This window comes from Odontesthes bonariensis, chromosome 10 (genome assembly GCF_027942865.1).
Source record: "Odontesthes bonariensis isolate fOdoBon6 chromosome 10, fOdoBon6.hap1, whole genome shotgun sequence".
NCBI lineage: Eukaryota > Metazoa > Chordata > Actinopteri > Atheriniformes > Atherinopsidae > Odontesthes > Odontesthes bonariensis.
In genome coordinates, this window is record NC_134515.1 from 19777044 (window position 1) to 19921222 (window position 144179).

The window sequence follows — 144179 nt, forward strand, 5'->3', positions numbered from 1 at the left end:
ATAGGCTATAACAAGTTTTCACAAACAAATCAATACGTTTGATCAACACAATTAATGAGTGACGTACAAATAATGTCACAATCATTTTGCCTCAGTTTGATAAAACAAAAAAACAGTGAACTCCTCCACGAAATGCAGCAGAATACTGTTTTTACATTAATGCACGAGTCACAGTATTCCAGTTACATGGAATGTGAGTATAGCCTACCAGTCAGAGGGGGCTTCCTTTTTTTTGGCATTGAGAACATTTACTTTTAATGAGGTTACTTTAAGTAACGTGGCTAGAGCTGGAGAAAAAAAAGCTGAATACGTGTCAAGATGTAATAGCAAGATAATACATTTGTGTTTTAGGTCATATCTTATAGAAAAAATGTTTTTCATAAAGCGTTACTTGCATTATTCTTTTCCTCTTGTTGAAGTTCAATAAACGTAATGTATAAGTTCAGGTAATAATTCATGAATCAATCGCTTTAATGATCAGCTGTTTTAGCCCCAAACAGATTGAGACTACAAAAATGATTATCACCATTATTGAATTAACTAATGTCATTAAAATCACCCCCCCCCCCCCCCAAAAAAAAAAAAACAAAACAAAAAAAAAAACAAACAAACAAAAAAACAGACAGACTATCTGCACCAATACAAATAATTGCTGGTTTCCAGCTCATGTATTAATCAGTGAGTGGATTTGTGGTGCCCTCCTCTTTTCTGTCACTAGAGGGGGCTATAGTGTCAGAAATCTGCACGAGCGGCAGCTCCAATAAACGCCCCTGAGCTACCGGGACAAAGTGACGAGTTGAACAAACAAAGGCAACCTAACAAATGACTGAAATGATCTGTCACGCAAATCGAAGGTCAAAGAAGACTTCTCTGAAAACTGTCCACTACTTTTGTTTTCTTCTTTTCCCTGTGGAGCCTTCATTGCAAACTTCGGTGTGCGCACGCGTGCCTTCCACTATTTAAACTTTTGCTGTGGAGAATGTGCTCGCGTTTGAAGCCGAAGCATACATTCCTCTAGGCGGAGAAGGTAGGATTTTGCACTTTACATAAATCATCTCCTGTCGTGATTAATTGGATGTGTCCAAGAATAATCCCAGCTCGAGCTGCGTCAATCCGGGCGTGTGTTTACAGAGTATTACTCACGCACTCATCAGGAGAACACGTTATGGCAGGGCACGAGATAATTACAGGCTGCTGAAACTGTGTTTGGGGACTGAGCAGAACAGAAGTTGCTGCCAACATACGCACCTGCACAGCACTACTTTGCCCAAGGCGAAAGAGACGGTCTTCATCACTCTGCGTCTGTAGCCTATGTCTGTCACCCAGCTCCGAACCACCCACCCACCCACCGCTCCCTCCACCACCACACAGCCAGTTGAATGTGTGCCTTATGTGAATGATGCCAGTTAGGTGTGTGGACGATGAGAGAATTAAATTTATTCCAGTCCAGCCTAAGCCTCACAGACTGCTTTAGATCGTTGTCCAAGGCGGTAAATTTGTCTCAGGAAGGCAAAGGAAATGAGCAAAGAATGCACAACATTTTCCAGTAGTAGATTTTGTGGAATTAGCCTACTGATTAGAAAAATAGACCTGTGTTCAAACTAAGCATATTAAACGTGTACCATATATTTATTTGTCTACAGTCCCCTTTGCCAAAATGCTCAAGCAAAGAAAGAGAAAAAAAGTTTTTTTGTCTTTTCCTAGTTAGTATTTAGTGCCCAGCTTTCTCGCAAGGGCAGTTTTATGTGCGGGGAAGGAGGCATGGAAAAGAAGACCTTTCCTTTTGAGCTCACAGATTTGCAGTAATTACAGAATCACTTCCATATGTGGCTCTCTGGCTGCCTTCTTGCTGCCCCCACCACCCCTCTCTTCTCCAGTGTTCTCTCTTTTTCCCTCTCCCTTCTTTCATTTGCATTCTCCCCCATCGCTCACTTTTTTCCCCCCTGCTTTTAGTTTTTTGGCTCCCCTTCATGCAATCTGAGCATTTTTTTGTGTAAAACCACAGCTTAAACAAAGTTTCTGATAATCAGAACATCCTGGCATTTTTGGCAGATGGCAGTTTAGTGATTCAATTAGGCCACGCTTGCCAGAGGACAAAAAAAAAGTCAGTGTTCTTCTGTGGGGGAAGAAAAAAAATACAGACATGGACGGGAGAGGGGAAATGTTGAAGAACACGGAAATATGAAAAAGAATGGGAGCTCAGTAAAGTATCTGAGAGGCAGGAACAGAGCGTGAAGGAAGGAGAGGTGGAACAGAAAATGAGGCAGGGAGAGGGAGGGCTGGAGTAATGCTTTTTGACAGAGGTGGGTTCAAGATGGGTTCATGGTGACATCATGGCTGATTTTTTTTTTTTGAGGAAAGTATAGACAGGAGAGCCGTTCACCTTTCATTAGACCCACATGTGGGGAATAAGGCAGAGAGGTCTCATTCGCTGGCACACACATTGGTAGTCGTGTCGACAACCTCTGAGTGCACCCTGAAATGTGCACAAAAAGCGTGCACACATATACTTTTTATTTTTTCTTTCCCCCCGTAGTTTCATCTGCAATAAAAAGCAAAACTTTTGGCTCGCCGTTTCTTTGTTCCCAACTTTGCGTTCATTTGTTTTTGTTAGAGTGGTGTATATGCCCTTTGGTCCCTAACACGTTCATTTCTCCGTTTGCCATGAGTAACTCATTTTCCTGTGAGTAGTATTCCTCTGTGTATGTTTTTACTTGAAGGGCAGTTGGACTCTAAATGAGCTCGCTCTGCCAGGTGGAATGAATGCGCTCCTTCATTTCACAGGATGTGTGTATAAGTCTCTAACCAGGAAAAAGTGTATGTTTGTGCGTGTGTGTCCATCAATTTGTTTCTGCTTGTGTGTATTTTTGTGCGCGTGTGTGCAAATAGTGTGAGTGTTCACCCTGCGCTTGCTGCCTGTCTCGGAGCGCCACCAAACTTCACATGACATCAATCTGAATGTGGGGAAAAAGTGATCTCATTACGGGCATCTTGTTGCTGATTGAAACCTGCCACCGCAGGCAGCAGTGCTCTGCACCCCATCTCACCCCCCCATTTCACACCTCTTTCTCTCACATTCTCTGTTCCATTGGCCCCCTCACCTCAGAACCCCTCTTCCCTCCCCCTCCCGCCATCTCCCTGTAACCCCTCTGACCTCACTTCCTCTCTCTCCATCAACCCCCCCTTCCTCTTTCCTTTTCTGCCTTTTCTCCTCTTCTTCTGCCAGTGTGCCCCAGGCCTCTACTCCGCTGCCCTGTGAATGTTAATATGACAAATCTAAAGTAGAAACACACGACTAAGTAAGATGTTGCCATGAATATTTCATATCTAAGCACACCCGGAGAAGCTGCAGACCACTGTGCTGAACAATGACTGTGTTTGCAGGTGACTTCCTTACGAGGAATTGCCTCTCTGTGTTTTACTTTTTGTGCACCCTGTGTTAGGATTGATGTCAGAGCAGCGCGTTATGATGTCACCGGCTGAAGTTAATGATACGAGAATGGCGGGGGCCATAGGCCATGTTTCCAGTGGTGCCCGGAGAGAGAGATAGCACTCTGATCTGTCTTCATTATCCCTCCACTCTGCAGCCTCCCAGACACAATGATCATAAATCTCTGCCTGGAGCACACTTCACTGACACTGAAACACAAACACTAGTAACCTCTGACCTTCTCACTGCTACTGCCTACGCACACTCAACCGTGCACACAGTCTCAAGCACACACACACATATTACAGCTACTGAGGTGCGTGCTGCAAGATGAGCACAGCTCAAAACACACCCCCCGCTCAGGCTCACTGTCATAATTTAATAAGGACCACAGCATGTGTGCTGTGTGGACTGTGCACTGACACACTTCATGCACTTGGCTACACATTCTGACACAAATGCATGGTCTCAGTCAGCCTGATGGCCTTACACTGACTTGAAATCTACACCTTGCTGTTCCCATCACTGTTACAGAGAGATAGTTTTTGAACCACGGCTGTATTTACCTACTTGTTTCCTATTACACAACTGCCGATTTAGTACTGCTATGTAAACAGTCAAGGGATTTCTCTTAGCCTTAGTGGCCTCGTAAGCAACACATAAATCAAATGTAAACGAGATAAGCATCAGCTGAAGGGCTTTTTGCAGCATGTTTCAGATCTGCGCTTCCTGACTATAAGGTTTCAGCAGAAAGGCAACAGCGCCTCTCACTACTTATCCATTCATTCACTCTGAGATACTGGCATATCCACGTCAAAAATATTTGAAGGTGGGCTACTGTAGACCATGTGTGGCTTTTACAGATTGGAGGGACAGGAATAAGGCAGAACGGTTTTCCTATTAAAATCGCTTGACTTTATCCTGATGACATATTGGGGTCAGTGTAAGTGAGGATTGTTGTTGTCTCGTTCGTCTCCGTGACGGAGTTGCGTTGTACTGCCGTTACGCGCCAGTACATCCATCTTCGGGGTTGGTTTTCTTTGACTTTTCCCTCTTATAAGCGACTTGCCAGCCAAGGCTGAAGAGCATCCCCTACCCTGGTTTGTTTCTCTGAGGTTTTACTTTCCCGGGGCTCCTAACGTGCATACTTTTAGACGGTGGGAGGAAGCCAGAGTACCCGGAGAGAACCCACGCATACACAGGGAGAACATGCAAACTCCACACAGAAAGGCCCCAGCCGGGACTTGAACCTGGAACCTTCTTGCTGTGAGGCGACGGTACTAACCACCACAGCACCGTGCAGCCCTAAGTGAGGATAAGATCTATATCTGTGTCAGGCCAGTTGCTGAGTTTTACAAACAAAATATGCAGCTGGCTTCACATGGACAAGTAGAAAGGAGGATAAACAGAAAAACTCCACATGCTGAAAAATGATGCTGCGTGTTCTAAGATTCCATGCTGCATTTTCTTAGTTTATACTAGGTGTTGCTTTTATTAGTGGGCAAAGAAGCGTGCATATGTTTACACTGACTGTATGCACTTCTGTGTGTATCTTCTGTAGATGAAGAGGGAAAAGTGCCTGCTGAGGTGCCAGTTGAGGTGTGCCTACTCCTCCCTGTTTTGAGGTTTGAGGTGCTCCTCATAAGCAAAACAACTCGAGAAACATTGCATTGAGAAAAACAGGGCACACACCCAGAACCACAAACACATAAACACACATCTGAAACATGTGATCTCATACAGAGAAGAGGGGCACGTTTCAGGGGCACACCCAGATCTGTCTCTGTTGCCGCTGCTGCTGCACGGCTCTACCATCTCACACGGGACTTCCCTGCAGCTGATGTGCCAACCCACTGGTTTCACTTCAGTAGGTGAAGTGATTTAGTCGTAGATATGAGATAAGATAATGTTGAGTTTGAAGTATTCCTTAGTGCACAGTGTTTGGCGGGATGTTGATGGATGTTGTGGATCCCAAAAAAATGTTAGTTTAAATGCCAAAATTCTCATTTCATTTCCTCTAAGTGCACAATGTTTTATCGCATATCGCGTTTCTTGTGTGTAATATTTGGGTAATGGTTCTCAAAAGGTCTCTGTTTCATTATTAAGGACTCTCAGACATTGTAGGGAATCTGACCAAGTGCCCGACTTGGATATGAGTTACAGAAAAAGAGCACCCACAGTGTGTGCCTTTAGTCAGCAGACAGGCAAATAAATCCATGAAATAGATCACACCAAGGATTCATGACAAAAGGTAAAACAAACAATAGTGGTTCTTGGAAAAAATGAACCAATTGGCTTCCAATTAAAACCGTGTGTTTGCTTAATCATAGCAATGCAAAGCGGATGATGTGCGTTGTTCAGTATACTAAAGCTTCCTCTCCTAATAAACCTGGCTTACGTCACTCATTGATGAAACACGAATGATCTAAGATCACGACATGGCTTTAAATTTCAGCATGCGCAGTTTGTGAGGAAACTGACTTATTGGCCAAGAAGTGGAAAGAGGAAAAAGATAATTCACCCAAGAGACAAAGAAGGCAGAGAGAATTAAAAACAGAAACTTAAGCTTGCTGGGCCTTTTTCTTCCCTCCAGGCATTGTGTGGCTTGTGAAAAAATGTGCTGTATATTTGAAGTGTTGGGGTCACGTGACAAAGGAAGGCTTTATGAATCACAGTATAATTATTTCTTAGTGAGAGAGTGAGTGAGTGTGTGTGCCTGTATTTGGGGAGTGAAAGAGTGATTTTAAGAGGTAGCGACTCAGGGAGGAGGAGGAGGAGGAGGGTGCAGGAGGGGGAGTGAAGGAGAGAGTTAGAAGCTCACTGCTCCTCTGTCTTTGCTGTTGGTGGGACTCCGTTGAACGTGCACACATCTTTTCTTCCTTTCATTGGCTCGCGCCACTCATCGGACCATTTTGTCAAGGACTTCATCCGTCTATCTGCATCCTCAGCGCGAGAGCTTGTGAGTAACTTGCACTGAAGTTTGGAATCAGTAACTTAAGTCGGTGTTTGTTTTCCTTTTTTCTCATTCACTCCCTGTTAACAGAGCGAGACTGTTTCTTGTTTTAAGCAATGGGTTGGCAGTTTTAATTGAAGACAGAAACTGAGTGTGCGAGACACTTGGGAGGCTTTGAGACAATCAATCATGCTCCAGAATCTGAGCAGATTTTCATGCGTAAACACTAAAATGTCCCAACACACGTGTTTGTTTGCATGCTTTGTCTCAGTTTGTTTGCTTCTTCGTGCTTTATAAATGCGAGCGTGACACTGAGTTTATGTGAAAATGAACTCGACCATGTGTGTTTGCCTGCATGTGCCTGTGTGCGCATATGTGCTTATTAGTGAGTGTTTTAAGTGTTACCCTGTGCCTGTGGAGCTCTTTATTATTAGCATATGTGTGTGTCTTAGTGTGTACACGCTTGCATGTGTTTGATGTGTATTCACCAGAGGAGTCACCAGTCCTTGACCTGTTTTTTTTTAATTTTTTTTATAACTAACATATGAACATTTGGTGAAGAGAGGCATTGTTTTCCATATTTTAAACGGCACCGGCTGATTCCTGTGGAGTGAGGTGTGTCTGCAACTCTGGTCTTAGTTTACTTGGAAGTTTATTCATTGTGCTCCCACAGCTAGCAGGATGTCAGAGAAGATTATTTAATGATGTTGGCATATGCTCTAGGTTAACAGGTTCTGCTTGTTACAGCTATGTGTAACATGGTGCATTTAGTACTGTGTGATTTGGACATCAGATAAAGATTATGCACCTGGTCTCAGAGAGTAGCTTTCCTCCACTGTATTTTGATTTATTGCACCTGAAGTGACTGGTCGGTTGGCAAACTGCTTCAGCTCTGCACCTGCTGTCCACAACTTATTTCCCCTGGTGGGCCTGACGTAAGTGTGAGGGACAGTGTGATTGAAGTGAGCAAACCAAGTGTGCGATGGTTGTTCCAAGGCTAGTGATATCTGTTTCTCTCTCCACTGGGATCTGGTCTGACACAGTTTCGACGTCTGGAGTGGAAAAAGCAGAGCTCATCTCTGAGGCAGAGAGATGTCACTTAAATGTAATGTGAATGTAAATGTCCCTCTTGTCCTTCTCCACTTAAGCACCTGTGGATCTTATGTAAGGACAGGCCATCCATACAACGCAGCTTTACCTTCACAGTGCTTCACACCAAATTGCTTGTCTTCAGTGACATCAACATTTGAGCTCTCTGTTAATATATAGCTGAACAGTGTGCTTGTGATTATGAGTTCTGTTGGCCTCGAGCTAAATTTGTCTTTAAAACCATCCTCTCATTTTGGTTTTGACTATGTACACACGAGGCACCAGACTGCCTCAAATTTCCACCACTCATATCCTTTATCGTCTACATGTGGAGATTAGCATTATAACAATCCCAATGTGTGTTGCATGTCCATGGAAATACACCTTGAATGTGGCAACAACTTGAGTACTGTGTAGAATAACAAAATAAATCATTATTATCTGATTTTTCACAACCATTCTTCATGTAAAACCCATCAAAGTGTGGAAATGTCAGATCTGTGTGTGTTTTATTTTTGAGAACCTTCTGAAACAACAGTTGGCTCACGAAAGCCTCTGCGTTGCAAAATCCGCCAACAGTCCTTCTTTGTGTCATGACTTTGAGCGGTAAATCAGGGAGTTGTTGATACCTGTCTCTTTCTGGAATTTCTATCGCAATTAAGGCCAAGTGCAGGGGAGGGGTTAGCCAGGTGATTTTAGAGGAATCGAGGGGCTCTGTGTTACCACACTATAATTAACAAGGAAACTATTTGCAGACTATTTCCTGTGTCTATTTTTGCAGGTGTGCCACTCTGATTGTGAGAATTTACATTTCAGCCAGCTTCCCAGCCCTCATTAAATGAACTTCTGGCGCAAAGTTAAACTCGTGTGGAAGTGTCGTGCATGCTGTACTTGCATGTGTGTGTGTTTGGGCCTGCCAGTGTTGCTTTGACTCCTGCGGCTAAAGGCGGCGGCGGTGGTGGTGGTGGAACCCAGCTATTATGCTTTGCTTTATACAGAGAGACGATTGTTTTCTCTCTGGGTTACGGGAGGGAAACACCTCCATAGTTGCCTATGTGGATCCCTCAGTAATTATCACATGAGACTTATTTGTAAAACCAGCTTTATCTTTCACAGCGTTACATCTTTGAACTTCCTCTTTGCTTACTTCCAGTCATTTGTCAAAGTTTCTTACAATCGTTTGTTTGCCCTTTTTCTTTTGTATTGCCTTAAAAAACAACAACAACAAAAACAAAAAAAAACAACTACAGAAGGCCTCACTATGTTGAGTACTCAAAACAGCTCTATCACATTATGGAAACAGCAAGCTGTCAGGATGACTTCATTATGTCTCAAAGTGTTTTACGTCTTACCGTGAGCTCTCACTCTTTCCGTAGCTCTCTGCTCCACTGCAAGTCAACACAACTTATTTTGTGACGTTAACTTTAAATAAAGAAGATTTAGGGGCTCATATTTAATGATTTATAGATAGAAAGAAAAGGGATTGCATAACCACACCTCCCAGTGGCACTCCTAAAAAATTAAAATAACAAAACTTCTTGACGAAACTGATTTCCAAACAGAGGTGCCTCTTTGCATTGTTTCTATAAGCAAATATGTGTTTGTAGGATGCCAAAAGCAGGCTGATGTCAAACAAGTTTCAGGTGATGGAATGCAGGTCTGTTGGGAAACACCAGACGGTCTGTCACTCTGCGTCTCTTCTGGAGCCATTAGCCTGCCACTTGTTGAAAGACTGGAAGCTGTCAGCTTCGCATCAGATAATAGTGTTAAGGATATTGTTTTCACTGCCAAAATACTGCTGACGCCAGGAGCGAGATCAGATAATTCTCTCATGATCATGTTTCAATATGAACAATTAAGTTTGTATGTACAGCTCTGGGTCCATAAATCTTTGTGATGGCTCGTTGCGGACAGATTAAGCGGTGATGATGCTCTCGATAATCCAAGCAGTTGAAAAAGCCAGTCTGTCAACTCAGTTAGGAGGACCCATGGACTGTGAAATCATTGTTTTACTGCTGCAGTGGCACGACACCCCTCTTTGCTTCAAGTCGTCTCCTTTACAAACTCACTGGGCATAAATCACCTGACAATGTTGACAAGTGGAACGCAGAAATTGGAAAAAGATGCACAATTTTCTGTAAAAAAAAAAAAGGCAAAAAAAAAAAATCAGTAGAGGTGAGCAAGTCAGAGGTGGAAAAGAAGTAAGATGACAGTTTCCTTGCCAGCATACATGGCAGAATTCATCTGTTTTGAGGCTGTGAATTTACAACTCAGTCCCTCTCGTAAGGCCTTTGAGTTGCTGTTCTGCACTGGCTGCCTGAAGTGGGTTTTTTTTACCATTTGGAAATGTGTATTTTGTGGCCGTCTGGGGAAACTTGATAAAAACCTGTGAACTCACTCAGTGTCAGAAAAGTGAACGAAAAAGTATTATCAACAAGGGCTCCTTCGGAGAGAACTTTGAACATTCACTGAAATCTAAAATTAAAATTGGATTGTTTTGCGTTCCCCTTGACGGGAATAAGAATCGTCCACCAGTAAACAATGCGGGAAAGCGATGGCACCTAGAATCCTGCTTATAAATGTCAAGTAATCACTGGTGGTTTCTTGTGCTGACAAAGAAAGAAAAAAAAAAGAAACAACTGCCTTTCTTGGTTGTGTGGTGCAGAGCTTCCTGAGATGCCGTGATTTATTTGTTATGTTTGACTGCAGATCTTATTGCCCGAGGGGCCTCACTCTGTCACAACGGTTAAGGCACAATTGTTGTTTTGCTCTCTGAGGATTTGATATCCTTTGTTTGACAGATATTCAGTCTCTGGGAACTGTTCTCCTTCTCTGTCTGTCTCTCTTGCATGATTTTTCGCTCTGCTCTATCTTTCTGTTGAAATCCAAACTCCTCAGCAAACAAGAGAATCTCATTCTCTTTGAGCATGTCTCGTCTTGTAGCCCTGTCTCCAAATTGCCGGCTTGATTGAGTTAATTTCACATGCTACACAGTGTCATGTCCTGATAAAAATCAATGGATTATCTCAAGAGCAACCATTGAGTCAAGTTAAGCTTGATGAACTACTCTGAGGTCTGACACTGCACTATTTACAGAAACAAGCAAAGTAAATTTAAACTGCTACAGTGCACCTCTTAAGCAATGATGGAAAGTCCCCACAGCCGTGAACCCACCCATCATTGGCTCTGGTGCTCCTTGCCTGCCTGGCTGCCTGCTGCCTCCTGTGTGCCCCCCAGGCTCAGGGGAAGTGGGGAGGCCCTCCATGCCCGTTTGGCCCTGGCTAACAGGGTATGAGGTCACTCCAAATTCCCCTTATAGCCCCAGACGGGCTGGAGAAAAGAGGCTACCACAGGACCCAACATAAAACATAAATGGCTCTGTAAAAATCTGCTGGGCTGATGTGACTCATTAAAAAACGCTGGCGCCAACTCTTTTTATTAATTCATTATTGTGTTTGGGGAGCGTAAAGTTATTGGGTTCTTTTTAAAAAAGCTTGTCTCTGTATTATTACACTTTTCAGTGTTAGTTTTATTCCTCATTTCATAACCTTTATTTGAATGTACAGTGGCACCGCGGTTTACTGGGTGGTACTTAACTCGGGCCGGATGTCTTAAAACTCATTTTAACACAAAGTTTCAGATTGATATACTTTTATTTCCTGCTGTGAGAATAGTCATATGCGTACTGCTGTATTCTCTGCTAATTTTTTCTCCATCTCTTCTTCTCTCTCAGCCCTTGCAGACATACTGCGCTGCCTTTATGGGAGCTGGTTTGAGTTCATGAAAGAGATATCCAAATGGGCCAAATGCTAGCCAAGCGCATATATATTCTCACACATGTGAGTTGTTGGCAGTTTTGTTTTTCCAGTCTATACCTCTGCTCCCATTAGGCGCACTTTGAAATCTTTAGTGATGCTTTTGTGCGTGAGCCACACAGTGGAACTGCTGCACAGGGTCATGGTACAAGTTGTATAAGCAGCAGAAGGGGTATGGGTGAGGGAGGCGGGGAAGAGGATTGAGTATAAGGACATGATTATAGAGAGGAGATCAAGAGTACAGGGGGAAAAAAAGTCCAAGAAATGTTTGGTGAGAAGTAGATTGGAAAAGGGGAGATATAAGGCAAGAAAAGCGGGGAAAAGGAGGGAGAGAAGAAGAAAGATGGCAGGCTGTGTTGGCAGAATGGGGGTGGGTGCCTATCGGCGGCTGCTCCTTCCTGAAACGTGGCCACCCGAGCCTGCCTGGGCCCTGGATGCACATGTGGAACAGTTTACTGTAATGGAACTCTAAATTAGTGGTGGTTTGAAGCTGCCTGCAGCAGTAGGGTGTAATTAACTGGCTCTGTTGAAAGAGAAAGAGCCAGAAAGAGAGTTAGGGAGGGAGCCAGAGCCCTGGAAAAAAGGCACGGGGTGAGAAGTGTGTGTGTGTGTGTGTGTGTGTGTGTGTATGTGTGTGTGCTTGAGGGTGCTCTCAGACATGTGACGTATGGAGTTATTGAGTGCTTGATTACATGTGTATGTGTCACAGAGTGTGCCGTGCATATGTGTGCATCTTGGAAAGCTCTCCTTCTTTTTCCTGGGCACGGCGCCACCCCTTAGTGCCCCCAAGTGCCCAGACCCTGTCACTGTTCCTCTGTGCCCCCCCCCCCCCCCCTCAGTTCTGCAGTTCACCGGTTCAGCCTTAGATCTTTTTCTCCGCTCATTTCTTTGTTTATACCAAATTCATTACCAGGATTTTTTTCCCTGTCTTTTCTCCCAGATTCACAAGCCACAGCAGTTCCAAATTCCTTGGCTCTGCTCTTTTTCAAAGCCACATTTAAAAAACAAGCTGATCACACCACCCTCTCATGAAATCACTCTTAGGAAGCGAAAGTCAAAAAGAAAATATTTTTTCTATTTATTTTTTCCCCCCTTCTTGTATTGAGAGTCAACGGTGGGGCATAACTGTAGGATTGTCCACTCTTGAGCCTGACTTGTCTGTGCCTACTGTGAGCAGTCAAAGTGATGAGAAGGCTGCAGGAGGTTAAAGCCAAAATGACTCTGTGGGATGGAAGCCTGACCTCAAGAGAAGATAGTTGGAAATGACAGCATCAGTTAGCAATCAGTGGATCTCATTCTCCCTCCCCACCGACCCCTTCCTCCCTCCCTTCTTCATGCTCCGGACCCCGTGTCTGGGCCTCTGGTCCTGGGGGAAAGAGGCAAAGAGGCAGGCTGCTGTGCTAGGCTGGCAACAGAAACAGAGGAGGTCTTTATAGTAGGGTTCTGGTGATTTAAATCATATGGCATAGCCTGGAATCACTGCAGAAGTCTGGAAGCTCTTCAAAACTGCAGGAACAAGAGCTCTCTCTCACTTTCTCCCTCTTTCTTTTTTATCCTCCCTCCCTCCCGTTCTTCCCTGTTATAACTTTTTCCAAACTTCTTTTTTATTTTATTTTCCCCTCACCCAGTCCCACTTTTTCTGGCCTTTCCTCTCACAGCTCACTCGCTATTTTCCTTGCATGTCTTTATTGGTTATGGTTCCTGTCCTCCCATCCTTCCCAATTCCCTCTTCCCTTCCCATTCTGTCATACCTGTAGGTATGAAGTGTACACATCCTTATATGATGGATAGACTATTCTCTGTCCCAGAGTGTAGATTGACTCAGGGTTGAAGTCAGGCGAAATCTAGTGAGGATTTCAACACAACTCACAGATTTTATCCTCACGTTCATGCCGAAACATTTCCTCTTGTGTTTTATGTTGGTAAATTTTCAAGTATGAAAAGACAAATGTTTATGTCTTCTCTTCCCTAGAAAACTGCCTGGATACCTCCTCTAAAGTGGACTCCATCTTCCCTTCGGCTCACTGCTTGTACGGAGGACTCAAATTTAAACTCTGTCCAGGATTTCCAGGTGTTGCAATAGCCCGCTGCGGACCCCTGGGTGCTCCGTTGCCATGGCTACCAACAGGGAACAGCAGGTGGGTCACATGACTGGCTTCCCACCTGCTGTCTACCCCTTTCCCTTCAACTCCATGAGAAGCCACTCCCCCTTCGACCTGCTGGCCAACAGCAGCCTGTTTGGGAGATTTGGGGCTGACCTGCCCAAAGAGATGGCCGCTCTCTGTAAGTCATTTTCATTACTGTGTGCGTTTGCCTCGTCTTCAATATATCATGTATCATTTCCATCTCAGCTCTCAACTGTACCTCCATTTTACTCATGTCCCATTAAACCGTTTGGACATGTACTGGAAGAAGAATTATACGACTGTTAAAATTACACTTCATTATGTATAATTTTGAGGAAATGGAAAACTTTAGGGTCCGTTTGTGATATAGGAGGAGTGGTAGAAAAAAATCCTCCAATGAAACCATGGGGCAAAAAGTCTGCTTTCATCAAAACAATGATTACTCTGCTCCTGTGGTTTCCTTATATACTTGATGCTTGTAGATGATGTGGTTGTGACCACAAACTCTGGCTCCAGCTACACTGGTGTGTGTTTGTGTGTAAGTGAGGGTGTGTGTGCATCGACCTCTCACAGAGCTTTTGTGAAGCAGACAACCCACAAGTCTGCAAAAGGAGACAAAACAACATTCTTTCATTGTGAGGTGATGAGATCTGAGCATCAACAAGTATTTTAAAATGAGCCATATTGCAGTTTTATAATCAGACTGTGCATGCTGTACACCTATTTGTCAGAGGAAAGGTGAGCTGGATGCAGAAAAAAACATAGGCTCTAATGTCAGTCTTCTAGTTTTATACTTAACCACAGGGGGCACTGTTGTATACTGGTGCTAAAATGTAATGATGTATGGCGCACAGAGCACAAAGAGGAGATTGTTGGCAATCCAGAGTGTTTTTGTGTCATGCAACAACTAGCCAGATTAGACACACGCTGCCGACATACATTGCTCATTGTTGGAAACACCTGCTTGTCACAAATCAACAACAGGATTCTAGGTTAGGGTGTCCGTAACCAGTGCAGTAAGGGTAGCTGATTAGGTTGTCAGTGTAAAAGAGAGAGAGTCTGAAGGAGAGAGAAAAGAATGAACACTTTTGTTGAGGTAAAGGTAAGCATAGTTATTTGAAATCTGATCTGAGTGCAATATTAAGGGGTGGCAGGTGGTGGTGGGTGGTAGGTGGTGGAGGGGTAATAATGGGTGTGGGTGGCAACAGCTGAGTGCGGAGCCGTTGAACCCCCCTTGCCTGTGTGTGCAGTCCCCCTCTCTCCCCCACCACAGCATGCCTGAGCACCTCTCCAGCTTTTCAGCCGTCAATCACTACCTCACCCGCCCCCCACCTCGTCCTTCTCACTGCCGCTGCCCACCTAATCCTCAAGGTATTTTCACAGAACCAGAGTGCGCGAGAGAAAGAGCACCTAGGGGTAATGTTCCTGTGTGGTGGAATCCAAGAACACACCCTTCAAGAAAAACACACAGGCAAACATGCCATCAGAGACACTCTTCCCACAAACCCTCTCTTGCTCACACACACACAGAGCACTTCTTTCATCTAAAAACTAGAAACATACCCCCTGACGCAGACCGAAATCCCACCGCACTGACAGATGGATTCTTTTTGGTTTTTACGCTGGCATGAGTTAAAACAAAAACAAGTATCAAAGCACAAACAGACGCAGGCAACCACATGCATTGGGGCTTCATACATGACTGCTTGTACTGACACATCCACACTGGCACTGGCATCATTCACAAGGGTTAAGGAGTGCAGTTATTTAGTTTAAGCTCTCTGTCAGAGCTGAAGCAAGACTGGGGTCAAAGATTAAGTCGGGATCACAGCAACAGTGAGCCTAAGTTCAGCCATGTGTGGAGGTTCGTGGCTTTTTAGTGCATCTTTTAGCTGATGTAAGCTGATATAGTCCAATGTTATTTACTGCTGTGATTAAGATGCACATTATTAAATTTTTTGTTTGATCAGCAGTCCAAAACCTCAAATATTCTGCAATTTATTTCAGGGGAGAAGCCTAAACCTGTTAGTTTTTGGCACTCTTAGTCAGTTAGTAAAATATCTGATGAAATGTTTTATCCATTTTCTTTTCGTTGACGTATGAATTGATAGACTAACCAACTAATTCCAAAGCAGTTAAAACTCTTCTCCACTTTATTTCCCATGAAAAAATACATCTTAGCATTCAGCTTAAACTGTTGCCTCTCAGTGGAAAACTCTCTGTTGTTTTTATTGGCTTTTAAAACATCCTATTGGTGTATCCCCTGACAAGGTATGTTACAAGTCATTTTGCTGACAGCAGTCTCATTCCCCACTCTCTTAAATGTTAGTGGGGAAGACAAAAGGCCTTGGCTTGGACGTTTCCCAGGCTCTGTTTTTCTTTTCCTTTTACTTCTTCTCCAGGAGTTGGCTTAACAGTCCTGCTCATTGTTGTCAGACCTGTCTGTAGGCCAGACTGAGAAAATACCTTCCACATAAAAGGCACTTTGGATATTTATGTGTGAGCAATCAATAGCTCTGCCTTCTTGCCCAGCTTCAGTGCTCTGTGTTTGTATTTTGTTGTTGGTAAGGTAGCCTGGGTGATACCTGCCTCAGTTGGGCGTGCATGCTGCACTGACCTGTCGATGCACCTCCCATGACGGTGCTCTCTTTTGGCACCAGAGTGTCTTCGGAAATACCTGTTTTGCACAGAGGTGGGAAGAGCCAGGAACGGGGTGGGATTGCGTGGGCCGACTGCTTTTTCAATCTTGGTGCATGCATTGAGGAAGTGGTCCCAGAAAAAAAAATTGCCTCATCTTAACCTTCAAGTCATGTGACCATGTGGCTGTGCTACAATGCTCCCATCCTTGCTGCCCATATCTGAATAAATGGCAAAGGCGTCTGCTCATCCGTGAGAGGGTCTGATGACTCTCTATGCCGTTTGTAGCAGTGGCTGTTATCAGTTTATCCCTGTCATTATGGGAGCCCTTCAAACAAACAGTTGGAAGCCCATTAAGGCCACTTACTATGTGATAACATCGTCACTGAGCCCTGAAACACCTCTCTAAGCTTTCACCAATCAGGGCCAGAGCTCTGGCCCCAAAGGCAGCCACAGGGATGTTTTGAAAAGCTAGTAGGTCATTTCCTTCAGCTCACATGGCCTGGCCCAAAATCTCAAGTCCTTCACTGGGCTTGGACTTTCCATTTATACCGTAATCTTTGTGGTTATGCTGAGTAATGAAACAGGAAAATTCACGAGAGGCTCTGCTGCAAATGTTTAAGCTGCATTACAGTGTGTGAAATTAAAAGCATTATTTTAGTGGAATGGAATGAAAAATGTGTTGAAACTTGTGAGCCCGAGTCAGCTCAGCCGTGCCTCTGCTGGAGAAGAGGTGCACAGCTGATCATGTATACTGTGCGTCAGATTTGGGATTAATGCACCACAAACAAATTATTTGACACACTCACCAACATCAGCATACTGGCTCTCTAATATATATACACGCATTTGTGTGTTAACTCTGTGTACTCTGATTCAAACACAGATGTTTGCATAAACATACAACTCACACAAACAGTTTAGTTAGGCCGACAATGAAAAGGATTTAAATGTTCCTGCACACACACACACAAAAAAAATTAAAAATAGCCTCATACATAGTAACATAATTAAAAACACTCATAGCATTCTCAAACCCCCTCACACACACACACACACACACACACACACACACCAAACACTCATAAGGAGGTCATGTTGGCTTAGGGAGCTCAGGGAGTTGCGTAAAGGAACCATTTTGGTGGGAAATGTGGTATGAGAGGGAATGCAAAAGCGAACCTTTAAATGGAGGAGAGGGACAGCAGGGAAGGATGTCGACCAGCAGAGTGAAGACTTCTTCACTGGAGGATAAGCTCTGCACAAATAGCACATTGTGCCGTGTTATTTATTTTCATAAGTGCTGGGTTTCAGTCCACCCTTGATGGAGGTAGGTTGGTACGTTGTTGTTGGTGTAGGTCTGGATTCTTCTGGGTGCCCATGTGTGTGCTTCGGTGGATGCACTGTATAGTTAAGAGAAGGGGGGAAAGGGAATGGAACGGAAGAGAAAGTGATTGATGTGTGGAAATGAAAACGATGATCTTAGCCCTGTTTGCCCCTCACTTCCTTGTCGGCACAAGCTTTCCCAGACACACAAGAAAACTGAACTCCCATTTCCCATGTCACCTCTCTTTTTGAAACTCTGAAAGGCCTTTAGTGACACCTTAGTGTTCACTTTTCTGTTTGCTCTTGAGACAAGAGTTAATCCATCTCTGATCTCTGTCAGTCTCAAGTTAACTAGTCCCAGGAGGGATGAATTGGTTGTTTAGCAATAATAATGATACAAGATCAAAAACACACCAGGCAAATAAACACAAAACACAGTAGAGCAAATTATACATGAAAAAAATAGGTGAAATCCATAGAGAAACTGGAATCTAACTACTGATTTCTAATAGATTTATGAAGGCTGCAACAGCTGGATGAGACTGAAGTGAAAACATTACAGGTGATGTTTTTGAAAAATCTTAGAAAATCTACACGCTCGACATGTAATTATTGCATACTGCATACATCTGAGTGCATGTCGTCTTCAAAACTCTTTGAACTGATTGTTAAAATATGATCATATTTACTGTTTTCTCTGTATTTTATGTATTAAAAAAATGGTTAAAAAAATAATGAAATACTAAAGCTCTGAAATCTTTTCACTTTTTTGCCTGAATGCAAAGTGTGGTCTGGACCAAGCCATCTTAGAACATGCACCTCGATTATACAGTCATGCTGTTGTGAAATGTGCACAATGAGGTTTGGCAGTGTTTTGCTGGAGCGTGCAAGACTTTCCCTCCTCTGAATGGCAGCGTTTGTTGCTCTATATTTACAGTATCATTTAACATTAGTGATGCCTTTAGAGATGTGCAAGTTGCTCATGTGATGTGCAATAATGCAGTCCCCAAACCATCATAGATACTGACCTTTGAACTGGAAAACTGTTCAGTGATCTCCTAAAATAATTTTTCAGACCACTGGAAATTGATCCACAATCCTCGGTACAGCTTAAATGAGCTCGAGCCCAGAGGTGGTACCAGTGTTGTTAGATCTTGTTTTTATATTTCATTTAGGTTTTATTCTTTACGTCATGAAGTTCAACTTTGTTTTGTGGATACAGGGACAAACTGGAAATGGCATTCAGAAGTCTTATTGAGTCCATGCAATGGTTCCACCACAGGTTGGTATTGGTGATTTATTTAGAATTTTTTTCCTTTGCCTGAGGAATTCAAGATAACAGCTATTCAACATTGGGTCTAAGCTATGTCCTAGACACATCTAAAGATTCTCTGAACTGTCTAATAATATTATGTGCTGGGAGCATCCAGCAGCTTTTCTAGTCTTTTGTTTCCCATTTTGACTGTTTTGAAACGTATTGCTCAATCCAATTCAAGATGATAATTTATTTTACAAAAATAATGACATTTCAGCATTTGAAACATTGTCATTATACAATGTTTTTAAATTCAAAAACTTTTTTAATCATTTTTTTGATTTTCTGATTTCTTGAATTAAAAAAATGTTAAATTGAGTATGGAGCTTCTGTTTTAATTTATATTTACATAGAATCCTAATTATTCTTTTTTTTTTAATTGGGGTTAGTATAGATTATGATACTACATAAATAATTGGATGGATGTTTCAGTGCAGTGAAGATGTATGAGGTGTATACTGATTTTACGATTGTAAGATAACACTGATAAATTTTAGATAACTACTTTCCCTTATCATCTTTCTTTTCTCAGTCTCAGGTACTTATTTTTATTTTTTTCACAGTGGTGCAACAGTGACAGTATGAATAGATCTGTTTAACAAAAATCAGCAGCCAAAATAACTTCCAGTTCAGCAGATTTGAAAAATCATGATTTGATAGTGGTATAACTATGTGCTGCAACACTAAATCATTATATTTGACCCTGGTGTTCAACGACATTTGTTGTGCCAGCACATCAGAGAAAGTACTGTTACTGAGCCATCTGCTCGCTGGCATCTCTGCTCCTGTGACCATGATCTACATAGCAAATTAGTAATGCTAGGACTGCGCCACTTGTGTGTGCTCGTGTGTGATGACAGCATGTGTAGCGCTGTTTGGCTGTGTCCATGATCTATCAGTGAGACTGGATTTTCCTCAGGTTTAATAAACAGCTCTGCTTCGCCTGACATCCCTGCTTTCATCTACCTAAGCGACCACGAGCCTCAAGATAACAGCTCTCTGAGGAACTCCCCTCCCTTTTGGAAATCAATTCCTCATATTGCCCTTTCTGTGTTTTTCAACCAGTGCTGGCCATAATTCAAAAGATGGGGGAAGTGGACGAAGAGGTTCACTTTATTTGTCTCCACTTCTTTGCACCCAGTGAACGTTTGAGTGAAACTGATAGTGAGTGGAATATCTGCTCCTCTCATGATATCCATTTAAATCCTGATGGCTTATGCACTCTTGAGTTTCCTTGCTCTCTTCTCTTTCCTCCTCCTTTTTTTCTCCTGAGGCTTCACCTTGGACTTCCTTTCATGATCCTTCTCTGCAAGTGTGAGCCAATTTGCCCCAAGTCCTGGAAACTTTTTGCAACTTTACGTGTATGAAGTGTGTGTGCATGCTTGTGTGTCGGCATGCCTGTGTGTATGAAAAGTCAGCAAAGTTTGCTAGTAAGCAAGAGGCCACAGAGTGTATTACAACTCTGATATGATGACAGATGAAGATAAAGAGGCTACTATTAAAAATGGGAGGGGTATGTTTTCAGGCAGGCCTTTACGAACACGTGCAAGACGGAAAACTCGCTATGGCGAGAAAGAAAGGTTGGGTCTTCGTAACGCGTGGGAGGGCGCACGGACCCAGGGCGTGTTTAGGAGAGCAAGATGGGGGTTTGTATTTTTGGCTGAACAACTATGAGATTTGTGTGGTCGCCCCCCCTCCCCAAAAACACGGGTAGCAGAGTGTCATGACATTGCAGAAGGAGAGAAAGACAGAGAGAAAATGATTTCTCTGAAAGATGGCCAAGGCTGATAGCTGTCTGAAAAGTAGCTCTGTTAGGCGTTTGGTGCGACCAGCATGTGAACATGGCTGCTCCTTGAAAAAAAGGGGGGCGAGAGCTCTCTCTCAGAAGTCATGCCTCACATCCCTCCTCATCTTCCAGAGGTATTGTCCAAGGTTATACTTTGAGAGAGAGTCAGATGACAATAAGATTACATGTCTTGTCAGAGCTAAACTTGTGTAAAACCTGTAGCAGCTGTAGCAGATTTTTTTTTTTTTCCAACGTAAGAAGTTAACACACCCTTTCATATCCAAACATAAATTGATTTGATTTTTAATTCAAACTAAACAGGTAACGTATTTATTTGTAAAATGAAATTAAACAAAATTTTAAAAAAGCAGCCTAAATGAGATGCACAAGTGATTGTGTACTACGTAACTGGAGCTGTGGTGGGAGGGCATCCTGAACTGGTGTTCAGTGTCTCTATCATCACTAGCAATCTGTTTCAGCATGTCCACACACTGCACACATGCCCACATCAGAAATGGAAAAAGCTCCACATTCCTTTCAAAATCACCATGCTGTGTTCAGCGCAAAGACTTCTCTTTATTACCTCACACAGCACTGCGTTGTTGACGGTTTGGTTGGAACCTGAATGACTGTATACAGAGGAAGTGGCAACAATGTGTTGTATACGTCTTATCTGTAATCGGCATCAGGGTGTCAGACAGTAGTAAAGCCTGATTTTCCTGGACATCAGCCCACGTGCAGCTATAAGCAGATTGGGTCCGGCTGACTGAGCGTCCCTGTCTTCTCTTTGGATGAAGAAACTAAACATGATACAAAGTGTCATAAAAAAAATGATAGTTAAGATGTTTTATTTGGGTGTTAAAATCAGTTTTAATTGCTCAAATAAAATGCAATTGGAATCAGCAGCTAACTCAAAATGACCAGTGAGCTGGCAGCCACTGAAAATAAAATATTCCCAAAACCAGAAACAAATACAGAGAACTACAGAACTTTGTCAACTAAAACAAATCACGCAGTCAGGAAAAAATGGCCATAGGGACCTTGATGAAATGGAGAGTATTTGCAGAAACAGAGGGGGAGAAAAAAAAATTAAGGAGAGCGATGGAGAGACTTGTGAGCCAGAGAGTCATGGAGAGAAGGAGGGAGGGCAGGATAAGTTTTGGGGGAAAGTTAGTGGCCCTGTGGGGGTTTCTTCTAGAGTTCAACCTCTCTGGTTGGGGAAGGAAGGGGAGGAAGGAGGGGAGGGAGGGGAAGGCAGGGACCAGCCTGGGTCAGCAGCAGTATGGAGTATGTGTAGATTAGATGTCTAAACTCACTTTGCAAACCCTCCAAAGCCCAGCAAGACTCGCAGCTCCCAGTGCTGGTTGCCAATAAGCAGAGAAACTATGGGGTTAGTGGTCTGAGTTATAGCCTCAAACACAGTTAAAAGAAATGTCAAAACCAGGGGAATCGGATAGGCTCCATAAATCCCCCAAAACTGAAGGGTTTCAAGTGTGAGCACATTATTTAATAAATTGATTGTGCTGCAGCTCACCAGTCCACAGAGCAGTCCTGGCAAGCAGTGCTGATGTTACATAGAACATTTGAGCACCAGGGGATTAGCCAGTTTTTGGTTTCCAGGATGCTGTATGAAACCAGCAGCAAGGAAAAAAAAAAGAACAGGAAGGAGACGAAAGACGAGTGTGAGAAGAATGCATGTGGATCATAAAAATGTGACTCCAGGCAGTGATGATTTAATCTGAAATGCATCCACAGTCCAGGACATTTTTTTGAATTATCATGTAAATGGGTTGAGAGGTAGAAAATGAAAGGTGCCATTTTTAACAACAAACTGTTAGTCATGGCATTTCTGATAGATAACAGTTTGTTATCTAGCCTCACTGCTCTATTGTTGTTCTCATAAAGTTTCTATTTATGACCTGACAGCTGTAGAAGCACATAAAAAAAAACTACTGATGTTGTTTACTGTTTGATGCAACAAAAGAACTATTAAATGTGTGTCTGTTTGTGTGCTAGTGTGAGTTTCAGCACACATTTGTGTTTGACTGCACGTGCGTGTATGTGCCAGCTTAAGAAAATAAACCAGATGTCTCAGCTGGAGGAGTAGCTTTTAGGTCAATAAACAGTGTAATGAAAATCATTCAAAATAGCCCGAAATGTGAAAGCATGGTTTCTTTCATGAGACAGGAAAAAGAGTGAAGTGTTAGACAGAGGAGGGGGATGGAGGGAGGAGGGCACTGTGTGTTTATGGAGAGTGTAGCCGGCAGCACAGATTGACAGGAAATGGTGTCTTTTTTGCCTGCTGGGTTGTACCACTTGTACTGGTTTGACAGGGGGGCAGATAAATGTGCAGAGCTCACTGACTCAAGCCGTTCTATTATCATATATCTCCCATTGTATCAGGCTGTTTGCTTTAGCCCAGCCAGAGTCTATACATCTGCTGAGCAACAGTTAGGACCAGTGACAGGCTCCTTTATCGACCGCAGACCAGCTATTGATTTCCCTTGATTTACTGTCACTGTGTGGGGACTGCTGTTTTTTTTTTTAATTGAATTGTTCTCATCCATACACAAAACAACTAGTGTTTGAAAAAAGGCTAAATGTGGAAGTTTTATGGCGTAAATAGTAATGAAACCTGTTTCACATTCAGGTGTTGAGTGTTTTTTTAATATATCAAATTCAATACGTCACCAACCGCCCCTCATCAGTATCCTTGCAAATCTTTTGCAGATATAAATCAAAAACAAGGTCAAGTGAATCTGTAAGGAGTGTGCCCTGCACATGGTGTGCTTGTATATTAAGGGTGTTTGTTTGTGTAAATGCTCTGCAGGGATTGAGCAAGGCAGCCCTCATTCATCACTGTTGAAGCACTTCCAGAGGGAAAGACAGAAAGTACTGCCCATCCTCTATTCCTTGAAGCAGACAGAGAGGAGGGAGGGATTTACCGTGGCATCTGGTTTCCTAGGTTCAACCACAGCACAGTCTTCTTTCTCTCTCGGTCTCTGGCTCTCTTTCTGACACACACATAAATGCTCGACCAGTGGCTGGACTTTAATATGGTTATGATTAGAGACGGGGGCTCAGAAGAGGGAGGGGACGGGGCTCATATTTACTGCAGAGAACTGGGGGAGGTGCTGAGAGGAGACACACAGGGACCAGATATGAATGGGAAAGGGAAATGTTTGTGATTATTTGTTTGCATTTGGGGCTGAAATGTGAAACATGAAAGGCGCACAGACAAAAAAAAAAAAATCACAAGAAGAATGGGAATAAAGTTTTGTCCTCTAAGCAGATTAGTTCTTCCTCCAGTGTAGGCTCTGGACAGCCCCTTCTCCTCCCTCCATCACGCCTCCCCTCTGGGTTCCTCTCTTTATCCCGCCCTCTCTGGCATTCTCTGTGTCTCTCTCCACCCCCTCTCAGAGCGTCATGCCTAGGCAGTTGGTTCGCTCTGCTGTGTCTGGGGCTCAGCGAGAGCTGTGAGAGGCTCTTATTTAGGTCTGTTACAGCAGACAGGGAGCAGCTCACCCAGGGGTAGGTGAAAAGTAGAGAGGGAGAGCCACGCTCAACTCAGCCAAGCCCAGCAAGGCAGGAACCAGATCTGCATTCCAGTGAGACGGAAAGAGGGAAACTCAGCATCGGCAGGAAAGCACAGCACAGAGAGTGACAGCGAGAGATAAGTCAAGGGAGGGAAGCAAATCCAGATAGCTGTTGCTGCTGTGTGTTGTTGTCACTGCCTCAGCGAGTGACGTGAGCAGTCAAAGCACGGCAGGACAGGCCGGACTGAGTGCTCGTCGTGATTTGAGCTTAGGGTGGGGGGTACCATGTTTGACTGTATGGAGGCTCTGGGAATGGGCCCCCGTCAGCTCTATGATGTCACCAGTCGCGGTGCATGTATGCTGCGGAAGGCAAGCCCCTTCTTCGCAGGGTTGGACCCCTTCGCCTGGACGGGCAGTGCCAGTGTTCAGTGTAAGTGGCATTCTGCTGTATTTCTTCTGTGACACAAACGTGTCTCTCTCTGTGCCTGTCTCTCTCTCTCTCTCTTTCTGTCTTTCTTTCTTTCACACTCACACACACACACACACACACACACACACACACACACACACACACACACACACACACACACACACACTCTTTCTCTTGTTGCTGGGTTGTTTACCCCTCAGGGCTCAGCCAAGGGGGCTGCTGTCAGGGGCCACAGAGCAGCACAGGAAAAGACTGGGACAGACAGTCTCTTCTCCTCCCTTCTTCCCTCACAGCTAGTTGGAGCTGCTTGGCCATCTGAAAGAAACTCTCTGCAATGATATCATATTCATTGTTGATCTCTGTTTTCTTTGTACTTGTGTGATCCTGCCTGTGTCCATGTTTGACTTTTAGTTATGTTTGCACCCATGGAGTCAAGTTTCATTGATAATGAGGTTTGACCTTACCACGTTAAAGAGGAAAATGTTTTGTGACAGACAAGAAGAGAACATAATCAGAATAGATGTAACTATAGTGTGAGTTTTCTACTACCCATTTAGTTACAAACAACCAATGTATGCTGTTCTGATATTACAGATGCTTAAAGTTTTGTGTAACCTGCTCCAGCCCACATAAGTCAGATTTTTTTTGCCTATGGATAATGATGTTCCTCTTGGCCAAACAGCCATGAATTAATAAGTTGATTAATTATTTAGTGAATAAATGAATGAAGAAAAGGGAGCTCATACAAAGTCCTAAGAAAGCAGAGGTACATACTGGACAGCTTTCTCTACTCTCTTCTGCTGTTGTCTTCTGTTTGCCTTCTTTTTTTTGCGCCCTTCTTCCACCTCTGTCTTCAGTAAAGCCTCTGACTCAACAACTGGGGTTCATTTCCATACACTTCAAGGGGGCTGCTACTGCTGAGTGTGTGACTGTGTAAAAGGAGTGGAGATGGTGGGGGGGTTGCAAGGAATGGTATGGTGGGAGAAGTGTGGAGGGAGCCAAGCCAGATATGACAGTGGAAAAACAATCGCAAATGTAAGAGGAGCTGGAGCAATCAGATAAACAACTTAGCTGTTTTCTTGTTTTTAGGAGTTGCTTGAAGATGGTTGGGACTTTTTTTTGTATTGTTCTGTTAGCTCACCCCTGTGCTTTTTGTTCCTTGTTACTGCCTCTTGGGGGGAGTCATCAGTCTTCATTAATCGTGAAGACACCAGCATTTCAGTGGCCGTCATGCACACTGGCTGAGCTTTAATGAAGACAGATGCCCTGTCAGTGGAGGCTGAGGCCAGAGGGGACTCCAGCCAGCCCAGCCTGCTCTGCTTAGCAAGGGGAACCCTGATGATAACAAGATGAGATTTGTTTATTTAATCAATCAGGGCTCTATGGCCTCTCCTTTTAACCCATTCACACACATGCACACTTTTAAAAATCCGGCCCCCAGATTCCACAAGCACATTTTTTCTTGAGTCTTTGTTCCCCAAAATCAAAGATATAAGAAGTGCTGAGAAGCTGCCTCGAGGGTATGAGAGCCGAGTCTAACAGAGCAGAGCAAAGTGGAGGCTGGCTGTGGTGTAGTGTTTCAAACCCTCTGTGCCCAGTAACCTTTGTAAACGAGGCTGTCCTATCCCTGCTCAAGGAGCCATAATGCCTCTCTTTACTGAAGCAGTTGCCCCTCATTGTTCTCATCAATGAAGCTGATGAATTGCTGTTTGAGTCTGATATCTCATTAAGCCAGCTCAGCTGCACAACAGAGGGACCTGTCTGTCTCTTAATGCCACACTCAGAGAAGCAGGCACTCAGCACACCAAATAAACCAGTGCGTTTGTAAAGAGATTCACCTGGCCCTGCCATGATTCTTAACAATGGATTACTAAGGTCAAAGTTCTTACCTAAAAGGAGTTTAGCTGTTTAACAAGTGCACACTTTGCAGTGCATTTCAGGGAAAAAATTGATGTGCATCAGAAGTCTTTCTTCTTTAGTAACCTGGTGAAAATGCAATAAAAACATGTTTGTCCCCCAAATCTTTCAAAAACTGAGAGTATCCTATTGTCTTGGCAGTAATTCTGCCGTGGTGATAAGTATCACTACTGTTGGCTGCTGTCCAGGGACAATTGGCAGACTTAAAAGTGTGTGGTCAGTTTTCCTGTTTTTTGTGCTGTAGTAGAAGACCTCAATTTCAGAGGTTAGTCAGAGGCTACGGCCTGGCCAGTGTCAGATCCACTATATGTGTGGCAGCCTTGTCAATTCACTGAAAAGAAGACCCTTTCAACCAGCTTGGCCTGTGTAATGCTCTTAAGTGCCGTATGCCACGGAGCTGGTACTACATCTGAGCTGCCCCACACATAAGGATAATGGACACTGATTTAGTCATACGTCAATGAGAACTGAATTAGTCAACTGCTGGGGAAGCCATTTGAGAAAGCCGATGCAGACCAATCCCACTCTCTGTCATGTTCATTTGAGTAGAAGAATGAGGCAATTACGTTTAGCAGATCTCTGGGGTCAAAAAAAGGGAAAGTGTGTTTCTTTCCCCAAAATAAAATTCTTCTGTAGCTTGATCCCTTTGAGCGCAGTAAGGATTTCTACTGTGATGTTCAAAAGCATTACACACGATAGCCTGATCAGAAACAGATTGCCTGAATAGTTTGTTGCCATGTTGGTAGTCTCTCACACACACATCTATTGGCACATGAGCCTCTTTGTTTTCCCCTAATGTGCTGTTCAGAGGTGAAATGAGGAGCTAACTGAAATGGGGGTGTAGATCTTGGTAGCAGTGGCAGAGAAATAAGAGCTTCCTGTGACCGTTGGCACATTCTGGCTCAATCATTTTCTCCCTGATAGAAGTCCACTGTTATTTAATTATAATTACAAAAGATTCAATTAAAAGATTAGAATGCCTGAGGGGGCAGGACTAGGAATAGATAGTGGTACCTTGGATAGGAGGAGGTGAGGAAGGAGGGATATACATGTATCTCTCTCTGTGTCTGTCTGTCTCTCTCTCTCTATATATATATAGATATTATACATATCTATATATATATATATATATAAGTGCTTTTGATCGTGAAACTGATAAATGCTATAGGGAAAACCCCTCACTTTTCCCTAAATTAATTATTTGAAGTGAAAAGTCCCAGGAAAATAATGTTCAAAATACTGGAGCAAAGGAAAAGCTTTATGTTTTCAATGTCAAAAAAAGAGCCTGACTTTGAAAGTACAGTGTAAAATTTTCTGCATCTGCAGCTCCAATGTATTATAGTGTTATAAACCAGGCAGCTCAGGCTGCTGTGATATTCTTAATCTCACTTTGCAGTGATAATTAAATTGAAAAAAGTATCAAATTAATTAAATTGATGACATACTGTGTATTAGCCCAAGTTAATTTTGGCCATATAATTATTTTATTATATGCATTATATAATGTTGCAGTACATCATGGAAACATTTTTATAGCTCGTTGCCATTTTCGAGATTCTACTTGTGTGGCAGTGTCACTCCCCCTTGTTCACAGATCTGTCTCACCCCCTTAGTAATAGCCAAGCCCATTAATGGGCAGTGTGGCCTATAAATAAACAGACTCAATCCCAGCAGTTGCCTAAAGTTTTTTTCTACAAGCCCTTTTTTCATGTGTGGTTCTGCTTATGCAAAAATTAAAAAAAGTGGCAACCTGTCTGTGAGCGAACTCCTATATGTCAATGTATGCTGTGTTTACATGTCTGTTCAGTTGGCGTTGGGAACCCAGACTGCTGTGTCAAATCCAGAGACAGACAATGTGCCAGGCTGGATTCCTCAGGCCTGTGCTGGAATCCAGTTCTGCTCTAATAGCAGTTTATAGCCCCTCGGCAGCGTCAGTCACACTACTGTAAATAAAACTCATCAACCACCGTGTGGAGGCTGAATCTGTCACCTTGGACTGGCTGTTTATGCTTTCCTATCCATGTTGGTGATGTGTTTTTTTTTAGCACCGTTTCAAAACAACATCCTTTGAAACAGGTTGAGGAATCCTGTTCAATTTTTTATTTGTGGAGCGCAGTATGGTAGATCTGGCTGTAATTAAGGCTATCAGTCTCTATCAGTGTATGAGATCGGAGCATAAAATGTGAACTTTTGTAAGTTCTTTCACAATTGTTTGCTGGTCACAGACGTGTTGTGGCTGCCCACTCCAACACCCATGTCTGGCTACTGCTATTGTAACTGTTTACTGAGAACAGCTCTTTGGCTGCCAGGCACATTTTCCCTTTAACAAAGGCAATTGGCAAACTATGTGTAAATGTGTGTGGGCTACACTAATGCATGAACCTGAGAGTTTTATTTCACTGGTTAACGTGTAATGTACCCTTACACATTGATGGTTGTTTATAGCATGCACTGAATCATGTGTACACCAGCTTGGAGCCGTGTGTGCGCTGAATATGAAGATGGCAGTTCTCTCACCACCGTGTTATTGACTGACGGCTTGGCTCGAGTGTTGCTAGGGGCTTACTGTTATGAGAAGCTGAGGCCTCAGTCAGCCAGGCCTGGACTGGAAACCCAGACGAGCCCGACTGTCCCTCTGTGTATGTGTGAATGGTCATGTTTACGCAGCGGACAGTGTTTGGCAGGGAGTGGTGAGCGGCTGGTGTAGTACAGCTATTATCTGAGCTCAGAGGTGGAGAGTGATGGACGGGATAGAGAGCGGGAGGAAGAAATGGAGGGAGGCCCGTTGGCGTTGTTTTCCCTTGAACATTAGTCAAATTCTGCCTGTGAGCATATGTGCAACTGCCATGACCATCTCTCTGGTAATGGTGCATTAGTTAATTTGTATATACATGCATTTGTTCATTTGTTTGTGTGTCTGCACTGCAGTGTTCCCATTTCATTATGAGCGTGTCTGTGTGTCTATATTTTGACTGTGTGATCTGTGAGGAGGAACAGGTGTGTGTAAACCGACATGCCTGTAATTGTGCATCTAACTGTCAATTTGGGAGAAGATGAATGTCAGTAGAGAGCTTCACAGATGCCTTTCTGTGCATCTGGGAGTGTTTCTTTACATGTGCACATGAAACCAGGTTACTGTGGGAAACCAGGTTATGGTAGGAAACAGAAGCATGTGCTCACATCTCTGAGAAATTTACATGCTCAGTAATGAGATTTCCTCCAGCCTATTGTCATATTTTCCTTGACATGGGCACAGTTTTTCCTTTTAATATACACATGTTTTCAAATTTGACAGAAAGTCTACTGTACCACTGTGGACACTGATATATTTATTTCAGTTTCTGTGTCTGTCTGTGACAGATTTGGTACTTTAAGTTATGGTCCAGTTTAAGTTATGGCGTTTTTTAATTTTTTTTTATTTCACTGTCATTTCCTCACTGACACAATTAGGGCATCTTTGACAGGCACAGACCTAGTTTTAAAAACCTGGTTATGTGTAAATATAGTTAGAGGATGCAGAAATTTGTTATATATGAATGTTTTTTCTATTAATCCTTCTCTCAGGAAAGCATCTTACTGCAGAGAAAAAAAAACAATTACTAGATTACTAGTGTGACGATTACATGCTCAGTGATTCAGTGGGCCCCTGAAGTAGATTTTTTTTCCACTGAATCTGACACAAGCAGTGCATTATCACTTACACACATGACACACACTCACAAGCAGGCATGCACTGACACAGAAAAAAAATAGCACATGCTTTTTGGTGGCTACAAGAAACCAGATACTATGTCTCCACTATAGCATGACTTGTCACTGATTGAGAGCTTACTGTTACCATCCTGTGATCAGAACTGGATTTATCAACTTCTGCACCACTGTGTGAACAGTCCGAAAACACACAGAGAAAAAAGAACAACCACACAGACAGCCAAACAGGAAAATGCATGGAAGATGAATTATGGGTTTCTTGAGATGTTCTTTATATTATTCAGGGCACACTCGGAAAAGTGATTGACCGGGCAGTCCCTCCTTTTGTCTAACTTTTTCACGTATACTGAATGGTGACACTCAAAATGTCAAAAATTGTTGCCCCATATGTTGATCTCAACTTCCTTCTGCGACATCTGCCAGGAGGAAATGAATCAGTGAGTGGCTTAAAGCAGAGCTTTGACAATCCCCGCCCAGGCCCAGATGCAGAGTTGGGCAACTTGTTGGCAGTTGCTTGCCAAGCAAAAGTGAAAGATTCTGATATGCATCATTGCGGCACTGACTCACTCAAAGCAAAAGTTTCCCAGAGTTACTTTTACATCTGATATGACTGAGTGTTTGTGCCCGATTAAGGGGACTGCCAGCAATTCAAAGATCACTATATACTTATAGATCAGTCAGACACCAGGAAGTCTGCTACTTTTCTGTATATCTTTTTCTCAGGCTTTTTATTTGCTTTTGTCTATGAATGCTGCTTTTAGATTTAATTTCTTGACTGAGCATACTCGTAAATTTTCACAAGTCCCTCAGCCTTAGTATGGAAGATACCAAGAGGAAACTGTGTGGGTAAATGCTTAGGCACGGTCATTTACATATTGGGTGGGAAGTGGGTGGGACTGTGTACAATTACTTGTGGGTGAGCTTGTTTCTTGCAATGGGAGGCTTGCACTTGCATGCCGTGGTCTGTAGTGGTTCCCTGAAGTGCTTTAGTGAATACTACTGTTGTTGTTTACGTTATCCTCCTTTCCCCTCACTTCCTCTGACAGAGCAAAGCTGCGGCCATTGCTGGGCTACTTCTACTTTTGAAGGTTTCTATTGTTGTAGAGAGGAAGCAATAGCAATTGAACGAGCGCTAGTGGCCTTGCCAGAGACAGACAGGTGAGAGCCAGGCTACAGATGGCGAGAGGAAGTCTGGGAGGACGAGAAACAACCTAAGGATCAAAGAGTCAGGGTTTCCCTCGATGACTCCTCTCTTCTCTCCTCACCTCGCCCGTCTGCCTGCTTCCGCTTTCTGTCTGCTTCCTTGCCTGCTATTAGTTGTCCTGTCTTCTTGACATGATCAGTGGCTCAGGCTTGGCTGCATTGCCAGGTTTGGGTTCACTCTCCAGTCACTGGAGGTGAGCTGTGTTCCTCTTTGTCTTCTGGTGGGCAGATGAAGAGTCAGCTGGAGCTCTCCGCAGGGACGAGGGCGCATATTTTTTCCGGAGATCTGCACTTGACTGTCTGCTTTTTCCTGCGCTTGTCATAAAAGGCCACTGCCTCAAGACCTTTTATTGAAATTACATTTCCTTGAATTTCCCTCTCTTTTTAATACCGCCTCCCTCAGGCTTTGTGCAAGGACATTTGAAGGAAACTTTATTCGCTCGGTTCATGGGGGACAAACAGTTTGTCTGTTTGAAGCCAACTTGTGTTTCTTTAGTTGACAAGGTTGTGTGGTGCAGGAAAGGGAGGGGTGGCTGCCAAATGTTGGCTTGGCCAACTCCATCAAGCAAATATCAAAAGGCCCTTTATGAGGTGCTGTAAAGAAGAAAGGGTGTTTTGAGAGCACCACCAGACTGCAGGGGTAATTCCACCTTTTAAAATGTGCCTTGAGGATACGTGCTTATACCACCTGCTGCCTTTCCTGCTCTGCTCTGCTTATACACTGTTTTGTAAGGAACTATAGATGAAGAGAGGTTACGTATGTATGTTGGCAGCACATTGTGTGTCACATTGTGTCATTTTCCAGAAGTCCAGAGTTTTGTCAGTAACACCTCAGACAGCCAGGAACAGATGACACCATTTTTTTTATGTGTGTATTATGGATAATCACATATGTGCTCATGTGTCTCTGGGTTACATGACTTTCTGCTGGCTATAACAAAGGGGTGTAAATTCCTTAAGGAGTGTGTATGTGTGTGTTGTAATGTCTGGCCAACTTGTGTGTTTTCATTTCTCAAACCTGAGTCCTGCTTGCCAACCCTGTTTTTTCACAGGCCTAGTTTTAAAGGTGACCTTTACTGGGTCTCTTTACAAGCTGGTGTGTCTGTCTGTGGGAGCCCAGGTAATGAGCTTTCTGACAGCTGTTGAAAGCCATTGTTACTGCTCATCACCTTTAATGAAAGCATCCCCCCAAATCCATGTAAGCTTACTTAGGCTGCGGCTACACGAAAACGTTTTTCACTGTAAACGATACTTTTTCTTATCGTTTCGCTGTCGCGGCCACACGGAGCCGGCGTTCCCACTACCACAAAACGATAGTTTTTGAGAACGGGTTCCAGAGTGGGAAAGTTTGAAAACGGCCTCGTTTCGTTTCCATTGTTACAGCTAAAACGTTTTTGCGTCAGTCAAACGTTGACGCTGTGAGCCAATTTTAACACTTCTCTATTGTCTCACAGCGTGGCGTGACACAGTGGCGTGTGTACTGCATCGTTTCATCGTTTTCATCCGTTTTCGTCTGGACCTGAGTCTTTACAGCAGCGCGTTGCCGTGTGGTCGCAAGAATTTTCGTACCCGTTTTAAAAAAAAACCTTGTTTCGTTTTCGTGTAGCCGTAGCCTTAGAAATTCCTCCCATCTTCCTCCCTCTTTTTTACTTCTCTATCTCTCTCTTGATTTCTTTCTCAGATGTAGGCACATAGTCTAAAGGCTGAGTTATACTTCTTTTAACTGCCCTTGCGCTTGCGTCTTGCGCGTATGTTAATGGCTCGAGACGTTTATACTTCATTTTGCTTTGTCGGCGGTTGCGTGTGCTGCGTGGCGATTCACCGCCAGGACAGTAGGTGGAGTAGCGGGTTTTTTCAATGACAAGCCTACTACGATGAAAGGAAATTCACCGCCAGGAGCTCTTTGGCAAGTCTCTCTTCCATAGATTCATGCTTCTTCTTCTTCTTGTAAATAGCCGGTATTTTGTCAGATTTTCAACACCTTGGGGGTCTAAACGACTACTTTCTCGCCTGAAAATGTTTCAAATGTTGCTAAAGTTATATATTTACAGAGTTTAGCCTATAGCTTAAGGGAAATCAGCTTTTCAGGCCGGCTGATTTCGGCTCGGGCAGGAGTGAAGTGCACTGTGTTTTCGACCACAGCCAGTGGCTTGCGCTTGCGTCTTGCGTGAAGTTTAGAAAATTGAGGTGACACACGCAAGCACGCAAGGGGGGGCTTGCAACCGCGCAAGGGCTTGCGTTGCGGCTTGCGTCTTGCGTTGCGTCTTGCGTTACCGACTATAAACCAGGCTTTAGTGAGTGCTTGTGAAACTCACAACAGAGACTTTGTAGACCTCCAACCTGAAAGCTTGCAGGTGACTCATCTGTGTGTAACAGAGCCTGAAAGGAGTATGTGACCTGTGGGAAATGAGAGGACATTGAGGAAAGTGTATTACCAAAGGACACAGAGAAGTGACTTCAAAAGTAATGACGGAGATCCTCCGGAAAGACTGGTGCCGAAAATAGGAAGGAAACGAGCCTGTTGTGTGGGGTATTGTGGCAGAAGACTCAGAGTGATGGCAGGAAGACGTGGGCAGACAGACGTAGAGAAAGAGAGTGAAATGCATTGGCACCACTGACATGGGTGTGGTACTTTCTTTTCCTCTTTCACGAAGCCTACTTCTTCATAGAAACCTTTCAGTATACTAATGGTCACTCAATCAGTACCCTGCGGTGCTATGGCCTCGGCCAGAGCGTAGAGGGCCAAGGGCACCCTCATAAGGCCCCACCTAGTGTGCCAGCGATTCTCCCAGCCCACTGTTCACCATCCTCTCCCAATCTGCTGTCCGTCTGCCACTACTGTCTGCCCAGAACTTATCCCTACTGTGCCCCTCTCTCCCACCTCAAAGTCTCACACTTTTATATTGCTCAGTGTGTTCAACAAGAACATGCCGGCTTTTAAACAAATGTAGACATGGATAAAAAGGGCCCACATGCCCATGCTTGCCATATAAAGCAAACAGAAGACTTTGAGACCCACACATTTACACACACACAGAGGGATAGATAATGGAGAATACTATAGCTTACCTGTGCACAGTTCAAAACATTTGATTTGCTTGTGAAATAAAGGTTGCAAAGAAAGGGCACAGAGTTGCACATGCACTTGATGCAAGACGTATTTCCAAACAGCTGTTTTGACGTGTGTATTTTTCAACATATGTGTAAAAACAGCTGAGGGGAAACAATACATTTTTGAAAAAAATATGGAAGTAATGCAAAAAAGTTTTCATACTGGAAATTAATCAGGATATAGAGAAATCCCATGACTTACAAACGCAATAAGGGTTGTCACCAATACTCTTTAGTTCAAATTTGTCATATGATTGCCTCCACTTCTTCTGCAGCCCTTGTTAAAGAGTTTTATTGACTAACAGTAAAGAATGTACCATACATTTGGATGGAAACTTGACTATCGGCACAAAAATGTACACCTACAAATACCTCTGTGCTATTTGCTTACGTTCTGCCCTGTGTGTACACTTCCCTTTGAACAGAAACAGCCCATGCAGTCACTCTCACATGCCAAAACTAGACTTCTTTATGAGTGTCCCACTGAAGATTCAATCACTCAAACAAGTCACGTAGACAAAATTTGCAGGGTTATTGTGAAAGAATATTTGTTGCACTGCCAGAATGTCATATGCTGCTCAGTTAAAAGAAGTCTGTTGCAACACAAAACAGGAGCTACATAGTCATGCCTTTGCTCACATACATTAAAAACACTCCCCTTTTCAGTTGGGTGAGCAACAGGCAAGTGGGTGTAATGAGAAAGGCCCATGTTTTTATGTGTTATTTCTTCCTGCTCTCTCTTTTCTCTTCTATTGTATCTGTTGATCCCAAAGGGATGCTGATTGGCTCACTTGACTTGACCTAGAATTTAATGCAATTGACCTAGTTGAAGTCACCTTCAGCTAAACAGCTATTTCTATCATGTGCAGTTACATTTTATATCTAATGAGGTTGTGGAGAGTGACTTACTCCACATGGTAGTGAAGCAGATTGTTTTCTGTGTGCTAGTGTGCCTATGTGTGTGTAAGCAGAGGAGCAGGTCAGTGCAGCTGGGCCACTTGTGCACAGAGACCATTGGAACAAGGGATTAGGGAGTCAACTGATACTTAGCAGGAAGAGAACAGTGGCTACTGATAACTAAACTCCCTTCTTCTCACTTATCTTCTTCTCCTCCCCCAACAACAGCAGCCACCCACCTATCCCACTCATCTCATCTGTCCGTCATCAGCTCCCAGGCTTCGGCCAGCGGATTGTCATGCAAATAGTGCCCCAGGCCTCTTAGCACTGATAAGGAGGTCTTCTCATTTCACAGGGCTTTGTTTTCTAAACAGTGATGAGCTGAGTTGAAACGAGAGGGGAAAAGGGCTCAGGGTGGTCGCCTGAATGGGTCCTCTGTGGTGCAGGGGATTTGGATGGAGTTGGCTGAATGAAGCTCAGTCTGGGAGGCGGGTTCAGGAGTCGTGTTCTCTGGGATGAACCAGGTTCGATGTGTTGATGGAGCCTGATGTATTTTGTCTATTGCTGCTGTCTTGAGTTTACTCCAGGACGGACTTTCTCTGTCTTTGGCTCACCTTTTTTTTTATCCATTCAGACAGAGTCAGTCAGTGTTCATTACTTGACGCCACATGTGGTTTGTCCCTTTCTGAGGGATTGTCAGCGCTTGGTCTGGAGCCTCATTTGCTGATGTTATTATTGCATAAACAGTGGTTCATAGCACGTTCAGAGGGTTTCTGCTCTCCCACTGACCCTGCTGCTTTGTTACATTCTGGCCAAGGAGATATGAGAACTGCTGCAGAAACACTCAGTGGGCGTAAACTTCAGGTTTAGATTGATTTGCACATTTGGCTTTGGGATTGCTCTAAAAAGTAATGGAAAACATATTTGCCTCCAGCGAAGTGAGGCTTTCAAAGGAGGAATTTGAATGTGAATTCTGAAGTCAAATATAAAAATACATATAAAAAACAGATGTTGCAGCAGTAGGCAATAAATGAAAAATGTCTAACGTATTTCTGTTATTATCATTAATGAGGTTGTAGCAGGGCAATCACAGCAGCTGTTGCAAAAGCGGCGCTGATGGTCAACTTGGTCTTGAACAAGACTTTCACCCCAGGAGTAACTGTGTCTCCACCCCTCACCCTCCTCTTCCCCTTTCTCTGTTTTTTTTATCAAATTCTTCTTTTTATGCCTTTTCTCTTCTTTTTGAAGTCTTCCCCTCTCTTGTAAAAAGCCAAGCTGGTGGTTTTTGCCTCAGTCTTAGATGGGAGAAAAAGGAGGAGGGGGTTGTAGATTATAGTTTAGGCAAACCCTCTGTGCTTACCATTGAAGGTGCTGGGGGGAGGTAGGGGCAGTAAAAGTTAGAATTTCAGAGCCTCCCTCTTTTTTATTTTATGATTGGCTTTTTTTACGGGCTGGGAGCTACAACTGGTGGTGTGAATAGCTGCCCAAGGTGACCCAGTCCTAATAAAGTGACGGCCAGCCGGGCTGGGGCCTCCAGTTCAGCCATGGGACCGCCTTTATAGGCTGCCTTACGAGCTTAGGCCTCTGTTAAAACCTGGTAGGGCTGCATTGAGGAATTTAGGGCCAGGAAACAAGAGAAAAATAGGGTTTGTGTGTCAGGGGGTGGTGGGATGCAAAGTTGGGGGTTGTTAGTGACCAAGGGTGAAAGTGCATGGGGGGAACACATGTGCTGTTGTGAGTTTGTGCAGACTAGCATTTATAATTATGGTCCGGTCCTATGTGTGCAACAGCTTTTGTTTCTCAGGGGAACTTTGGAATCCATACACTACACACATCCAAAAGAGCCTATGCAGGGTCAGCTTTGGAACAAAATGAAGTGTAATGTACCATTGCAAGTTTGTGACATGAAGAGACACTGACGTCACAGCTGTATTCTACTTTGAAAAGTAGAGTTAGAGCCTTACACCGGTTTTACGAGCTTGTGTGGTTGTCATGTGCTCACTCTTTGCGTGCAAGACATCTCCGAGAGCTGTTGTCAGTGTGTGGAATGAGGAGGAGCCAGCTTCTGTCTTTAGTAGCTGATTTTAATACCTATCCTTATCACACAAGCTGTCAGTCAGTGGCACTCTTGCTTACTGCAGTGAAAAACAGTTTTGTCTGTGCTGTCAGGCATTCATTATCCCCTCATTTCACTGTGTTCACATGAGCTAGTGATATCTCCAAATGCGCCTCATAGAATTGCCTCGAAGGGTGGTAAGAGGCAGGAAACTCTTATTAGTTGATCATATGTCATATTTCTTTCTGGGTCCTATCTTATCAATTTTGCTCCTCAGAGAGAAAAGCTAAATGTGATAGTTTATCCAATCCATCTCCAGGCTAAATGTAACTTACTACAACCGTTACTCAGTATCTCTGTATGGAAGAGTGAAAGGAACAGTTGTGAGCTGCCATTCCATCTCTAAATGCAGTTAGACAAACTCAACTATACATATTTACTCCATGAATTGACAAATATATGTGAGTGGTAGCTATAGGGTGATTAGTGACAAATTATGTGCTCATGTTTTCTTTTGTCCTCCCTTTCCACAGCGGTGGAGACCCAGAGCACCAGCTCAGAGGAGATGGTACCCAGTTCTCCGTCACCACCTCCCCCACCTCGTGTCTACAAGCCCTGTTTTGTGTGCCAGGACAAGTCCTCAGGGTACCACTATGGGGTTAGCTCCTGTGAGGGCTGCAAGGTGAGAGAAAGCTGCAAAAGTGTTTTGAGCTTTAGTACATACAGATATAAAACTGCTTCTTTTCTGTCAAGTCAAGAAGGAAAGAGCCTTTTTGTTAATCTGAGCAATGTCACATCCTTTATTTGTTAACTCTGCTACACATTCTCTTTTTCCTGCCTTCTTCCCTTTTGTCTCTTGCTTCCTGGTGGTTCAGGGCTTCTTCCGTCGCAGTATCCAGAAGAACATGGTGTACACCTGCCACCGAGACAAGAACTGCCAGATTAACAAGGTCACACGCAACCGCTGCCAGTACTGCAGGCTGCAGAAATGCTTTGAGGTCGGCATGTCCAAAGAAGGTGAGCCCTCCTGAACTTAAGAGATTGAGAGAACCACTTCACTAAAAGGGGCATTCACTCACAGCGACACTCAGTTTGGACAGATTTGAGGTTTTCAAATTGATCTTTTGATGATCAGTCAGAAACTCTGGGAAACTATGCAGCAGAGAGACAGAAGCAGATGATGAGCCTACCAGGGGTGGTGATCAGGGCGAGGCTGGGCACCGTACCAATCATATGACTAATCGCTTTACAAAATGAATCTGACTTCCTGTTTCACCACAAAACCTCACCCTCTGGCCAGCAAGAGACACTGCTCTCATTCATGAAGACAACTCAGTAGAAAACAAGATTTAGAGTTATGACAAAGATAATTGGAGCAGGATTCACACTATTCGCTGAATCAAAGGCCCAAGTTTGGTGCCGTCTTCTATTTTGCCCTTACACGTGGACAGCTGGGCTTACAATAAGTGGCAATTTCTTGCCCTTCATACAGCCCTTGGGACATGTATGTGGGTGTAATGTTTGTAAGGGATGTGTGTTAAGACCGGGATCACATTGTGCTTCTGCTATTACTGGATATCCTGAGAGGAAGGAAAGTATGGAAGGCGGAGGAGGGAGAGGAGGCAGAGTGGGAGAGAGTGGATTGGCTTGTGTGTATTGTCGAATAGACAGATTGACAAGGAAGTGAGTGGATGATAAGAGGGAGGTAGCCAGTGTCAATGATAATGCTGTTAAAAGCAGCTTCTTTTGCCACTGAGTTATTGTTTGTACAGCAAGCAACATATCTTTGGCAGAGGTATGAGATGCTGAGTATACTGTGCATATCATCACAGAAAGAATGAATCCGAATGAATGAAAGAAAGCTAATCCGTAAAATCAAAATGTAGACAGGATTTTGAGCAACGTAGGATAGAATCTTTTCTAACTTTATTTTATTTCATGTTCATGTAGCTGTGCGTAATGACAGAAACAAGAAGAAGAAGGATGTGAAGGAGGAGGTGATGCTTCCCGAGAGCTATGAGCTAAGTGGAGAACTCGAGGAGTTGGTCAATAAAGTCAGCAAAGCTCACCAAGAAACCTTTCCGTCACTTTGCCAGCTTGGAAAATACACCACCGTAAGTCACAAAGAAAAACTCCAATGTCTGATGTTGACTCAGGACACATGTGGCAACATTCTTTAAGCTATGCTGTCTCTGAAAGCTCCCAAAGTTGCATATAATGACATACATTTACCGTAGCTTTCTCAACATAGAGCTGGCTTAACTAATTCAGTTCTCCATTAAGCCATCTGTGTGGCCTCTGAATGATTGATGCAACATGTAAATGGATTTTTTTTTCATTTGATTGATGAAGAATGTAAATGTGTTGTGAGGCCTGTGACACACTCTCCCTTGATGCAAACAGAGTATCACGCTCAGTCTGGTGCAAAATGCTAAACTGTTGGGGATTTTTGTGTGTGTTCAGAACTCCAGCTCAGACCACCGCGTTCAGCTAGATCTAGGTCTATGGGACAAGTTTAGTGAGCTCTCCACCAAATGCATCATCAAGATTGTGGAATTTGCCAAGCGGCTGCCAGGTTTCACCACCCTCACCATCGCTGACCAAATCACTCTACTGAAGTCAGCCTGCTTGGACATACTGGTGAGGATCTTCCTCTTTGGCTTGTCTGTTGCTCAATTTTGGTGATTAGTGAAAGGAGCAAGAGAGGTTACGCTGACATGAGTGTATGCTGGCATCTTGTGGACAATAGTAGTAGCACAGGGAAGTTTGCCAAGGGAATGCTGAGTGCAAGTACAGTTTAAGACAAACATCTTGAGCAGATGTCTATCTGTTTAGCTCCTACCAATGTTTTTGTGTGGTAGAAAACCTTTCTATATCACATTTCCACAACATTTTTAAGTGTCATAATGTTTTCCACCCTCTTGCCCTAATAGATGTTGAGAATCTGCACACGCTACACCCCAGAACAGGACACTATGACCTTCTCAGATGGCCTGACTCTGAACCGAACTCAGATGCACAACGCTGGATTTGGACCACTCACAGACCTGGTGTTTGCTTTTGCTGGCCAGCTTCTACCGCTGGAGATGGATGACACAGAAACCGGTCTCCTCAGTGCCATCTGCCTCATCTGTGGAGGTACTGCAGTGTACACATGCCTAATGATTCAGTTAGTTGTAAAGAGTTGACTTTTTTTGTGACAGTGTTTTGACAAGATTATAAATCTAAAAATATACATTCATTTATATAATAAGAATTGTATGTCTTCTCTACTTCTCTCGTTAGATCGCATGGATCTAGAGGAGCCTCAGAAAGTGGATAAGCTGCAAGAGCCTCTCCTTGAGGCTCTTAAGATCTATGCTCGTCGCCGCCGCCCCAACAAACCCCACATGTTTCCCCGCATGCTGATGAAGATTACCGACCTCAGAGGCATCAGTACAAAGGGTGATTTTAAAATCTTAATTTTCTTACTGTCAAACTCAAATGAAACATAAAGTGTTCAGTATTATTCAATGTTTGACTTTCACTCTTGAACAAATACAAATATTTCTTCATTAGTGGATGTTCTTTTTAAAGTCTTTTCAGCTAGAGTCTTAGGTTCATAGAGTCTATGCCACATGTCATATTCTGTTGTTACTTTGCTCTTTTGGTAGCTTAACTCCTTTCCCGCAGTGTTGTTAAGATATGCTAACTAAATATCAATCAACTCATACTCTCCATGTCCAGGTGCAGAAAGAGCTATCACTCTGAAGATGGAGATCCCAGGGCCAATGCCTCCTCTGATCAGGGAGATGCTCGAGAACCCAGAGGCCTTTGATGACCAAACAGAGTGCAATGAGAGCCAGCCACCACCGCCACCACCACCGCCGCTGCCGCCACCACCTGCACTGGTTCTCAAGCAGGAGGCGGAGGATGAGGACGACAGCTGGGCCACAGAGAATGGCAGTGAACCATCACCAGAAGAGGAGGATGAAGATGATGATGATGATGTGGGAGATGAAGAGCGAGACAGGGGCTCGGACAGTGATGGGGAGTCCTGGGGGGTTTTGGATAACTTAGATGGGTCAAGGAAAGGCCTTGTTGGGAGGGCGCAGTGAACAGAGCATTTCATGCACAGACATACTCATGCACATACAGGTTCTACACACACACACAAACACAGATATACAGACATACAGGCATACAGCACAACCTCGCTCTCCCACCTTTAAAAATGCTGGCCTTCCCTTGCCCCTCTCTCTGCTCTCCTTACTGCACATCACTGTGTCTTCCTCAACAGAACACAGCAGAGCCTTAAGTGTACAAACACTTCCAACTCAGGCCACATCGTCCATGACTAGTGAACTGCAGAAAGATAAAGTCAAGTGGAGATGGCAGTAAACCATATGAACTCCTGGCATAGCCATGAGGGAAGTTAACGTGACAAAAAGAACATAACCTCTTTGAGAAAGATAAATATTTTTTTTCTTTTCCCACTATTGTTGTTGTTTATATCTAAATAGGGGAACCGCCAAACCAGAAACCAGAACTGAACAGTTGATTCTGATGGATTACAACAAGCACATTACAAAAAGAGTACAGGGCAAAACCAAATTGAATATGCTTATCTTTTGTTTTTGTGCTTATTGCTTTTGAATAATGTTTTCTCTTTTTTTGAGTTTATGAATAACTCCATACATATCTATATACCATTATATTTTGTCTTGTATGTGTTATTCTGGTTTCATATATAAATCCTTTAGACATTTTTTTTCTTTGAGGAGCTTTCCTGAGAAGATATTCTGAGGGAAAGAAGGGTAATTAGAACTGGCTGTGTCTTCCTTATCAGCTACATATGCTTAGGTCTGGCTCCTTTGAGCACTTAGGCTCATTGTGGTGTCAATGATAATCAACCCGGAGGACTGTTATTTTGTTGCAGTGACTTAATCAGTTTCTGTTATCAGGGAATTGGCATTATTCTATTTAGCTGTTATTGCAGCTAACCTGTGCTGTCAATGCAGGAAGTATCTGTGCCAAAGTTAGATAAAGTCATCTACGGAGCATAAGTTTGACCCCTTGCAGGGACTCCAGCTACAATCAGACTATTCTCACAACAGAGTGCCCCCTCTCACATGCACTAAGAAGACACCCTCAAGCTCATGCACAGTGTAAGCTTACAACAAGCACACACTCTCCTTCCACTCTATTGTCAGCGGTAGCAGATGTGCCGACCTGGCCCAGAGTCCTGGGACAGAGATTAAGACTTGACCGTTTGTGTAGCACTTTTACGATCCTCTGTTCAAGTAAGGCACCTCTGATCCTCCAAGTCTTTGAGCATATTCCAGTTCGCATGTCATGACTGATTGCAACATTTACATAATGAATACAATCCAACTTGGAGCACTCCCCGATGATGTCAGTAGATGAATACACACAGTCAACATTGACACAAACATCCACACGTAGCAGCATTGCATGCAACTACACGTTGATTAAAGGCACATGCAAGCCGAAAGCAGGAATTCTTATGGAAGACATTTTGAAATCAGACTCAGGGCTTTTCAGTAAGGACCAAACCCTAGCTGCTCTTTAGGCATGCTAGAAACAGGCAATACTAATGTGTGTATTCTTGACTATGTGTGGATTCTCAAGCCCCGCTGTGTGAACTTAGAAGGCAACAAGTCTGAAAAACAGCATGGATGCCAGTCTCTAGAAGGGGCGACCATGTCCATCATCATCTTTACCATCACTGCCCCACCTGCGGTCACACTGGCATCAATGCAGCAAACAGCCTTCTCATCCCTCAAGCCATGATCTCATCTTGTCTTCTTGCTTATCTTCTCACTTTTTTTTGAGCAAGAGCAGAGGATTGTGTGTACTTGTATCACTTCTTTATTGCCAAAATGTCACAGTGGGCGATCAGCTGGGAAAGCATGGCTGATATACAATTCAGAGGTTTTTCTGTCTCTCTTTGAAGCAATATGAACATTCGCTTTGTAGCAGTGAGACTTGACTTCTTAACATGGGCAGGTCTCTGCTTTTTTTGATGTGTGTGTGGGCGTGTGTTTGCGTGTGTGTTTGGGTGTGTGAATGCTTTAACATGTTTTCAGTCATCGGGTGGATGCCCACAGCATGGTGCTGTCACACAAAAACTTGTGTGATGACCTCATCCTTCCTCTCTCTGCTGGGCTGTCATGATGTAAGTGATGGTATTGCTGGCAGAACATTGAGATTATGTCGTCTTACGTTTTTTTTTTTTTTTTTCCAACATGGCCAACGTGTTGTCGACCCTCTGTTTATGTCAACTCTTGTCATACAAAGAAAAGCCATATAAACAGTAAGAGGCACAATAAACTACTTTTGTGAGAGTACTGGACTTTTTATTGTATCTTCTTCTTGAAGTGATTTTACTCCACTGAAATATTTTGTAGACAGTGTAGGGCAGGGCTACTCAAATCCGGTCCTCGAGGGCCGACGTCCTGCAGGTTTTGGATGTTTCCCTGCTCCATCATACCTGATTCAGATCGATGCTTCATCAGCTGGTTTAACAACCTTTTGAAGAGCTCCATTTCATCTGAATCAACTGTGTTGAAGCAGGGAAACATCTGAAACCTGCAGGACGTCGGCCCTCGAGGACCGGATTTGGGTAGCCCTGGTGTAGGGCTTTTAATTACTCTAACCAGTCGTTACCTGGCTTCAGCAGTAGAGGGAGCTCTTGCACTGTGACTGCAGGGTCTGCTGCCTGCAGCAGTATTCACTGTATGGAGGAGAAGAAGAGCAGGGTCTGTTGGTCATGGAGAGCAATGGCTAATAAATTACAGCCTCCTGCTGAACAAGGACATCAGATAAAGGTCTGCTCCTGAGATTTGTTCGTTCTGCTGTTAGAGGAGAGCAGGTGGTTTAATGAAAAATCTCAGAATTACTCTTTCCTGTGGTGATTATTTGAGAGGTCCACAACTTGTATAGAAAAAAAAGACACGAGAAGAATACAACTTCAAAACCCCCAGATACATGATAATATACTTGTAATATCAGTGAACTGAAACAATTGTAAAAAAAAAAAAAAAAAAAAGATATCCTGTTTAGTTGTCGAGTTGTGATAAGCTTTTCCCCTATGACTCTTTAAAAAAAAAAGTTACGTAGAGAAATAATTAGAAAAAAAAGACTGATTAAATGATAGAGAATCGTTAATTCAAACTTTGCCTGGGAAAATGAAAGTGATCCTTTTAGTCAGAAAATAGCCTTAAATGGATTAAACTTGACTTGGACAATATTTGAGCTAGTAGACGAGAGACTCTTGGATCCAACACATGAAATGCAATGTAATAGATAAAGGAAATATTAGACATGTTAAGGGCTTCACATTTCAATCAGGGTCACAACCTTCAGTTTAAAAAAAGAAAAGAAAAATTGAACACAGTTGTGCAGATGATACTTAAATCAAGTAAATGAATAAGGAGGAAACCCTGAGACGTTCTTTAACATTATTCAGGTTGGCCTTGTACAACATCGCCAAAAATAATGCCAATCAGGGGCCAGCTATACCAAAGTTACTGACATTATCATCTTATCTTGTTCGAACAGGCATCCTCTTAATAAAGGACCACTGATTGTAAACATCTCTTTTTTCAGGGTGTCAGTGTGGGATACGAATTCCTCACCCTGATTTTATTGATAGAGAGCCGAAGAGAATCAGAAGAGGGTGATAAAGAGAGATGAGATTCTATCAATTATACGATTGCTTTAATTAACTATCATTAAAGACAGATCAATAACACCAGACTGGAATTAAAATAAGGCCCATACATTATACACTCTTTTACAAGGAACAATCAAATTGGCTCATATACTGGGAACCCTTCAAGGTGTTGCCATGGTAACCAATGGAAGGACTTGGGATCTGCCTGAAGAAATTTAAAGGAGCCAGGTTTATTTTCTATATACTCAATCTTACACATTAGTGATGCTTCATTAAGTAATTACCTAGAAATTTAAATGAAAAACAGAATGAAAACATGTCAACAAAAAATACAAATGAATGACCAATTAATAAAGGGTGGAAAATCTCTGTTATATAGTTTTTTTTTTCTTTTATGGCCACAGGCCATCAATTATTTATAAAAATAGTAAAGATTCCATAAAAGTAGGTCACAAATGCAGCACGCCGCAGGAATTCATTTGAATATTTAAAACCAAGGAGGGACCCTGTTCTGAACACGAGCAAACTGCAGTGCACTCACAGTCAACACAGAGGAGATAACAGACCAACAAAGGCAGCGGCAGCTCCTCGGAGAGTGATCAGAAGGATAAAGCTCAGTGAACCCAAGTGGTCCTGGCAGTACTAAGGGAGGTATGGTCTGGGTTCACAGTGCCATAAAGCCTAACTGTGGAGGTGCATGTGATTTGGGTCTGATGTGATAAAAAAAAAAGGAAAAAGGAGGGTCTTTCTAAGAAAGCCTAGAGCTATATACAAGAGAGATATATATGTCACATTCTGGATGCATGGAGTTGGGAGCAGGGTCATAATGTGGAACAGAACAGCATTTACAGTGTTCCTCCTGCTTTGGCCAGAACAGACATGTTCATCATTTGTTATGCAGAAAATCCATAGAGTTGGGAATCAGTCAAGGCATGAGAGGACAGGTGAAGGGAAAGTGAGAAACTGTTTCAAGTGCAGACTATAAATTTAACACCATCCCCTGTATGAGCAGAGCGGCACACCGGCCATCCTGGAGAGGCAGTACCTGACAAAGCGGTAAAGAAACAGGTAAAGGTATCTGTGGGAGACAGAGGAGGGATGAAGAGGAAATAAACAACGCCAGGTAGAAGGGGGCAATTTGGGGAAGGAGAGCGAGCACTGGGCAGCAAGGCGTCGGGGTCATAAAAACTAGGGAGATGTGTTCTGGCCTCTGGGTCTTCATATCTTTTACATTTCTAATTAAAAGAGATAAAGAGTGAGGGAGTCATCAATCCCACAGTGATTTCCCAGTTAAGGTTTTAGAGGGGGCTGTAAACTAGGAAGCCCGGCATCATTGATTTTATAATTAGCTATCGTCACCCCAGACTTAAGATGGAGGGAGTTTGATGGGGGGAGGCAGGAGGAGAGCTTAAAAGAGAGAGACTGCTTGAGGAGTAGGGAGGCACAAGGATGAAGGATGATTAGCCGGTCAGCCCTGAGGGGAGCCAAAGGTGAGAGAGAAAATTCTGAATGAGAAATGTCTATGAAACAGGCAATGAGTTGAAATGGAATATAGGCTTCATAGCTGTATGAAATTGGATCATTAAACACCAGTGAAATGTCATGCGAGGATCAAAATATTGCAATAATCTTTGGCCAGAGTTAGACAAATAAACCCCAGTGGTGGATACATTTTATTATGCTGAATCCCACCCAAACCTTGTTACATGACTGGAAAGGAAATACGCAACAGTGTATATGTGGGATAACCTTCATACCCAAAACTTCAAATCAAACCATAACCACTGGAGCTCTTCTGCAGGGTGACAGGGAGTCCTCCCAGTGGACGCAACAAAACTAAAACCTTCTTAAGACATAAAGTCAAACTACAACAACAAACAAGGACAATAGAGAATACATTTAGTGTGCTATTATCTGGGAAAGAGAAACCTGTGGTGTAACACCATGGCAGCACAAGATAAACAATAGGAGAGACAGACATTTACTTCTTTCATGTTATATAATCCTTGTTCCATTAAAATCTGCTCCATTTTTCTACATCTAACTCAAATATAACCAGCTGGTATCATTCCCTTACGTCAGCACCAACATGTGTCGAATATTGTGAGTATTTGAAAGCAGAAAGTAAAAACATTGAAGGTCCATAAAATATGAGTAAACACAACACACAATTTCAGAAATAAGATGAGATAAGATTGATGAGAGCACCCAACTGACATACAAAGTATCCATGTATCCACGTTTCATCTAAAAACTCTTACATAGTAAAAACTGGGTGCAAATACAGCAGATAAAATCAAGCATCAAGGTATCTAGAGCAAAATGTCTTTGCCAAGCGTGGAAAATGCTGCCTGCTTCATTGCACAAACAGAACACCCTTTTCAAACTAAACCTGGATATAGTTTAATTGCAACATAACTCATGTTAATTATAAATAGAAAATCATGAAAAATGCATACAGTATTGATTAAAAAGGCAGGCAGCAACTTTTATTGGGGCAGTATACTGCCGTAGGGGGGGCAGGGCGAAAAATATCAACACCTAAGTGCTGATGTCAGAAAATATAAAAATGATTTTCTTGGACTTATACATTGTGATTTTAGGCACAAATTTAGAACTGCATGACTCTGAATTCAGATTTCTGTGCAATATAAACTATGATAAAGGCTGATGCGAAATAAAAGTTGCTGTCCAACAATTTCACTGCAAGTGGATTTCGATGATTATGAAAAGCAAAATCCTCGCTCTTAACAAATAGATAACGCAGCTAAACTTAAAAAGCTTGCAAGCAACAATTTTTTCAATTATGATATGTAGTTACTAAAGTATAAAGTTGCATCTAAAGTGGCATCTATCTTAACGGACATTAATCAGCTCCATAAACTTTCTGATTCAAAACGTTGGTAATTTACGTCTGCATCATTAAATCACCTCAACTGCATCTGCATGACAACAATCAACTGCTAATGTGGACAAGAAAGTGCATATCAAATCTTAGCTCTGAGTAAATGGAGGAGAAATATGATGGCATAGACCTACATTATTGCAATATATTTTAGCATGGCGCTGTGTCGTCGCTTTATGCTGCCATGAAAAGTGCCCAAAGCCGTGGTGGAGGATTTAATGCTGGAATAGAGTTTTGCCATGATTTCCAGTGGAGCCAGGCCTGCACAAAACATCATAATTACAGTGCCTGTCATGACTCCTAATCACAATTGCCATAAAAACGACATAACATCCATCGTAAAGCTCTCGACACAGCAATGATTCAACAGAAATCATTCTGCTACAGCGTGCAAACTCTCAAACGCCGGCGCTCATGCCTAAAAGCCTGCCGCTTCACACTATGCACCAGTCTTGTGTCAGTCATAAACACGGTGTTGACCTGCCACCATTGGCTAAACAGCCAAGGCAATAACACAACTGTCTAGAGAGGGAAAAACAAGGTTGAGAGCAGATATGGTATAATTGCATATGAACATTTCTCTTTGTTTTCAGTGAGCTGTTTGTGTGCTTGTTAGTAGATGCAAATGAAAACAAACTCCAACAAAGTCCTCCTTCCACTGTTTTTGATCACTTGTTGCAGCCATGGCTGGTTGTCCACTGGTTACCATGGCGAGGTGTCGGCGAGATCACTGGAGGGAGGACACAAAGCAGAGTGTGTGTGTTACAAACTGAAAGAAACACACATTCTGGCTGAAAGATGAGGGCTAGACTGAAGGAGCGGGTGAGTGGGAGCGCGAGAGCCTTAATGATGCTGAAAATTGGCCCGTGACTGCGGTACACCCCTTGGGTAAATCATTGCTACAGCTTGCTGTCAACTTGTCTGTCCTCTTGTCCTCCCATCTTGCCCCCACCCCCACGCCCCAACTCTGTCTCAAACTGTCTCCCCCGCTTCACCCTGACTCAACTTCTTTTACGACCACATATTCAAAACTTCCATCTTCAAGCCACAGTCGCCCTGTCACCATAAATAATGGGCTGCATATGCCTGTGTGTGTGTTTGCAAGCTTTGAATTAATTGTGAAACCATGTCTCTGTGAAGCTAGAGAAGCAAGATAACCAAGTGATTTTTATTCAGAAACTGTGCTTTAGTACAGCTTTAAAATATAAGTGCATTCAGGCATATTTCAATTTGTAAATATTCTATGCTTTCGCTTGTCTACATCTCAGGGGGGAAATATGAAAATTCTTACTCCCCTGCATTTACAAGGTGGGTTTGTTCTGTAACTACTTCTGTAAGACTGTACATATAAATCAAGTCATGAAATCGTAAAACACGACACTTTGCTGGAGTTTTAAACCAACCAGCATGACAAGGATATCCTCTGGCTAGATTCAAATAAACCTTCAAATGCAGCACAATGCAAATGTCCATTTTTGAACATCAAATCTTCACCTGGGCTCAACTTGTTGCAATCACCTCTCCACCACTTATTTAACAACACTTCACACCTCTTTCAAGGGAATATCTTTCAATATGTTTCGAGTACTGGGAAATACTTATTTCTGCCATTCAAAGGCAAACAACACTGGCAGCATATGAAACAGTTGCCTCGTCCGCCACATTAAATACCATCAAGTGTTCATCCAATGCGAGGTTTACACTGTTTAAGTGGTTGAAGAAGAAATTTTCTTTACTTAAAACACCTGCATTACAAATCCTGTGTTGTTAGCAAAGTACACTTTATGCATCATAATTAAAAGTACTCCATATGAAGAGAAATTGCCCCCATGATTGGAATATCATCATATATATCGTCATTAGATTAATAACACTGATGCCTCAGTGTGCACATAGAATTGTCCTGTTGAGGATGGTCACTTTGGAACCATTTCCAACCACCATGAGGTCGGCATCTTCAGTAAGATTTACTGCAGTTGAATCCAGTACATGCTTTAATGTTGGGGAAATTTTGAATGTAGAACATTTTATGGGGTATTAGTCCTTTGACACTTGAAAGCGATGGAGATAAGCAATGTTCCTCCTGTGTGTGTTTTTATAATTCTATACAGGATATTCTATGTTTGACTATGAGTTTGAAGGGGGGAGGTTGTACCTGAGAACAGTGACCGTGTGCTCAGACAACAAAAGTGCTGTTTCCTCTCCGGAGCTGTTTCCTCCACACTGAAGTGGGTCTGGTTCCTCCTCCTAAGTACCGGAGGAACACGCACACACATACACACACAGAGACACTTAACTATTACAGTCTAATAACTTGCAGACTAGCGACCTAATTGCTTCCATGAGATAATGTCTATATCAAACGACCCACTGCCCATGTTTAACTGGAGTGCTTGCTTATCAGCATGAAGACATTTTCGATATCACATAAAATTACGCTAGGGTGACGATAAATGACTCTGACAGCGTGTCTCACCGAATCAGAGCTGTGCACCTGAGTATCAGCGTTGGCCTGATGGGGCAAGGACAGTGGGGCAGGCTGGTTGATGACCACTGCACTCCTGTCCAACTCCCTGGGGGAGGGAGGGAGTGTGGGGAGGAGCAAGGAGTCCGGCTGGCCCTGCTCACACAGGCTGTAGTGTCCCAGAGGTCTTGGTGTGTGGAGGATCTGCAAAGCCTCTGGGCTCTCATCCTCAGAGTCAGATAAAACACTGTCAGGACACCCTGTGAGAAAGAAACGATGGCAAACGAAAAGAGGTCACTTTTCTTAAGAGCTCCGTTCACGTCACATGCAACAGAGGCCACACTGGACAATATTTAGTGTTGCTATATTTAGTTGCTTTTGAGTGACAGCTGATAACACTTTTATTTCACCTGTAGAGGCAATCGGAGCAGCTTCCCACCTGGCACTGGCCACTGTTCCCATCTTCTGCTCCAGCTGACAGATGTGCTCCATCAACTCCTGCCGTGAAAAATATGGACATCACATCACAACCCATGTTGGGACTTGGATCACGGCTTCAGTAGCCATCACCCATATAACCCTTATGATGTCTGACTTCTTCAAACCAAGGCCTCATAAAACCGTTACACAGTAAACAAAAAAATACAACTTGTACTATATAAATAGTACCATCACTGTACAATAAACATTTGAATCCTTGTTTTATTTATTGTGTTCCATAGACTGCCTGCAACACTCCCAAATGGCCAATGTTAAAATGAAGCTGGATACTGATTTTAAAAACACTGGCTATCTACTCTGCCTATATCTGGCAAATGTGATGCTGGTTAGCCAACAAAAGCTCTGCAGGCACATTAACAGCCACGACGCTGACTGCCCTGAAATCCACCATTTTATATGGCACTATAAACAATTTATACTACACAATAACAAGAGCGCGACAACAGAGAGAAGATTCCCAACACCTGGGGCATTCACAATACCGGTAGACTTGTTGTTTTATCGGCAAGTTTTAGGATACAAATTTATTATCAAAAAAAAGGTTTTAGAAAAAGGAAATGATCTTGACAGTATTAGAAAGTGTGCCCAAATTTGTTCCACATTCAAACTTACATCCAGTATGTGATAAGTAACACCCAACATAATACATGCATGTCGTTGAATGAATACACCAGCTCACAAAGCGTCCTAATTCTCTAATTTTTTAAACAAGCTTCTGTCAGCACAGATTCAAGCTGCTGTCGTGCAGCAGGTAAAACGCTGTTTTTGACCTGTTTCTCTGCGAGCAGCTGCTCCTTCTCTTTTTGGGCGACCCTCAGGCTGGCTTTCAGCTCCTGGAGCTCCCTGCGGGTTTCACTGAGCTGAACCTGCAGGCCAGATATCATAAAACGTGAAGGATAAAATACATCATAACCGTTTTAAGGATAATGCAACAAATGAGGCGTGAACAGGTTAAGTGTCACACATTTCTAAATGCAATTTCCGGCAACATCTGGTTCTCGTTCGCATCAAGTTCGAGTGCACTTATTGTCATTTCAGACAAAGCGGCCGTCGCATGCACACAAAACAACGCATCTGTCTCACCCGGTTGCAATCTTTTTCACGTCCAAGCTCAACCTCCAGCTTCACTCTCTCCATTCTTTCCTCCCGCAGCCTCTCCTCAATCCTCTGCAGCTCTGTGTTGAGTTTCTCCAAACGTTCATGGTCCATCTGTCGGTGTGATACACATACACAAACACACGCTTTTAATTACTTACTATAGCATTTTAACTTAATGCAAGCAAGGCCCCTGGACCAACTTCCACTTCTAAGTTCTCCAGATGCCATGTTCTGTAGCAGTGCTTTACCTCTGCAGTGCGCTGCAGATTCTGCCTCTCCTGGGCCCAGTGGGCTCTTCCCTCTCTCAGGGCCAGACTGGAATCTGCAAGCTGAAGGGTGACTTGGGCAGCCTGCAGGCGAGCCTGGTGCAGCTCGGCCTGCCCATGATCCCTCTGGGCTACCATGGCGCTTAAATCACTCTTTAAGCCCTCTGCGGTGCGCTCACTCATGTGCAGACGCTCCCGAAGGCTCCGCATCTCCTTCAGTGATGCCTCACTCTCCGCCTGTTGGTAAAGCAGTGAGAAGGAACGTGTTGGCTGCAAATCTGCTCCTGTAGGGGATTCTTACCATGTAATGTGTGTCGTGATGATGATACTGAACGTGAGATACCATAAACACGTTTTAATGAAGTTTCAAGAAGTACTGAAACATACCTGGAACTTTTCAGTACACTATGGAGTATGTCTTTGACGAAAGTTAAACACACGTTAGCCTAAATTTCAAAATAAAAACATTTTTAAAAATGGAAGAAACTAGAGCGACTGATTTCATCGGTCTGCCCCCAGATAAATGCTGATGTAAAGTATCAAGACTTAACTGACTGGAAAAGGATTGCGAAATGCTTTTCTCTTAGCGGAGAAGAGGTAGTCAGAACGTTGCGCATTTACTCGAAGCTCGGAATGTGAAAAGTCTAAGAAATGTCTCACCTCTTTCCTGTGGGCAGTGGTCAGTTTCTGGGTGAGGGTAGTGATGGTGTTCTGCAGCTGCAGGACGCTGGTGTCTCGCTGTGCGAGGGAGTTCCTCAGACCTTGAAACTCCTTAGACAGACCTTTGAGCTCTGCTTCTGTCTGTTCCAGCTTAGTCTAACAGTCGGACATAAATGGCCCAGATGGGGAAAGTCAAACAAAGATATGGAGGAAAAGACCAACAGAGACATAAGTTTTAATATGTTTCACAGCATGACTTGTACTGTAACTACCTGCAGGATTTTTCTTTCATTTTCCTCTTCTTTTCTCAGCACGGCGGCCCTCTTGGCTCTTTCCTTCATCCTGCACACACACACACACATTTGGTTATGGACAATCAAAACTATTTACGAGACCCTAATAAAACTAAAGGAAGAAAAAGGAGAGAAAAGGTCAAACCTCTCCAACTCTGTCTCTCTTTCCACAGCTCTCTGTGTCAGGGTTTTGATGTCCTCCTCTAGCTCTCGTATTCGCACTTCACTCGCCTCCCTGGCATCCATTAAAGCAGTTTTCTCCTGGGCTAGAGATTCTCCTAAAGCCCGCTCGTCCTAAATGAGCAGAGGCATTTTTAATTTTGAGGATCAACAAAAACATTTTTTTAATAATCACAAATAAAGCAATTCCTTGGATTTCAGCTGAGGCAAATTGTTAAAGCACAGACTTTATGAGAATAAGAGCAGACGAAAATAAGGACATGACAAGGGCCCAAGATGATTTGGCCCATTATTGGATTATTCTCCATACACCACCTTCTCTTTCCTCTCTATCTCCTCAATCTTCTCTAGGCTCTGTTTCAGCTCTTCCTGCTGCCTGGTGATATCCCGTTCCAACCCTTTGCGTTGTCTGTCCCAGGCCACCTTCGCTCTCCTGTATTCCTCCTTTTCCCTCTCCTTTTGTTTTTGTGCTACCTCCAGCACCTGCAACAGCTTGGCACGCTCTTGCAGACATTCTTGCAGTCGACTCTGACAGCAGACGGGGGGGGGCAAAAAACATGTTTGTGTCTTTGTTTGGCAGCAATAAGTAACAGCACTTATTTCCCAGGATGTGTGTTTTATAAGCACTCATTAATAATGCAACAATAAAACATATTCACCCTGTATCTCATTAAGTTTTTTGGTTTTTTTTATTGTTATTTTCGCTGTTTATGCTCACCTGCAGCAGATCCGCCCTGGGTACCACCAGCAGCATGTCTGTGGCTTCCTCCTCTCCATGAGACTCTTCTTCAAGGGTCACGAGATCCTCAAGTGGCTTTGGTGCACTAAAAGTGAACTTGGAGCTGCGGGAGCACACTTCCCCTTTAGCATCAACATATACAAACTCATACTCTTGGGAGCTGGGCTTGGGCAGGTAGGAGGCTAAAATGGTGAGAAGAAAATTGAGGTTATATCCAAATAAAGTAATACGGTAGGATTATTTTGTTTCAGAGTAGCCTTGTTTTTATTTATGGAAGTCAGGTGTAGTTAAGACGGCCCGGTTTCCAAAAGAAACCTGGGAAGTTGAATAAAATGTAAATAAAACCAGATTACAATGATTTGTAAATAATTTGTCCTGTTTTTTTTTACATAATGCATCAAATGTTTTCAAAGAGTGACAGTTCTGGACTTGAAGGCAGGGCAGTTCTGTAGCTAGACTCTTTTAACATAGAGCCGTGCTGATGTAATGTATTCAGCTTGTGGTTTGGCATGGTCTTAATGAAATAATCTACATTTTTCATATATATGTATTTAAAGTCAATTTTAAAAAAGCGATGTTTACTGACAGTTGTTTTCAGATGTTTTTTTTCTCATTCCAAATTTCTTTGAAAGCACCATCACAGCTTTTTAAAAGGTGTTTCTGCCACCAAATCAAAAATACATTCTCAGTTGCAGCATTTCACAAGGTGTCTGTGCACTGTGGCCAAACTTTTCTTTGTCTTCTTTCATGGTTGTCACCGTCTCTAAATTCCATGCTCAGATATCTAAACCACTGCCCTATATCGCCTTTATTTCCTGTTCTGTTGTGGATTTATAGGGACGAAGTAGTCTTTGAAAAATAATGGTATGACAACGTTTTTTTTTTTTTAAGTAATCGATTTATGAGAAGTGTTGTAATACGACTTCCGACAACTGGTGGCAGCGCTGCGGTCATCCTGCGCTGGTGCGTTTGTAAAGAAATGGCGCCATTTCCGAGAATAATATACGACCAGATATTCCTCTGGTCGGATTTGTTAATGTGACGTCCGCTTTGACACAGGTGAGCTCCCTTTCTCTTATTATTATTATTTTTTTTTTTTTACAGTCAATGCCCACAGAAAACCAGAAGTGATTAAATATTGTTCGGACGGTCAAATGCCAAACCGGAAGTGCAGTGCGGAAACAAGTGCGGCCTTTTTTTGTGCGTGTTTACAGGAGAATATATTAACGGGACGGTTAACGGGGAACCCCGAGGTAAACACACTTTCATAGACTACAAATGCCTGTGATGCTGGTTGGGATATAATATCTCATTTCCTTTCTTTTTTTGGGGGGGGCTTTTTATGCCTTTAATGACAGGACAGAGCGAGGTTGGAATACATGCAGCAAAGGGCCGCTCGGTGTGGGATTCGAACCGGGGCCAGCTGCAGCGAGGACTGTAGCCTCTGTACATGGGGCGACTGCTTAACCCACTACGCCACCGACAACCCCATACTCATTTCTAAATAAACAATGTGTAACTTATTGTGCTTTAATAACACAGTGACCATATCGACTTCTTCAATTTTTTAACGTTATTTGCTATATTTACCTTTAAATTTCTTTAACATCTATACAAATGTGTGTAATGGATCAGAGCATTAACACAACTTGTGTAAAACTTAAAACGATCTGAAGACTGCGAGTGATCAACTGATGAAATAACGTGGCGAGACAGACTTGTTGTATCATATGCCTCACTCAGCTTTCATGGCAAAGCTACTGTAACCTTCTGTAACCACTGACAGGAGAGCATGAAATATTAATTATAAATGACCTCCAGATAGAAAGTGGACATCGACATTCTGTTCGCGATTCCCTTCTTGGTCTTCCGTTTTATTTTTACAAAAGGGAAACGAGTATTTAAAAAAAATTGATCATTCTGGATGAAAAATAAGTTGCTTTTTCCAACTCTTTAACTGGCATAACCTTGAAACTGACTCCCAGTTTATATTCCAGGTAAACCACGTGTGCTGCTTCACCTTCCTGATCCTCCGTTTCACTGTCAGAGCAAACTGGAATTAATTCACTTGTACTTGATGTATCCCTCTCTGACCCGAGAACAGCCAACCCATTGTCTGTGACCTCATTCAGCCAATAAAATAAGGTAACCTGAAGTAATACTGCCGTTACACAGGCGACAGATCACTGGATTACAGCTGATGTGAAGCCATCAGCACTGTTCTTTACATGTGGAATGGCATTGACAGTATGCTAAAGTTAGTAGTAAACCGCTCTGCCGGAGGGGGGGGGGGTCAATGCTACACCTGTTGCACACGTCACCTACAGAAAAGCAGGCTTCTGATGTGGGACACAGTGAACACTGTATTCTCCAGTGAGCAGCAGCACTCAGTAGAACAGGCTATGAACCATTGTCTTTGTCGTCCTCATTACCCAACCCTCCCTGCTTACCAAAGTAATGAATTCAAACCATGACAGAGGTGGTCTGTCCTGACAAAGCTATAGCAGAGGATTTGTCTTCTGCACAAGATGTTTCTCTTAAATGTCTTAAATTGCTGGCCTTTTGCATACACCACTGTTCATATCACAGAACTGTCCATCTCTTGCTGAAAGTTTTCCACACTGCACTAGTAGGGATTCTTTAATTCTACGGGGAACAAAAAAAAATAGTGGTTGAAAGTACCCTGAAAATGCACACAGCAGTTGACATCTGTGCCCTCTTGATAGTCAGCTGGGGCCAGGGCCCAAACAAAGGTTTCATAGTCCTTCACCGATGACCATCCCACCTGAGGAAACGGACATGCACACACTGTTATCTGGCAGCTGGATACAATGTGTATACTCTGTATTTACTCGATTTTTACAACAGGTGATATGGCAGCCATACCTTGAAGAGCCCGATCCAATCATTGCTAACCCAGTTGTGCTGGGAGCTGAGTGTATAGTGACAGTCGACTCTGCTCTGAGGGAAGTAACTGCAGCCAACGTTTCTGAACTCCACCTGCCAAGCCTCATCCATGGCAACACAAAACAAAGGCCAGCGGTCTTGCACCTTCAAGGAGGGAGGAGGGGAAAAAATAAATAAGAAAATCAAATCGCTTTCAGACCATTTACTGCAAGTTCAAGGTAGAAACTGACACGTTTGGTTAGCTGTGAAAGAGGTAAGAGGTGACAGCTGGTGAGCCGGGAATCTGTGAATATTTATTCAGTGTAAGAATATAGCCTGACTGAGTGTACACTTGAGGAAAGGACACCGGAGCTAAACCTCAGTGACAGCCTGAGCTTTGAGCAAAATGCTTTGGCACAGTGGCTATTTCGGTCATGGTGGAAATCGTTTGCTATTGTACTTCATCGCGTGTCAGCATGCCTTATGAAGGGTTCGGGGCTCAGATTCCACAGGCGGATGCATGCCGTGAATTTCGGGACTCCTGGTTGCAGCTGCCTGCTAATAGAAAGCATTGTTAATTTAGCACGTTGTGTGTCATGTGACCTCCAGTATAGGTCACGTGTTCCTAATTTGGTTAATGGCAAAAAAAACAAACAAGAAAACTCTAATTAGTCCTGTGATACACAAGTACACAGACACACATGACAGTGCAATAGACTACCCTCAGATTATTACAGGATCTGCAAGGTTAAAAAATAAAATGTGGTGTAATTATAGATTACAAGTGACTTACATTCTTATACTTGTCTTGGAGCTGCAGTTACTGTGTAATCCAACTTAGTTAAAGGGATTTAGTTGTCTGTTTTAGTGAAGCAGCATCAATTTCCCCCCAAAAGGCAAGAATTGTGTCTCATGTGTTAAAGCAGAATCCATAGATGGAGTCGAAAATAACAGATCAGGAAGGAACGTTCTCAGCAGCTTTCTGAGCGATCGCATTACATTGCACGAGGCTTGAGGCCCAACAGCACCACATGTCGAAGAAACACTGATGGGGACGTCGATGCAAGTTTAGGAATAAACGGGTGATAACACCTACTGCAGGCAGACCTGTGCGTGCACGCTCTAATCATCCTCGCTCAGCCGCTTATGGCAACGGGGGCGTGAAATGGACGGGAAAACGCACGCTTTGTCAACTTGAGAAAAAAAAAAAGAAAAAAAAACATCTGCGCACATCACCTCGAATCGTGATTTTCGTCTCGCTTACCTTTGCAACCCTGACTTTGTGAGAGTGGTGTGAACGACGCGTTTGTGTCGGGGCTCGTGGATCTACAGTATGCAAGAAGACGACAAGAACTCATCCGGCATAGCTGTACTTTCCTCCAGGGGCTTCGTTTCTTCTGTAACCCGAAACAATAACAAAAAAAATAAAACGAGACCAAAGCAAAACACAAGGACGACAGCTTCGCCTCCACCGTGGAATTATGGGAGCTGCTGTTCATTAGGATGCTGAAGTTAGACGGTGATGCCGGGCTCAGAACTACAAGCCCCATGATGGAACTAGGAGCGTAATGTGACGTTTCTCACCGGCACGCCGTTGTTTTTCGCATCAGACGTCGGCTTTCAGGAAACGCAGCCGCGGATCCGCCAATGAAAACGAGCGTTTCTTGTTTGAGATGAGGGAAAACGACCAGTAGCAACTCGACCAGTGGGGATTTTTTTTGTCTCTGTTTGCCCTTATTATCTGAGTTGCAGTTATCTCAGAGTTACTTGAATTGCACGTTATATTCCACACAGCTGGAAGTCAGACAGACAGGTAGACTTTAAGTTGAGTCTCTCTTTCCCCCCCAGGTCCAGGTCATAACATATTAAATGTATTTATATAAATATGTGTTTACATATGTATTTTTTTTACATGTCAGTAAAACAGACTTAACATCTGTCAATGTCAGTCCATTCTCCGTCTAGTTTTGTTGGTGAATTCGGCTTTTATCTTGAACGTTTTTTTTTTCCAACTAGCCCCGTGGTCCTGCGTGTTGGAAGTGCCCCATTTAGGGAATTGGTTGACAAGTCACTTCGGTGCCCCGTACTGTGGAGAACAAATTTAAGAGCACGATGATGTTATGATAGTGGACAGCAGATGGCAGTGCACCATCTTTGTAAACCCGGAGCTTCACACTCAGGTCATCCCTTGCCAGCCATATCCTCGAAACCTCTGACACGGTGCACGCTCCTAAAGCTTCGTGAGACTGTCCTACAGCATTGTTAACTAAACTGAGCACACCTTTTTTTTTTTTTTGCCTTTGCCTTTGCTGTAATGCAAGTGGGACTGAAGCTGCAATGCAAGTTCCGAAATAGAATAGGTGATGTAACTTATCAACATCAGCATTGAAATCATTTAGATTTGGCAGACTTGCTTGCTAAGAAGCTAAGAAATTTCTAAATTATCTTGTTTTAAGACAATTATGAAACTGTAGGTGAACTCCATATTTGACCATTGGCTTAGCAATTAAACGTGAATGCCTTATAAACGACATGAATTTGATTCACAAGAAAAAGTCATAATTGGAGGGGTTATGCAAAAATTGGGCTTAGTGAATCCACTGAAAAGCCTAGACCCATCTAGCAGAATATGCATCAAAATGAAGGTGATCTGGCCCTGCAACTTCAGTTTGAAAAATACTAATCCTATGATATTATGATTATTGATGAGCTCATTTTGCTCATTGCCTGCTCCTTTATCTCTCCTCTTGGACGGGTCATTCCAGCCACACGGTACTTCACTCCTTCCTCAATTAGTGAGTCCAGTTTGGCTAATTTAGTCTGTTGACGACGCTACAAGGATGCTTCATGTAATTTTATGCTGAAGGGCAGTCAATGTTGAGACCCAATAAATTGCGTTTAAGTGGATTAATAGTGCACTGAGCTTGTGTGAACAAAGTAGCTAAGCAAGTGTTGTCTCTCTTGCAGTCAGATAATTAAAACGGCTGCGCTGGAATGACTCTGTTATTCAGTAGCCATTGTTAACAAGTGTGTTACAGAAGACATTAAGACATAAAGAAAAAGAAAAAAGTGCGTGACTTTTCATTTGTTGTAGCTGTGTAGGCCTCAACAAAATTACAACTTTATGAAGACTCATGTGCTCTCCCTTCTACTGACTTTGTTCCTCTTTTGCCAATTGTTTTTGGGTTTGTGGTAATGTCACTTAGGACAGCATTACAGGAGGCGTCAGACAGCCTTAACTTTGAAAAGTCAACACTGGATGAAGCAAGAAAATGATTGTGCTGTGGAAACCTGAGACTTCACCATAATAGAGATTGGACTCCGGGTGGACTGTCCATGAAAGTGCTTGATCTTGACCTGGCTACCTGGTGTTATATCTCCTCCCTCTGTTGAAACGCTCCATCGTCACCCTCACTACTTACAATCATGCTCATCTCTTGAATTCTGGATAAATAGTTCATAAGTAAACATAGATAGATAGATAGATAGATAGATAGATAGATATGATTTTAGCTTACACATTGGTGCATTTGGTGAGGGAAAGAAGAAGCATTATTAACCGTTCTGCCACAAACACTTCAGCAAGCTGTTTATTTATGGGCTTTAGAACTACTGCACACAAATTTAATCCTTGTCATCTGCTGATTTCTAGCAGCTTGGCTTGGAATTCCTCTCGACATAAGAAAATGGTATAGCCCCTGAGTGCTACTGCAGTTTTATCACCTGAGGTGGTTTGTCTGAATATAGCGTACCACATGCCTCATTCTAAGGGGATGGCAGGTATGTGTCACTAGTCATAAATTGCAACTTGCCTTCAGCAGTAATCGGTTGCCAAGGAAACCTCAAATGGGATTATGACCTTCTGTTGTGTATAGGCAAGTAAACTGTTTGAGTTGTCAACATCCAGGAGAGGAACATAAAAGATTTATGTTGGTAAACAATTTATTTTCTCATCACACTAAATTAATGTGTGATGTGCCTTGTGTGGGAATAAAACTCCTACAAAATAAGTCAGCGATTTTATTTATTTTTTCTTCCAAAGGTATTATTCAAAACAATATGAGCAGTTTGTATTTAAACAATGACAATTACCCTGAGGCAAGTGATGTAATCAGAGAAGCTGTGTGGCTGTATATTCAAGGAAAGGCATTAGAAGGGTAGAAAACAAAGAAAGAAAGAGCAGAAGCAGAGTGCCTGGAAGGAGGGCAGAGTGTTGGGAGGGCGGAGATAGAGGAAGGGGGGACGGTGGTATTTAGTATGCACGGCCAAGCTGCCCCATCTGCTTAGCGCAGCAGTCCCTGTCGTATAACTGTCTACAGGCCGTGGGCCACATAAAGAATGTCTCAGATTTGATGTAATTCCGCAAAATTAATGACAGCTTTACTCGGTATGGGCCGTGAGGGAATGATTAGTGTTTGATCGTCCATCTGATCAGTTCCCTTGGCTGGCTGCAGAGAGATGCGCCACTATTTGCTGGTATGCTGTCTATGGCAAGCACACATACATGCGCAGGTACACCTTTTCCAGGATAATTTTCAGGCCCCCATGCTCTAGTTTATGTTTGGGGTCTGGTTTCCCTCAACAAACACAGCCAATATCTTGTTAAAATCTCTGTGCTGTGACACTTCACATCAAAATGAACGCGTACTGCTGGGCTGAATGCAGGTCTCACTGGTGATGTGATTGTGTACAGGCCACTTTTATATCAGGCTGTGTGGTATTTCAAAGGAAAGTGGGCCAAGCAGCATCCAATTTAGAGAACCTGGAGGTCACAGTATGACCTTTTACAAGATATGCTTTACTGCACCTGTGATTGGAATTGGGTATTAGTTTTTAAAAGAGATGGGGAATGGATTGGGAATTTGAGAGAAAAAAAATGGATCCATTGATTGGAGTTGGACAAGTGGAATACCTCTCTTCTCTTTGATTCAGCCCCACCTCAGCGGGCCCAACCCCCATCTCTTTCTTCCTCTTGGGCTGCTGCGTTTACAAGCGAAGGGGGCATTCTGTTTTACAAGTGAGCCTGGTGGGTCTCGGTGTGCTAGCAACATTAAAACTGAACTCGTCTTATCTGTGCAAACTGTGTGGCTTTACATCAGAGGTTGCCGTGCCGCTGCCATGAGGCTCCTGTGTGCTTTTATGTAATGTGGTGCGGTCAAAAACCCAGTGGACAATTAAAGTGAGCTGATAGATAAAGAAGTGATTGAAGACCTGGATGTTAGTTTGTGGAATGCTCCGTAGAGTTGGAGGATGGTGATTTGAGGGTTTATTTTTGTTAACAAGGCCAGACACATGACATTTCTGGTCTGGAGCGAAATGCAGTTTTCAGAGTAGTACCTGTTTTGTGCTGAGTTGCATACAGCAAAGCTAATTTCCCATTTAACCATTAGCACTCAAATCCCAAGCACGGAGAGCCTAATTCAGCACTGGCTTAGGGAGGGTTGTGATTCTGCCAACACAGACTGTTGGACAGATTGGCTATCCTTTACTGTGTGTGGGTACAATGTTTAGTTTTTGTTCTCTCCCTAAAACTGGAGACCATTAAAACAAATTACTTGCAAAAACACTATTAAAATAAACAAAAAAAAATGGTTCCAGTTCAGTTGCAGCTCGGTTCATTATCCTCTCTGTTTTCCCCTTTCCTCTGTATTTTTCCATTTTTGTATTCCCTTCCATAACACTGTCTTTCCAAATTACTTGAGCGTGTTTCCTCCTGCCTAGGTCCTCCCCTCCAAATCGGCATCCTCTGAACTCCTTTCATTTTGCTCTCTTTCTTGGCCCACTCCTCCTCCCCCACTGCTTTCTTTTTCTCCTCCTCATTTTATATTTTTGGCTAAGCTGAGGACCTTTCCTGGTGCAGTGACCTTTCTGGTTTTAAATTAAGCCCCACTGCGGCATGTCTCTCTTCATAGACCGCCAGTTACGAGCCTTCAGAGAACCGCAAAAAAATAACGATTCTGATGAAATGGCCCCTTTAAAAAGCTCTTCCAAATTCTTTTTACATTTTTCTTACCCTCTTCCCCCCTTTCTGGTTGCATTAATATTCACACTAATGAGGAACATCCTAAAGATCAGACCATGGAAAATGTGAGACGAGACGCATGCACATACCTCCCCACATGCACATCATACACACACTGTTGCTCATTGCTAATGGGTTCTAATCAAATGCCATGTATGTTTAAAGTGATTTATGAAAACTGGGCAGCGCAAGCTTGCAATGTGATTGCTTAATCAGAAAGAAACCATTTTTCAAAGGATAACTCAGTTTGTGGTCTTCTAGAAGAGATTATGTTTTACATTATGTGATTGATAGGATTCTATTAACTGCATTCAGATGATAAAGAGCAGTTACCCCACTGAGCTCATGGTGCTACAGGTAGTTCTGTATTTGTCCCAATACTTCACCTATATTCAGAAATTCTCATTGCCATGTCAACAGACTGCTGCTACGTTAGGGAATAAGGTGATGATGAACCACAATGCAGTTTAGTAACATGGTACTTTTTGCCTGTTTATGAAAGGTGTTACAATATCATCTTTCTTTAGAAATGTGGTTTCAGGCTCAGCTGGCAACACAAATCCCCTGAAATTTCATTTAAACATGAGCCATGCCCGTTTTCCAAAGCCACCTTCATGCCACACCTGCTCATCGAGGTCATATAAAGCTCACGACTGTGAAAGCACCGGCACTCCGAGGGAATGATTAGAAAGTTTAAGCTCACCAATGAGAACGTAGGGCTGTGTTGTGTCTCATGGGAACTTGCTCGCAGTCATTATTGTGAAACTTCAGTTTCTTGGCCGAACACTCACAGTTTAAAGGAGGAACTGTATTGTTTTTACTGATGATGCGTACACTGCTTCAATATCGTGTTTTCATTCACTTAGGTGTCTCTTTTTACATGTACTCTCTTTTCTATTCAATCAGGTCATCTCATTTATGTAAAGATACAAAAAAAACAACAACAACAAACAAACTAAACAAAAAAGTGTCCAAATCAAATAGTTTCGAGTGTAGCTTCGAATGCCATTGTAGGATGTGATGTGAAAGATTTGAAATAACTTTAGAGGGTAGTTCAACTTAAAGGGATTCTGTAATGTGAATACAGTATTTTCAAATTCAGGATTTATCATGAATGATTTATCTGTGGGACATTCAGATGTTGCCAGTCTTGACATCTGGTCTAGTACCTTTAAATTTGAGAAGAAATTTACCTTCTTTTTGCCAGTGTGGGCCAGCCTGTTGCTCTCTATTTGTAATCTATTACTTTGCTGCTTACTTTGTGGATCTTCTTCAGTCGTCACAATAATTTCTTCGGAAATCTCAAACTGAATCTTTTGAATGAAAGGATCTTTTTTAAAAACTAATATTGATGAGTTTTTAGGATAAAATATCACATCTATACTTTTCTTCTGCTTTGGTTTATATCGGCTTGGTCTCTGTTCATCTCTCATTTATAAATGCAATCTTATTTCCTTTTTATTTATCTCACATCTACTTTTATGTCCCTTCATGGTTGTCTGCATCAGATATGTAATTGATCATTTCCTTTGTTATATTTTCCTGTGTATGTGTGCAGCACTTTGGAATGGAATAAATAAAGCTTACTAAATCTCTAAATACTTTTAGATTCAGCTAGACATTAGCACTATACTGGATTTATTGCATGAGAAGATTGAAACTATACTTTTTCCATTACATTATTTCATGTCATAAACCCTCCACTGACATAATGACATGCAGACACAGGACCAGGACAAATGGGGGAGACAATGCAGAGCATCCTATGACTTCAGGTGGAAATATACAGACATCAAATTTTCAGGTTTCAACAGATTGGTTCTCTCCACTCAGGGCAAGCACGTTGCAACTGTGAATATTAATGCTCTTTCTATATGAGCTTCATGTAACAAGATGCAGAGATGATTTCTGGGGCCCGTTTCCTAAGGTGCTTCTTGTAGCCTTGGTAACCCTAATGAATTATGGGCCAGCCCAGTTAAAACATGTGTGGTATTATCCCATTCCAGGGTGTGTCCTCCTGGGTGTCTATGAATCACTGATCTCATCAAACTGGTTCTCTCTCCGTGTCTCTCTTTTCCTCATATCTCTCTCTCTTGCTCCCATCCCCCACTCTCTGTCACAGTCCAGTCCCCTGGGGCATCTGTCTGGGATCTGCCAAGCTCATCAGTAAGGAGTGGCGAAGGCTAACTGGGAGCCCTTACTGGCTGTAAATCTGACCTGTGAGGGTAGGGAACCTGCAGTAGCCACACTTCCACTGCAGCCCAGTAAGTTCAGCAGTCTGCCAGTACACGTCAGGCCCCTTATATACTCCAGCAAGTGCACTCACACGTGCACACAAGTGCTCAACAAGGCTGTTGTACTCAGGTGATCAGGTGTCAACAGCCATCAAAGCTTAGATAACTTAACTCCAATTAACTTTTTATTGTTACTCCTTTATAGTCTTATGTGTTTGTTTCATCTTCTGTTCACAAGACATAAATTGACTGTCTGTATATGTGGAAGAGAAAAGTATGGTTTCAGACATGTTAATGTTTATTTCCTAGAAAAAAGATGGGAGTGAATGTTTGCCTCTATGGGGGAGATGAGAGTTGTTGACGTTTTGTTTAAGATGTGAAACGTATTATTTAATCTATTGTTTCCATGCAGAGGTAATTTCAGTCTCAGGGTAGCCATTAAGTGGATACTTGCACAGATCTTGACTGCAATGCAGTGAGTTGGGCCATTCTCTCTCATGCTTACATATAGCTGGGTGTGATACCGTTCCATACACAGAGACACACACCCTCCCTTTCCTTATCTGAGAAATAAGCATTTTTACAGAGTTTGAGCTGTAAAAGGAGAGGAGCAGATAGCCCATAAATCTAGCCATAAAAACGTTAAGTTGTCAGAGGTGCCATCAGCTATCAATCGTGTGCGGCAAGCTGATGAAGGGGAAATAGGTGATAAAAAACAGCATTTTAGGGAAATTATGTCCAGTCTTCCATTTGCGAAGTGCTGCAGTCGCATCGCTGCAGAATCTTAATCACTGGCTGGTGTGGCCAGGGACTGTTCCTTGGTGTGACGGTGAGGAGGAGCACACCCTAGTGGGAGGGTGGGATATGGAGGAGGTAAGGCGAGCCATGGTGAAAGGGGGAGCAGCGTTGTAGAAAATTATACAACTATCATAAATCACTTCTACACTACCTTTTTTTTTCTCTCCCTCAATTTCTCGCTTCCCCCATCCCCTTACGCGCACTTTGCCTCTTTCTCTGTTTCTCTCTCCACTTCATGGCTGTACATCTTCCTCTCCTCATTTGCACTCCTACCCTGAAGGTTCCCCTGGCTTTCTGCCCTTTATTCTCCTTTCAGTCCCTGGCAATGTGCTTTGTTTGAGGTACTGTTGGTTACCTTCACTGCTCCACTCTCCATCCATCTCAACTTCATTTACAATGTGGTTTGTTTACATGCTTTCTTTATTGATCTTCCTTTTGTTGCCTAGCAGGGATTTATCCCCTGTCCACAGGACTGTATTAGCAAACGTAGAAATTGACCTGTCTCTCTTCGATGGTTCAGATATAGTCTGTTCTTGAAATAAAAGAAAATCCAATAGTGGTTGCATCTTATTTCACGCTTTATCAGATAGCACAGTGACAGGAGTCCTGGTTGCTCAGTTATTGGGGAATTAATGGTTACAACTTGCGATGTTTTTATATCTAAAGACATTTTAATATAAATTGGATCCTTGTAGAAATGGTTGCAAAACAAAAGTAAACCATACAGTTCCATATATATAGTTTTTATATTAAGTTATGTATAATGCTGGATGTGTCTCATGGGTGATAGGGAGAGTGGACTTGTAACGTGGATAAGTGATAAAAAGGATCATCTGAAAGTATCCTTGTCTATTCAGCTGATAAATACCCTCATTGTCTGATCTCTGACTCCCCTTTAATCTAAGGTCATTTGTTAATTAATTTGAATGTCCTTACAGACTCTGGTTCTGCTTCAGTGGTTTTGCTTTAGTGATGTCATTCTGCACAGAGCAGGCTTAAAGCACTTTGAAATGAATGCAGGGATGCACATTCATCTGCAGTGGCCCTCACAATATGTTCTGCACCGCGTCCATTTATCATGTTATGGTGTTCTACTGAGCACGATGCATTCCTCAGAGAAAGAAAGTGGCAAGGCTTAAAACGGCATTAAGAATAAAGAGGATAATTGATTTGATGTATGGAGCCACAAGTTTCAGTCCTAATTTGCAGTTCATGCAATCAAATTTTTCATGTAGGACTGACATGAAGTGACTGGTCGTCTTTCAAGTAGATTGCTGTGATTCTGATGGTTTATGTTCAGATGTTTAAGGAGGTCTCTGGTGATGGTCAGCTTCCCAACTCCTGTGTTATAGGGTCTGTGCTGCCACCCATAGTTAAGCTGAGGTACTGTAATGCAGCACCTATCTCCACAGCATCACTTTAGGGGGCCTAATCTGCAGTTCAGTCACACAGCATCTGTTTGTGACAGAGGGTAGTTTAACAACACATCTAACCTTACTGCATTACATCCAGTTTCCCAGATAACATGTAGACCTTATGTATAAAGCTGTGTCCCAAAGATGCACTGTCCAACTGTGTTTCAGCTTTTCTGCCCTTAATGAGTATGGTTAATGTTTGAAAGCAAATCACTAACTTTGTGAGCAGTGTTGTCCGCAGTCATATGGCACTTTCTACACGTATATTTTGTCTTAGATTTGCCATTTAATTTGCACGTATTTGACATATTAAATGTAACACATCTATAGTTATTAACATTGCTTTAAGGCGAAAGCTTCTATATTAAACACACATTAAACTATTATCTTTTCATTGGTGTTCTATTTGATTGCATACCAGCCAAACCCCAGTTGGTAGTTAGGATGTTTTTTTGGCTTTAAGACACAGCCATAATACCTGAACATGAACAGGAAAGACTATAGATTGCAGTAAGTCTTAGCATTCAGTTTTTAGGGACTAAGCTGCCTTCACTTAAAGCTGCAGTCTGCAACTCTTTTTCAAGCATAATGCCTGGAACTGTCCGGGGATTCGGAAAGTAGTACATTAAATACCCCAATACAAAAAAAAATGAGTTCTCTAGGTCCCCTATATGTCCCGCTAGGTCCCTCCAAAGCCAGCAGGTTTGTTTACAAAATTGCAGACCGGACCGGTAAAAGGTAACTAATCAGGTTTACGAGCTGGGCTCTGCTGCCTGTCAATCACCGATTGTGCACGCGCGATACAAGGTAGGCTCGTCCCCACGCTTATTTATCTAGACTATTGAACTTCATTACGGGCTAGTCTACTTACTGTGTCTTCCATGATCGCAAATGACAGGTGAGTTGATGAATGAGGAGTCGTATAGGCGCATCTGGCGTGCACGTCTACGTGCACGAGTTCTCATGTGTTTTGAAGGGGCGGGACAGGAAGTTGAATAACTTTTTATTTTTCGGTTAAAAAATAAGCATTTCTTGCATTTTGCGACTACGGAGGTAACCGTTTTCAACTTCAAGCGTTCTGATAGATCATGTAAACTCTTAAAATGCCAAAAAGTAGGACTTTACGTATGACAACAACAAATCTTGCAGACTGCAGCTTTAAGAGTTTGCATGCTTGCAAAGTTCTGGAATTAAAATATGTCATACATTTATATTCGCCATCTCATTCCTTAGATGAGTGCGTTTTAAGATTATGGAATATGTAAAGCTCTGAATGTTTCAAGAAGTTTGCGTTCATCCATCATGGCTGGATCTTCAGTCAGTTGGTGTGCTTGTTATTGACAAGAATCCCAAGCGATGGAGATGGCACAAATGCGAGAATGTAGTGAGAAGACATTAAAAACACCATCGTTTTCCAGGCTTTTCTATTTTAGGGAGTGGTTTTTGCTTCTGAGGAGATCTTGGTGTGTAGTTACAACTGCATCTGCCAGGGGGCAGACGAGCTCACATATCAAAGCAGCAGTGAAGCACAGGCAGTCTTGTCTTTGTGGATCTGCCTTTTCTCCCTTTCGTTGCAATAGTTTAGTTTCCTATCTGATGCCTAAACATATTTAAAACAAGTAAGATATAGTTACTTTTAGATGAGTCAGTGTTTGTATTACTGCTCCGGAATATATTTCAACTGTGGATGAAAATTCTACAAAGCTCTTTTGTAATTATAAGCCCTCGCCGGTTTATATCCCCTATTAATGTTCTTTTCATTAGCCTTAAATTATGTCAGTCATTTTCCATTAGAGGTCAGAGGAGACAGAATGAGGAGTGAAGTAAAGATGATATCTGTAGCATAAAGTCTGAAAAGAAGCCGTGTTAAGAAAGTATAATTTTATGTTAAGGCATTCAAAAAGTTGAAATAGTGCACACAGCACGGACATTTATTCACTCTTTAAAGTAAGCTTGCCAGCTACAGTTCAATGAATTTAAAATGTGGAGCTGTAATTTTGAACCAGTAAAACTGTTGAAAGAATGTCATTCGTTTCACTATTACTCATTTTCCTACTCGATCCATTTATGAGCAATAAGAAAAGATACATTAATGTTATTGCACTTTTGAATAATGGTACTTCAGTAAACTTTCAACATAACATTCACAGAATGTTTTTCCTTCCAAACAAATAAATGAATACATATATAAAATTAAGTATTAATTTCTGGACAATAATTATGTTTGAACTGTCATTTTCTTGTTGTCAATGTTTAACGTTATACGTTCTATATGTGTGCATAATGGAGCATAAAAAGACTAAATATTGTTGTTTGTTTACTGCTAAGTAATTTGTTTCCTCTCTCAGCACTTTCACTGTTGGCGGGATGAAAGGTTTTCTACTTTTGCTCAGCAGGTATTTGCAGAAAAGTATGTTAATTGCAGAAATATGGGTGCGTTGCATGCTGTGTAGGTCTATTTGTTATTGTGCTATAAAGGTGATTACATCCTAGGTTTTAACTTGTTTTTCAAGCTCAATGTCACTTCTGTTTCCTTGGCCCTCCATGGAAGAAAAGTCATAAACCTTTTTTTTTTCTCTCTTTTTTTTGAGCAGCCGTGTTAAAAAGAACACCTGTAACTTGACACACAGACCTCTCTACCCAAATGCCAGTGGCAACTTTATGACTCATGGGAATGGGCACGCATGGCTAAATAGATAGTTTGTGTACAAGGCTGTCTTCCAGTCAAGCATTCTCTTGGTTTCAAACAAAACATGCATTTGGACAACATCTGAATGGAGGCCATTTTGGTTTGGCCTTATGTTTGCACAGTCTTGGGATTGTGCAGTCTCTAGTGGGGGATGGGTGGGCAATTGCAGCTACCCTGAAGACTCCGGTTAATGTTTTAGTCATTCTGGAGCCTCTGGGCTGGGAGACAGATTCAGTCAAAAAGCATTTGAGCACCCTCAGGTCCTCAGAGTGATTTACTGCGTATTTGGACATCTGCAAAGAGCTGTTGCACCTTGACATTCTCTCTCTCTCCCTCTCTGTCTGTACCTCTTTGCAGTAGTAAACCTTTGGGAATGTTCTGTCATACTGAGTCACCTTGAAGGTATCTAAGGTAGAATAATTTCCTGTCACCTTCCCCTTCGATGATCCAATTCTCCCTCCCTTCTACCCCTCCATCTTACCTCATCTTTCTTTCACCTTCGAACCTTCGGCTCAGGCCTCACTCACACCCGTCTCATCTTGGCCATGAGACTTAATGTGACTGCCCTTGCTACTACGCTTCTTAGCCCACCTCTTGCTCACCAGCTGGACACATCAATCCATGTGACAGGTGCTTGTCAGTATGCTCCTTACAGGGCAGTAGCCCAAAAAAAGAACCAAAGTCTTTGACAGTACATCTCTTCTAGGAGAGGAGGAAATGTGCCAAGTACATGAACACATCTTTATAGATGCTCATCCTCTGCAACAAAACAAGTGTAGACAACAGATAAGCAGTTATATGTAAGTTATGTTACCTTGACAAGTTGTATTTACTGCTTTGGTGCCTATGGCAGCCACCCTGAGTTGAGTGAAGAGGAGAGCCGTCAGTGGTCATCAATAACAGGTCTGTGTGGTGTGGGTGGTTCAGGCTGTGTGGCATGTGTTTTAGAAGTGATGGCCAGAGGCCTTCTGTCTTTGCTGCTCAGAAAAAAATGGTGTCATTAGCAGCATCTGTGTCTCCATAACTGGGACTGTGGCTGAAGAGGCCCAAACATATCTGGTATGCAGTGTTTAGGAGGCACGCAGACAGGATAATTGCTGGGCAGAAACTGTCCGCAGCTTCAGACTTTCAAGTGCTCATTGCCTTTGAGCATTTTACACCCCAAGTGGCTGAATAGCCCCAGGGAAACGAGGTCTGTGTTGATTTATAGCAGATCCTTAGGTCTTTTGTTTCTTCAGACCAATGACAACTTAATAAGTAACCAAAATCTAAAAATTAAGTTTGTATTAGCGTTGATGTTCGACTTGTCTTTAGTTGTACATAGAATTCAGATAGGAAAGGAGCAAATAGCTTGTGTGCGATGCCTTTATTCCAGGCTGATTCATTCTCTGACCTGTTGGGCTGCATTTCATAAGCACAGCAGTCTCTCGGCCAGTGCTAGTGATTAAACACAAGAACAAAGTGTTCTCTTTGAGGTGTATAGAGGACTACAATTTGGAACATTGACAAGGGTACATCTCAAACACTGAAAGTGTAGAAAATAACTGATCTTGCTTGTCTTCTGCCGCATGCTGTTCCAAATAGTCCAACTTATTTTGTTACAATTCTTGTGCTATTTCTTTTGTTTGAAATGTGTTCTTTTGTGAATGAATGTATAAATGACATATTTTTGGTACCCCTAAATAAAACCAGATTACTCCCTCCACCCGCCCATGTCTCCCTCTTTATCTTTGCTTGCCTCTCTTGGGTTCTTGTTAAAATACACACAAAAAAAGAGTTCATAATTAGTTCCACATGGTGCTCAGCTGGCATTCCCCTTTTGTGTGTTGGCCAAGGCATATTTACAGTCAAATGTTATGTCTTGCCGTGAAGATATTTATTGTTTTACACTTGTGGAGATGGCACGGTGATTGACACTGCAATGAATAAAAGAGTAGCAGCTTGTATAACACCTTTCATTTCATCTAAGAGTAATTCATCTTCGTATACAATCCTTTTGTGTAAAAAAGTCTAGAATTTTTCTTAGCATTCTTCTCAATTGATAAGCACCCTTTTAAGACATTTCAATATTCAATTAGACTTAATTACAGTTTAATAAATCTGATGATTAACAATTCTTTGAAATAGTCTGTAGAAGCTTAAATAGATGGTTGCAACTGGAAGCATTTAGCGGCAATGTGTTATACAGGTGATGTTATAAAAATGATCTGCACTGCACTGCCAACTTACTTCAAACTGAGAAAGTTTTGCTTTGTCTAAAGATTTAACTCAAATTAGTGCTGGAATATCTATCCATTTGAACAAACCCCTGCTTAGCCCTCTAAGGTATGGCTTGAGGTATGTTAGACTTCAGCCAGCAGCCGTTATTTGCCAGCACTATAAATGCCCAGATGTCAGTACCTAAGCAAAGGGCTGACATGAGGAAAAATGATTAAGACAACCAGAATCTGCAACACGCACACAAAAGTGCAACAGCTACTGAGGGATAAATATTTACTTTAGGTTTCCTATCAATTAAATCTTTCAGAAGGGACAGAACTGCTAATAAATTTTCAAACACTAGCTCTAAATTGTGTATATGTTCATGGGGTCCATAATGTTCCACTCTTCCCAAAGAGGCCTATGACTAATTTCAAACGTATTTGCAGTTTTGGTTGAAAATTGAAAGTACCGTGACAGTTAGCAATATTTATACTCTCGGATGTAATCCATCGAGTCTCGAGCCAGAAAAGAAATGGTGACATAGGCATTCAGGCTCTTTAATTAGAAACCACCTAATGGCTTGAATGTTACTCTCTAGTGGTTAGTAGTGGTGGTAGAGAGTTAGAAGGCGAATGTGAAATCAGTATCTGTAACTGGAAACATTTTAAGTCTAATTACGTCATGGAATGTGAGGTCGAGCTCCTTCACAGTTATCAAAAGTGACAGGAAACATTTCCGAATCATCATTATGGGATAAATAGCATTTGTCCATTTTATCAGAAGGGGATCTGAAAACCAAGATCCTTTTCTCTTGCAGCTGGAACTCCACCCCCATGACCAAATAAGTACACAAAGCTGGGACATACTCCACCTTTCTTGCAACAAAGCGAAAAGTTTTTTTTGTTGTGTTTAAAAATAAGACCCCCCCCCCCCCCCCCCCCCCCCCCCGCCTTTTGCAAGGATTTTATGATAATGGTATATGCATATACTTGTGTAATTATGCACAGGGACATATTAAGGCTCCAGACATGGGTGTGTGCTCGTGCAGACATGGAAAACCCACTGAAGTTGAGGGAAAACGACTCAGATGAAGAGAATTAAAGACCTTGTCAAATGACTGTTAGTGGTTAACTTGTGAGAGGTACAGCAGGGGCAGGGGGAGTGAGATGCACCACAGAAAGTGATTGTGATTCACAGCTTTTGCAATTTTTAGACAATTTTAGGAATCTGTGCCAAATCCAATAATGTATAAACAGACAATTTCCCACAAAAAAGTTAAAACAAGGGATTGGTGTAAAACTCATTCCTAAATTCATAGCCTGAGTTCTATATACAAAAACTGACAGTAAGTGACTGTTAAACAAGATTAAAAAAACACTTTATTGATTGTAAAAGGTCTAGTAAAGAAGACCTTTATTTTTGAGTTACGATGTGATGAAAAAACTGTGAAAAGCTATGGCTCATGAAATATCTATAAATACTCATAACACAGCCTAAATTTGGTATAATAACTTTTGTAACACCTACTTTTAAACAGGAACACACATTTAAACACGCCGTGTTACACATGTGTCAGTCATACATAAAGGATGCAGGGCGACTTTTCAAGTCCAGAATTGTGAAACGGCCATTACAGGCAATGTAAAATGCCTATATTACATCTAATATTAGTGTTATGTTTATATCACACATCTGCTTTTTTAAAACTACAATTCCTTCCCAAAACATTCACATGGATTTGCCCATAAATGTGTCTGATATGAGTTTTGTGAATAGATCTGCTGTAGTTTTTGTTGTGAGATTATTTCCAATTTTCCGTTTGCTTGTTGGTTTGTTCCTTTTTTTTTTTGCGTGTATGTGAGTGTAACAGATTGCACACCTCAAAATAGAGTATAGATTGAGGATGTTTTGGACATAATGTACATTGAAAAAAATAATGATTTTCAATATTATCCGCCACTGCAGCTTCATTGTCCAAACCAGGACAACGTTGCATTTTTATCATTTCACAGTTTTAATCGCAAAGCCAGCCAATGAGCATTTAGTACGTTTGGCTTGGAATTGAGAGTTTAATCAGTTCACGTATCTGTTTATCTGTTTATCTCCATTTTTTTCTCTCTCTGTATAGTAAACCAATAAAACCAAGGAAATCAATCTTGGTGATTTATGCCTCTCAGTGCAGCTGGGTTTAGCTCTCCGATATGCATTTATAGCCTCCATGCGTGTGCATGTGTGTGCTTGCATGTGTGTGTGTTAAGAAAACCTGTCACATTTTGATTGGCTTCAATATAATTTAGTCTTGCTCGGATTGATAGATGTTTTGGTTAGGATGGCACAACTGTGATGTGACCTCGGGATGAAAGTGATATGTCAATATGATCTCAGTGTGCATTTCTGTTTGTGGAGAAATGGAGAAAAAAATGTCTCTAAAGATTACAACAGTGTACAGCTTACAACTGTCTGCTTCTGCCGAGGGTGATAAATCTTATCCTCAAGGAAGATAGCATCTGCAGTAGGACTGCAGGTAATGATGTTTTGATATTGACTGATTTCAAGAAGTTTGATTTTATTACTATTTTTACCTAAGCAATCATGGAATGGAACACGTGCCTGGGAACTGGGAAAAGGTTATTTCTTTACATGGTTTATCTTGTGAGATAAACAGTTCAAAACCTAAACCTGCTGAGTTTACAGGTCATGGAAACCAGAAATAGACCAAACTTCATACCTCCTGAAATTAGATAATGTGGTCACGTTTTTCTCCTTACCTAGCAATGATTAACACAAAAATTGGAGATTATTTTTCTGTTGATTGTCTAATCGTTGCAGATTTTAAAACCGGGCATAAAGGGCATCCAATTCAAATAGTGTTTTCTCTTTTGGTTGTTTCACATTACTCAAGGAATAAAACCTGCAGTGCCACACATACAATTACTTTCACTGTAATGTAAGATATTGGGTGTGGCAGCTGACATGCACAATGTGATATGATTGAAAATAGATTTTTGGAAATACTTTCTAAAGCATTTATAAAAAAAACTTGAGATCTTTGCGTGTTTGCTTAGCAATCCTTTACTGGGAGGATCAACGCCCCCTTACATGCTTGAGCTTGAGTGTTATAAATAATGTGGATGGAGTCAGGCGCCAGTTAGCTTAGTTAGCATACACCAGTGCATCTTTATGCTAAGCTAATCAGCTAATGGGTACAGCTATACAGTATGTTACCCAAACAGACAGGTGACATTGACTTCTCATCCACAATAATTTAAAAAGGAATGAAAAAGGTTTTTATTTGTTTTTGTCTTTTAAGCTGTGCTTACATGTAAGGAAAAATGAGCCTTCAGTCATTTATTCAACAAAAATAGAAGTAATTTAGTATCTGGAGCCAGGTTTAACTCCTGATCCTAAGAGTTTTGCATGATAAACCACCAGAACTTAACATCAGGCAGCTCAATGTTGGTCATCTACTTTCTCCCTACCTTTTAATTTAAAAAGCAAAAAAAAAGGAAAAAGAAAATTGATGAACTGATCAAAAAAAAACATACACTTGTTTTGGTATATCGCTATTATTTATTTCAGGTTGGTCTCAGAAATGTGAAAATATGCATGACTTCCAAAAATTACAATATGTGGTAGATTTGCATGATATGTTAAAATCATGAGATGATACTACAAAGAGCAACGAGCTTCTCCTCCACTATCTGTGTGATGAAGAAGTTGAGCCCGTTTCATTACTTTCTGTCTGACATCTGTTTGGCCAAAGTTACACTTCTATGCTTCAGACAGTCATGAGGACACCACTACATTTATGACTATACTACACTAAATTAACTGATGATTAGCAAGCACGATCGTCTTGGTAAATGCAGAATATAGCAATTTGCCAGTCTGGAGCTTTTAGTTGTGGGTTAGAAAATACCAAGGAGGAAAGACACTTTCTACGTTCATCAGCAGTGATCTTAGCGAAGTAGCTGTTGCTGACCCCGTCCAAACTGGGAAGGGTTAAAAGGCCATTTCTTTAACAATTCTGACTCAATCATTCCTAAGTCCATCCGTCCATTGTTCTATATATAAATGATCCAATTCTGGGTACTCTCTGGAAGGGTCTCCAGTTCATTACATTGCCAACACAGAGACCAACGAGACAAACAATCATACATGCTCACACTCACTCCTCGGGTCATTTAAGAATCATCAGTTATCCCAACGCACATGTTTTGGGACAGTGTGAGGAAGCCAGAGTACCCGAAGAGTTCTTCTCCACGCACGAATGAGAAGAACATGTACATTCCACTCAAAAAAGGCCCAAAGCTCCTGAGATTTGAACCAAGAACCTTCTTGCTGTTAATTGGAAAGCATTTGAGATGGTTACCAATCGCCCCAATAATGGACGTCCCTGCCATTTCTCCCCAGGGTCAGACTGTGCAATGCTCAGAGAAATTGCAAAAAAAACCAAGAGCAACATCTCAGAATCTACAGGCCTGCAGATTAAATGTAAAAGATTTCATGACAGTGCAACTTGAAAAAGACTGAATAAGTATAGCTTGTTTGGAAGGGTTATTATAGGAAAGCCTCATCCACATGGAGGGCTGATGATTTGGATTTTCTTTGCAGCCACTCAACCTGGACATCTTGCAGTCATTGAGATGACTGGGAACTCTTTGTTTTCATTTTTTATTCTGAGGTCAAATGTCAGGCCATCGATCAGACAGCTTATGTTTCGCTTAAATTGGCTAATGCAACAGGACAAGGATCCTAAACACCCCTGCAAGTTTACAACAGAATTGCTAAAAAAAAAGGATAAAGAATCTTAGTTTTTCACAACTTGCTTTTTCATTTTTTGGCTTAGTTTTTGTTAACCAAGTAATGACATGGTGTAATATATCATATTGTTGTACATATGAGCTTGTATTCATCTCTCTCTCTCACAGCTGTGAAATGGTTTGTGTCTACAAGTTTTAAAATTGTAACAAAAGGAGAACAACATATACACTATGCAGTTTTGCTGACCATACACAGAACTAAGAAATCAGTCTGGCCAGTCATGGGCTTTTCTCGTACTTGATTTTGTGGAAACACCATCTTCAACACAACTATGTTTATCACAGCTGCAGATTCATTAGTTGTAGTTGGCAGGATTTCTCTCATCCATGGGCACATAAAGATTTTCCAGGTCTGGCATCCACAAGTCTCACTCTCTGCCGCCAGAGTTTTCCTTTTGAGTTAGCAGCATTTGGATAAAACTGAGTATAGTTTCATTTCTAAAAGTGTGTGTTTGCACAATGGAAGACATGTGCGCACAAATTCTTCTCCTCGGGTTTAAAAGCCATCCATACGTATGGTTCTCTTTTACACCTCAGACTCCATACACTTGCACAAGCCTGATTTCCAGTGACATTTTCAGCTGTGAGTACATGGAAATCTTCCTTGATAAGTATTTTGCATATAAAAACATTGTCTACACCACAAGGAAAAAAGACACGATGATGAAAACAACAGAACAGAAAAAGCGCAAATTCTGCGCAATGTGAAACAGTGAAGCAGAGAAAAAAAAATCTGCTTTATTCGGAGGTTTCCGTTCTTATCACACATAGAACAAAGGGTACTTTGGGAGTTTAAGCAAATGACCTTACAAAAACAACCTAAGGAATGGTTTGTTAACAAATTAGAAAGAACCCGACAGCTCACAAAAGCACAGCATCAGGGCTACGTGAGCAAGACTGGCAAACACCCCCCCCCCCCCAACCCCGATTTCAAGTTCAATAAACGTGGCTCTAAAAATGGTCTTAAAATGTGTGATATGTGCATATTCTCACTATACATTCTTTTTCAATTATAAATGCCAGTTTGTGTTGAGGAAACAGTGAACACATAGTTTTTGTTTGTATGCATATGGCCCCAGGGGATCCACAGGGGCGTTTTCTTCAGTTTAGTCTCTGCGTTCATTCTGCTTGTTTAATCTTATGTTTGATCTAATTTCTTGTCTGTGAGCTCTCACAGTAAATATGGCCAAGCTGAAATCACTTACTATCATTCTCAGAGTCCTCAGGGAGATCCACCAATAAATGAATGTAAGTACTAAATTTGTACATATAGACGAATATTATATCATGAATATGTCGGTGATTAGGTCATCTGATAATTTGCAACAGATGTAGATGCAAAAGGGCCATGACAAGTGGCTTATTTTTCTTTTTATCTTTAGTCACAATAAAATGAAACTGTCATGAACAAACAATTACCAATAGCAGACAATAACCCTGTGGGATTACACAAGAACATTTATGTGTCAACTCACGGTTGCTTAAAGAATCTCCACACTGCCTCTGCTATGATAAAATCCTGATTTCTAACCACAGCCTCATCTGACAAAATCACCAATCAAATAACTTAAAGACGTCAGTGAAGTGAATTTGGCCTTACTTGTATGTTCAAAGATCTACCACAGCGACACTTCTCGGGTTTTAGATGGACTGCTTTATATCGCGACCATTAAAAGGCTTCTACTCTTTACGTAAGGATAGTCTTTTTCTCTCCCTCTAAAGCGTCCATGCATCTGCCGCAGAACAAGAGTTGCTGTTTCACACATCAGAAAAATATTAGTTTCCACCCTGTTATATCTATATATTGTTTTTGTCTAACTTCTAATAACATTTTGAGAATGTTTCTCCTTTTTTCTTCAAGTACTTTAACACACTGGCTCAATTTCCATTGTCATTTGGATGAAAACAATTTTGGTTATTCTTTTCAATATAATATATCCAATGGACCATCAATATCAAGTGCTGTGGCTATCACATTTTAGTTGATGATTGTCTTGCAGATTAATTTTAGGCCACTGTAAGCCACATTATGGCCTTTGACTACTAACAGCTGCAGATTCAAGAAGTTGCCTTGAAGTTATTTGGCTCCCCTTTATCATTTGTCCTAAGACTAAAATTAATTCACAGTGACGCTGTGGTGTTTGGCTTTTCAGCTAAATCCCTGTTAAATAATGTCAGTGGATGCTCATTGAAATATGGTCAGTGAAATATTTCATGTCATGTGCCTTGAGATAAATGGTGCAATTAAACCACAGCGGGAAGGAAAGCATGCACTGGAAATAGATGTGGTATTTGAAATTCCCGTTACGTACTTATGTATGTTAATAGTTTTAATGGCTATACAAAACTATTGAGATACACTCAAAGAACTGTGCTCTGGTGGTTTATTGATAATTGTGACAGGCCTGCTTGCACTACATATTGAAATTGTACTATAGTTTCTTATAAGTCATTCTCCTTGTTTTCTGTCACTAACAGAGGTTTTAAAAACATGTCACTTCTGCCACATTTGTATTTATTCAGCTTGAATGTTGTCTTAGATTGTGCTTGATTTTTTTTGCAAGTAAAGGTTCCTTACAGATTTTAATTATTCATGGGTGAATGTTATGTCTTTAACATTGTTTCATATCCAAATTATTGAAAGTCAATGGACTAGCTGCGTGTTAAGTTGAGACTTACAAATTTCCAAGTGAAAGTTGAATTAAATTCATGATTTCCCTAGGATTTCGTGACAATGATTTAAACGTTTGCCTTTTCACTTGAATCACCAGTGGTTTTGTACACACATATATGGCAAAACAGTCAAAATAATGAAAAACGATCTGATGATGTAGACCTATCCCATTATGTCTATTGCAGTTTTTTTCAGAGTTTACATTCATTACTTAATGATTGATGCCTGCGAAAGCAACAGACCATGGCTCATTCTCTGATTGCCTGTTTACAGGACTCTGACACTTTTATAGGTCTCCAAATACCATTACAAAGTATTACTTCAATGGTGTGGCTTGTGCCTTTCATTCAGAATAGGAAACAAAAGGCTCTTTGCTTTCATTGTTTGTGGCAATAGTTGTGATAAACTGTGTTTGTTCAGCGTACATCAAGACTTTTCACATTTGTAAACACAAATGATTGTGAATATATCATAATGATGTCTGAATATAGAATTCATACTTTAACTGTAAAAAAACAAGTTCAGATAATTTGGCTCTTATTATCAAATTTTGCAGTTCAAAAATTGCAGTTTTGAATTATTATAGTGGCAGAAATATTTACAATATTGAAGTTGTCGTGGGACGGAAGATTTGCCCTGCGCATATAAAGGCCAGAGGGGATGTTACTTTTACAGTCGGCCAGGCAATCGATTTATCTGCCTTTATTTTCTGTAACTGGATGCGTTACAGTAATGTATTGGTATAAAATGGAGGTCGATGGAAAACCTTACAACCCATAGTTACAAGTCAAAGCTTGTAAGTTTGCAATTCACCATTCCCTACTGTTCAAAGGTCTTCTCCGTTTTTTCTTTTCTTTTTTCACTACAAAGCTGTTTAGACCAGATTAACAACTGCAGGATACTTTCTCTGGTTGCATAAAATGTCTCTCTAGGTACTTCGACTTAATTCCAACGGTCAAAAACATGCACGTTAGGTTTATTGGTTATTTTAAATGGACCCTAGCAGTGAGAGTGGTCATGCATGGCTGTTTGTCTCATTTGTCTCAGTGTGGCCCTGTAATCCCGACCCATCCAGGTTTTTACCCCGCCTCTCGCCCAGTGGCAGCTGGGACGCACTCCAGCCCCCTAACCCCCGCACCCTTTAATTGAATTAAGCAGATTTAGGAAATAGATGGATGGATGGCTTGGTGATTGTCTCATGTAGAGTGAACAGATCAGTATCTGTGTACACCTGCGGTGAGATGCAAGCTTCTATGATTTGGTAGGCAGGTAGAAACAATGACATCGGAGGCACTCCATATTCCATACTGGATGAACATGAACGTGACAACACTGCGATGTTTCTGGTATTGCACCAGTTGTTACTGGCCATAAAACCCACACCACACCCTTTTGATTTGCCCAACTCTGCTGTACAGTCCATTCAACACATGGAAAATGTATCGGTTGGTTGAATGGAATGATCCGGCACCACATAGTCTAAGTCCCAGTGAGGCAGAATATGTTAGTCCCATATGTCCCTTTGGAAGTGAGTCTAAACCCTTGTGTCATCTAGTTTTTTATCCAGGGACTGCACATTAGCAAGCAAGATGCTCGGCTTGGGTAGATGGTGTGTATTTACTCGCACCCTGTTTTGTACGCCAGCTTGTTTTCCATGGTGTTTCTTCCTTCTGCCTTTTTGCCCTGTCTCCGTTGTTTGGGTCACGATCTTTGAGGATCCCCTTTACTCAAGTGCGACGGCGACATACAACTAGACTTTTGGCTTTTAGTAGAAACACTCAGAAGTGTACCACAGTCATGCTGGGTCGGAGCAATGACATGGAGATAAAAGTACACAGAAAAACTGAGTAAATACACAATATTTATAGCAGTCTGAGAACCTGTGCCATTTTATTTTGCATGTGAGTTCCAAAGGCATTAATGCAGCCCCGTACCATCAGAGACACAGGCTTTTGAACTGGTTGCTGGTGACATGCCTGATGGTGCTTCAAGTCCTTAGTCCAGAGGATACACGCATGATTTCCAAAAAGAATTAGAAATTTTGATTAGTCTGACCACAGTACAGTTTTCCACTTTGCCTCACTTAATTTTAAATGGGCCTTGGCCAAGAGAAGAAAGTGGTATTTGTGGATTATGTTCATCTACAACTTTTTTTGGATGAGTTTTGATCTGCATTTGCGTTGGGTATGGTGAGCTGTGTTAACAAACAATGATTTCTAGAAGTGTTCCTCAGGCAGGGATTTTTATCACAGAATCATGCCTTTTTGCAATGAAGAGCTGCCTGACGGCCCGAAGATCATGCCGATGTTTTACAGAATCTCATAATCTTTTGATGATAAGATATACTGGAGATGATTACATTTTCAAAGTTGTTGCAATTTTATGTTGAAGTCCATTCTTTTGAGATTGCTGTGCTATTTGTAAATGCAGCTGTTTGCTGAACCTTTTCCCATCGTTTCTTCTGACTCTGCCTCTCAAAGTTTCTCGTATATGTTGAATCATGTTACTGATCTTTTGCCAGTCAGGCTAATCAATTGCAACACGTTTCTCCAACCTTTTTCTCTCTTTTCTTCCTTTGTCTTTTGTTGCCCCTGTTGCAACCTTTTTTTAGATGTGTCGCTGCTATCAAATTCAAGATGAGCTGATATGAGTCACAAAACAGTAAAGAATCTCACTTTGACAATTTGATATGTTTTCTGTGTTCTAACGGGAAAACATTATTGGTTTCTGTGATTTGCAAATCATTTAATTTTGTTTTTCTTCACATTTTTATAATGCCTCTACTTTTTGGGGTAGAAATGGGGTTGTGTCAGAGTTTTACAGAAAAAGGGAAAATGTGATATCTTGAACACTGTTTATCCAACAAGGTTCAGAAGATTCCGAATAAGTATCCCAATGTAACACAGATCTTACGTATCCATTATATACACTGCCGTGTTGTATTTGATGTAAGAACTAAATAGTTAAATTTTTTTCAGATGATGCCAATCCATAAATCAAAATATGCCAAAATCTATGGCCATTCTGTCAAATAGAGCAGATTGTTGATTGTTGATTTTGTGTCAAGGATCATGCTGACATACCACAAACAAGGGAAAAACTAGATCTGGCAGCATGACTCAGGAGTGTGAAGCTCTGTAACAAAGAGCGTTCAGATTAAAACATATCCTGCAAAGGTACTGCATTGTCAGGTTCCGTTTTAGGAGTATTTGACCATTTTAGGTGACAGGTGGTTTCAAAATTGGTGCAGTCTTCCAGGATGATGATGCACAGATTCACAAAATCTTAGATAAACTTACACACAAGTTTGTGGAAAACTTTCACTTGGTACGATCAGTATAACATTGATTGCATCAAATGACACAGGTCAGCCCAGACCAAAGTGAAGTGAGAGACTGACCAACAAACCCACAAACTTACAGAGCCGCACTGCCCGTGTGTCAAAAAACAATAAAATAGCAGTCTGTCTCCATGACAACTTCATCGAGCTGCCTCACAGTATGTGTTTTCCAGTTTATAATGAGAACGGCTTGACAGCAGGAGGTTTTGCTACAGCTCTGATGACAAAGCAAAAATGATGGATCAGAAAACTCTTTGGCAAACATTGGCTCAGCAACCCAGGAGTGAAACAAAAATCCATATCACGGCAACTCAAACTTATCAGAAAAACTGCAACTTTATTAAGACCAAATGGAGCAAGCCTCGTAAACTCGAGCATTTCTTGACACCTCTGTGATCGCAAAATGTTGAGTCAGTATTTTTCCCCAACAGCGACAAATTGGTTGCAGCCAAGCTGTAGCAGCACGATGTTTGGTCAGCGTGCTGACCGCCCACTGGTAATACGCAGCTGACATTTGCATAAACAGCACAACCACAGTGCTATCTGATTAAAGGATAAGACCGGTTTTTTGACATTGGGCCCTTGATTTCACATTATAACATGATGTTCTACTCACCCCTGCTTGTTGTTGAACATTTGGAGCTGTTCCGAAGATATTCGAGAGGCGTCTGGCTGCTCTCTTGAGATATTCGGCCATGAAACGGTTTCCTATGGGCAAGCTTATACAGGCACAAACTACGCTGTTTATAATTTATTAATTACTGTACATTAGCACTGATAACGTGGAGGTGCGTCGCTTACTTAAAAAAATCCGGGTTATTGTAATTTTGTTTTTTTCGTCGTAAAGTGGGTGTTACTGACGTCCTCGTCGTGCTACTACCACAGACAGCCCACAGACCTGCTGCCTATTTTTTCATTCGGCTAAAATTCAAAATTACAGTAACCCGGATTTTTTTAAGTAAGCGACGCACCTCCACGTTATCAGTGCTAATGTACAGTAATTAATAAATTATAAACAGCATAGTTTGTGCCTGTATAAGCTTGCCCATAGGAAACCGTTTCATGGCCGAATATCTCAAGAGAGCAGCCAGACGCCTCGCAAATATCTTCGGAACAGCTCCAAATGTTCAACAACAAGCAGGGGTGAGAAGAACAACATGTTATAATGTGAAATCAAGGGCCCAATGTCAAAAAAACGGTCTTATCCTTTAAGTTTTGCTGTCATGGGATGGGTATTGTTTTGGCAACAGGCAAAAAAATAGGTAGGTGACCACACAGCATAGAATACTTCTTGCAAGTAATTTCCTGTATGTTTGTTATGTTTAAGGATCTATGGGTACTAAAATTTTTCATTTTGTTTATTTACATAGTATGGTACTGTGCATAGTATGGTACTGTGCTTCAGTTGTGGTTGTGGTTGGGTATTTTTCGTTGGGCCTTATGCCCTCATGTTCTACTTCACAGCCATCAGTAACTTGCCTTGATATATCATCAGTTTATTCCCCTAAAATGTTTGGATTATTTTTTTTTGTTCTAGCTGGTGTTGCTCAGGTCACAGGCTTGCAACGTGTTTTTAACCAGCCTCACATCCTGGACATGATCAATACCACATCACTTTGAACCAGAGGTTTTCAAAGTGTGAGGTGGGCCTCCCACGGGGTGCCCCAAACAGTTTCAGCAGAGACTCGTGAATGGAAATGAGGAAATATTACACAGTTTATTATTAAAATAATAATTCGACTGTTTTTTCATGCGGTAGAAGACCTCGGATACATTAGTTTAAGGGTAATAATGCTTTTTTTCACAAAGTTGGAGACTAATTTATTTATATGTGTTAGTTCATTCTGAATTGATCACATTTGATTAGCTTTGCTCAATTGCTAAGTATGCATGGGAGTAAACAACATAATCACAATCCTATAGGCTTTTAGGAATTCAGCTAAACTAACTTGGTATTTTTTTTACCAAAACTTTATCTAAGAGGAATCTTACTGCCACAGACTTTAAAAATCCCTGCCTTAAATGACACATGTGGGATTTTTCTGAATCTTCTGTGTGCTATACATCGATCAGCCACAACCTTAAGATAACTGATGGGTGAAGTGAACACCATCGATTCTCTTATTATGTTGGGCTTTTCTATTGGGAAACCTTGGATCCTGGCGTTTGTGTGGATGTGTCATGTCACTTTGTCATGTTCCACCTAACTGAACACTGCTGCAGACCAAGAAGCTACCTCCGCTACACCTCTGTTACCACTAAATCTGAGCACTGTTGTTCTTTGTTCTCCTCTATTTAAAACCGAACTACAGGTTTATTGTTATTAAACCAATACAATGTAACTTCTCAAAAAGCCTACTATGGAGCTCCCCCTACAGGCTTGGAGGTAATGTACGGTTACACTGTCGTAAATACAACACCCTTTCGCTTTCACGTTTCACGTTTGTTGACGAACCGGCGAGGAGTCAGAAGGTGCAAGCTATGTCGACCGAGAAGGTAAGAGTAATCAAATGTACCTGGAAGCGTGAGAGGGGTCTATTTGTTTTTGCGGTAGGTGTGCCAGAAAGCAAGTCGAAGTACTTCCCCTCAGCTCCCGGGCCGGTCCAGCAAAGTTACATAGCGCAGTTTTTCCAAATCAGACCCCCGAAGGGCATAGGAGACAGGCCAATCGTAATATTAAAACTCATTCTAGCCGCACAATTTTTTCAAGCTGTTATTTTAAGGTAGAAATGTTACATAGTATTACTTTAAAGGCGGGGTAGGGGATCTTTTTCTGGAACATTTTTTTACGTATTGCTTGAAATACTCTTCACACCCTCATTGCAACCAATTAATTAAAAGTTTTGACACAAATATGAAAAGTTTTAGTGGCCTCTAGAACGTACAATCTAGGAAAAACAGTATCCAATCATTGTGAACAGACCGTTCACAATGATTGGATTCTGATGCCGTCTATCAAACTGCAATCTGCTCCTCCCTCCCCCTCCTTCCCCCTCCTTCCCCCTGTGCGCGTACCCTGCTCCGTGAACGAAGCTTGGCAGGAAGCTAAACTAGAGCCAGCTTGGCTAGCACCTAGCATTATTAAACGTATAGTTAGCATAAACTAAATACTAAATACTAAATACGACAACGATCGATGCTTGCTGTCAGAACAGCGCTCGTGCACCTTCGTGCTCGTGCGCGTTCATGTACTCTAGAGGCGTGCCTTCGGGGGGGAAAGTGAAGAAAAGGGTTGGGACTTTTTACCTGTGTATTTTCAAAATGCAGCTTCGCTGGACTCAAAATCCAGGATCTCCTACCCTACCTTTAAGCTTCATGCATTTAAGCTTTAAGCATCAGTCCTCTTTCTTGGTATTTTTTTCTCTTTTTTTGCATGATTGCATGTCATAGGCCTACTTGTGTTTAACATGTATTTGTTGAACTCCGTTTCTGCACTTTCACTACTTTTTTCTCGGAGTTTAATTGGAAAATGAGATTTTGCCTTTATTTGACATTTACAATATGTAGTTTTCTATGTAGGAACAAAATTTAGGTCCTACATGCAAGGATGTTTCGTTACTTAAATGTGCAAAACAAGCAGATGTAGGCCCTATTGTAAACTTAAAGCTATAATGTGTGATATTTCACGGACAATGAATGTCTCCATGACATGTCCTTCTACAAATCCCGTAGTTTTAAAATGGCGGAGCAACATGGAGACATTCATTGGAGTGTAACACTCTTATGTACATTCGTATGCTGAATATAAAGAATATAAGAACACTGCACTTTTGTGATGGAGGTAATTAATAACGATTGAGGTAATACTTGTGAATGATAAGACTCAAATTTGTTAATAGACAACGTGAAATATTACACATTATGGCTTTAAGCTTTCATAAAATCGCCATTCATCAGACTAAAAATCCTTGTTCTCAGAATAGGGCATCAATACCGAAAAGGCAGACTTTCAAGCTTGTTCAAAATTATTATTATTATTATTATTATTATGTTTTAGTGGGAAAACCTAAAAGACAAGACTGCAAAGTAAGGTGAAGAGGAGGGAAAAAAAGGCTAGAATTAGTCTTCCAGCCATAAAATTGATGTAAAACCTGCTTTAGCCATCTGGAGGTTGTCAGCGAGGCTGACTCAGCTGGACCGAGAAAGAGAGTTTGATGTAAACTGTCCTGCGACTCAAAATTTTGACACTCTTGAAATATTTTTTAAAGAACTACTTTTCTTTAGTGGGAAAGACTTAACGTAATAGCAAAATATTAACCGAATGAATTGTTTTTACATATTTTAAAAATACAAATGTCGAAAAGACAATATTGTACCCGAAGAAGATGGAGCTTATTAAACAATCTAAACGATGGCACACGGTCAAAAAAAATTGCATTAACAGAAAGCAGGAAGTGTATTGATCCTGGGCAAAATAAGAGCATTATGACACATTTGTTAATTAGAGACTGGTTGTAGTTTATTTTAGTGTCAGGACCAAAGATTATTATAAAGGGAGATGAATGACAACATAACTATTTTTGTGAACGTAAAATAATACTTTTCTTTTCAGCACTAACAGTAGAATGAGGCACGCTCGATGATATGAATGAATTGTATTTATTTAGTCCAAAGATTGGTTTTCTATGCTTTAAGAATTTACAGAATGTGTACAGGTTTGTAGGGGTACGCAGTACATATGATCATCAGTATATTCATATAATGTTGGCTATTTATTGGACACTTTGACCTAAAGATACCTTTATGTTGCAGTTGTGTGGCTCCACTAGACACGGAAGTATAGAAAAAAAGATAATACAGGGCCCAGATTTTTGGTCATTCTTCCGAGGGCTCACGGTTTGTCTCTTAAGATTTAAGAGCAATGTAATGTAGACACCTTAAAGGGGAAAATTGTATAGGTGCAGAGAGTTTAAAGTATTCCACAAACATTTGACTTGTTCGCATAAGGTCCTCCATCAGGAGTTTCCCCTTCATGACCACAACCCTGTAAAAAAGGCTCTTTTTTTTTCTTCAATTTGTGAATTTCTGCTTTTTGAAAACATCTGTGTGGGTGTACGTAGATTGTAACCTTTCTTGATAAATTGACTGAAAGAGCATAGATATATTTAAAGACACCACAGAGTCCAATCAGAACGTTTGCATGTGTGGCCGTGAGAATCTCTCTTGCTACCTTCTTTGTAGTATTCTTCTGAAATTTGATTCTCATCTTGTTCCTTTTCTCTTTTTTTTTTGATAATTCTCCATTTTGATCAGCACAGGCTCAGGAATGAGGCAAGAGGATTTTACTAAGATGTATGTCTTCAGCAGTATGAGAATAGGAAAGAAAATACAAACCATTCATGATACATATATTAAATAACTGACAGTTTAGATGGTCAAGTGGTCGGCACTTAAGCGTGGCACTTTTTCAAAGACATTTCACTGCAGTGTACTGTTGAAAATGTTTCTAACACTCTTCAGAAAATCCGGATTGCCCCATTTAGTCTTTAGCCAAACAGATGCTGTATCCAACTTTCTATGAAAATACTGAAAACGATAGCAAGGACAACTAACTAACTATTACTGTGCTATTGTCACAATGTTGTTGTGTTTAATATTTCACAAAATTGTATTTAGTACTACTACTACTACTGCTACTAATTATGATAAAAATGAAATAGGAAATTAGAATTATATCAATGAATGGAAGGGATCTTGCTTCGCTGCCAGTCTTGTGAGTGTATAAAGCTAAATTAAAAAGACAGTGGACACTGGTCCACTGGACTGGACACTAGAGTCAGGCTACTGATGAAATGTTCGTCTCGTGTACAAAATTTTCAGCTGATAAGAAATCCCATTTCTTGCCAGCAAACGTTGCATATTGAAGAGTTTTAATGACACTAAAAGAATGTTTCTGAAAACAGCTGCGTCTCACTGCAGCAGTTCCTAATTGTGATGTTTGTTTAGCAGCCCGCGGGTCACATATGGCTCCAGCTTGAAACTGACCGCCCGATCAATTTCTCTGCTCTAAAAGCTGGTGCCTCGTGGTCGGTTCAATCTGTTGTTTTAGGGATCTAATTTAATGACATTTTATGTGGAAAGGTTGGATGGATAAATAAGGAACTGCCTTTAATACACCGTACATCTCTAACCAAACTCATGGAACAGACCTTTCCAGATTCTTAGCCAAATTCAGCCAAACTAAATGGTCTTCTTGTGTTTACTCTGACTTTGGGCAAAGTCCTGATCAAATTTTTCTACCCTGGTATATTTCCAGGTTTCCACAACAGTCTAAGCAAGCTCAGAGCACCATTTACACATGGCCGCGATGCCAGGGAGGTGTTTTGTGGACCACCAGTGCTCACTGTGAAAAAAAGGATAATTCATTAGAGCAGTTTTTCTTCATCGTGGCCTGAGGTTTTGTCTCTTTACAATGTGCAACCATGTCACAGTCCATTTAAGGTCTGTTTGTCTAGAACCTTTATTATGTCCCAGAATAGAAATATCATGTGATTTGCTTCAAATTCTGCCTCTGCTTTGTTGTGGACATTTGCTCCAAAACAACACAAAAATATTAGCTGACACCTTTGGTTGATGTGTGGTTATATCACAGGTTGTGCTTCTACAACAAAGAGTTTCATGAATAAAATCTTTTTTTTTTTTTTCACAATAGCTAGTAAGTCATCTGAAGCATTTCTGTTGACTGATGTAGACACAAAGGTCAGGTGCCCCTCAAAAAGCATACTGGTTGTATGTTTCTTCTGTCTATGCTTTGTTGATAAATGACGGCACTTTTGCTGGAACATTGCAGCCTTTTATTTGCCGTTTATCAAATGTATTGTCAGGATATAATGAAAGATATTCATCAAACGTTACTTGTCCATTTGACCTGAATATTTCCACAATGCTCTCGAACGAATTATTTTTCTTTACACACCGACTGACTGTCACCTTCGGATGGACAGATCTGTCTCACTTTAGAATCGTATTTATTCTTTTTTTTTTGTTGTTGACATCATTTTGGATTATTCTTAATATCACTGGGCAACAGGTTAAAATTGGAGACTGCACGTTAATTTTGCACCTTTTTATCTTAGTCTCGAAGCGATTGCCATATAACCACATGTAAAACCCTCTCACGCATTTAATATCTTAGCGATGCGGATTATTTTACAGCCTCCTCAGTCGTTAATTATGCAGTTAAATAGAAAATTAATTTAAGTTCTTAAGCGCCGATGCGCTTATCTGGTGATGAACTAGTTCACTTCATGGTCCGAAGTTCGGGAGTTTGTTGGCTTTTCCATAAAAAAAAAATAATCCCACGCAGGAAAATAAGTGAGAGTGTGGTTTTTCATCGCCCTCTGAATATGTTAATAAAAGTGCAGCAGTTTCTTACATTTGCTTTGCATTTGAGAACTCTTTAAGGCATCATTTACATCGAAACATATGCCCAGACTTCCTTTAAATCACACATCTGCAACAACACACGCAACACAAGACACGGAAGGACTGTGACCTTGATGCAAAGTTGAGAAATCCTCCCATAAAAAAGGTGGATTTCTTATAAGTATTATTATTTTTGGTTGTTTCATTGTGTTTTATCCACACATTCATCTAATCGTATTCTTTGTTTGTCTTATTTTCAAAATCACATCATCGCTAATGAATAATTACTAAGAAGACCATCTGTGGTTCAAACAGTTTCCCATCTTCCGTTTGTTCCCGACACATGTTGATCAGATCAGCACTTAGGGACCCAATATTCTTATCACTCGGATTGGAATTTGATTCATTCAGCGATGTTCGCACCCGATAAGGGGCCTCCATGCTCCAGCCAGATGTATGTCATTAAGCTTACTCATATTAGTAACTCGGCTTACTCGTTGTGCTCAGCAGTGCAATGTTACTGCGAATGTTACCTCTAAAGCCGACCTCTTTATTATATCACAATACACGATTGGGAAACTCGAGAACAGTTTCCAGAAACTCGCTCATCCTCTAAATACTGATAAAGATGGTTCGCGTTGCTTGTTTGGTGTAAGTTCTTTCTTGGCTCGTGTGTCAGATGCTTCACGTCCGTCTACATGTATATCTTTTTTTTCCTCAGTAGAAACTGATACTGTTTTGGTTTACAAGTGAGGTGACTGAGGTAAGTGGTGCCTTCTCCTGAGCACACCCAGCTCTGTCTGAGCACAGGGACTTTGAACTTGAACTTCGCCTTGCTCATCTTCATAATGTGTGCAGTGCACCGAAACAAGTGAACCAGAACAGATTCTTGTCCGTTCTTTAATTTGCTTCATTGATATATCGACCCGTCCATTCGCGTCCATTTAAAGGAAAGCGCCGGATGCTCACCGGTAATCAAGGGCCGGATGGATATAGAAATGTGGGGAAGGGAAGAGCCCACTCGATCAAACAGAATCCGACACATAGCCGGAAAGCCAGCGATGCAATCCCACTGCAGTCTCGATTTATTGAGGCCTAATTTGCCCGTTTTCTTTTCAATTTCAGTTAAGTTGCTGTCTGGTAGTTTCAATTAGAGTCTACATAAAAAAATTATAACAATCTGATGCGCGTTTGTACAATATAGAGCATTTTTTACGCCTTTGTAGCAAGGATAGTCGTGTTTAGATGTAAAATAGTCAAATGCCTGCCTCGCATCATAAATGAGCTCCGGTGAGGACTTAAAGAAAGAGTATTTCCTTCCTGTATAAATTCACACAAGAAGCTGTAACATTGTAAACTTTTTTTCCTTTTTTTCGGGAGGAATTCAGAGACCTCCAAGGCATTTTTTTTTTCAGTGATGAAGCTAATACCCCCCCCCCCCCCCCCCCCCCCCAAACACACACACACACACACACACACACACACATCACCATAACCATTAGACTTATGTTCTTACATGTGAATTTAGATGAGTGACGGCAATGACACACGGGAAAAGTGTGCAAATATGCGAGGGCAACATGATTTTTCTTTAAGTGGGCGAGTTAAAAACACGTATAGAATGCGTTAAAAGAAAGCGTGAGCCTCACATGTGTTTGATGCAGGTGTGGCAAAGTGGGAAATGTCACATTGGACAAAAATACCTTTCACTGTATAGGTAGAAATCCGTGACTGTTGCCTTTTTGTTTGTTTGTGATATCTACATTATTCAACAAGGCGAAGATCCACAGAATCAGCTTCACCCACGCAGACAGTCAGTTTCCATCCGCTATCTGTAAACTTGTCGTTCACGTCATTTGATGTTTTTGATCCATTTCTCCATTATGGGGTTGAAATGAAAGCGTCTGTATCAGGATCGAGTGTCAGTGGTTCCAAGTGAGTTTCTGAAAAGCTAAATAAGAAAATCAGTGCAAAGCATTTGAAAGGTTGGGTATTTTTCTTCTGTGACATATTCAAGCATGCATCCAAACGTGCTGGATCAGCCAGCGTAGCTGCAAAAGCCCCAAACCACAGGCTACGATTCACTTCTTACATGAAAGAAAGAAAGAAAGAAATAAGGAGAAAAACGTGAGTAATGTGTATCAGTTTCATCCCAGTGCGGCCGCTTTGCCAAATACTTGCCGGCCATTTCTGATTAATATCGAGCCTGTTCTGCTTCTAGCAGTAGGCCTCAGTCCACTGCAGTATGTGCAAGTTTCTTACTTCAAGTATTCATGAAATATTCATAAGCAATCTAGGCTATATCAGGTGTTTTTTGTTTGTTTTTTGTCTTGCTCGTGTGGGTCGGTTGTTGTGCTGCGTTTTTCTTAAAGATTTCCTTCATCTCAACATGGTCACAGAGCGAAAAACAGGTGATGACATCATTTTCCAGCCCTCAGCTTTTCCAAACCAACAACCCTTTTGATTTTTCGGCTCCTCATAGATTCACTGTTGAACCGCCGAGTTCTGGATGAGGACGTTGTCCCTAAAATCGCCTCGAGTGATTTCAGGACTTTTATATGGTGTTTTGGCACAGTAGGCTTCACATGATGAGCTACAGATAAACATTTTTTTGCTTTTAATGGACTCCATTGTCTACATTTAGCACAGCAAAATATAATTCATGTTGCACTGTCGGTGGTGATTCCAAGGAAGTAACAAAGCTCATTGTTGACTCCTATTTTAGTTGACAGGAACTACGTGATGATATAGAGAACATGAGGGCAGTAACTTTTAAAAATGGAATGACTCAAATGGAAAACTTTGCATTTTAGAATGAAAGGGTGAAAAAGTGGTAAATAGTGTTGTTTCAGTTGATATTACAAATACAGAAGGTGTTAGAGGTGGGTCTGCAGTGCCTGGGTTGCCTGCAGGTTGGGTCACAGTCTCACTACTCACCGGGAAACACTCAATTTCTTTTGCGTTTTTTTTTTTTTCTCTCGGACCTTGTCGTTTATAAGCACTTTATTTAAAACAGTTGGTGGAACATTTTCCCACGAGGCGATATAGTGCGACATGTCTTAAGTTCTCAAACATTCACAGCGTGTCCTCGGAACTCTGTCAGCATTCTGACACATTTTCTATATACTTGTGCGCACTTTGAAGGCTGCAAGTTACAGGCTGTAATGTGTTAACGTGCGTCCAAGTGGCGAAGAAACGGGCCCGTAACGCCAGCCTCAGGGTTTATGAAAATACCCTTGGAGATTATTTTGTTACAGATTACTATTTCCTGAGTACCGAATGACCAAACTAGGTTCATGGCTGCCGGATGAAGCCTTAAAAAAATTAAATCATTACGCTCTCCAAGAGCATGCTGCGTCTGATAATCACATTTTAACATTTTAAGTTTACATTGGGAAAAAAAGAAAGGGTCCTCATCAGACATTGATCCACAGAGATATTTTCAAATAACGTAGGCTATATGAGCTTAAAACATTAAGAAAAAAATAAATAAAAAGCATCCGAAGACTTGCTGGAGCCCTTCAAAGTTAAATCTACATCCAATCTGAAATAAGTCTCGACAGTTTAAAGGGCTTCATTCTTTGAGGGAAGAAGTGAGATGATTAATGATGAGCGTGCGTGTCTTTTGTTTTGCTGTCTGGGCGGATGGAGCGACCGCCTCTCTTAACTTGAACTTGGACTTCCGACGAGACGTCAAATGGATTTATTTCGTCCCTATTCCCGTTGCTTCGGTTACTTTTGCACGCCTTATTCTAAATAGTGATAAACAGATTTTCTATGCATTCGGAAATATATATTGCTGCTACATTCGAGACAAAATTGGAGCGGTTTTGGTCTAATTATTCTAGTTATTTGACGAAGTGTGACTTGATAAAGTATAACAATCCATGTAAACAGGCTGTTGCCTCACACAATTCTGTATGTCCACTTTCAATTAAAAAAAACATTTAGAAATAATCTGGTGTTAAAACAACACTGATTTGATGCAAACCACTTACGTGCAGCTATATCCAGCTGAGCCTACACTACGATCTAAAAATGACTGTGTCAAAGTGGAGTCTATCAGGCTATTGTGTGAGACATCGTACCAGCTTATGAAATCTATCTCCTAGATATTTACATCTATTTTTGTGATCATGTTTATATAGCATCATTTAAATTGTGCGAAATTCTACAAATGTTTGCGACTCAAATGCACGTCATAAACTGGCCTTGTTTCTACTACTAATATCAGTCGACTAATTTCATTGCCTGTCACGGCTTTCTTCGAAATTTGAAAATACACTTTGTGGGCTACTGCATGAAAGACACTCGGGTCTTCCTCTTAGTTGCTTTCAACTTTGGTCAAACCTTGGAGTCTGCGTTGAGGGATGAATCACTTCGATTATAATAACAACATGATACGTATTCCAAATAAAAAGGTTGTAAAGCCTGTGTTGTATTTTGTAAATCCACTCTGGCCTGGCTGTGGCGGTGGTATTGCCAGCCTGCCCTTTGTCCTGTGGGCGCGGCTCCGCCCGGCCTGCTTTATTTTGCGGTTAGCCGACAGTCGTCCTCTCATCTCTGGCTGAGGTTAAACGAGTCAGATCCTACGTAAATTATGCTTAGATATACTATGGGTTGGTTTTGTGCACTGCTTTGCAAGGGCCCAGTGACATATCCACAATGTATACAGCATAACAGTGATAAAAATGTGTCCAAAGCAGTCGAAACACCGACCAACACGAAGAGGAATCTGATTCTCAGACAGTTCTTTAGTCTAATTGTAAGCCTCTCTGTTCTACAGGCCTATAGTTGACTTGGTAAAGACAAGGAAGAGCCAATTTTCACATTTCTCAAGTGTTGATGGGTTTGGGTGAATCAAAGGGGCCTATTTTACCACATATCATAAGGCCTAAACTCGACACTCATGTGTCCGCAGTTCGCTGTATGTCGTTTCACGAATACTTAAACTAATTCAGCTTTGTTTGGCGATGGCTCCCCATACTACCAACGAGACGAGCACAGGGTGATGAAGCAGATAGACTAGTTGAAAACATGACAAATGCCGCCCTGAGAAGTTGATTATGCCAACTTTATGTATGACCTGTCTTTTAAAATCTGTCAAAAAATGCGACCACTAGGGATGTGTGGATCTGAAAGCCAGTTGAAAAAGTGCTCCTGGCAGTATTTAGGCATGTGAAATATTTGGTTTAATTCTGCTCCTGTCATTGTATTGCCAGTCCGTTTTCTTTGTCAGGCACCGACACTACCATATATTTTAGACCAAGCTCTGGAATTTTCTTGACAAAAATCACATGTCCTCTTCTGCCCTGACTGTTGGCATACAAGTTCACTGGACTTGGCTTTTACGAACATGAACATTTCTGATCGTAAATTGAACTCAGACAGCACGAAAAAGCACCAGATTGAGATGCTGTTTTAGTTTTGTAGGAATGTTTTCATGACAGTGGACTGCTCTGCTCCCCTGCCTGCCCGCCTGCCTAACACCAGCCCGCCTTCTTTTACGCACACACACACACACACCCCACACACATTCACCCTCCTCACAGACACACGCATACAGACGCATATAGGTCAAATGATATGCACAGTGACAAAACTGAGCTGCAGAAAGCAACATAAATGACAAGAGAGAAGGCAGCTTTCTTTGCGTTTGCAGAAATGAATGTTAAACGCAACACAAGTGATGATGCTGAGCAGTGTGTGAAGCGGGGCTCGCGGCTCACACGTGCAACTTTAAAGAGGGCATCAGTCTTGATTCAGCTTACTGTCATACCTGTGTATGCACCACAATCAGATTGGTTCATTCAATTGCAAATGACAATTTATGCGCCAAAAAGGTTGTCCTGTCCATTAAATTTTTAAAAAATATAAAAGGAATGAACTACACCCTATATACAGGCTTTTGCACTAATCTGTTTATTTCAGTTGGCATAATCCACGTCCACATTCAAATGAATTCCAGGTCAGTTTACTTCGTGTGAGAACGACTATCCCAGCAAAGCCTAAAGCTGGCTGGAAACTCATAAACGTAACCTGACTTCATATGCATGACGCAGACTGTACCTGCGAGCTGTCAGGATATTCCTGGATTGCTACATCGCCTGTCCGGAAGTGCTTTCTGCCCAGGAATTTGTACTTTCAACACCAGCAAGATGGTGTCTTTAAAAAACATCATGAACTACATATAAGTGGGACACAACAAATTTTGTCAGCACAGTCCTTTCGGTAAACGGGCCGCAGTTTCAAGAGTGTGCCCAAGAGTTTTTTTTTCCATTGGGTTAAAGCAGAACTGACAACTGTGGCAGTGTCACCTGTTTGGACTTTTAGCTCGATGTGTCATTATTACTGAGTGAGACATTCAGTTATAGTAGCCGAAAATAAAGGGATGATAGAATACTAAACCGCGGCAATGTGATGCAGGATCAAAGAGGCGAAAGGAGAACGTGCTCAAGGGCTTATTACGCTTACTCAAGATCCCTCGACTTTGTCACGTGCTGTTGTGCAGCAGTCAGGGCTGAAGGTGCAGGTACGCAACAATTGTGTGGGGATGGATGCTCTCCCCTCCCCCACAAAGTCGGCATCAGACAGGAACTCTCCCCGTCTGACAGGGCCCGTCTGGAAGGACATGATGTCCGGTTGTCATTTAACACATCATGCCTGCTTTCCGAGACAGTTGTTTCGATTAAAAGTTCATGAAGTAACAACATTCACAGGGGAGAAGAAATCTTTAAGTCAAAGTTTGTGTTTAACGTCTGGAACAGAAAAATAATACAGTGAATTAAAGATATGTTTGTAAAAAGAGGTGTTTTGCAGGGGGTTCCCGAACACTCTATTGCGCATAGAGAACTTGGAAGTGCCTTTTTCGAACGAACGCTTAACCTACACTTAACTGACACTGTAGCAGTTGTGATAAAGAAAAAGTAACCAACCTTGAGTCTGTGCTGGCAACATCCATGCCACGGCGCCTCTCTTTGCCTTTCACCCAGCAGTGTTGGAATTTCATTATGGGAATTGGGTTAAATGGCCTACTGGAAGCTTACTTGCAGGACTATTGTGGATGCAGTTCTCTCATTCGCTCACGTTTACTCGGATGTTTGAATTTTAGGAACTGTCGTCATGTAGTCTGTTGCTAAAATAAACTCAAACGACTGATACATTTAATCCTAGTCTCTTCCAAGATTTTAAAACCTAATTCAAGTAATGCGGGTTGAGTTATATTTCATGATGGCATATAGGTTAGGAAGCGGCACATCGACGGGCCATATCAGCTGCCTGATTGGTGGGTAAAGTTGTTGTTTCGAAATATTGGTTATAATAACTACCAATAAGTGGGTAGTTTGGGTGATACGAAAGTTTAAAATATTTCTATCGTGTCAAATTTCATCAGAAAAGCCTTTACGAATCCATCTGTGTATCTACATCATGTGCAGTGTGGTAGAAAATGGATATAAAAAGTTTGACTTCAGAACTCATTGTCCGTTCTTTTTATTTTTTTTTTCAGGAAGAGTGTAGCTTATATCTTAAACACTGTTGCTGGCATGCATATATTTCCCTTGTGGAAATGCGCCAGAGTTTTAAATATTTCATATGAGGTTAATCATTTATTTGCCATTCCCTTGACTGTAAAATAATTCAAATTTATATATATGTGGTAAAGTAAAAAAAAAAAAAAAAAAAAAGAGGAAGTACCTAATGAAAACTCCAGTTCCCACTGTATTTCTTTATTTAAGCTTTTGCTCTGTCATATTTATTTCTTTTCCAGGAACAATGATTATGAGAATATTTTCCATCTCAGTTGAGGAGAAAACCAAAGAATGTCTCAATGTCTGAACTTTGCTTCCTACAAGACGACGTGTATCAAATCAATGTTTTTTTGTTTGCTTTTGTTATGGTTTAGACTCTATTTTCTTTCTGTTTTTCTATTCATTTTTTTTCCCAACTTGCTGATGCTCTCGTTTTGACAAAGGTTATCATCCGTGAGTCCCTCAGGGAGACATTACCACCACGACTTTCTATATTTACACATGAGCAAAGATGTTCTGGAACTTAGCCTGACTGAAAGAAAATTGCAACGCGCTGATAACCACATTTTGATAACCACGTCTTAAATTCAACGAAGAAGAACCTCTCCCAAAGTAAAGTGTGAGTTTGGAAGGAATCGCTTTTTTTCGACGCACAAGCTGCCACGTTCTTTATCTTTTGGGTAAAAACCCAGTGGATTATTTGGAGCTGTTCCCTCTTTTCACTCAGCAAATATTTTAGAGCGAGGGTCTCTAAATAACAGCTAGTTTGCATGTATACTCTAGTGTGAAGTTCATTCTTGTCTGTCTAGACTCTCATTACGACCCTGTTTGTCTGCGTTTTTTTACCTTGACCTTGGACTTCCGTGCAGCTGCCGTTTGGATGAGCCTTTCGCAGTTGTAATTTCCTTGAGACAAAAGAACTATAGTCTGCCTGAGGACCGACGGGGGTCCAGCTTCCTTTGTGCTGTTTACCAATACAAAACGGCGGCCTGGTGATTAGGCACCTCAGAAGTGCAAAAAAAAAAAAATGTTGATACGCTATGCGCCCTTTGCAGACAGCTTGTAGCTTGCTTTATGAGTGACTCATAGGATAGGCATCACAAAAAGCCTACTTTATGGATACATTTGTGGGCCTATCCCATCGGTAATATTTCAAACTTGAAAATACAGGCAAGTTTTAAATGTGAACCCAAGGATTTATTTTTTGAAAAAATGCTGCAGTGGAGACCAATGGAAGACTTCCACAGTTATAAATACAGGGCCTAGCATGAGGTGAACCTGAAAGACATGTTGGACCTTGATAGGAGCATGTAACCAATAGCCAGTCCGTGAGTAAATAGCAGAGGATGACTTCTTAGGGGAAGTAAGTCCGTATTTCTAGCATGGGTTCTAATTAAATGAGGTTTGCACACAACCCAGCTGAAAGCGGCCCCTTGTTCTTATTTTCGCCTGGAAGCGTCAGCATTCACTTGCATGGCATGAATGAATAGCCCAGTGACACGGGAAAATCACATGAATTCGTTTAATGTTCATTTCAATTGTTTCATTACGTCTTCAGACGAAAAAACATATTTACCCGAGATTGCTCAGAGCACAAATAGTTTTATTCAAATTAAGGGAAATGGGAGGGGGCGGGATGGTTCATTGTAGGTGATTTAACCGTATCTCCAAATTTAGGATACCCTAAACAAAAATTTGTTATGACGGTGTCTTACCTGGAACAGCTTCCATCTCGTCCTGTGGCTGCTGCTGCTTAGGTGCAGCGACACTCCTACAACACGTTCAGCGTTGCTCACCCAAAATCTACAAGTTCTGCATTATACACACACACACACACACACACACACACACACACACACACACACACACACACACACACACACACACACACGAAGAAAAGAAAAAAAAGAAAAACACGTAGACGCACAACCTGTATTTGCCATATTATATTTCATCTTTTAGCTCGGTAAAACAAAACGATCATTTTATAATGTTTGCTCGGTTGGTTCGACAGTGTCAAAAATAGTGAGGATGTTATTAGTACACTTTAAAAAAACAAAACAATGATTACCTATTGAAAAAGTAAACCCACCACAGATGAGTTTCGTCACGGAATCTGTTCTTAGCATGTTAATATGTGATCCAGGGCAAGATACGGGTTTAAAATTAAAGGCGTACACTGATAAGAGGATTTATATACGACTCCACGTGAGCACAACTGTAACATTCTAAATATTCAGCTTAATACACAAGCCACCACGGATTCTAGATTAGATGATGGTCTTTTTTTTTAAATAAGAATACATTTAACATTTAAACTAAATCTCAGCCACAACGTGTCGCTTTGCATCAAAGCTGTGAGCCAAGTGGTACAGTTTGGTAAAGTTTGCGCACGAGAGAGATCACACACAAAGCGAAAACACGATTCAATATTGTAGTTAATGAAATTTGACTTCAATTTATTTTCAATATAGCACATACGACATGCATCATAGGCTGTTATATTAGCAGGCAGTTCACTGAGTCGGCTAAATTTCACAGGTTGTTTTCGTTTGCCCCACTCGTGAACGTATCCAAACTCCCCTTTAAGGGTGTGGGTCTAAGTGCTTTAAACCAATGGTGTGACTCGGTGCTCTGCAGGGAAAATCTGTGACATGGGAGGCAGTGGGTCTTTAAAGGGCTGCTCTGCCCCTGCTCGCAAGCCCAATCTCGCAGGACTTGTTAGCGTATCACGTGCCAGATTCTTAATGAAGTGGACACACAAGGGCCTGGTGTGCGCATGCGCTTGGTGTAAAATGTAGTTGGAAATGAGGTGTCCGTCTTGGAGTAGTCGACTTTTAAAAAGCATCGGCAGCCCGTGATATGACGACTTCGCTGGTTCTGCATCCACGCTGGGCGGACACCTTCATGTACGTTTATGAAAAAAGCCCGAATGAAAACAACCAGAATAAAAGCCAAACAATGGAGGGACTGAGCGGTAATTGCCCTGCGACCCACTGCAGGGACCTGATGTCGCACCCCGCGCTGGGACGACATTCTGGCACCATAGCGACCCACCAGGGCTCCGTCTATTCGGATATTTCCTCTCCGGACACCGGCCGGCAGTGTCCCGCTCCTCAAACGTCTTCGAGTGCTTCTTTGAGTTACGGTTATCCCTTTGGAAACCCATATTACGGCTGTAGATTATCTCACTCGCACAACGTGAACTTGCAGCAGAAGCCTTGCTCGTACCACCCCGCAGAGAAATATGCCGAGCCCAGCACAGCGCTGCCTACGGAAGAACTGTCTACCAGGGCGAAAGAGTTTGCCTTCTACCCGAGTTTCGCAAGCTCGTATCAGGCTGTTCCTGGATATCTTGACGTATCCGTGGTGCCGAGTATCAGTGCCCATCCTGAACCGCGACACGACGCCTTGATCCCCATGGAAGGTTACCAGCACTGGGCTCTCTCCAATGGCTGGGATGGGCAGGTGTACTGCTCCAAAGATCAAACTCAGTCAAGTCATCTTTGGAAATCACCTTTCCCAGGTATGGAAAAATTCTAATGATTTCCAATAATCAGAAATGAATCTACTCTTCAAGAAGCTTGTTGGGTTTTAACATGTGTCAAGGAGACTCTTTGAATGTGGTCAGATATTTTTTTAAAGCTGTTGTGTATTATTGTTTGGTCTATAATCTTTTTTGTGTTGAAGTTTCCATACCAGCTTTTAAGCCTAATGGAAACCGAACTCTTCCACCACCGAGGACATCCGCTCAATTTTATTTAGTTTTGATCAATGACAGTAACGAAATATTTCACTCACTGATGAATGTGTTGAATAAACCCTCGTCTGTCAAACCTCCATGTCACTTATCGTAAGTGCTTTTTTAGACTTTGTCATTAAATGCAGACGTCCCCCGTGTTGGTATTATACAAATCAGTCTGCACTCTCTGAGCAATATGGATAAAAGAAAAGAAAAAAAATGAAAATAAAAATAATCAGTTACACTTTAAAGCTGCATGGGCCTTTGGAGACACTCAAAGTATTTGGTTTCGACAGTCACATGATAAATCTAATGAAGTTACTGTCACGTAGAATAGAAATGAACATCACTGCATACCTTTGCCCCCTGTATGACAATATAGTGTCTTAGCTAGCATTCTGTGTGTGGATTGTGGCAATAAATCTCAGCGCCGTGCGGTGCGTTTTTGTTTTGCATATATCTTGATGCATTCATAACATCTACAATACAAACAGACCCTGCTAGATACATGGTTCAGTGTCACGAATCGGTTCATATAATTTATTCAGGCTTGCCTTTTGCCTCATCGTACAGCATGCATCTTATCTGATTACAGACACAGAAGCAGGACCACTATGCACGTTACAGAGTGCGTGCCAGACTGCTCCCTGTGCTCCGTGAGTTTATGATCTTTGTGCAATCTGTAACTATTTTAATTTCAGGAAGGAATCCCCTCATCTTCTTCTCTGATACTGAAATTATACGGTAGCAAGCCACCCAAGCTCGGGCACGCAGTCAAATAAGCGCGCACTCGTGCTCAAACACACAAGCGCGCGTTTTCCACGTCTTTCAATGCCTCTCTCAGGCACACACACACACACACACACACACACACACACACACACACACACACACACACACACACACACACACACAAACTGACTGACTTTCTCTCACAAACACAACTGCACTGCTTGAAAATAGAAACAAGCAACAGTAAATGTGACTCCTCAATTTAGTTATGGCTGAACTTAATATGTGAGAATTGTGAGAATAAGATGCAGTTATTTAAATATACGCTGGTTTAAATTAAAATAGTCTACAATCATTTTGTGACTGTGGGAAAAACAAACAAACAAAAAAAACAACAACACTGTGACTGTATAATTTCACGGGGGTATAAAGCTTCAAGTCTCACAGCTTACGCCCGTTGGTATTAAGGTCGTCATACTCGTCCTGTCATGTCTCTCATTGGCTGCCCTGTATTCATTTCTTGGCGGGGGGATGCAGCCTCAGAGTTTAGGTTACATGAACAACTAAGTTAGCCACTTCCGAAAATACAGTGAAAAACGCTGCATAAAAAATGCCAAATCTTAATCATTTTTCCCCCCAAGTTTGTAAATGGTGAACTTCAGCTTAAAGTATGAGTAACACGTGTTACTTTAGAAATACCCAAACCCCAGTTTTCCATTCTCGTCCATTTAGTTGCCACGTTGTGTTTTTCTTTTTCTTTTTTGATTTAGTATTTTTTTCCTACCAGGCACTGTCTGGGACAGCCAATGGCGCACACAAAGAGAAATATTTTAGTTTATATACTTACGCAGTCTTACCCAACAGCTTCGCATCTTCACGATAGATTTATCTGTGACACCATCAACCGTGATTGGTCTGTTGTTTTGTGGATAATCAGCAAGCAGATTAAGTATTGACATGCAGTTTTAAGGGAAAACAATCATCATCGGCCCCCAGAAACGATGCCCAGCTGTATAGTGGCTGTAACTTGATACTGACGATTAGATTCTGAAACAAAATATGGCTAATTGTGCGATGATACATTTTCATTAGTTAAGCCTATATGTCAGGTGCAGCACACCTGAAACTGCCCTGCCCCCATTATTTACTTACACACACACACACACACACACACACACACACACACACACACACACACACAGAGAGACACTCACATAGATACACACATACACACACACTAACTAAATCTTTAGAGTGGAACAATTGGGAAACTCTTTGTCAGCTTTGGTGATTTTTTGCGGTAAAAAAAAGCCCATTGAATTTCATTTGCTCTCAGTCTAATAGTTTCTCTTGGATTTTCCCTGTTCTCTCGCAGATGTCGTGCCATTGCAGCCCGAGGTCAGCAGTTATCGTCGCGGGCGCAAAAAGCGTGTCCCTTACACCAAAATCCAGCTGAAGGAACTGGAGAAAGAGTACGCAGCCAGCAAGTTCATCACCAAAGACAAGAGAAGGCGCATCTCAGCCGCCACAAACCTCTCAGAGCGTCAAGTCACCATCTGGTTCCAAAACCGGCGGGTCAAGGAGAAGAAATTCGTCAGTAAATCCAAGAACAGTCACATGCACACCACTTGATAAGATGATCGACCTCCTTGAAAATGCAACTATTTCCAAAACAACATGCCATATATTTACCTCTTATATTGAAATATCGTGGTTGACGAACATTTTGGCCGAGTGTGTCTTTTAATTTAAGCTCCATCATCAGCTCCATCGACCATGCCAACAAGCCCCCACTTCTCAGTTTAGAGATAATGCTCTAAAAACTGTGAAAACATTGAAAATTCACTTCACATTTGTTTTATAGGAATGTACATATATAAATATATAATATTTAAAACAGTATCTGTATTTCAAAGACAAGTATTGCGTGTTTTTCCAGTTTTTTTTTCAAGCCAAATCTTAAAAGGACTGATGACTGATTTCTACGACTTGCAACGGGCAGATCAAAAAAACAGAGGAAACTGTTATCGTTTTTAAAAAAATAAATGAAAAAAAAGGTGATCGCCATGGACAAGAATTGTTGTGGAGAGACGACGAGTCAAACCTGAGACGTGAATCATCTTCCACAACATCTGACCGAGAAGACTTTCAGGAGAAAGAATGATTTAAAAAAAAAAAAAAAAAAAAGAAAAAGATTCCCTCTCAATTTCAAAGACAGTGTTCCTCTGTGTGGGATGTGTTCTGTTAAGCCTGGGGTAAAACAAAGGCTGCTATGTTGTTAATCTGTATAGTGCAATGCCTACATTATTTAATTCATATTATCTAGTATGGCGGAACTGTTAACTGGAATATCACAGACCTGTATGTTTTCCTTTATCAGTGAAGGATTCTGTCATGCAACTGGAATGATTGTAAACCATTAAAGTCAGTGAGTATTACATATAAATGCACAATCGTTTTTTTTTCTTTGTTTGTTTGTTTTTTTCCTTTTTTGTTCCGACTTTGTTAGTGTAGCATTGGAGCTGGTCACACGCCTTGTACGAAGCCTGTAATTTCTACTTTGGTGCAGTATGTGAACTGTATTGTGGTGTTGAATTACGTCCTGGTCACGTGTTTCATAAATAAATGATGATGATTATGAAAATGTTCAAACATTCAAGTCAATCGGCCACCCCGCGTGCAGCACTCGCTGTCGTTTCCAGGTGAACTTGTGTCGCAGGGCTGCAGAGGCTCTGGCCATCGTCGTCTTTCCTCCTCAACATCAGCGGCGGATGCGTGCGGGCCAAGATTCTGTCCTTCAAAGTTCTTAATCAGTGGGGATCCAGTGGTGACACGATAATCAACTGGAAACGAGGCGCATTAAAAAGAAAAACTTTCACGTTTGAAAATAAATCCATTTTAAAAAGTCTGATGAACCATGATATTGGGACTTACTTCTATTCCCAGATTGAATATATTACGTCTGCAGGAGCTGATCTTTCGAAATGGAACTTGTTGTGAGATTCTGTAAACGGGTGGAAAATTTCACCTGCAAGTTCAAGTTTGTTCACGTTAGTTTCCTCAACCGCAATTGGGAGGACAGTTGCCACCGACAGATGTGGTGTTTGTCTGTTGGCAGATGTTCAGTTTTCGAAATCTGGAGAGGCATAAAGGCAAATCGAGTGATTCATGCGTCTCTTGTAACAAAAACTTTTTCTGTGTTACCACACAGTATTCTCAAATTCCCTTTTTCAGATACCGTGGGTACAAATTAGTAGCTGTTGGTCTGTGGGAACACAATGCAACACACAAAAGGCAACAAGTTAAAAACAAAAAGCTTCCTTTCATTTGGGTCGTCTTTGACTGATAAAATGATTGACTGAGATTTCTCTGAGACAAACGTGACCGAATTAAAAAGAAACAGTGCTCGCGTTAGTGCGTCGTTCTTCGGCCACGCGTAAAGTTGAATTTTGGCGAGGTCCTGCGGTAACAGGTGAGTTGTGCGATGAACTTGAGGGTGCATTTATCAATGCTTTGGCACCCATTGTTTTAGCACTTTAACCACATCTCAACGGGAGCTTGATAGCTCCAACTACAACGTGCAATTCGTGAAACAATTTTTTTCTGGGCTTTTCCCTATAGTTTTGATTAAAATTGGTACACATAACTCACATATTTAGTGTGTTGTTGAGGGTATTAATTTCTTAGCTTGAAGTGTTTGGGATTATCAGCTTCCCGAATGTCTCCATGGGCAAGTCAGAAGCAACAGTGATGAAAACGACTGGATGGGACTAAATGACGTTTTAGACACAGCTGACTTGATAATTACAGAAGCTGCAGTAAGTTTATTTTAAGCTTCTGTGGACATGTCTATCTCAAGTCTGTAATTTCAGTTTCTAATTAGAATAAACACTGCGGCGGATTAGTCTTCATGTGAGACTATACTCAATGGTTAAAACGTGGGTTTTGTCCAAATATTCAACAGCTCGGGCCTTCACGTTAGCCAGTTACGTCTGTTATTTCCCAAAACGTAGAGCTAAATTCAAAAAGACACTGTGCGATTTTTTTCTCTCCTTCTTTTTCACTTTAATTTCTCTGCGTGCCAGTTGTTGGCCGGGCCGTGTCATTCTTTCCAGCTTCTCCACATCTTTTTTTGAAGCTGTTGTTGAGAATCCATGCCATCACACTTTCAAGTTTTTTGTTTGTCTGGTTCCTGGATTTTGGGTCCATGTGGAAACTTCTGAGTCTCCTAATTTACCCTTGACCATGACTATGCAGTCACTTTGACCTTGACATCACAGCAGATTGTGAATAATAAATAGGGGGCTGGACACCAATGCTCGCGGTTTGTTTGTAGGCAAACAAGGTGTTATTTCCCTGTCTAGACAGCCGGGCTTAATGACACGCCATAAATTAATAAAATGGGGAAGTGTAGCGATATCCTCTGACCTACATTGCTGACCATCTCTCAGAGCCTTGCATTAACATTTGGGCTCTTCTTTTCTTTTCTTTTCTTTTTTTCCCCTTTCTTTCTGTCTTTTTTTTTCATCTTCAGAAATCCTCTAAAAGTACGCGTTCTGGCCCATGCCTCTGGAACCACCAATGGTTTCATACACTCATCACGAGGTGTGCATTGTTGACCACGGCGGACAGGTAGGACTTTTGACGTTTCACATCAACAGCAGGAATCCGGAGCAAGCAGCCACACTGTCAACACAGCAAGAGGAAATCATGGCACGACGTCGCCCACAATATAACAATTAAAGGTATGGCAGTTTTCTTCCTAATATGGCGGCGGGCCTACATGGACTTTGTTTGATGACTTTTTAGCTGAGAAAAGAAAAAGGGAGAAAAACGCACCGCCGGACACTGAGTACACCAAACTAACTTGCAGGAATATGATGAATAATATTAGGTGCCTTGCGGATTTGCACATATTCTGTTTTTTTTCTTTCTTTTTCGCCATTACGTTCTGAGTGAGGAGCAAGATACGATACATTTAAAATATATTTTCTAAAACAAAAGTGTAAATTCTTGATATTGTGCTGCATTTTACTTGAAGTTTATTTTGGTGTATTTCTTGTTTGAGCAGTAACATAATTGCCACGTAGTAATACTAACCTTAATCAAGAAAATATAAAGGATGAGTACAATTTATTCAAATTTTGTTTTTTAGCATTTGTTTTTCAAACAGGCGTCTTTGGAAATTACAGCCTCTATTTACGATAGGCTATGTTGATTTTTTAAAAATTTTATTTTCTACATAGATGTTAGAAACATGCACGTATACTTTTCTACATTCATACAATTCAAAGTATTCCAATAAACACATTACAAAAAGTCACGTATTGAACTTGAGTGTGAAATATCCACACCGCTTCCTGAAATTGAATAATGTTTTGCCCGCTGAAGTTGTAAAATTTGTCCCTCATGAGACAACACACGCCCTTGATTTACATTTTACTCTCCCCAGCAAAGGAAGTCCCAGAATCTGAACTCACGAATTCAGACCGGATTATTTCAAATAATGGACAATGCTGATGCGCTGTGGTGCCTTTTCACTCTGGTCAGCCACGGATTTTACCTTGGAAAAAGTATAAACTGTAAAAAGTCGCCCTGTGTTTGGTTGTGTGTGAGGCGTCAAAGCCGCAGGCCGCTGCCAGTCAGAGCCATGAGAAAGGGGGCTGATAACCTCTGGTGGTGACCAGAGGAAAATATCAGGAAGTGCTGCAACTGTCACTAATTTATGAATTGTTCAGCTCATGTCAACTTCCCTTCCCACACACACTGCTCTGATTTTGCATATAATTGGCTCATATTCAGCACTTTTAAATCACATTTGTGGAATATTTTTTATCATTTTGATGAAAAGCTTTACATGATCACTTTGAAAGTTGAAAGCCTCCCTGTATGCACCGCAGTGGATGTTAGCAAACACAGAAGTTACCGCAAAAGCCCCTACTGCTCCAACTGTGCTGTTTGTGTTTTTATGCGGTTGTTGTTTACCACAATTTAGGCCTATTTGTTTTAAATTTTTTTGCAAAGTTTAGTCATCAGTCAGTTTCACTGCGTATGGCATTATTTGAAAAGCACACGCTAACAGTTCAAGACAACAACAACAATGACGATAAAAAAACATGATAATAGCAATAATAGCTTTGTTTAAACGGTGCCTTCCCTGACTTATTTACACTCTGAACTGTAAAAGCCCACGTTGAACACGTTTGACCTTCATATGGGAAGTGGCGCCCTTTAATTGAACTGAATTGCGTTCAACTCGAGACATGAGCAATATTTTACAATTATCCGCTTTTTGCTTTAATGAAGAAAAAAAAACTCCCACTGTTTTTGACGAGCAGTTTGCGTTTTGATTTCTTGTTTGTATATCGTAAAACACACACTCTGACACTAACACACACACACACACACACACACACACACACACACACACCCACACACACACATACGATCATAAGTAGGCTACAAGTTGCTTAGAAAACAATAGAACAAATAAATTAAATAAATTAAATTAAACTGAATATTTTTTAAGGGGAAAAGTAGGTTTTGGAAGCTTGTTGTGGTAGTTTTTTTTTTTTTTTTTTACACTGACGGTCAAGTTCAAATGTTCGTAGCTATAGACACGAAGGGGAAACTGCTTTATTGGGGGAAAAAAGCTTGTCCGTGTTGTTAATTTACGCACCTCCGCGTGTTCATATTCAATTGTTCTCAAAATTGGTTTGATTGTTGTTGCGAATTTCAAATTCTGATTTCACCAAAGACCACCGTCCGGATTGGTATGGGCCCTTCTTAACAGTTGGAAGTAATATAGCAAGATACACAGACTACTTTACAGGCGTGATCAGAATGTGTGTTTACGCTTGTTTAGTGAGGCCGCTTAAATTTCTGTCTGCAGTCGGTTGTTGTGAACAAATGAAAAAGATGATCCAGAGCTGTCATCTAAAACGTTTCCGTCCCGTGGATTCTTTAGGTTTCCCCCGGTAGTTTGTTTCGCTTGAAGGAAGCTTTACAGAGGTTACACAGGGCTATAGCTGTGGCAACCTGCCTGCACAGAATCAAAGAGAGAAAGGGGGAAGAAAAGGCCTTTGTTTAGACTATTGCCTTGTCTGGACAGGACACCGGATTCCAGGCGGCTAATTTCAATATCGAGCAGACAGTGTACTAGACAGTGACCTTGACAGTGCTTGGTTATTTTGTTTAATTGTTTTGTTTTAAAAAACTATTTGTTGTGTTGCTTTAGCTAAAGGCCCACAGCTTACAGTCAGATATGACATAATCGCTGAGCATAAGATGCACTGAACAGACGGCAGTTGTTTGAATGAGAAATCCGGATCTGTGGGAGCAGGGAATCGGAGGCGTGGAGAGGCGAGGCAAGGAGGCGCAACACATGGCCTCTTTCCCCGAGGTAAAGTGGCAACTTAAGCCTGCATATTACTTACTGGATGGCCGTCCGGGCTATTTTCTTGTAAACATCACACTGCACTGTTTTGCTTTTGATAACTGTTATAATGACACAATAAGCCGTGAGGGGATATCAGGACACTCAAATGATTCTCATAAGACTGAGACCTTAGATATTATATTGGACTGATGTGCTGCATTGCGCGACACACTAACTAGATGAAAGAATGTGCAGCGATACGAGAGGCTGTGAGAGCAAGGGACAGTGAAACCCCAGTGGGTCTCTACCGGCCACTCCAGTTAAAACATTTGATATTTTTCTTTCTATTTAAGGCTGGAGCAAGGCTCGGTGCCTTTAGGTTAGATAGGATACACGGTCACAAGTGACAGATACAGCGATCGAATATCGGCTGACTTGCAAATCGTTCCCAAACAAGTGTTTAAACGAATGCTAATGTTCTCACATAACACTTCAATGGCAAATTTTGTGGCACGCAACTCTCGCCGCTCAGCACGCATGTGCAAGTCTGTGCAACCACGCACATTTCTGTCAATCCCCTTATGCCTCATTTATTATCAATAAATGCAAGCACTTTTTGCTCATTGCCAAGTGTTCAGTTTTTTAATCTGACGTGTTATTTCTCGGTAATAAGGAAGCTATTAGATTGTTTTTATTTTTCAAAAATGCCTTTTCGAATACACACACACACACACACACACACACACACACACACACACACACACACCACTGTTTATTCTTTATTAAATAGTAATATTTGCCCTCGTTATTTGTCAGTGAAGCCTAAAATGTATGGAGTAAACGCATTCTGCTTAATCAGTTATGATTTGCAATACTTTTTAAATGGACTATTTGAGTTCAACATCAAGTTCAAGCACCGTCACTCTGCGTCATGAACTTGAGTGATTCGCCAAAGGCGTTCAGAATGTGCTGAGATGTGTTTAAGATTGTTTGTATCTTCTGGCAATGTATCATGAAAGAGGTAAAGTTTTTTCTTAATTTTTCAAATTAATTAATTAATTAATTAATCTTTGATGAAGCCACGCGACACACGGCGATGCCCACAGCTGGGTTATGGCAACTTTTGAGACCCACAAATTGATTTTGTCCTCCGTAGTGGACACTATAGGGTGGTGATTAAATCTGAATTTACAAAAGGGAAAGTTGGGTTGCTTGTGTTGTCTGATTAAATATAAACGATTTGAGAGATTTAGAATTTACAAGGAGTCTGAGGATGCGGCAGAGGAAATCAAAAAGATAGATCAGTCATAACAATATTAGAGCAGTTTGTGGGGCAGTTTGATGACCAAATAACATATTAGAGTGTGTTAGACCAGCATTTTGCAGACTCCCGTGCATACGACAGTGATATTCTTCTTTTTGTGGAGTGGAAATGCGCAGTGATATCGTCTGAAAAGCAGTCTTTTCCCTTTCCCTTCCTTTCCTTTCCTGTTTTTTTTTTTTTTTACTGAGAGCATGTTGTCATAGTTGAAGATGACTCTTCATGGCATATCACATATTTGTTCAGTGTCCTAAGAAAACTGTACCCACAAATCAACTAATTAGTGAGATATAAAGCAGAGAGGCTCTGGGCTGATTGAATCAGTTAAGTGCCCTCTGATATCTTGTAAAGTTCATATAAAGGAATTGTGAGAGGTATAACTATCCCACCAGAGTTTGGCTGAGAACGTTTATTGGAGTTATCTGTTAAAGTTGCTCATGTGAGGTGTACTAGAGAATATTATGTGAAATATACCCTCTTAAAGTAACCTTGTAGAATATCGTCTTCTTTTACTGAGCCAGTGGCTTCAACCTGCTGACCCCGTTACTGTAAATATGAGTAGAGTGCGGCAATGAGCATCAGTCTTTTCTTAAAACAAGCTTGTAAATTGGGACATCACAGCTTTATATGACATGAAATTCGACCATAATTTGCTCGAAAACAAGGAGTCTCATGCACCCTCTCCTTTAAGAAAAATAGTTTTCAAAAGAAATAGCATTTAAAAAACTTTTGCCAGCTTATAAAGATATTAAACGAGGCCGTGGACAGTTCCACGAGTGTAAAACGAGAGGCAGCCTGGGCTCCTTTTGGACACAGCAATGCTCAAGAGCAGAAAAACAAGATTGTACATTTTTAATAAAAGGTTTATGGTATTTTTAAAAAGCATATAAACCTCTGTAATACAGAAGTTAATGTTTTGTTTTGTCTGAGATGGACCAAGTGGGTGGTACCATGTGTAGCACAAGTTAGTCTGAACACGTGGTTTGAGGAGGACCAATCAGGTGCAGCTCCAGGTTTAACTATGTTAAATGTCAGATTGCAATAAACTAGAAGCTGTTGGTCGGGCCCGCGGAAATGGGCGAGCATAATCTCCTTAATCCAGGGTTTGTGGGACCTTTGGTAAACATCCACACTGGAGACACATTTTACTTTCCGAATTTTAGAGCCTCAGGGGGACAACTGGCGGGGCTACCGTCTCTCTCCTACCCGAGAAGGGACAATGTTTGCTCCCTCCCGTGGAATCCTTCGGAGCCGTGCAATGGATACTCTCAATCCTACTTTAGCAGCCCCGTGTCTATTAACCCTTCCTTCAATCGGTCGTGTGAAATTACCAGACCAGAGGAGGGTAAATGTTATTACAACAACGGGAACGGGAACAGGGAGACCTGTTCAGGTGGCAGCAGCCTCAAACGAGAGGACAGGGTGAGAGACACATCATCCCTTACATCTGACCACGGGATGCACAGTGGAATTGGCAGCAGTGCCGCCTTTTCCAAATATGAATACGGGACCGAACAGCTAACGCAAGACCCGCCATCATGTCAGTCAATGGAGTCGGACTCCAGCTCGTCTCTGCTCAACGAGGGCAGCAAGCCTTCATCCAGCGACACACAGACTCTTGTGTCACCGGGAAGCCATTCAAGCAACATAGCCGCAGGCGGAGGTGGGTGTTGTTTTTCTTTTCTTTTCTTCTCTTGATCACAAACACGGTAAACGCACGCTGGTATTATTTAAAAGCAGACTGCAGGAAGCGTACATTGTCGATATTAATCCGTCATTAGAGGTCGTTATCTTGATGCACAACTTGCAGCTCACTTAGCCTGCAGGGAACGTGCGTGGTGTGCAAACGCCGCTAGGGGTTGCCCTAAAATACTCCATCCACCATGTGGCTGTACAGTTACAGATAAGCTCAGCAAGCCATATTGCCCACAGCTTTTACTTAAACATTCATTTTTGTCATCACATTTCCATAGCATGAGCGAGGTTCAGTGATTCAGACACACAAGTGGCTGATTTTGGTGTGCTGTGGCACTCTATGTACACACAAATTAGTGAAGTGATTTAAAGAGGTGAGTCGCTTTGGTTGACTGCATCGAATAGAGAGGTTTTTTTTCTTTTAATGACTCGTAAACAGAATGAATATCTGTCGCTGTGGACTCGAGTCATTTAATATGCTCTGAAACTCGCAAATAAGTAGGGGTATTTGCGAGCACGGCTTAATTATCACGTTAATGCTGCTTTAACTGCAACAATAAAACTTCCTCTGATACAAACCGCGGTATACTGGTGTTCTCCATAAAAAGGGGTGCAAAATAAAGGGTAAACACCAATGGTCAAAAATGTCACCAAACTGGACCTATCACATTTGTTTAGCTGTGTGAATAGAGGTCAGATGTGTCCAGTCTGAGACCAAAACCAGCTTAGTTTGGCTGTTTGTTGAGGAGCTGACAGCTTCCACTGGCGTCAGTTCTCTGACTCTAATATAAGGCAGAGATCAGGGAGCTTTTGCAAAACACAGCATTTCTCTTTAGCTGACTAAAGTAAAGTCCACAGCGGCATACATCTTTCTTAACGAGCTGCTTCATCACTATAATGTAATTTGACATCTAGATACAAATTTCTGATAGCTGAAGTATGTTGTTTTAAATTAATGTGAAATTGACTTAGCCTAAGACATTTACCCCAACTTGCCATGCACAACTGATGCCTCTGTAGGTCCACCGTAACCTTGGAGGTGACCGTGATTTTGCTACTGGGTTGACTAATCCGCTGTGTGCCCCCTCCTCCTCATTTGCTCTCCTCCAGGTGCCCCGTGGTACCCGATGCACACTCGGACCAGAAAGAAGCGCAAACCTTATTCCAAACTTCAGCTGGCTGAGCTAGAAGGTGAATTCATGCTGAATGAGTTCATCACCAGGCAGCGGCGGAGGGAGCTCTCCGATCGTCTGAATCTCAGCGACCAACAAGTCAAGATCTGGTTTCAAAACCGCAGGATGAAGAAGAAGAGACTCATGTTGAGGGAGCAAGCTTTGGCCTACTTTTAGAGATGCAGCAGAAGGTGAATCAATGGGTAATAAAAGCCAAGCCTTCGATGCTCCCATAGGTCTTCTTTTAGTGCATGCACTCAACTGTCCATCTTTTACATCACAGGCTAATATTACAACCATTTTCGGCTATTTTTCTCAATGGTGCGGGCTTCGAAAGCCCGAAACAAGCCACTATCTGGCATCCAAAGCTGCCCTATACATGTCAGTAAGGCTCGATGTTAGGCACAATCGCACTAAAAGCTGTGAGATTGTTATTTCTGTGTAGGATTGGTTTTCCTGATCTGTCAAGAGATTCGTCTACGCCCTAAATGAAGGCCAAGCAAATTGTGCTTTCACGGGCAACGTCTTTCTGGGATGACAGAGAATGACAACATCCTTTCTGTTCCATTTTTAGCCAGAGAAAATAAGGCGGAAGCGGAGCCACTCGGCAAAATCTCAAAATAGGCCTAAAAAAAAAAAGAAAAAGGAAACCCAATGAAGTCAGTGAGAAGTTTGACTGTAAGGCGTCCGCCTCACAAATTTTCACAAGTTATAAACCCTTTCCTCAATCCTTAGCCGGGTTGCTTTTACATCCAAAGCCATATTTTGTTGTCTCAGAGGAACAAGTCACTTCTGTATTTTTATTTTTTATTTTTTTCCACGTTTGTGTGCACGTTCACGGTCACGGGCAGGAGATCTGGAAGTCTGGGAGTCTGCATGGGGAGAGGAGCAGGAGGGGGGTGGACTAAAACCGCTATGTAACACTTATCGATAGGTCTGTCTTTATGACATCGGGGGAAAAAACGCTCAGACTTTGTTCACGTGCAAAGGAGTTTTTAAGTCTTTTTTTTTTTTTACCGTAATTACCTTTCAACTTGTAACAACCACTGAATCCTGCATGGGTTGCATTTTTTAATTTTTTTTTTTTTAAAATTGAGTGAGATCACCGTTTGAAAACGGTTTTGAGCTGCTATTAAAACTCCATCTCCAGACTGTGCCAGTGAAAAATAGTGTAGCCTAATCTACAATAAACTCCAAAGGATCTGTAATGGAACGAGTCAACAGTGTAACGATTTTAGGCCAACTCCGTTAACTTAGGGAACCGCCTAAGTTACAACCGGGGTGAGGGCGATGCGCTATAGTGTAAAGTGATTTTGAAACTTGGTGCTCATAATCAAAGAAAAATAAAGAAATATGTAAAAGTTGACAAAATTGGCCCGTGCGTGTGTGCTCCCTTTAATTTGGGGCAAACGCAGTGGATTATTTGCCATGTGTTATGAGTAAGCTATAGCAGTGAAATGTTTGCAGCATGTTGTTGATGTGAAATAGCTATAAGTCATGTTCTGCGGGCCACGTTTTCAGTAGGAAACTTTTTTATACTTTTTTTTTTCTGAACAATTACAAAGCCAACAACCTAAAACATTTTGACACAAACGTCTACGAAGAATGTACTATTATTATTATTATTATTATTATCATTATTATTATTATTATTGTTATTAGGGTGGAGGGACGGAGGGCCTTTTAGGCCTATTTAATGTACTTGCTCTTGCAATGTGCTCAGTGTTGTCCCCTTCCTTGTCCTCGTGTATAACTTTGTAAAATGAAATTACATATATTAGCATTTGCATCCTATTTGAGGATCCCTTATCGCTATGTAATAGTGCTTTATGTTATTTGATCGTCTTGTAATATCGCATTCCATATAGCCAATTTGTGATTGTAAGGGTTGGGAATGTAGGCCGATATACAGCCAGGAATGGATAAAAGAAATGTAAGAATTTTAATTTTTTTTCACCATTCATTACTTTTAAAGAAACTCTGTTTCTGTGTAGTAGTTGTCTTTTATCGTTCTTTTATGTCGCCCACTCCCCATTGCATTCCTTTCTTTGCGCTTGTAAGGATTGCTACGTTGTCTTGTAAAAGTAATAATGATATGAATGTATATGCGTAAGGTCTTCAATAAACAGAATATTGAAACGTTTATTGGTGTTACCTCAGTCTGTTCTTAGCTTGCCTTTCTGAATGGTCTGCCCCAAAAGCCGGGTCCTCTGAGTTCTCACTGGTGGGATCATTTTATTAGACGTGACCTGTAACACAGTTTTAAAGAAAATGCATGCGTTCTCCACAATGAAATAAAGATCTGAACCTTAATGGGACATTTAAACGTATTTGAGAGAGTGTTTTGTTGGCACGTAATTGTGTGTGCTGTGAAACATACGCAATAGGAGCCCACACAGGTTGGCGTCGTTTATTGTGGCCGTAACCGATGCAAAGGTAGGCTATACGTAGCTGTGATGTAGGTTACCTTGCAAAATGGCGACCAGGTGCTCGTTCTAAACCACTTCTTCCGCTGAGTAGGCCAGCTTTTTTTACTCGAGGGGTGGCACACGACAACAATTGCACGACAATTTAATTAGTTTCAAGTAAAAATCCCCCTTCATTTTTTTCAAAGCCTTGAAGCTCGACCTAATCAATGTCACTGGTATGCTACAAGCCTATAACGTCGCTGCTAAACACGCAATAGCTCTGTAAAGGAGTAATAGGGTTACACCCCAGTGCTCTATATATGCAAGCCCTTTGGACTGCCTTTTTCTTGTGCTTCCTCTGGCATGCTTTGGGGATGTGAACGCATGCAAATCATATATAATACACTGTTTATGAATACAAGTCCTCACAAAAGTACACAAACTACTAAGACGGGATATAGCCTACTGATCCTCTTCTAGTATTCACAAGGCTCTCCCTGCTGGCAGTCAAGTGGAAAGCTATGTAGGGCTGTGCGATGTTTTCCTATTAGCTAACTAGCGGAGCGTTCGTGCGTTTATCTAGAGTCGCGTGCATTCTGGGTTAAATGAAGTATGTTCTCTGGAAAACGTTGTCCTGTCTCCGTTTTGAACTCAGATGTTGCCTTGCCAATGAACTGTGAACCGGCAAGTGAATAACAACTCTGTCTGTCCACGATCACAACGTATATATAAATATAAGATGACGTGAGCTTATGGTCCCTTTGTAATATGATTTCCTCATTGGCTTGGCCATCTATCTTTTAAGATATACGACCGTTTGTATTTTAGTTGAGAAAAGCTACATTGCAGCATAAGTCTGTCTCAAACTGTGATGCTGTTTCTGTATCTTACAGGAGCCACTGCTGATTTTTTTTTTTTTTTACCTCACAGAGACGCCCTTTCCGGTTCGTCTGCTTTCTTTTAGCCACAAAAATTACTCCTCTAATATATTTATAATCGCAATACACAATTCTTTGTATGTTATGGGATGTGTGGTATGAAAATAAGAGCTGTAACGTCCTGATTGAAATGAGGGAAAAGGCTGCCTGGATGCGCTAACACCCATTTGGGCACAATGCGTCAATTTACTGTGTCAAAAGTACAAAACAATTAATTACTGTCTAAGTGAATGTGTTAAAAGAAATCAGAGTATAATCGTTCCAAAGTGGGATATCCAATGGGTCTACTCAAAGGGAGATTAAAATGAATGACACAGGCTGCTTTTATGCTTCCGAAAGACAATGCTCTCCGCGTGCATTTGCGCATCTGATTAAAATGTGTATTTCAAGGTCACTCAAATGAACGATTGTCTAAATTTTAAAGACGCGTGAAGACACATGAACAACTGAATTTGATTCATGCCACGATAAGAAAAATGCATGCGAAATAATTTTATGTGTTCACTTTTACGCACCGATGGCAACATTCATGTTCTCAATTTTAGGCTTCTGTTTCTCAGATGAATATACAGCATGACACAAAGACAACCAAATGTTGTTGTTTTTTACCAAAGTTATTTTGTAATATAATATCAACTTACATTGGAAAAAAAATTGTGAGAGATTGTTTTTTCATTAAATTTGATAATCGAGAGAACAACAACTCCAATCTTTTCAGGTCATCAAACGGGCTGTTGACCATGAAAGGAGATAAACCGCCGTCTTATGTTTGTGTGTTGCCCTGTTAAATTGGTCGGAGGAGAATAACATGCAAAATGCACCATGAAGTTCATGGCTTTTCCTGCATTACCTTTTCTGTTATTTGTAAACAAATCTTCAAGTTCATCTAGGTTTCAAATGTCATAGGGATGCAGAGGACCGTCGTCAACGAGATGATACATTTTAAATAGCAACAACTGTAGTAAAATGTGTAGCTGAGCCTGTGTGCCTTTGAACTTGTGAACTGCGTGAAACAAAGTTGCGGCATGGAAAAAGATGGGGAGATCTAAAAAAAAAATAAAAACAAATTAACTATAAATCGTGATTGGAAACAAACTACCACAACGTTCGGTGAACGGAGGAGAGAGTAAATTATAATTTAATTGCGCAGATTGGGGAAACATTTTGCATAATTTGCCAATCCAAATGCATTTGGAGAACTGCTAAATTGGTCTAAGCATCATAACACTTCAGCTTTAAGCACAGCGTGATGGTGTTTGCTGCTGTGATTAAATGATGCAACTACTGGTTTGTATTTGCAGCCTGGTAATGTGAATCCTGTCGAAATCGGAGGGATTATATGGACTGAAAAACTTGGCATTCTGGATTTTGATTGGAGCCAACAAATGGTTGAAAGTATTTCACTTTCAGAGAGCAACATAACAACTTAAAGTGAAAAGTATTTCACTCTCAACCTCACTTTTCGGTTGATTTTACTCGTGGCATTTATGTTATCATTTTTCTAAGTCTTCAGATATTTCCATTCTTTGCTCCGCTCTTCCTGGTATTTTTCAGGTCAAACAAACCACTAACCAGTGTACTACACGCCTTTATATCCCACCTTTTCTCCACCAAAGCTAACATAATCACAGCTTGCTATAGTTAATGTTAGTTTTCTTCTACTTCCTTTTCCTAGAATTCAGTCTATACAGAATAAAATTGGATGTTCAAAACAACAACAAAACACCTCAACAGATACCCGTCGCTTTTCATGACAAGCCTAAGATAGTTGTCTTTGAAAGTTTTTACAATGGTCTTTCACTGCTCTTGGGCACTTTTGACTTTGAGACTGGCTAAATCTTTTTATGGCGTCCTGTCTCCGCGTCCCAAAGGTCAGTGAGCTTCACAGTGCCCTTCGCAGAGAACTTGTGTGGCATGTGGTCTACGTCCCCCGCCACCGCTCTGCCGTTTATGGTACAAAGCTGGCCAGAGAAATAGAAAGCAATGTTATTCCTAGTAAAGTGTGTGTGTGTGTGTGTGTGTGTGTGTGTGTGTGTGTGTGTGTGTGTGTGTGTGTGTGTGTGTGTGAGGGGGGTATTTGTGTGTGAGTGGACGTGCGTGAGTGAGAATACGAGATGATTATGTGTGTTTCAAAGAAGAGCGTTAATGTGATAAAGAGAGGATAGATAGGGTGCTTAACGAGAAAGATCCATATCGTTTTACTTCTTTCAGACCTGCCATTGATTTTGGCATGATTCGAAATTAGTTCTTCGTGGGCTTTATTTTCTTCTGAAACGTGCCAATTGATCAATCTATTTTTCAGGAGATTCGCGCATACAACGACTCCTAATAAGGTGTGTGAAGGTTTCGTCGCCGCCTCAAACAAAACAAAATCTTCCTGTGGTCAGCTGTTCCAAGTCGGAAGGCAGTGAAAATGTTAGAAAATGTGTTTGAGGTCGTGATATCAAAAGGGTTGTTATTCTTTGTTTAGTCCAGATTTGTAATCTTGCAGAAATTATTTAGCTTCCAAACCATTTGAGTAACAGCAACCGTGTAGTCATTGCAGACGGCGATTATCCACATTAATACTTTCACATTATTATTTAATCCCAGATTTTCTATGGTTTCTTTAGTGTTTTAAATTACTGTGTTGAATTTGTCGCTGCCAACCAAACGTGCGTTTTTCTTGAACATTTTCAACATTTCATAGGGACTGTAGTTTCAAGTCCGATGCTTCTGGGTCCTTAACGCAACCATGAAGGTCAAGTATGCAGCAAGAGAGTCGCACAACCCGTGGTACCTGCTGGTACCTATTCCATACATATTGGAAATATTCAACGTCACCTGTTCACATTTGGTCAGCATCGGTTCCGTGCGCAGTACTGTAGATTGTATCCTCCGCCCTCAGGCTATGTGGATATATATATTTTCATGTGCACTTTTTGTATGTCTTCAACGGTATTTGTGCTAAAAAAAAAAAGGAAAAAAAGTGCTGCAGCTCAGACTGCAAGGCAAACATAGGCACTAAGTGCTTGAGCAAGAATTTCAGTGATATCTGAGGCTATAGCGGAAAGCTCGAAGCTTCTATTCTGGGCCCACATACTGAGCCACTCCTGTGCACAAGGCCATTGCAAACCAAAATAATGCATTTTGACCTCCGGCGAGAAAACAACCAACCAGTGTGCACGTTCTCTAAGTTAAACATCTTCCGATGATTCCGTTTTTTTACATGATTTTTCCTCTACACTTAAAAGAAGAATAACAATGTTAGGAAAAAAAAAATTCTCGAATACCATAACCAAAGGATATTTTAGAATTAACTTTGCTTATGTCAGTGTACAATCAAACAAAATGGCACGAAACTGTGTAAGTTGACAAATTAAAAAACAAACAAATGCGTAATGGTTTGCATTCCGTGCGTAATTGTCTTCCGTGCGGTGCGCACGTTCTGAAACCTGTCAATAACAGTTTGTTCATTAAAGTTAGCGCCGAATCCTTTTGAATACGCAAGCCATGTTATTAATTTTGATTTTAATACATGATTCAAATATTGACTCTGCAGTTAAAACGTGTGTAAAACAGACCTCGCCCAAAACTATATTTCCAAATGTATTGGCATGTGACAGGCGTTAGCCTGAAGTCATTTTCTGTTTCTAATTCAAATTGCTCTTCGTGTGGAATCAATGTTAATGCTAACATCCCACTAGGCAAAATTTCAAACACAAGCTTACTTTGAGCAAATTTAAAACCCGGTCACAGATTTATACATGTCCGTTTTTGCTCTTCCTCCCCTCAAAGGGTTTCCAGATTTTTCCAGGACGTCTAAATAACACGGAGGACCTCAATCTAGGAAGTCACAGGGCGATTTCCTGTGATGTGAAATCATTTAATACTTCTAATAAAAAAAGTTAACACATTGTTGTGAAAGCTTTATGTCCTAGTGGTTGAACGTGAAATACACTCTGGAGATTGCTCCAAATGTAACAGCAACACACGTCTTCATCTCGTAAGCTATTGTTGCCACCACAAACGCTTTACGCTCGATGGGCTTACTGTGGTTTCAGTTTGAGAAAAAAAAAAGAAAAAGAAAGAAAAAAAGATCCCCTTTAGTGTTGCTTGAAACTGTTTGCAGCTCATACAGCCAAGTTTAACTGCCCGACTTACATCCAATTAAACTTATCTAGGCCATGAGGGGACAGTAATATGATTACACAGGCTTCCTACATTTAGCCCTGACTTCAGCTAACTGTGCTGCAGTGTCTTGGTGAACTGTGCCCATTGTGAGCGTGTCTCTGCGTTTGGGTGTGTGGTTAGGGTTGTATAATTTGGCCCAGAATTTATCACCACGAAGCCTAAACATTGCAATATCGTGCATATCGTTTTTGAGAGTTCGCCTTTACTAGAGGGTGACACCTTGGTTAACCATTGTAATTGTGGCGCTAGGTAGCGATACATAGCTTAGATTCCTTAGACCCAGTCGTAAAGTTAATGCCTCAACTGTGATATCCAAGCGAGGAATGGCAAAACAGTCAACAGATTATTGTGATTATTTATTGGGACTGCACTCACAATATTTTTCTTCGCTGTATGATATATTGGACGGGAAGTGCAAGTGATTTAGTCAAAGGCAATTTTACCTGTAAAATCGGCATATCAATGCTTATTTGGTGCAGCATAATCAAACTTTTCTACCTCCTACTGCTCGCATGATTTAAGCTACAAGTCGTCTATCCGCCAAAATAAAGACACGGTGAACCTTATTCTTTGACTGATGGTCTAAGCGCACCAAGGCGTGAATAGCAAGTGTTTAAACCCCCAGAAAGCGGATATTGCCTAGTGATGGGCTTCGACTGGTTATATTTTGCCACATTATGACATGCTGCGACTTTAAGGCAGCCATGGGTACTGTTTCTCAATGTTTAAACGTCTCAACCCATGTTTAGTATCATAGAATTGTTTATGTTTTTTTTTTCTTTTTTTCTCTGTCATTTTTTGTTGTCTTCACCAGCGGCCCTTACTTTTAAATATAAGTGCATTGGATATTCATACCCTCACATTACTTATTTATACCGCGTTAATGCCTATAATTGATATTGTAATCACGGGGAAATGAATTGACAATATTGTTTTGTACCGTTTTGCTTCGGTTTTTACTGCAACTATTCATTTCCCAGATAATATGATGCACACAGCAGTGCTGACATGGGGATGAATTTTGAATGCCATAATTCAGGACTTGTATCACAGCCAAGGCCATCTGAAATGGTTACTTTTTCTTTTAAGTTTTAACATTTTTACTTCAGACGCAATCTCTTTGATTGTTTAGTTTAGTTTAGTGTTTTCTTTAATGACACAGTGCACATTTCACACTGTAAAAATTGGCAATGACATTTTAATGTGAGAATTATTATTAGTAGTATTATCATTGTGCAACCGGATAACTCTCAGCATGTGTTTTACATATGTCTACCACAGGCCAGTATGTTTACGCAAATATTTCCATTGCTGCAGTTGTTGATCAAGTCCTACCAAAAAATTAGATTAGCAGCTGTGCCTTTTGGGCTACGAAAAACTCGTAATATTGCTCTTTTTACTGCCTGTCAAGGTCTGTCTTATTTTGATAAAACATTCCAAAGAAATATTTCCGCCTACAGACACGTGAAGACGCGTGTAGTTTTAACTGTCCTTCTGATATTGGTGGCCTCAGTGACCACATTTGTGGAAAGGACAGTCCGACACAACCAACCGAAAATGTGTCCGAGTGTTCGACGGGCAAAATTCGGCGCGTTGCTCCTTTCTTGACTTGCAGAATTTGTAGTTGTTGAAAACCAAATTCCTCTCATTCTCAGTGTTTATGGTTTTGCATGGAACAAAGGGATTTCGCATTACTACGGCCATTCGGAGTTTTATGGTGGACGTAGAGAGGATTTTAGTGGTCAAATTCAAGTGCTGTGTCTGGACAGCTGTCTGCTTTCTTTGTACTTGGATGCAGGATGCATCATGTGAGACAACCTTTTGTTTGCAGGGGTAGTAAACAAGCTAATGCCATTGCCACGTTTTCACAAATACGCCTGCAGTGGACACTCGTTACCACTGCCAATGTCTGATGATGTTGCTCTTGCCATTCCAGTTGCTCAGGAAGAATCAGGAGAGACACAAATTGCTTTCCATTATTTTCAAGCAACACAGATACCCTGAAAGGGACTGTAACACGACGACTGTTTTATTTTAATACAGGGTAAGAATTTGAGAATCTATTGCAACATCTAGGAAGCAGTCTATAATCACAAACAATGGGCCATCATATTAATTTCCCCTTGTAATAGTATCAGTTAGTCTATAAAGATTCGAAGATGGCCCTCAACAGTACAATTAAAAGTTTACAATGAAATCACATACAGCCGCATCATTTCACCAAACCATTCATTTTATGACAGGTTCTTCTTTATTTTTTTCCTAAATCCGAGTCACGTGTCTCTTCATGTCACCCACTGATAAATGTTGACATTCATTCATGGAAAAAAAAAGAAAAAAATAATGACTACAGGGGCTTCAAACATCAGCTGGGACTTATTTGATTTTAGAGGACAATGTCGGATGCATGCAGTTTCAACAGGCCGGGCAGAATGTCCCCACAGCCTGTTACAGAGAAGCCTAATTAATGCTCAGCTTTGAATCTTGCAGACTGACAGCGAACCCAAAAACATTTAATTATATCAACGAGAGGGTAGAAGGGCACACATTTACCAACATATCAGTCAGAATATTTTCAGAATATGAGGCTCACACATTGATTCATCCAGCAATTTGAGGAGTGTTGTTGTTTGAGGTATATGTTCATTTTTATTTTTGGAGTTTGTGTTCGTGTAACAAGGGCACATTTTCGCTCTGCGGGAGGTGTATGGTCCAAGGGGCTTTACTGGTTGTATTCCTGCAGGAACTCCAGGGACAGGCTCGTGAATTGCGCAGTTGTCCTCCATGGACTCTGTCAAGATCCAAAGTCAAAGGGAATAATGAGAGTGAGGCGATTATTTTGGCTTGCTCAGTCAACATGCACGCTTGTGCATTCTACATTGCCTAACCGTCACTTCAGCTTCACTTTACAACATAATTATAGTCCACCAACGCCACCACCACCTCTGGTCCGAGGGAGTAATGTTTTACCATTTGGTAATACAGAGACAAATGTAAATGCAATAAAAGGCGAGTTGATTTGTTGCATAATTTCAAATAGATCCGCATTGCTCATGTTTCTTTTATGATCACGCGCAGCAGAGTCCTGTAACACTATTGGCGAATAGAAAGGAGATCCTGAGAAGTGATTCTTATTTCAAAACATCTCCTGCATATTCACAGAACTCAGAGTCAAAATGTCCAGCATGGAGAGTGTAAGCGTTTTGTTGAAGAGCACGAGCTCTATGAGCTGATAAACTTTTTGTAAATAGTGAAACAATGACTGAGCCCACAGGATTTCGTCTAATATCTTATCTGCGTTCATATCTTATCTGAAGTGCATTCTTGACAATTGCTGACTTAGAAAATCCTATTTTCTAATGTAGTGTGCACCATCAATTATAACTTCTCATGACTTAACTGATATATACCCATAGTCGATTGGCATTATCATGTCTGATTAACGTAATAATAATGACAATAATAATAATAACAATAATAATAATAATAATAATAATAATCTTACCTGTTAAACTCCACAACATTATGAAATTCACATCAGTGCACTGTACAGTTTGTGCATTGCCTTTTTAAGGAGCTGTTTAGCAAGCCTACCACCAGCCCATAAGCATAAACACACACTGCACATATCTCTAATTGTCATAAGCCAACAAACAAGTCTGTTACTGGTTTTGTTAGTGCGCCTGTGGTGTTTGAAAATTATTCGTTTGAACCTCCTCGATCTTACCTAAAGCCAACCACTCCTACACATCCAACTCTTCCAAATTGATATATGACAATATCTACTTTCGATCACGTGTCTACGGGGCGACTTAGACGGATTGCGCGTCATCTCGCCTTCCCAAATTTTTCCCTTCTGCTGCAGCTCGAATCCAAAACATCTATCTATAGTGCCGAGTACGAGAGAGAGAAAGATGTTTAACTCGGTGAATCTGGGCAACTTCTGCTCTCAGACGCGGAAAGACCGGACATCCGAGTTTGGGGACAGGACGGGCTGCGCGTCCAACATCTACCTCCCCAGCTGCACCTACTACGTCCCCGAGTTTTCTGCCGTCTCCTCGTTCCTTCCACAGGCCCCGTCCCGGCAAATCAGCTACCCTTATTCCACAAATCTGTCTCAAGTACCGCCGGTACGGGAAGTTTCATACGGCTTGGACCCTGCTAGTAAATGGCACCACAGAAGCAATTATGCTTCGTGCTACTCGGGAGAGGATCTGGTGCATAGGGACTGTCTTCCACCATCCACCATGACAGAAATGCTTATGAAGAACGAAAGTGTGTACAGCCACCACCATCACCACCATACCCACCCGGGCTCCAATCACCCCTCCACGGGTTTCTACTCCGGCGTGGGGAAAAACAACGTCCTCCCGCAAGGTTTCGACCGCTTTTTTGAGACCGCATACTGCAGCAGCACGGACAATCAGTCAGACAATTGTTTACAAAAGGGCGAGGGGGGCAAGCTGGAAAGCGACTCCCAACAGCAGCAACAGCAGCAGAGCACAGCCGCTGTCCCCGGAGCTCCGGAGCAGGAAAAAGACCCAGACGACGAGGAGGAACATATAAATTCAGGCTCCTGCACTTCTTCCTCCGCCACAACCAAGGACGGCAACGCCACCAAGAGCAGCCACTCGAGTAGGTATACCGAAGCAGTAAAATGGGGGAAGGTTAAGGGGACTAGCCCGGTGTTTTGTCGGTCAGATTTTATGTGGAGTTTTATAAGCATTCAAAGGATTTTATTATAACCCTACAAAGCTCTTTCTTGCAACGAGAAGAATTTTTACGATGGGAAAGCGCTTTGAAAAAAAGGGGATGTTATACACAGACGCCTCTATGGTGAGAGTCTGTGAAATTTTTAAGAGAGAGCTATTGTGACAAATGTTAACTTTGATCATGAACTTGCGTTGGGCATTTTAAGGGATTTTCTCGTTGGGCTGTCGAGAGTAAAAACCAATTGGGCAGAACATTGCTTTTGGCGTCTTGTGAATTTTCTTAGCATTGGGTTTTGCCCGCAAAAGACATACTGCAAAGAGAATTACACAAATCGGTTGTCATGATCTATCTATCTATCTATCTATCTATCTATCTATCTATCTATCTATCTATCTATCTATCTATCTATCTATCTATCTATCTATGTAGATAGATATCTATCTAGCCATCAATCTAAATTATGCTCAAAGTTTTTTTTATATTATCTTTTGCATATCAATTTGCCAGTAATGTTCCACATAATAGTCCCTGACATTTCTGCTAATGTGGCCCATAAAATCCCAATATTGCTTGAATTGAGGAGCTGAAACGCTGCAACACACAGGATATATTGCTGATTAGCTTCATGGACACTCCACAAGCTCATCCAGGCTACAGAAACAAGCTAACTGAGACTTGTGTTCAACCCTCGCTCACATCGACACACGCACTCTCAGAAAACAATAATGAAAAATAATCTATTTCCCTGGTCACCTGTTTGATAACAAGTTATAGGGCCACTGAGGTCTAGCCATTGCAGACAAGGGCGATGCATTTCAAATGACTGCCAAAAGATTGTGTAAATTGTTAGTTTAGCTCCTGAGGAATGTAGTGCACATAATGCGGTTAAATACTTTTGTTGTTGTATATATATAACAGATAAACACGTACTTAGAGGCTGTAAGTTGATATTATTTACTTCAAACTATTTTGGATATTTAACACTCTTTATGACTGGTTGATCTGATAGCCTTACTTCGCTTGATGAATGTTGACTGAAATGTTATCATTGCTAATGCCACTGAGACTGAATTCTTAGCATCTGGCAAGTCCATCGCCACCTCAGCCCCAAAACCTCTTTTATTTTACTCCCTTTAAAAAAAAAAGTGTATTATTATTGTTCTCTTATTTGACTTTATCGCTGCTTCCCATGACCATCTGATTGTATTTTTGTTTTTCATCCGATTATTTTTTTCTTCTTCAGGCGTTCCTCGAACAAGGAAGAAGAGGTGTCCCTATTCCAAGTTTCAGATTCGAGAGCTGGAGCGGGAATTCTTCTTTAACGTTTACATCAACAAAGAGAAAAGGCTTCAGCTTTCCCGAATGTTAAACCTCACCGATCGGCAGGTTAAAATTTGGTTTCAGAATAGAAGAATGAAAGAGAAGAAGCTGAGCAGAGATCGCCTCCAGTACTTCTCTGGAAACCCTCTTTTGTGAGCGGGAGCAGAGGGTGTCACAGTCTTGGACAGTGGCATCAAGGCCTCCTCTTATCTCAATGAGTTGTAACCGTGGGCATAACCATTTTCTAAAGGAGCCCATTTCACCAACAGTGCAATGTTTAAAGTGGACAGTGGAAGAAATAGGCCTGCATGGGATAAAGTCGCCATTTTCTTATTGCCCTACGGGCGGCGATCAATTTCTAGCTGGTCCACAGAAAGGCCAACATGGTTAGAATAATCATTTATATGCTGTTCTTGAATATGTCCTTCTATTTATCACAATTCTCATTTGTGTATATTCTACTGTTCATATAGACATCTTTGTTGAAATATCAAATGTAACAAACAAAGTTTGAATCCTTATTGCGCAGACAACTTTTAGCTCTTACCCCCTCGCCCCCAATCCATCCCCTCTGGTCTGTGTACATAGCATATCAATATCTAATTATTTCTCGACCGGAGTATGGATAAGATTTGGAAAATTTCCGAGGTGCATTTTTCGCCCTTGAGAACTGTGACGTCCAATCTGTGAAAGTGTACCCCCTGTACAGAGTAGCCTATGCAATGTGCATTCGTGACTGTAAATAGGCATATGTTGAACCTCTTTTCCCCTATATCCCTGCTGCTATTTTTCAGTACACTTCCCGTACAACTTTAATAGCTTTAACGCCAATTCTCGTTAAATTATTTGCTTAAAACCTTGGTGCTTTGGATTTCAGAGAGGATGAACAGATTGTCAGCCTGTGTATCATTAAACATAATACCTGAATAAACAGAAACGTATAGGCAAAACTCAACGAATTGTGTGATTTTTGTGCTATCATTATCACAAGTGTTATTACACATTTACTCCTGACAGGCGCAACGCTTCTTTGTCTTGATCGTGAGTGACATCCTTTGGCAAATAGCAACTGCTCTTAAATGCGTGTATAACCTAAAACTGTTGGCCTACATAGGCTACATAACCTGCACACTTTTAACTTGTGTTTATGACCAGAACACGAGGATACACACATTAGCTTTGATATGATGGCGATTGTGAAACTGAGGACTAATGTCTGTGGGGCCACACTTGCCAGATTTTTAACTATTTTAAGGTCACACCAGTCTAAAAGATCATGTTTAAATGTTAGCAAGCGTGTTAATGGAAGATAGAGCTCAGATCTTAGAAAAGTAGAGAAAGAGAGTGGAATGATAACCTCTTTTAGTGCCCACTAAATGGAATCGCCACTCTTGTAGTCTAGACACTGCCATAAAGACAGAGGCACTAAATGGCTATTTTTTTTCTCTTAATTGCACCGTCTGTTCGAAGGAAATGGTGTTCACTTCCGCAGTAAATAGTAAACAAGCAAGGCTAGATGTCCAAAGGGGAAAAAAACAAAAAAAAACAACGCCAAGGTTTTTCGCAATGAACTCGGTCTGTGTCTGAAACATCAAAACCGCAAAGCTAGTCATATTCTTCTTCTATACTCTAAGCAAAATAAGTGTATAGGTGTAATATACATGCATAGATAGATAGATAGATAGATAGATAGATAGATAGATAGATCCATATATATATATATATATTTAGAATCACACATAGTCGTTGTATTGCTAGTGTGTGGGTGGTTTGGGGGGATTCATTTTTCCTCCAAAAGAATGTGTGTGTACCTCATGTGAGCTCATGTGTAATTCGTATGTGTTGCCGTGCACCCAACATATGTGCGATTGCACGTGTGCATTAAGTACAATTTATAATTAAATGTAGTCTTTGAACTTCAATAATGTCATGGCCTTCACCTTTCACCCCCCGCAATAAAGTGGAATCAAGGAGCCCGGAAATGTGCGCAGCAGCGGAATGGGCCAATGAGAGTGAGTGGGAACAGAAAATGGAATGTGTACAGAGAACAACTTTGACCTCACGCATTAAACTAGCAGGTAACTTTGCCAGCTTTAGCACGCCCAGTAAATACACTTTATTGTCCTTGTAAAATGTATACGTTTTCACGCATGAGGCGTTTTAAAACATTGATAAACTGTAGACCTAGATTTGTATTCTCTAAGAAAAGTAAACATGTTGGAGTGTATCTGTCGTTGTGTGGACTTGTTATGATGTGTGGTTATGTGAGAACGAACTCCAGTTTGTGCTTGCCAAGGTGTGTGAGTCAGTTAACTTTGATTCTTGCTTTTCCTAAAGACTCAGCGCAGATCGAAAGATTTTACTTTGCATTGTTTTCCAATTTAGCGCATTTTCCTCCACGCATTTAGTGAGGACTGGTGGTTTAGTGGCAGTAAACATCAAGCTTTTGTTCATGGTTTTGGTTTAATGTGTTTTTTGTTTCATGTGAAGAAAACTCAAAGAAGAAAATTTGCGGGTTGCGTCCACGTGACTTGTATTATTTGCACTTTCTTCGGAAAAGCTGACGGTGCATTCACAGAAGTCGCTATTAATCTCCACATCTCCAGCGTTATCAGAAAGGACAGGGTCTGGCCTTACAAAAGACGATGCAAACAAGCAGAGATCAAGGCTATAGCCACCCCTCGTTTGCCACACCCACCAACCTTGGCCCTGGGACGCTGACGTGGGTAATTTGTAGTTTCTCCAACACCCAACGTCACAAACAGAGAGCACTGCAGAGGCTCCAGCAAGTGTTGCTCATCAGCCACATGGGGGCCAGGACTCTCCCGGCCTCTGTACTATTCTGTTTCCTCAACCAGATCTTGAAAACGTTTCCTGACATGGATGCCTCGGTGACATCAGAGTAGTATTATTCGTAGAGACATCCTCTTGGGAGATGTGTTGTGTGACAGAAGGACAGCCTGCTCTGTTGGAATGCAGCTCTTGCCATGACTCAGTCTGGCTCCTGCACTTGGGTGTTGCGCTGAAGGAAAATGGCGGCGTGTTTTATGTAAATGGCGATGATCGGGGGGAACCAGGAATGAGAGGATACGATGGGAAAGGAAAATTAACTGGTTAAGCTGCAAAAAAAAAAAAAAAAAAAAAAAAAAGTTAAAATGGGCAATTACTTCTAAAAAAAAATTGTAGATTCTTTCGGGCTGATGCTGTAACTTGTGTGTGGTATGAGGGAAAATCCAAGCAACGAACAGAACATCTTCTAAGTTACAGGGTAGAGTTTGTATTAGTTTTAGCTGTTCCAAGATTATTTTCGTCAGCTAATAAAATAGAATAAAATAAAACAAAATTAAATATAATGAGAGGTAATTATGAGGCACATAAACAAACTGAATATTACACAAGCTACTATCTCTCTTTAGATGTAAACATACAAGTTAAATAGTTAAACTAGCATTAGAAATACATATATATATATATATGTATGTCTACTTTTTTTCTCCTGTTTAATTTCCCTAATTATTTTTCCTTTCTCTTTTGTAACATTTACTGCTGTTTATCCAGGATTAAAAGTAACTCTCTGCCACTAACTCAAAATAAATTGTTATTGTATTAACTTTTATTTGGAGGTAAATATGGGAGCATTCCCGTTTCTTCTTCCTCCGCAGATACTAATCAAAGCATTATAGGCTATTGAATGGTTTTACACTACAGTTTCTCAGCACCTAACCTGTTCTATTGGGCAATAAAACAGCTCGTCGCTGTAAAACGAGCTCTTGCTCCTTTCGGCAACCGACTCACTCTCAAATGCATTCGCAGGGTGCCAATTATTTATTTATTTATTGTTGCCACCAAAGTAAGTCTTTCTAAAACGAATAGATGGTTTTTAGGTTCAATGTAGTGGCGGCGTGTTAATTTAGCGTGATGGTCAGTGTTAATAATGTAACTGTACTTTGGTGGTAGTTATCACTTTGGATTTTAATTAAGCACTTACACGAATCTGGCACCATAAATTTACTGTTGCGTATGGAGTAGACAGCAGCATGAAAGAGGACACAAAGTACAACCTCCTCACAAACTGGAAAAACTGCCAGGAGCAAATTAGTTTTGTCACCCCAGTGACTCCTGGTTAGTACAATAAGGAGTCCCATGCCGTGCCTCACAGCGTTCAACACCCTTACCTGTTTGCATCATGATAACTGCCTCCAGGTTTGCAATCAAATGGACGATAATTTAGTGGTAGGTGCCTGCTGTAGTTTGGACAAGTGTAAAGACCACGGTAAAATACAGTCGTGTTCAACTTGGTGTGGGTTTGTGCCGAGTATATTCGCGTGTGTTGGAGAATTCTCAAAGGATTACAGCAGCATGTGCACACGTTTAAAATGCTTAACTATGATCGTTTCAAAGAGAGCAATCAAAAAATAAAAAATAAAGTGTTTGGCTAATGGTCAAAGTCGGTGATGCACGTCTGCAGAAAGAAAAGCAACTGCAAGAAAAAAATGATTGTGAAACAACGAGGAGCGTTTCCATGAGAGAAATTGACCTGGATAAAGAATCAGCATCTTGTTATGGAAGCAGAGGGAGGCGTGCCCAGCGAATCCTCCATTTCTGAATAGGCTTTTTGTTCTTTGTATAAACTTATATCCTTTATTGGGCTGCCCTTTGGTCTGTACAGCAACGGAGCGTTTCACACATACAAACCTAACAACAATACGCGTTTGGAAATTGGGAAAAGAATAACAGGTAACTATTTGATGTGTATCATTGGCTCTGTTACATTTATAATGTTGAACCATAAAAGCAAATAGCAATTCAAAGTCAATTTGCCATCCACTTCCTCCACGTTGTTTGGCCTGTCCGGTGACATCACAATGACATCACCATACGCGTTTCCACCCATCTATGACATCCAGTGTACATATGCCTTCACGTTAGTGCTATCCTGTCAGGTGCGTGACATTCTAACAGTTAACTGTTGCCCATTATTTCAACTACACAAATATACTCTAAGCTTTCTGAGAATGCCAGATCAATATTCTGGATACTTTTTTTAACGAAACATTAAAAATAATTATCTAAAATATTCTTTAAGCAGTCCAAGTGCCTCTATAAGCTGTGTATATATATGTTTATATATATGTACATGTGTGTGTACGTGTATTTATTTTATTTGATGGTGTGAGTTTGTGAAATGGGCTGACTGCCTCATGTGTTCACTAATCTGTCACTATGAAGCAAATGCGTGGGTATAAGTTGAGGGTGTGAAACTATTTTATAGAATATTCATCAATTATTGCACATTTTCTTTTCTGTTCAGCCTTATTCCGAAACGATTTAACCAGAGCCCACAAATAACCTTTAACTTACACCCCGTTTGCACCCAAGTATCCACACAGCCTCGCTTTTCGTCCTGCAACAAGGATCTGTTGATAGTCCACATTTTCTTCATAATTGTGGGGAATGGTGGGAACTGTGGATAATCATAAATACACCACTCAGTTTGTTAAAAATATTTTTTCACTTATTCACATTGAGTTTGTCACAGATAACTGGATTCTCTGTATCATCTTGAAGCTCCACCGTTCTTATTAATTAGGCTGAGTACATTCTCGAGGGCTGATATGTTGCCCTTGTCTTTGAAAATGAATCTGAACTGCTCACACAGACAGAGGGGCAAACCCGGGTGCACAGCTTGCAAAAACGAAAACAAGAGGACACGAGCACTGCCACAGACCTGCTGGTTCTAAACAATCATTTTAAACTAGGTATTCATCATAGAAACAGTGCCTTTTACTCTCTGAGGAATTTAGAATTTGTAGGTAAGCAGCTGAGGTTACTTTGAACTCATTTTCTGCTTTGGGACAATCCCAATGATTTAAGACAAAAAAAAAGCTAATTATACTCATCTTTGCAACCTTGTAGCATGTAGCCTGAGTAAAATTATTTAGCTATTCAAAGTGGACAATTCAAGACCTCACCCGTCCAGAACGCTAAAATCAGTTTCAATCAGAGATTAGCCTTTCATCTGGGAAGCAATGTGGTACTTCATGTGACTTATTTAGAACTGAATAAGAGGCAAAAATAGTCTCAGAATTATGTAGTCTCACTGAGAATCTCGTGAAGCTTCAGCAGTAGTCTTATTGTTTGTTCCCTCAGCTGCGGGTTGATTCGGAGTTAATGAATGTCCTAAAGCGTATTGACTGCATCACCCAAACCACAGGTCTTACACAACAACTATCACACGAAATAAGGCTCTTGCAGTAATTGAACACACAACAGTAAATAAGTAGTTATACTCACGTAATCCATGAACATTAAAAATAAACAAACAGAAGAAAAAAGTAAATAAGGCTTCTGAACTTTTTTATTAAAAAAAAACATTCGGATCCTCTGCATGAAGTATGAAATTTTATGAAGTTAGCATTGTTATGCTTTTTTTAAAAATCAGATCTTTAATTGTGTAGCCTACATATGCAGCGCATTTGGCTGCATTAACCATGTTCACAGTACACAGTACTAAAAAAATTTCTGACACACTTTTGAAATCTAACTTTCCATACTAGTGGGGTAAACTCATGTCCTGATGTTTGCACGATTTGAATGTTGTTGTTTCGGGTTTTTTTGTAAAAGAAAAGGTGCAAAACCCGCATTGATGATTTCTGACTTCATGGCGCACTGTATCAGATAGGTCCTCGCCCACCTGAGTCTGCAAACATTACAGAGACAGAAAAACGCCAGCAACACCGTGGCTTTCTCATCGTTAGCACAATGCAACAGAAAACGTTCCGAAAAATAATTAACTATTCACCAGTCTGTCAGATGTTTAGCGTTCAACATGAAAACAAGGGGAAATGTAAGGACTTTGTTTGGTGTAATTTTGAATCAGATTTCCTTTTTAAATCGAAATTATAGACTGTTGTAGATATAGTTTTTTCCTCATTTTCCGGAAGAACAAAGAATTCGCCGTCGTGACATGGGTTAGTACAGGGTGGTTAAAAAAGAAAACAAAAAAACTTATTTATTCCTTTTTCTGGTGATGGTCTGACAGTTTAATCCGTTGATATAAAGAGGGAAAGCAAATGTGTAATCAGTAGGGCAAAAAAATCAAGGTCACGTTGAAGTGGCTGTGATTCTACAGACAAAACGCACCTTGGAACATACAGGAAGCTTCTGTGTGGTAGTTTGATTTTGCACGTATTTGTATTCTAGGCTATATAGCCACAAAGTGAGACTTTTTTTTTTTTTTTTTTTTGAAACACGCATTGTAACACCTCCAAGCTATGATTTCAGTAAGAAGTTACACACATATCTACAACTTACCTTGATAAATCTGTAGTAACGACAAAGCAAACTGATAAAAAAGAAAAAAAGAACTGACACAAAATGCACTCTGTTTTGGGACGAGATCACCATGGCTTCACCCCCACAACAAACGTTGCCTGGGCGAAAAGAAAAATTACTCGACAGGAAGCTTAAGTTTTCTGTCAAACACCTGAAGTCCGACAAACTTACATTTTTCAAAGGCCACGTAGTAACTGTCTTTAAACATTCCCAGGCCACAGCAGCCGTCCTTTGTTCCTCCTGTTGTGGGCCTGCTGCTCTGTCCAGCAGACGACCGCTAGGTGGCGCTCTTGCTCCATCAAAAACCTCTTGGTTTTCCAACTTGACCGCGCTGACGTCACGTTAGTCTGGAGCATCAAGGCCACTTCCACGCTGCTATTGGTCTGAAACTCACATGACATGTCTCCGAGCATCCATAATTGTGTTCCTGATATTTTTGCACCCCCCTCCAAAAGATGTCAGCATCCAACTGTCCTTATTCTCCTGGAGAAATCCCGTAGTTTAGAGCAGTGGAACGCACCAAGCGATTACTGTGTTGCCAAATGCAAATATGTCATGTCCGAATAGCGCCCGGTAACTTCCTGATGGATTCCTTAATGGGAGGATCATCTTCCTTCAGGGGTGAGGGTTATTCCAGCAACCCCGGAATGTACATCCACTCAGCTGCAGAATACGGATATTCAGTGATGAGAAACATTGGGAAGGTTGGACCATCCCCAATCTCCAAAAGAGACGAGGTAACTCCGGGCGGTCTCTCGCTCGGCGGCTTCCAGGATGCGCCGTACCTGTCAACACAGCTGGCTCCATGGACCCCCGGCTCCAAAAGCGGCAGGGACGAACAACCTGTTGCCCAGTGTTTACAACCCTGCTCGTTTCCATCGGGCAGCGTCAAAGAGGAGGCGTTTTGTTGCCTCTATCAGGATGACAGCAATAAGGGGAAGCAGACAACAGAGTCAGTCACTTACATCCGGCTGGGAGACAATAGCTGCCGGCCTGGGCAAACAGCCGCCCAGTCAGGCGGTTGCTTCCAGGTGTACAACGGAGAGAGGCCGCAGCAGGACGAGCAGCAGTTCCCCCCCGGCTTCTCTCTGACCCACTTGGCGACATCTGTTGAATCAGCCGCAGAATCGACAATAAGCTGCGGCAAATCTGCGCAAGAGACAGCGAGAGAGGTTTCAAAATCAGATGAGAGTCAGAGCAGGAAGGAAGAGAAGGCCAGGAGTGACAGCTGCTCAGATAACTCGGACGGGGAATTAAAAGGTAGATTACTCCCGTGCGCCCCCTCACTCACTTCCCTAGCACGCACATGCACATATACACCTAGTCTACCTGCGTGAAAACACGACCTAGATGTTCACGTTCACATATAAATGCTTTGAAGATAGTCTCACTGAAAGTATTTCACGCTTGCATGAATAAGTTTTGTGCTTGTTGTGTGGGTTATATCGCAGACTTGTGTTTGGTAGCAGCCACATGAGCATGTAGCATATGGGCCTGGCAGGGGTTACGGTGCCCGCGGCATTTCACACCTTTCTATTAATGTTAGAATGTGAGATGGGCAGTTATCATTGAAATAAACACGCTCTCTCTCTCTCTCTCTCTCTCTCTCTCTCTCTCTCTCTCTCTCTCTCTCTCTCTCTCTCTCTCTCTCTCTCTAACACACACACAAACACGTACACACGCATGTACACATGCGCACGGACAGACACCATTCCAAGCACAGAAACAGACACATCCAAACACACTCACCCCTCCTCCTGTCCGTCTTTTCACGAGTCCTCTACGTTGAGAAAAGAAGGCGTTTTTATTTCTATTTTTAACAGCAATATTTACGCCTGGAAATTAAATAATTGTTTTGAAACATTTTACTTTTATCATTGATCTGTATCATTTTATTATGTTTTTCTGTGTGACGTTTCAGAAACGTCTACACCTACGCGAGGCTAAACAGGCCACATTCTGCGTCGAGGCTACGGCTTTTTATGGCAACCAACTCTAGTTTTGGCAACTCTCCTTTCTTAAAAATGGAAGGCAGGCCTACATGTTTGATTCACGGTGTTTGCGTTCGTTTCTGCCAAGCTTCGTGAACTGTTATGGTTAAACGCAAAGCCACGAAAATGTGCAACTATCAACTGCTGAGACAGAGCTTTGATGAAAAGACGGCGAATTAAAAGACTCTGTATCGATGCAATTATTTGGAAAACCCTGATGGTATCCCCACTACAAGTAATGCTAGTGCATATTTTTGTATTTACCCCTTATTCGAAATAAGTTTGAACTTTTTCTTTTCTGGATTTAGCTGACGATCAGACTCCATGACGACTAGTTGGCCCTTTTCATTTGATCTTGTTTAATTTTATTTCACTTTATCCTTTCATTTTATTAGATTTTTCTTCAATTAATTTAATTATTATTATAATATCATTCATTTACTTTTTTCAAATTACTTTTCAAATTTAATTAGAGGATAGCCTAGCTAGGGAGTTACATTTCGTGTGTGTGTGTGTGATTGTCTTTGTGCTTGCGTGTGTCATACATGTCCTGCTACACCCATACCGAATTAAATGTTTTTTTTTTTTTTAGATTATTAAATGTGGGCCACACGCTGAGAGCTCACGTAAGGGTAATCAGTTCTGTAACATGTGTGTGTGTGTGTGTGTGTGTGTGTGTGTGTGTTTGGGTAACACAGGTGATACTCCTTGGAATCTGTATTCTAATTAAGAAATTAATAGCACGTGCAGTAGTGCTTGTTTGATGTTCTGTTTTGAGATATTTCTTTTTTTCTTATGTTATGACGCAACTGAGGCCCCTTTCTGTTTTGAGACTTAGCCTCCCAAAAATTAATTTGGCCCCTGCGTGCAACGACGATAAAATTTTATGGGAGTCCGAGGAGCAACATGAACAAAAGAAGTGTTTCACACCCTAGTTTAATTTGATCTAATTATAGTTGTACATCACACCAAAGCTATTTGTAATCAGTGGAGGTGGAGGAAAAAACACGCGACGCGGTTCATTTGCTAAAGTGAGAAGGAAGAGTCCGCACCCAGGTGAAGCTGCTCTTATGAAGTGCCAATTTAAATCCATTTGAAAACTACTGAATGAGATATGAGACCTGGCCGTGTGCTGTCATAGGAAATGCTGCCTATTTCTGCAAAAAAAAAAAAAAGACTGCCTGGATTTGGCCGGGGTTGCTCATTGTTGTGTTTTATCTCGATCCGGTAGATAATTCATCCGCGGAAAAGACAACGGGAAGCTGGTTAAAAGCTAAAAGTGGAAGGAAGAAGCGGTGTCCCTACACAAAGTACCAGACGCTGGAGCTGGAGAAGGAGTTCTTGTTCAACATGTATCTGTCTCGGGAGCGCCGCCTGGAGATCAGCCGGAGTATCAACCTGACCGACAGACAGGTCAAGATCTGGTTCCAAAACAGACGCATGAAGCTCAAGAAGCTCAACAGGGAGAGCCGAGAAAGGGAGCAGGGTGCAGTTTACAACTACTCCTGAAGACATTTTTAGTCACACACACACATGCGCAAATACACACGCGCACACACATGCACGCACACACACGCACACACAAGCACACACACACACATTCTCACACGCATATAAATAGACATGACAGATACAGATATAAACAGGCATGCATGTGTGATTTTGTAATGTAACCAATATTTATCAGTTCTTCTTTTTATGCGCACACCACGGACAAACACACACATGCACACAGCGTGCCTTCCATTTGAGCTGAAAATGCTGCAACTTGCAGACAAGACTTGAGTACCACCTGCAGCTGCATCGGAACAGTGAGGTGCTATTACCTGGCCATGGTTATAATTAATTATGAAAAAGGGAACAAGGAGGCAATCTCAACCAGTCTATAAATTATTAGTGGCATGTGAGCAGGTTCATTTTGCTGAGCTGTTATGAATGTTTTGCCACTTGTGTGCTGCTTCTTCGTTGGTGTCTGTGGCATTCTCGTGCAGTGTAATGTGCATGGACAAGATTACATTAAACTATGTCATGGGAGACGATTCCAAAACAATAAAAAAGGAGGAGAAAACGGAGAAGTACCACCAACTTTGTCCTTCCCCTGGCATAGTGTTGAAAATGAGAGGGAGGGAGAGACACTGCGGATGGGAGAAGGAGATCATGGCAGTTTTAATAGAAGTGAGAGACCATAACGTTGATTTAAATATTATCCAGGTGACCACAGTAAGTCAAGGTCATAAAATTCTAATGTCAGGTTCGCCCTGGAAAGCGTTGGGGGTGGATTTTATGATCTGCAAATATAATGTGCTGCAGCAGTAAAGATGCGTTTAAAGGTGTGTGTGGAGGAGGGCTAATCCACACAGCAGAGACTGCAATGTGCAGGACCCAGCCGTGGCGCTGCATGCCGGGCTGGAGGGAGCAGCTGCCAGCACCCCGGGATAATGGAGCTTCATAAGGAGCAAGAAGATAAGAAAGATGGTGGATGAGAGGACAATGAGCGCTGTGGCTGAAGGAACAATAATAACAAGCGTCACGACAAACACGTGGATAACAAAGACCACCTGGAAGACGTCTGCAGAAGCCAAGTGAAGGTAGGACCAATGCTTTTATTTCCTGTTTGGGGGCTATGCCACAGCTGTCAGGGGAGCCTGCTTGACAGCTCGTGTAGCACGCACTGTGCATGTCTACTCATGTCGATAGTTTATATCAAGTTGTTTTGCATTAATAAGCCAATTACGCAGCTGTCATCTCTCTCTCTGGAATTATAATTTTGACTGATTTTTATCATGGTACCATGTCTCAAACTCAGTGTGACTGAATGTTGAGCAAACTTTGCTTATAACTGCTGAATAAATTGTGCTGTGCTGCCACAGGATTGTTTATGGAATTGCTAAATTTGACTGACGGTTTTTATGCGTAAACAACAAGACATGCAGCGTGTCTAATATGTCTACAAGCACTGGATGAAAAGTATCTAGATTGCAGCTTAGTGGTGTGTCTCCTGTGTTGGTATACTTGCCTTTTCCCCTCTGTGCTGGTTCGTGTTAATCCTCATGTGGCCTTTGCATGCTTTCTCCTTTCCCTGGATTATATCCCCATTTGCGCGAAGCTGAAGCGTGGTTTAGGTAGTTTCATGTTGTTGGGGTTGTCTCCTGGCTCGGCAACAAGAAACTGCCTTGATTACGTCAGTTCGTCTTCATCAAGGGCACAATTTCCGCTGTATTACCCCCTATAGACACCCAGGTCCCTGCAAATGGCATTGTAAATGAACTGAGCTGCAATACCTTGGACAGAGACGTTTTCTTTCTTTGCTGTTATTTTGTGGTGGGCTGTAAAAACTTCCCAGGCTCTCACAAGGAGAATAGGTTGTAAACAACATGGGGTAAAGTTTTAGACTGTGTTGTATTGCATCTGCCATCAGTGGCTGTCGGCTTAGGTTTCGTGGTTACAGCTGCTTTATGATGAGACAAATACATTCAGGGATTAAGATATACATAATTGGTAAATATCAACTTGTCACTTTTTGTGAGTCGTTAAACTATCTGGCAGATGCCTCTAAGTATTAATTATGGAGGGGGGGGGGGGGGTGATGTGTACAGCTGTATGTGGTCCTAACTGTGTTGTTTTCGTTCTTCCGGCTCCTATAGCGCACTACTGTTTTAAAGGTCTTATCCCAAAATTCCATCGAATTGTTGGTTCCTATTTGCCATCACTCTGAGGAGAAGCCGAAAATAAAGTGTGCCACTATATCATTATCATGAATAATGCTGACTGATGACGAATGTTTTACAGAAACCTCATAACATCGACAACATTCATTCATTTAGAGTCACAATTCTGTTTGAAAACAGTCAGATTTTTTTTAATGACATTTCTCAACACGGTATTTTCATCCACTGAAAGAAGTTAATCATACATAACACTCCCCCTTTTTTTGTCCAAGGTAATCTTTGTCAGATTTTATTGCAAACTTTTAGAGTTAAACTTTTAAAAACATTTTTTTTTTGTTTTCCTCCACCTGTTTATAATTTGACTTAATTTGATAATTTAAAACGAGATTTACAGATAAAGATCATCTTTAGTTTGAAACCGCAATACTCTCATAATTGTGTTTTAGTCTAATAGGGCATACATACATCGAGCTGGAATTTCTTGCGTCTATAAGCAAACTATTTTGTATTTGGAACTACCATTGTCCTTCAAACGACTAATTGTCATAATTTTCATAGGCGGAGACCTGAATTAAGGTGTAACTGTATACATGTTTTGGTTAAAATAGTTAACAATATGAAAGGCCTATCTAACGTCATAGTGAAAAGTATTACTTGATTGTGCTAAAAATGAACCAAAGGTGATCAGGTAAAATAGGCATTGCACGTAAATTACACTTATTCACTTATGATTTAGACCTTACAGTCAGCATCGTTTCTGGAAGGGAGTCCAGTGTTAGTTCTGATCCCCATCTCGCCCCTATTTGCAGACCCCTCCTTTTTGGCATCAGTACTACTTGAGGAGACAGTCTGGAATCCAAAGTCACTTTCATTCAGCTCAGTGAATGAGTGTCTCCCTTGGAATGTATCACTGACAAAGACTTTTTACAGCGCCGAAACAGCCCGGAGAGCTGCCCAGATTCACCCTAAAACCATATACACATAAAGTCATTTATTCCACTTTTTTGTGGCGCACAGGAACTGAACTCGTTAGACAGCCACTTCCTCGGGACAGTTCAAGATGTGTTACTGACACTGGTATGATCAGACATGAGGCAGATATGCTATCGGCTCTCTCTCCCCCACCCACTCTGCTGTCCTTTTTGACAAAAAAAAACCCAAAACGCTTTACTCTTGAGATATAGCTTGAATGAACACCGTGGACTTTATTTTTTTTATTATTTCAAATAAGAGGATTAAATTTAGAAAGACAACGGAGCGTGACTTCCGTCATATGGAGAGTATTAAGATAAATCCGGCACGTATCACGCAAAATCATGTCGCGTGTCATTACATTACAGGGTTTTCTCCTTCTTGTCTATTAGTTCTTGTAATTATTATCTTTTTAGTATTCTTGTAAATTGACCACCCGAACCATTTTGTTTGCCGTGCTACAACGACAATGACGGGAGAAATGCATAAATGACATCAAAGTATGCATGAAGTGGCCGGCTGTTTATACGCAGATTCTTTTAGAAACGTTAGATTTATTTTATTTTTTTGCTCAGCATTTTTCACGTTGTTTCCTAAACGAATCCAAGGGTGTGGCCCCTTTGTTTGGATGGGGATCATTTACCATCTGCAAAACATAATGCTTTGAATCAGCTCGGACAAATAAACAATCCAGGGCTTATTATGAATTTAGGAGAGTGTGTTCAGAAAGAAAATGTCCCATTTAACCAACATGATACGCAATATCATGCAGCAGCTTGTTCATCATGAGAAGACTCATTGACAGTGCGTCGCAATAGTTACAATGGAAAGCTGAGAGTATTTAACAAACTGTTGTCACTAAGAATGTTTGGGGGGGATGTTTGGAATAAGAATGAACAGGATGGGTTTTCTGAAACTGGTAAGCAGCGTTTCATCTCGGATAGAAAACTCCTTGATGGCAAAAGTTAGTGCAGTGCAGATCTTTTTGGCCTTTGGGGATGATCACACTCAGCTGTGCTATCTGTTCAGCACATGCAGTTTATTAATAACTCGTGAGATGCCCTTTTGAATTGCCCATATGCAGAGTTTTAGCAGGGATAAATATGGCCCAACTCTCACATATATGAAAGCACTTATTCGTGGAAGCTGAACTGTATGCGTGTGTTTGTGTGTGACGGATTGATTTGGAATTTCAGCAGCAAATCTGCTAAACTGATTCGGCTTCTCATCATTCCTCGGCGTATGCATTGCAGCCAACTCAGGCACATTTCACGTGCCTTATTTATTGTGACGTGTTTCTCAGATACTATAGTAACATATGATAAACAGAACAGATAACGTGCCTTCACCTCTCCTTTACGCATGACTCAGCGCACTTCTAATAATACGAAGCTGTGTCAAAATGCATAACTTAAATATTTTCTTTACAATGAATCTTCTCATCAACACCTTATGTTGATGGAGGGGAACAAAAACTTCCAAATCCCTTCCCATTGACAAGTTTTTAATTTGTGTCTTAACATGCAGCATATAATTCGAGTTTAATCAGCCATTCGAGCTCTGTCTGCTTTATGATATATTTGTCAAACTCCAACAGATCTGTCGTACGTTTATTTTGCTTCTACCTGCGGATGAATTTATGATCCTAAGTGAATCTCGTTTGTTCAAAAAAATGATCTCAATTTGCTTTTTAAAAAGAAACTATTAAGGCGAGACATGTTAAAAGAGAGAAATGCTGTCCCAGTAATTGAAGCGTATGTGCTGAGTGTGGAAATCATGGAAAACACAATTAAGGTTGGTCGTGATTTCATCCAAACGTGAAGGGTCTGTGCATTGCGGCAGTGCCAGTACACCCATACATATTGTGGCTCGCCGTCGGTTATTTGTCTTTCAGCACCCATCTAATTGATCAGTGCTTTTCCTGAATTAGTTTTATCCAAAAACAAAGGCAAAATTGTCCACCCCAGCATGCACACGTTAACCACAAGCGTAAAGGCCTATCTTCTGCACCATGCTGCAAAAGTAGCATCAGTCTCAGGGATTATCTTTAAGACCACCGTTACAGATTCATTTAAAAAAAAAAAAAGCTTTATTTGTAATTTTTTTTTTTTCATTTGAAACGCTGGAATGCATTAAAATGATAACACAACATTGTCACCTTAAAAAGGTTTAGGGAGAGGGTGGTCGTATATTCCGTAGCATGTGCATCTTTTTTATATTTAAAAAATATGTGCTTTTGGAGTACGAATGAATCTACCCAAAGCAAGCTAAACCAACAGTTTCTCACGATTTTTTTCAGTCTAAACGCTTATTGTTAGGATTTTCAATATTCAGCCCTGGTTTTCTTAAAGACCCAGACCTGATATTGGCTCACGTTTGCCCGAAAACCTGCTGTTGGTTTTAACAGCAACACACTGTTTTTGGGGGGATGAAACATTACAGAAGAACTAATGTGTAGCCTATGTGTAATTAAACTGGTGGTCTGCGGTGTAAACAACTAAGAAGGATTTTCTTCCGCAACCTAA

At 41.4% G+C, this 144179-nt stretch overlaps 6 protein-coding genes across 9 annotated transcripts; 5 read left to right on the forward strand and 1 right to left on the reverse strand.

Annotated features, from left to right (window-relative positions):
• The first annotated feature begins 856 nt into the window (after positions 1 to 856).
• Positions 857 to 43685, forward strand: rarga (retinoic acid receptor gamma a). Of its 3 annotated transcripts, none has more exons than XM_075476786.1 (9): positions 857 to 1027; positions 13260 to 13570; positions 37869 to 38017; positions 38211 to 38352; positions 39286 to 39449; positions 39799 to 39975; positions 40269 to 40473; positions 40621 to 40779; positions 41062 to 43685. In XM_075476786.1, the coding sequence occupies exons 2-9, from the start codon at positions 13402 to 13404 to the stop codon at positions 41430 to 41432; spliced, it is 1536 nt and encodes a 511-aa protein (XP_075332901.1). In that variant the 5' UTR covers positions 857 to 1027; positions 13260 to 13401; the 3' UTR covers positions 41433 to 43685. The 3 variants fall into 3 exon arrangements, with proteins under 3 accessions (XP_075332901.1, XP_075332900.1, XP_075332903.1); XM_075476785.1 differs by lacking the exon at positions 857 to 1027 and adding an exon at positions 6211 to 6389; XM_075476788.1 differs by lacking the exons at positions 857 to 1027; positions 13260 to 13570 and adding an exon at positions 23893 to 24440.
• Positions 43686 to 46673: 2988 nt separating this feature from the next.
• Positions 46674 to 58447, reverse strand: calcoco1a (calcium binding and coiled-coil domain 1a). 2 transcript variants are annotated; one of them, XM_075476783.1, is made up of 16 exons: positions 58270 to 58447; positions 57486 to 57563; positions 57006 to 57170; positions 56802 to 56904; positions 54099 to 54301; positions 53696 to 53908; positions 53346 to 53494; positions 53180 to 53249; positions 52908 to 53063; positions 52230 to 52484; positions 51967 to 52092; positions 51654 to 51749; positions 50793 to 50880; positions 50395 to 50642; positions 50074 to 50165; positions 46674 to 48648 (listed from the first exon to the last, which is right to left on the reverse strand). In XM_075476783.1, the coding sequence occupies exons 2-16, from the start codon at positions 57525 to 57527 to the stop codon at positions 48621 to 48623; spliced, it is 2034 nt and encodes a 677-aa protein (XP_075332898.1). In that variant the 5' UTR covers positions 57528 to 57563; positions 58270 to 58447; the 3' UTR covers positions 46674 to 48620. The 2 variants fall into 2 exon arrangements, with proteins under 2 accessions (XP_075332898.1, XP_075332899.1); XM_075476784.1 differs by lacking the exon at positions 57486 to 57563 and having other exon boundaries at positions 58270 to 58446.
• Positions 58448 to 100958: 42511 nt separating this feature from the next.
• hoxc13a (homeobox C13a) lies at positions 100959 to 104202 on the forward strand. Its single transcript, XM_075475668.1, has 2 exons — positions 100959 to 101622; positions 103946 to 104202. Exons 1-2 carry the CDS (start codon positions 100959 to 100961, stop codon positions 104200 to 104202), a joined length of 921 nt encoding a protein of 306 aa, XP_075331783.1.
• Positions 104203 to 112343: 8141 nt separating this feature from the next.
• hoxc12a (homeobox C12a) lies at positions 112344 to 115086 on the forward strand. Its single transcript, XM_075475669.1, has 2 exons — positions 112344 to 112932; positions 114075 to 115086. Exons 1-2 carry the CDS (start codon positions 112344 to 112346, stop codon positions 114311 to 114313), a joined length of 828 nt encoding a protein of 275 aa, XP_075331784.1. The 3' UTR covers positions 114314 to 115086.
• Positions 115087 to 125427: 10341 nt separating this feature from the next.
• On the forward strand, positions 125428 to 127942 carry hoxc11a (homeobox C11a). The gene is given in 3 exon segments (XM_075475670.1): positions 125428 to 125555; positions 125557 to 126290; positions 127612 to 127942. Coding segments are annotated over 3 exon segments (1095 nt in total). The 3' UTR covers positions 127845 to 127942.
• Positions 127943 to 135565: 7623 nt separating this feature from the next.
• hoxc10a (homeobox C10a) lies at positions 135566 to 138716 on the forward strand. Its single transcript, XM_075475501.1, has 2 exons — positions 135566 to 136283; positions 138246 to 138716. The coding sequence occupies exons 1-2, from the start codon at positions 135566 to 135568 to the stop codon at positions 138521 to 138523; spliced, it is 996 nt and encodes a 331-aa protein (XP_075331616.1). The 3' UTR covers positions 138524 to 138716.
• The last annotated feature ends 5463 nt before the right edge of the window (positions 138717 to 144179 follow it).

Coding starts and splice junctions, on each gene's coding strand:
- rarga (XM_075476786.1), top strand. CDS start 13,402: ATGGCTACCAACAGGGAACAGCAGGTGGGTCACATGACTGGCTTCCCA. Junction 13,571..37,868: donor CAAAGAGATGGCCGCTCTCT/GTAAGTCATTTT, acceptor CCCTTTCCACAG/CGGTGGAGACCCAGAGCACC. Junction 39,976..40,268: donor CAGCCTGCTTGGACATACTG/GTGAGGATCTTC, acceptor TTGCCCTAATAG/ATGTTGAGAATCTGCACACG.
- calcoco1a (XM_075476783.1), bottom strand. CDS start 57,527: ATGCATCCGCCTGTGGAATCTGAGCCCCGAACCCTTCATAAG. Junction 54,302..56,801: donor CTGCTGTGTGCATTTTCAGG/GTACTTTCAACC, acceptor TCACCATTTTAG/CCTCCTACCTGCCCAAGCCC. Junction 53,909..54,098: donor CCAGGGCGGATCTGCTGCAG/GTGAGCATAAAC, acceptor GTCTGCTGTCAG/AGTCGACTGCAAGAATGTCT.
- hoxc13a (XM_075475668.1), top strand. CDS start 100,959: ATGACGACTTCGCTGGTTCTGCATCCACGCTGGGCGGACACCTTCATG. Junction 101,623..103,945: donor TTGGAAATCACCTTTCCCAG/GTATGGAAAAAT, acceptor GTTCTCTCGCAG/ATGTCGTGCCATTGCAGCCC.
- hoxc12a (XM_075475669.1), top strand. CDS start 112,344: ATGGGCGAGCATAATCTCCTTAATCCAGGGTTTGTGGGACCTTTGGTA. Junction 112,933..114,074: donor CAACATAGCCGCAGGCGGAG/GTGGGTGTTGTT, acceptor GCTCTCCTCCAG/GTGCCCCGTGGTACCCGATG.
- hoxc10a (XM_075475501.1), top strand. CDS start 135,566: ATGCAAATATGTCATGTCCGAATAGCGCCCGGTAACTTCCTGATGGAT. Junction 136,284..138,245: donor CTCGGACGGGGAATTAAAAG/GTAGATTACTCC, acceptor TCGATCCGGTAG/ATAATTCATCCGCGGAAAAG.